Source organism: Nesoenas mayeri (assembly GCF_963082525.1).
Source record: "Nesoenas mayeri genome assembly, chromosome: 18".
NCBI lineage: Eukaryota > Metazoa > Chordata > Aves > Columbiformes > Columbidae > Nesoenas > Nesoenas mayeri.
The window spans coordinates 10689554-10833732 of record NC_137566.1 but is presented as its reverse complement, the minus strand read 5'-3'; the positions used below and the strand labels follow the sequence as shown (position 1 = coordinate 10833732).

The 144179-nt window shown below is 46.4% G+C and overlaps 4 protein-coding genes across 7 annotated transcripts; all 4 read right to left on the bottom strand.

Moving 5' to 3' along the window:
* Window positions 1-21524: 21524 nt before the first annotated feature.
* TMEM250 (transmembrane protein 250) lies at window positions 21525-25491 on the bottom strand. Of its 4 annotated transcripts, none has more exons than XM_080355920.1 (3): window positions 25360-25483; window positions 24036-24215; window positions 21525-22093 (listed from the first exon to the last, which is right to left on the bottom strand). In XM_080355920.1, exon 3 carries the CDS (start codon window positions 21958-21960, stop codon window positions 21541-21543), a length of 420 nt encoding a protein of 139 aa, XP_080212046.1. In that variant the 5' UTR covers window positions 21961-22093; window positions 24036-24215; window positions 25360-25483; the 3' UTR covers window positions 21525-21540. The 4 variants fall into 4 exon arrangements, with proteins under 4 accessions (XP_080212046.1, XP_080212049.1, XP_080212048.1 ...); XM_080355923.1 differs by lacking the exon at window positions 25360-25483 and adding an exon at window positions 25101-25239; XM_080355922.1 differs by lacking the exon at window positions 25360-25483 and adding an exon at window positions 24368-24532.
* Window positions 25492-73373: 47882 nt separating this feature from the next.
* LHX3 (LIM homeobox 3) lies at window positions 73374-79519 on the bottom strand (the record flags this gene model as incomplete). The annotated part of the gene is made up of 6 exons (XM_080355858.1): window positions 73374-73792; window positions 75384-75555; window positions 75655-75806; window positions 76018-76220; window positions 76413-76584; window positions 79450-79519. The coding sequence occupies 6 exons, from the start codon at window positions 79517-79519 to the stop codon at window positions 73374-73376; spliced, it is 1188 nt and encodes a 395-aa protein (XP_080211984.1).
* Window positions 79520-81680: 2161 nt separating this feature from the next.
* Window positions 81681-108321, bottom strand: QSOX2 (quiescin sulfhydryl oxidase 2; the record flags this gene model as incomplete). The annotated part of the gene is made up of 12 exons (XM_080355850.1): window positions 81681-85680; window positions 88228-88416; window positions 92801-92951; window positions 94430-94552; window positions 96801-96930; window positions 99106-99249; window positions 100410-100555; window positions 101870-101960; window positions 102157-102262; window positions 104204-104252; window positions 105021-105121; window positions 108081-108321. The coding sequence occupies 12 exons, from the start codon at window positions 108319-108321 to the stop codon at window positions 85130-85132; spliced, it is 2022 nt and encodes a 673-aa protein (XP_080211976.1). The 3' UTR covers window positions 81681-85129.
* Window positions 108322-110766: 2445 nt separating this feature from the next.
* On the bottom strand, window positions 110767-142072 carry CCDC187 (coiled-coil domain containing 187; the record flags this gene model as incomplete). The annotated part of the gene is given in 26 exon segments (XM_080355752.1): window positions 110767-110886; window positions 110890-113174; window positions 114098-114266; window positions 114785-114897; window positions 115455-115639; window positions 117366-117544; window positions 117639-117815; window positions 118517-118604; window positions 119498-119685; window positions 119814-119956; window positions 120478-120611; window positions 121198-121298; window positions 121667-121777; window positions 122157-122263; window positions 126859-127046; window positions 131550-131649; window positions 132404-133068; window positions 133559-133650; window positions 133789-134537; window positions 135179-135307; window positions 137169-137294; window positions 138635-139125; window positions 139643-139712; window positions 140368-140461; window positions 141268-141311; window positions 142030-142072. Coding segments are annotated over 26 exon segments (6891 nt in total).
* Between the last annotated feature and the right edge of the window lie 2107 nt (window positions 142073-144179).

The window sequence follows — 144179 nt, the reverse complement described above, 5'->3', positions numbered from 1 at the left end:
TTCATTAACATTTTAATTGTAATGTATCTTTTTAATCTTCTTTCACACTAACGGTTTTATATGCTTCAAAAAAAGGAAAAACTGCTGACAACAAAAATATCAACACACCCAAATTAACAGACAGAACGGAGCGCTGTAATGGGAACTGAATGAAATGCAGAAAAGCGCGTTAATGATGCATTAAGAGCAGGAATTGTGCTCAGACGAGTCAAAAATGCAGCGCTGCAGTTGCACGCCCTGTCTTTGACTTCCCCAGATACCCAGATTTTAGTGGCAGCTTTACCAAAGGCATACACAGATCTATCAAAAGAAGTGTGTTTGAAACCTGGCGCTTCACATAATGGGATCAGGGCGATCCCGAGGTGGCTGCACTGAACAGCACCGACATTGCTGTCGCCGCTCGGTGTCCCAGGTGCCGTGGCCACAGCAGCATCCACAGACACGAAAGACGCAGTTACAACTACCGCGCAAAATTGTATTTAATCAGAAAGCAATTAAACCTAAGCAGCAATGTTTCATTAAGCACAGGCGCCTATGGACGATGTTCCCGTGTATAAACGGAGGGAGGCATGAGAGGAGAAGATAATTGCGGAGCAGACAGATGAAGTTTCAAACAACTTTTCATTGTAGAAATGGCTGAGTTAACAACACAGGTGCTTTGTTAGCGGTACAGGAGGTTTAGATTGGATATTAGGAAAAAGTTCTTCACAGAAAGGGCATTGGAACAGGCTGCCCAGGGCAGCGGTGGAGTCACCATCCCTAGCAGGGTCTAAAAGGCATTTAGATGAGGTTCTTATGGACACGGTTTAGTGCTAGAATTAGGTTAGTTTACAGTTGGACTCGATGATCCTGAGGCTCTTTTCCAACTGAAATGATTCTATAGTTCTATACCTGCCTGCGAGGCTGGGCCGCAGCTATAGGAGTGATGCACAAACCGCAGTGTTTTACCTCACCGTCCACCAGCACTTGTTAGCAGGGAGAAGAACTAGTCAGAGTGATATAAACCCTCTGTATAATCATTAGCACATCATAAAATGCTCATGAGACCATGACTCCAACCATAACTACAACAGAACATAACCAAAAAGCACATTATCCTGCTCAGGTTCAGCCCTGTGAAGGTCACTGGCCTGGCCCTTCCACCTCTTCCCTTGGAAATAAAGTCATTTGAACCACTTTCAAACACATAAACCCTCACTCCCCGCATCTTTCGGGCACCTGGCCATCACCTGCTGCACGGCACGCCCTGCAGCGCCAACCCTTTATTTATCCACCTGCACGTCACCTCTACGCAGCATCATCCCTCGGGAGCTCAGCGCCCTGGAAAGCACCGAAACATTATCCCTCCTTCGCCGCGTCACCACTAAACCGCATCTTCCACGCCATCTCTGCGAGGAATTATGTTGTTTCCAAACCCAACTCCTGTTTTCCTAATGCTTCACATAATCGGAGCGTAAATGTTTGTCCTATGACAGAGAGAACTGGCATGTAAAACACGTACCCCCGCACAACATATATATATATATATATAACCGAGGCTGCCATATGCTTCCCCAGTGGATGCCGCGCTGGGAACGCACGCGTGGAGCCGAGCCAGCGCTGGCACCCGAGCACAGGACCCTTTCCACACAACCGAGCCCACGAGCCTGACTAAGCACAAGCTCGGCCGTATTTAACTTGCGATTCTTCGCACACGTTATTCTTCACCGCGCCGCCAAAATTTGGCCCCCGGACACCCAGGGATGAAAAACATCCGGCTCCTCTCCCCACACCGACAGGTCCAGATGAGCCCTGATCGCTACGAGTGAGATGCTGCAAAGAGGATTTTTTTCCTTCTCATAGTTTTTTGGGTTTGGGGTTTTTTTTTGGTAAATGATTAATAGATCCTGATATTGGTTTTATTGCTGCGGGGATGACAGTGGAGGTGAAGTATTTAATCTCATCCCGGTGACTATATATGGTCACTCTGATGGAGTCACGTCCCTCCCCTCACGCTCGGCTGCCCTTGGCTCCTGGCACCGGCCCCCGCAGCAAAACCGGCCGAGCCGCAACCCGCCACAATAACCACGTTCCTGGGCTCGCTCTCCCCCTTTCCCAGTGTTTTTTGCTTAAAAAAATGTATCTTAAATTGGGAGGAAAAAAAGAGAGAGAACACACAAACTCTCACGGAAAAAACCCATCATTTTTAGAGTGCTTTATAGAGAATTGTTGCATGGGGAAAAAGAAACCCTGTGAAGTTACTGATGTTTAAATGCGCAGTTCATAATCGCTTAAAGATAAAAAAAATAATAAACCCAATCCTTTTGTGAAACATATATCAATTTATTCAGCCCACACACCAGTTTGTTATCGGAGGGTAGTTTGTGGCTGCAAAAGCAGCAGCAATGATTTCTGCCCCCCCACATCCACCCACCTAAGGGAAAAAAAATGCACTGAAATATTTGTCTTCATAGGAAAAGAAACACAAAAAGGTACTTGACATGCCATTTTTTTTTGGTTTTTAAAAAGTCCGATGTGACGACCTCTGAAAAGACCGAAGCCAAACCGCGGCGTCTGTGCGCAGCCCCGGGGAGGCACAGAGCACGAGAACGTGTGCCGAGCGCTATTTATCTTCATCTTATGTCACTGAGCCGCGAGCTTTCGGGGGGTCCTGGTCTCCGCACCAAATACATCATTGCTTCCACCCCCAGCAGCCCCAACGCCTCGGGAGATCAGGGAAGAGCCGTTGTCATGCATGGGATGCAAACACCAGCGGCCCCCCCTGTCTGTCTGTCCACCCACAGGGCAGCCCCAGCCAAATCTGGGACCCTCGGCGGGATGAAACCCCCCAGCAGGGAACAGGAGGACGTTCCACACGCTCTCCTCATCACCCAGGGCTCGAAGTCGCAGGCTCCGTCCCAGCAGTCCGGCTTTTATTACCTCCGTCCCCATTTAGGAATAAGCACATGACAAAAACGAGCGCAATCCTGCCCACCCGGGGATTGCGGCTCCCTCCCCGGGATCGTGGCATTTTAGCAAGTTTTCCCTTAGCAGCAGCATTTGCGGATACGGCGGCTGTAAGATTTAATACTTTTAAAAATTTCTGTTCTTCCTCCAAACATTTGCTTAAAAACAAGTTGAACTTATTAAAAAATAAATAAATAAATAAAATAAACCGCTAATGAATCACAGTTCCTAGCAAATGAGCAATTGCAGTTGACACAATGAATTATGCCTGAAGCAAGCTGGGAAACATATTTTGCAAATGATCTCATCCACAGGCAAACCTGGCATGACACTTGATTTGCTAAAAAAGACACAAAGCCTGTCAAAATTCCTGTCACTCCGCAAATAAAGTCAGGTAGAGAAAACCAACAGCCTCACCCTGTTTTAAGCATGCTTCACCTATTTCTCAATTGCTCTACAGCCTTGATTTAAAGAAACACAACCGTATAACACCCTGTTTAAGGTGTGCCCATCCTGGCTGGGTGCTGAGGGCATCGGATCTGCTTCCACTGCCCCAGATGGAGGATGGATGGGCTGGGAAGCTGCTCTCGGATGGCAAACACGGGCTCGGTTTGAAGGCTAATTGCAGCCAGGTACAGTGCTCTCTCTGTCCATTAGGTATGGCAGGGAACTCAGAATTCAGTTTAATTTCCTCCAGTTGAATGCCTGTATTTTATTTCTTTCATTGCATTCAACTAAATTCAAAGAAATGTAGGAAAATAAGGGAAAAAGAAGCAATTAAAGTGCAGCCTCGCCCTGCTCCTCAGCATCCCTGGAGCTCCCTAGGAATGGTTCCTTTTGCCCCAACACAGCCCACCCAACTTCCCCATCTAAAAACCTGGCTCTGAAAACCTGGGAAAATCCAAACCCTGAGCCTCCTTCTAACCCCGTTTTGTCAGGCCTGGGTATTTTTAAACACAGGCACCGTACAGAGCAAAGCGAGAGCGGAGTCACGTCGCCCTTGCGCAGGTTGTTTCGCTATGTTTATCCCCGATCCTCGCCGCCCTCCGCCACGCACCCGTTTCAGCAGCAGCACGTCGGTAAAGGCAGCACATCCCCGCAGAGCCCTCCCGAAGGCCTGGCGGCGAAATGGGACTTCACACACAGCCTAAAATAAATATTTCCATTCCGAGGCGAGATGGTTTGCATCCCCGTTGGGTAAGCACACACCAAGCTGGAGGCTTCTGCGAAGCAAACCCAGATCTCACCGAGTCGAATGGGCTCTTGCGGGAGATTTCTTGGTGCTTTTTTTCCCCAAGCGGGAAAGATGCTTCCCATCTCCTGGCACCTCGGCTTGGGATTTGAACCCAAACCTAGTCTGGAAAGGACTCACCTAGACTTTGCAACCAGGCTCCTTCTTTTTTCTGGATTACTAGCAGTAAGGATGCTCTACACCTCCCGCGCCAGCAGCATAACCGCCCTGTGGGGATGCCAACCTGTTGAGAGGAACCAAAATGTGTCCCCCTGCCCCAAATCCAAGGAGAGTCCCTGAGGAAAGCCCGGAGTTATGGCTGGGAGAGGGAAAAGGCTTCCACATTACAAGGGGGCACTGCAAACACCAAAATAAGACAGAGCATCAACGCACGCTTCTTATTTAAAGGTGTCCATCTTCAAGGAAGATGGAGGGGACTCTGGGTAAAGTCTAAAGAGACATGAACGACCAAAACCAGCCGGTGCGGCTGCTCCAGCCGTAGCGAGGGGTCCCATCCGTGCTGGGGCAAGGAACGTGTCCCCAGGGGCCCCTTCAAATGATTCCGAGACCTCCCGCTTATGCATTTACTGACTTACACCCAACTACTTCTAACATTCTGCAAGCCTTGGGAGCTTTGACAGATTTCAAGTCCTAGAAAGCCATGCCCAGCCTTTAGCATTCAAATATAACAACTTCTCTCCTGTGAAGCCTTAATCACAAGGAGGAAAAACCCCAAACCCACAGTAGTTATAGCTACAGAAGGACATTTATTCTCAGGAGTAGGAGATCCTTAATTATTTTATATTTGCTGCTTACTACTTCAGATCGAACTTTTATTACCTCCATTATCCACACCTTGAGGTCACAGACTTATTGCCCTGGGCTGGGTGAACAACATCAATTTAGCTAATAAGCAGAGGCTCAGCTTTATTCTTTGGAGTTGAAGGGTTTTATTTATTAGCAAGCTATGAATAAGGCAGGTAATTTGGGGTTAGCTGGGTCTGAATGCCGTGCCTGCGAGCAGGGCCAGTTCTCTCGGCTCTCCCAGCACCCAGTGGGCACTGGGGACCTGGGGGGGTTTCACGGCAGCTGAGAGGGCAGCAACCATTCCCATTTGTTTACCCATTGCGACTTATCCTACTGTTTAATATTTCAGCTGGAGGAGGTAACCCGGCACGCCAGCCCCTCAATTACACGGGGCGCGAGGCAAACATTTGGCAGGCACCAAGCACATCGAGCTGCCCGCAACCTCGCAAATGCCTCCTGAAAGCGGGGCGGGGGGGGGGAAGAAAACAAGCGAATATTCAAATTAAGGACGCAGCGGGTAATGGAGACCTGGCTGGAAGCGATCCCGCGCTCTGCCGTGGGTCGAACGGACGAGCCCGGCGCAGCACGCGATGTGCTGCTGGCGCTTTATTTTCCTACAGCAGGGAAGATGTTTGGAGAAGTCCTTGAGCACAGCAAACGCACTTTAAGTACAGCAGGCTGCAGACTGCAGCAGGCAGGGGAACGCGCCGGCGCTCGGGAAGGCGCTCACCCAATAAAAACCCAACACCTACCCCAATTTTTCACCAAGGAGCAGGTGAACACCCGGCCCCTGGCCCACGGACGGGTCTCGTGTGTTGGGATGGGGGGACGGACACTCGTCCCACCGCACAAGGAGGGCACCCCGGCGACCTCAGGGATCCTTCCCGAACTCCGAATTCAGGCGTTCGGCCGGGTTTTATTTTTTAATATCTTCCCTTTCACAGCGTTTTCCTCCCTTGGGAGAGAAAGTCCGAGCTTGTGTCTGCATTTGGCCATTAACAAATAAAACATCCAGCCAGCACCGCAGCCTCTTCAGAAAGGTATTTCTAATAATAACCCCATTTCCCACATTTCGTGCAAGACTTGAAAACACAGCAAGAACTGACCCAGTTCACCCCCAGACCCCGCGTCCCAGGGCCGGGGGGGACCCGGCACCCCCGGGTCACCCCTGGGTCACCCCTTCCTCCTCCAAAAACACCCCCTCGCACCCGCCTTGGCTGAGCCCGCCCCTCCCCCCGGATAACCGCAGCGTGAGAATGCAAGATAAAGATTAAAGAAAAAAAAAACGGGGGGGGGGGGAGGCGTGTTCCCCGACTTTTAATATTATGTGTTTGGGGTTTTTTTTAATACTTATTAAAATGGAAGGCGGGGGGATGCCGGGTGCGCCGGCCCGCGGACAACTGCACCGGCACCCCCCGCGCCGTGCTCCCCGGCCCCCCCGCCCCGCCGGGTCCCCCCTCACCTGCGGGGCTCCGGCCCCATGGACGCTCGCTGGGCCTAGCGGCGGCGGCGCGGCGGGCCCGGCGGCGGCGGCAGGAAGTGGTTCCGGCCGCTCTCTCTCTGGCGGACTTGCCCTGACCTCGCCCAGCAGCGCCGGCACCGCGGCCGCCGCGCAGTGACGGCCCCGCCGGGAGCGGGAGCGGGACCGGGCCGGCCCGCTGCGGGGGACACGGGCGGCGGCGGCGGGAGGTGGGACTGGGACCGGCCCGGCCCCCCCTCCCCGCCGTGGGTCCCACCTCCCGCCGCCGCCCCTCGCCCCCCCGGGATGGCCCCGCGCGGGGAGGAGGGACCGAGGGGGCGGGACCCCGGTACGGACACCCCCCGGACACCCCCCAGACCCGGGGCATCGCGGGGCACGGCCGGGGCACAGGGGCGAAGCCTCTTGCTATTTTATTTTATTTTATTTTATTTTATTTTATTTTATTTTATTTTATTTTATTTTATTTTTTTATTTTATTCTATTTTATTCTATTTCATTCTATTTCATTCTATTTTATTCTATCTTGTTTTGTCTATTTGGTTTAATTCTATTTTATTTTATTATATTTTGTTTTATTCTATTTTATTCTATTTATTTTACTTTATTTTTCTTGTATTTTATTCTTCTTTTATTTCATTTTATTTTCATGTTTGATTTCATGCAATTTCCTTTTATTTCCTTTTTTTCTATTTGTTCATTTCATTTCACTATTTTTATTTTCCTTTATTGCTGTCTATTATTATTTTAATTTCTTCATTGCAGTTTCCTTTAGTTTCTTTTTCTCTGTCATATAGTTTTATTTATTTCATTTTTTAAGACAATGGAATAGAATAGCACCGATGGCAGCAGGGAAGTGCTGCTGTGACCTTAGTCTGTGTCCCCATGTGTCCCCAGTCTGTGCCCCTGTGTGTTTCCAGTCTGTGTCCCCACGCTGCCTCTGAGCCACCTCCAGCTCTCCCAGTTTATTAAAGCCAACAGCGGGGTTTTCCAGCCCCTTACCTGTTTTATTTCTCTAATTAATGACTTCTTGCAACCTATACCATCTCATCTCCATTTGCTGCTCCCTGCGCAATCCCAGCAGTTGCTCCTGCAAGCAGGAACTTGTTTAGGCCCCAGTTTTACAAACGTTGGTGTGTACGCGGAACTGGGCACATTGGCGAGGGGAGAGGCACAGGGCATCCCCATGTCCCACCGCCTGCACCCCAGGGATTCTGCACCCCAAGGGATTCTGCATCCCCAGGTTTTTTATGGTTTTGCAGCCCAGATTTTAATGTCGGAGCAAGACGGCCCCAGTAAACCCAGAGCTGCTCTGACCCAGAGCCGGGCTAGAGCCGAGCTCAACCCCCCAGCTCCGCTCTCTCCTTCCATCCCCTTGTCCTGCGGTGAAAAGCCTTTCAGGTGTTACAAAAGCAGAGTTATCCGAGGTGGGATGGCTCCAGCCTTGTGGCCAAATCTCCATCCCAAATTCCATCCTATAGCCGAACGACAACAAAAAAAGTCATTTTGCTTTCTTGCTTCTCTAAGCCCAAAATATTAAAATCAGCAAACCTATTTGCATGATTAAAGTGTGCAGTGTTAGCCCTACATCTTCTAAATAAATTTCAAACGAATTACAAAAACCTCTTTAAAGCACGAGCCTCTTTCTGTCTGTTTTGCATGCAAGATTGTGTCAGGACTTCTTTGAATCTGGAAGTTTCTTTTCTCTCACATCTCGAGCATTTATCATTTCGAGGTTGCCTTAAAATCTGCAGCAAAATATCCCCATATTTTAAAAATCAACATCAGATGCCTAGAACCGCTCAAGGCTGAGGAATTTCATTAGCACTTGACACTTTAAAAAACAGTGTCAGGTCAGGACAAACACATTTTCTTTACTGCGGAAGAGAAAATAGGTTTTTTTAAGAAATGGTGCATGAGAAATACGTCCCAAAACTGCATTCTGAGATGGAGCAATCATAACTACCCTCAAAGTGTGACGCTCCCCGCTCCCCTCCCTTGTTTGTCATTGCAGCATCTCAATATGATGCTCCAGCACCCGCATGGACACCTCTGGACCCTGTCACAGAGGAGGGAGCTGGGCAGGGTGGCCCATTTGGCCACTTTCCAGACAGAGCAGAGTCACCAAGTTTCATTCCAGTAGAAATATGTACAACACCCCAGCAACACAGCCCCTTGTCCCTCCTGGAGGGATCAGCTCAGGTGGGAGCATCCCCGTGTTGCAAAGGGCGTGATGATGCGACTCCAATAATTCATATCGCCCAGAGTTGCTCCATCGACCGTCTCCGTGTCCCAGCAGAGCCCAGGTGGGAGTCGGTGATGTGGATTTTGGGAACCTCCTGCACCTCTCCAAGCTTCACGGGACTTGCAGCCCCATCCACATGGAGCGGTGAGATGCGGCGTAGCTGGAAAACTCCTGTCCTTCCACAAGCACTTAAGCGGAAAAGAAAATCCAAGCTCTGCCACTCGCCCAGGGCCTCCAGCGGCTGCTAATGCTCCAGCCCAGAGAGCATCTTCCCTCCCCTCAGCCATGGACATTATCAAAATGTTCTGTCATGGAGAAAGAAACATTTCTTAAGTACCGTTTGATGTCTCGGAATGGCTCCAGGGCTAGAGAAAACATGTTTATTTACTACTATGCTGATTTTAATGCAAAAGATTGGTTCAGCGACTAGAGGAAACAAAATAGGCAACATTTTCCATAATGTCTGCAAAGTGTTCTTGGGCTGACGAAAATGTTTTCTTTCTCTCTCTTCCCTGCATCTTTTTTTTTTAATCTAGCATTTCAAATTGAAGAATGGCTGGGGGGCTGAAGAAATGACTTGATAAAATACCCAACATTTACATTCAAAGCTAACTTTTTTTTTTTCATCTGAACAGCACTTTAGTGAAGCAGAAGAAATAATCCCATGTCCATTTAACCCTTCCCGGCTGCAGCTCTTGAGTTAAACATTAGCCATGCACTGCAAAACTGTAGAGATTTTGTTCCTTCTCCACATCCTGGCTCTAAGGACTCTGAAGATGGTTCAGACAGGCTCTGTATCTTGCTTTCCTTTTCCAGGCCCCAGCACTCTGCAGCTTTGGGGTCACCCCGTGCACCCCGCTGGACTGGAAGAGCAATGCAAAGATGAAGTCTGTCCAAGAGACACCTTTTTCTGAAGCAATCCTTCAGAGGACTGGCAAACCACATCAGTGGCCATATTAGGATGATTTTTTTGTAAATAGGGCAGAAGTTTTTCTTTGCAGGTAGAAATAATATTGTCTACCCAGCCCAACAATGCAACTGATATTTGCCTTGTGCTGTGAACTACAGGACAAGCTGGTAGGGAGAGAAAATGACCTGCTACCAGAACCCTTCACTTCGATGTACATTTAGCTAACGCTGCAGCGGAATTGCTGTTCATAGGAGAGAGGAGAGGATGCAGTAGCTCTGTTACAGCCATTGGGATTAACGTACCATTGTGAATAACAGCAAATGACAAACCAAAATGTATCAGAAACCCTCACGTACATGCTTCATTTATTTATGGCAGAGGGATTTGCCTTTTCCTCTCCCCATCTCACCAGCCAAGTGGACTTTGCCAGATGATGAGTTTTGCTTGTTGTGCTCCAGCCTGCAAGAGCACAGAGAAACTTCGATATCCCTGTACAAAAGTGAAGCAAGAGCCGGTTCCCGGGTGATCTGCAGTCAGCATGGCAGAGCGGAGCGGCGCGGGACGACACACAGCTCCTGCAGGTACACACCTCCCCGCCACGGAGCTCTAACGGGTCTGAAGGTTGGTGTTACACCTGCCTCTCCCTTTGGAAAAGGGAGATAAAGAGGTTAAATGACAACCTGTGACCACCACGGGAATTCACCTGCTGGCTCTGCCTCCTTAGTCTCTCGCTGTGCTGCTCCTGGGCTGCTCTGTGGCGTCTCCATTTCACTCCCTGCTTTGGAATTACGCTCTGCTCCCACCATGGAGCCTTGCTGGGATGTATTTTACTGGGAAAGCTTTAACCCTGCTGCAATAAATCTCTCCTGGGTCACAGGGGGTCTCATTCCAGCCCGGCAATGTTTTCATGTCAGCCCCGCAGAGATCCCCCGGGAGGCCAAGGGCTCCCAATTGGCATTTTGGTGGTGCCTGAGCTCTCTGAACCAAACCATGACCCTGGGACACAACTGCCATTGCTGCCCAGTTGTAACGTCACTATTTGCCATTGCCAGGTGCCATCGGCAGCGATGGGACAACAACCGGCGCGGTCACCGCACTTTGCTGTCACCCATCCCGCTTGAGGAGGGACAGTGTGCTAACGCCGCATTTTGGGACAAACCTCTGCAATCTTTGCCCAGCTGCAGGACCCAGGGAGACAATTTCTTACCCAAGAAAGCCTTTTGTTTGTTGCATTTGGTGGCTGTTCAGCCTCTCCCTCCTGATTCCCTTCCATCTCTCAGCATTTTGTGATTCAGGTGCACGGGAACACAAGCAAGATGCCTTAAATCAAGCAGCTCAGGTCACCTCTGGAGGGACAGATAACTCTGACCAGTGGCAAGGGACAAGGTGGCCACGTATCTGCTCTGCAAGAGACAGTGATGCCCTCAACGAGAGTGTGAAACTGCCTGAGATGAAGTCAGGCATTTAATTTTTCTAAGTTAAGCATATATAGATACAGGTAGAGGATGGCTGGGGGTCAGCTGGGTAAAAGTAACAATAAAATGTGGTACAGCCCCCCAGATACTCAGAGAAACTAGAGGAGATGGGTATTTGCCCACTGGGCTCATCCAAAAGCTGATCCCCAAGCCCATTGCCATGGTCCAGAGATGCTGGCAGCACCACAATTAAAGTTATCTTAGAAAATATAGAGAGCTACAATCAAACCAACTTCTCCCCGGGATAAATGTTCCATGTAATTTGTTCTGCAGAGTCAATGGATAATTTTAATATGGCAACTACAGCAAAAAGTAGATCCCGAAGATGACCTCTCTCATAAGGCTGGTGCATTGCACACAAAAGATTTCCAAAGCAACTCCTGCTGCTGAATTCAAGCCAAAACTCTTAATATTTCCCACACAACCAGAGTGTGATCTTATCACAGGAGCCGCAGTCAAAGCCCGTGCATTGGCACAGCTCCTTTGCTATTGTTGAGAAAGTCTCAGTTCGAGAAAATGTAGAGTAATAATGGTCCCTCCCAAAGCACATTGTTACGCTGTATTTGCCCTGGTAGCTCCATCATTAAAAACGGATCGGACAACCCAAGAAAAGCCATGACTTCAACTCCCTCGGGACAACGCTCTAAGTGAAGAGAAAGAACTTCGCCGGCCAAAGATCTATTGGAAAGCAGACTATTAATTCTCCAGGTTTCCCACAACAGTTTTGAGGGCTTTTGTTTCCCATTGTTGTACAACGAATTTCTAATCCGCTGTTCATTAGGAGCTCTGGGTGCTGTGACATCCCGCCCGGCCCCGGGCTCATCCATCCTCACGGGATGTCTCGTACCTGCCCCACGGTGCAGGAGCAGGAACTGGAGCCCCAGTTAATGCACACGAAAGTGTGGAAAAAACCTGCTGTGATTTACCCACACGGAGTTCAATAAACATTAGATCTGATGGCATTCATAGTTTTTTCATAGCGTGCTCGATTACTGCTTCAGTTATTGCTCAAATGACATCATTCCTGGCACAGGAATTGATTGATTTTTTAATGAATATTCATATGGCATTTCAGCCAGGAGTAGGCATTAATATTCTAAGAAAGAAGAATGAAACGTACATCCTAATTTAATGAATGATTGTAAATATGTATCTGATGGATAATGTGACGATAAGCATTATAAAAGGCATCCATAGCCACTTCGGAACAAAGGGGCGAGCAGGAGCCGGCAGCGCAATCGGGGCGAGGGCAGAGGTGGGACTGGCCACCCCGTCAGATGCTCCTGCCCGGCTCGTCACAACACCGGTCTCCTGGTGCTCAGGTCGGGATTCTGCTCCCAGCCCAGCCCGCACCTTCAGTGCCCCGAGATAGGTAATTTAATTCTTAGTATTAAAGTGATCATGCTTACTGATCCCTTGTTCGAGCTGGCCCTGCTGAGCCAGGCAGGTGGAGCATCGGCTCGATCCTCTGCGGAGCTCTGTCATGTTCAATACCCTTCACCGCGTTACGAACTCGGAGCTCGTGGTCCCCGAATGAACATATATTTGTCAGACACTCTTAGGATGCCTCCCTGCTCTGAGCACTGATCCTTCATGAAGGCAACACTTGTAGAGCTTAAAAAGTGAGAATGGGCTCAGTTTTTCCCTCCTCGTGCTGGTCCAAGCTCTGGAAAGCGTTAAAACATGGGCTTAGTGCGTCGCTGCTTAGAGCCTCTTAAACAGGCGTTTAAATCTAAATGCGTGTTCAGTCCTGTGGGGAGCACACACACCTGAAGCGTCTTCTGGAAGCCGGGCTTAAATCAGGGCATCACCGTTAAAGTCACCGAGGTGACAGGCATGAAAGGCTATTTATACCCAGCGGCTTTCTATTGTGCAAGGGAGAGAACAGGCCCTTCTGCTGACAAAGCAGAAACGCGCCTCATCCCCACGTGAAATGCAAAAAGCAATACCCTAAATTCACCGCAACCTTTGCAGAATCGCAGCCAGGACCGCGCTGAAATCTCCCCTGTATTGAGACCGAGGAGCGGGGACCCCGACGGGAGGGAACTTGTTTTTCTGTCGCTCTCCAATCAAATCCACCACTTGCTATTCCTCTTAGCAGCTGGCAGGGAAAACAAGAAAAATACCTTTGCAGGCCAGCTCCTGCAACCCTGGCTTAAGCAAACAGGCAAGGAAAAGGGCTCTGTTGTCTCCAGCCCCTGGAAGAGCAGCCCTGCAGCCAGGGCTCTTGTTTGCGCATCGAGATGCGTGGGACCGAGTTTGCCGATAAAAATATATACAAAGTTATGCTTGGTATGGAACAAGCAGGCAGTAGCTGCCGAAGACTTCACAACATCCTGCTGTTGGCTCGCCTCCAAGGTACCAAAACAAAACAAAATTCACTTGGCATCTCTGCAGATTGAAGCGAGTTTTCCTTTTTCTGCGGCAATTGCTGAACAAACGTTTCGATGCTGTGCCGCCGCCCCCGCCTCTGCTTTCTCCCCCGAATCATGCGCTGGAAGGATGGAAAAGATCTCCAAGGTCATGGGCGGGCTGTGAGCAAACCCAGCTGTGGCCCATCTCTGTCCTTGGTGGTTTTATGGCACCGTGTTGACCAACACAGTGCACAAGCCCAAGGTGATGGATGCATTTGCCCAGTGGGAACCACCACAGCCGGCTGGTTTTTCCAAAGGGGCTGAGCCACAGGGGTTGGCCCACACTCTCTGGACTCTTTTGGACCCCCCCCCCAGGAGCTGCAGCTTGCACACCGGGGCTGAATTCAACCCCTCGTGCTCCTGATAGGGCAAGCAAACCTGTGTTCCTGCTGATGGTCCCATCCACACGCTGCTCTCAAAGGCAGCGGCGTGTTTCTGTGCAAGCCAGGGAACTTGGCAGTGACACGGCACCTACAACAACAGCAACACAGGAGCTACAACAACAGCAACACAGGAGCTACAACAGCAGAAACACGGGACCTACAACGGCAGCAACACGGGACCTACAACGGCAGCAACACGGGACCTACAACAGCAGCAAAGTCCTCCTGGGAAGAAGCCCCCAGCAGCAGCCTGCAATGAGGGACTTGAGGATTTGGCCTCATATTTCTTGTGCTACACACCGACACAAAGCAATGTACATCTTCTGTACATACGCACATTGAGACTTGACCTTACGAACATCGCCTTCAAATGTTTTATTTATTTCCCCAAGAACAGGCAGTTTTGTTGGAGAGGAACACAAGGTGAAATCCTGACCTCGCTGAAAGCGCTGGGCGTTTGCCATTGACTCCAGCAGAACGAGACGTTTATCCAGAGCTATAACCAGGTTACGGCGCTTGGTTCCTGCTTCAGTTCTTTGTCGGTGCTTTAAAGGAAGAGACCAAAAATGCCATCGCCCTTTCATGCATGCCCAACATTCCCAAAGAACTGAAAAAGCAGCACCAGCCCCCTCCTGCCCTCCCTGGCAAGCACTTACAGCCCTTGAAGCCCGAAATTTGCTTGCCCTTATTGTAGCACGTTGCTATCATGATCGTTACTGATCATAAAAATTATCCTGTGTTTTCCCAGAACCAGGCACCGCGTTCATCCCTGTCTGAAGGCGTTCACAATGTGTGAATATAAGCATCATTTAACCAAACAATCTCAGTGGAAACCACCCCCCTGCTATCATGAAGTGCCCTGTCCTGGCTTTGGACATGCAGATTTCAGAATTACACATATTGCTGTGATTTTTGAGCTGGCCGGGGCTGCAGAGCTCTCCCAGCAGTCCCCTGAAGCACAGCAATAGCTACTTTGCCACCAAACCTTCACATGTGCCCAAAGGAGCTCTCTTTGTATAGCGCCTTAATCAGTACATAAAATGCTTTCAGTGAAATGCTGCCTTCTTCTGTTTATTTGTCACAAGTGATGCTCTGGTGAGCAGTAAATAGGAAATTTCTTGGCAAATCAGCACGACCAGCTTGGTTCATCAGAAAGGCTGGAGCACAAGAGAACTGTGTGCAAGTCCCCGTGGTCACTCGTGGACCCTCAGCCCTCGGAGCTCAGCGAGTTGTACAAACCCTGCAGGCACATCCATCTCTCCTAAACTCCACCTGGCAAAACCGAGACGGCGCGTGTTTATGAAATTCATAGCAATGTCCGCGTTATTAAATGGATCTGGGCTGATGACGCCAACGCATGCACAAGAAGAGCTCACCATCAGTTTTGCTGTAATAAGAAAGCCTCACATTTCAAATTCAGTCCATTCGAGGCGGTGGGGCTGCCCCCTCTCCCCAGCCCCACCTTGCACAGTGTGTGCACAGCAGACAGGCTGCACCAGCCTCACATGGACCAGAAGGAACTTACAGAGTGCACAGAGCTGCAAGCAAACGCGTTTCCAAGAAACTATTAAGCCGTGTTCATTTGCAGTTGAAATGAAAGGAGAAAAAAAAAGGAAACACTTGGAAGAACTTTTTCTTGGCTCGGAGCTTTTCATGAAATTCAGATTTTAAGTGAAAAGTGTCCAGGCAACAGCAGCACTGCAGCAAAGCCGGGCTGCGCAGAGCCACGCGCTGACCCGGGCTCTGAGGGATGCAGAGGGATCCAAGTCCCCCACCAGACACCGTCCCCTTCCCGCGGGGCTGAGGACACCCCGGGGACATCAAGCAGCTCCCACTGGCATCGCCGCCAAGGCTGCTCCATCACCCCAAACCCCCTCCCCTGGCTGGGGTTGGATGTGGCCCCAAACCCCAGATGCCGATGGGTCAGTCCCACGTGTCCTCATGCCCAGGGGTGACGCAGGACACTGGCCAGGACACGGTGGGTGCGGGTGAAACGGCTCCTTTGTGCGGGTGGGTGCACAAAGCCGGGCACAGCACACAGCAGCCATTGTCCCTTCGGACGAGGCCACTGTCCCGCAGCAGCTTCAGACACCCTTGATGTCGGGATAAATGAACAGGCATCGTTAAAGTAACCGCATTAGGCTTTTAAAATAGACATCGCTCTAATTTATTTTTCAAACCATTGCTCATTTTTAGAGGCACGGAGATAAGGAAAAAAAAGAAAAGCTCTTTGCCCATCTAAATTCTCCCCATTACTGAGCAAATGGTTTGCAACAACAAATTTATTCCGCAGCGTCTCCTGTGCTCTTTTTTTTTGTTCGAAAAAGCCACAAACAGATTGTGATTTTCTCTAACGGATTCACCATCTGGGAAATTTTTCATGCAACTCCTTTCCTCACTGGGACCAAGTTACTCAGAGGGGAATTCCCAGCAGAGAGCAGACTCTGAAGGGATGGGTGGTTCATTTAATTAGCATGCATAATCTCCACATCCTTACTCAGGCAAAACTCTCACCAGGGCCAATGGGAGATGTATTTTTTTTTTAAAGACCCAGCTAAGGACTTTGGTATTTGTCTCTTGGTGTTACATACGCTATTTTCCATGCAGGGGAAAGCTGGCTTTTGGCTGCATTAAAGCCTGATTTACTACTCGTGCACCCAAGGTCAGGATGCGGCTCCTCCAGCCCCGTCACATGGCCGAGCGCTGGCAGAGCCGCGCTGGTGGCAGCGAACCCTTCCCGTCTCCCTTTCGCACACTCACCCTTGGGGGAAGATCACACATTTTTGGAGCGCTCTCTGCAGCCAGCGCGCTGTGGGCTGGAGGTCAGCGGGGGAAGAGGCTCCAAAACCCTGACACGCATCAGCTCCAAAAATTGTTTATACAGCCCTTGTGCAAGTTATGTGGGTTTTTTTGTTTTGTTTCGTTTCCCCAGTAGATGAATCTATCGCTAGAGAAGGATGCAGGAGATGCAGGGATGCTCCTTTCATCTCCACTAACTTACAGCGCACACACCCGCGGTCTGGATTTCGAAGCATCCCCCCCAGCCCAGCTCTGCCCTCACCTGAGCTCGAGTTTGAGAGCTGCACAAGATCTTACACCGAACAATTTCCGCGGGCTCATTACTGGACAAAACTTCGCTGGGAACTGACATTTTCTGGGCACGCCGACTGCTTTGAAGCAGGAAGATAAAATTAGTGCAGAGAGTTGGCAGGTGAAGAAATGAGAGAATTCCCCATCCCCCCGCAGCGGCAGAGCTGTCCAGGAGCTATGGAAACCTTGTTTGGCTAAATAAAAATGCAAAAAGATAACAAGGCTTCATATTTTCCAGCAATGCCTTCACTGGAACAGCATGTTATCAGCCTGTGCCGGAGGCTCCAGAACAGCCAAGGCTGTTCCTGAAAGTAAACGCGCTGTGCTGTTTTCCACAGCTGGTGGAAACCTCTCTATTTGCACCAGTGCAAACAGAGGAGGATCCAGGACACCCCCACATCACAACGATAGCAGCATCCTAAGATAAAATTGCTCCTTTTGCTTCCCAAGCAATCAATCCATCAAAAAAAAGAGATAGAGTTGAATGTAGGTGGCATGTTTCAAACAGAATTTAACAGGCACCCAAAACACCAGCTGGTGTCACGTTCTGAGGAGTTAACGGGGTGACACTCCAGCACTTTGGGTTCATTCATACGTTCACAGGCTGAGGCAGCTTCACCACCACACGTACCGTCATCCCCAGGCTTAACCACCTTATTTGTTGGATTCTCTGAAGTTTGTTTTCCCTCCTCCCTTCGTTAAAAATGCAAAGTTTTCCAGTTAAACTAAATGGGAAAAAAAAAAAAAAACCAAACAAACATCATCTTATTCTTCGCATAGACTTCATGTAACATTTATTCTGCCTCGCTCTCCCTCCTTCAGTTGTGGTTTGGCTCCCCTTGAGCTTGTAAGAAACTTTGAGAATCTCAACTACTTGAGAAAAAAATATTTTGGCAAAGTAATCCTAAAAGCCTTAAAGAAAATTTCTGAAATTTAAAAACATTGAATTTAAATTCTGAACCATTACCAAGTTCTTCCTTCTTCAGCAATCTCCTGGAGACGCTGGGAGGTTTAACGAGCTCCAGTTGGGAAATGCTTTGAGGAGGAAAAGTGCCGTACAGGTGCCAAATACCGCTCCTCTCATGAAGATCTAAAACATTCAAATTATTACATCATAAACCCAATCATTTGAAAATTAATTCCTCTTCCTTGCCAGCGCGACTTCAAAGGGCCCTCACTTTGCAGCCCGTGCTGGTGGGACCAGGTGCCCCAGCGCCGCCGGGGGCCCGAGTGCTGGCAATGACCAAGAATGAGAGATTTTGAACTTTGACGCCCCTGTCTCAATTATTTAATCTTGGGCTGCCTACCCTGCTGCACCACTGCAGATGTGAGACCCAGGGCGTTCTGACAGCAGGTATTTGCCCACCTTTCTAAAAGAAAAAAGAGGAATCACCCTCCACCGTCTGCTAAACAACGCAGCCCCAAGGTCTCTATGTCGAGGAACATTCGGGCATTTGGCAAACGTGACATTTTTGTGATTTGCGAAGGACACGCCGTTTCTCCTCGGAAGGCAGCGGTGAGTCTGGGTGTGGGCTGCCGGGAGGCCTGTGCAGCAACGCGACGAGCAGCAGCGCAGAAGCTTCATTCTGCTCGAGAGTCGCAGAGCGGATCTGAGCTGCTGAAACCCACCGCCAAAGGCAGCGCAAAAGCACTTTTATTGAAGTAAGATGTCGTAAAAGCGAGGCTCAACAAAGCCTGATGGCAAGGTTCAATCTATTACTTACTGCGCAGAGGGTATCATAATGATTCAAAGTTAGCAATACAAGATTTTTATGCCCTGTGTTATGTGCAGTATCAGTCACTTGCCAAAGATCTGCAGCTGGTGAGGGGTCTCTCAAGCTTGAGCAGGAACCCTGAGGTGTCCCAGCTCAAGCTTGAGAGATCACCATGCAGCCAGCTGCTTGGCATGGAGAGCTCAGAAAAACCCTCAGGCTCTCATATTTATGGAATAAAGCGGTTGGCTTGTAGTCAAATTCCATGCGATGGAAAAGGTAAGTCATCTCAATTCCTCGTACCCACAACCTCCTTTGTTCCTCGACCAAATTAGTCTTGGAAGAACCACCTGCTATTCATGTGTTAATCGCATGATCGGTGTTCCGGTTTCCAGGCTCACATACATCAAAGCTCCGATGTCACCCTGTTCCTGTGTGGGTTTTCAAAGAACACGTTGGAACTGGAGAAGTTTGTGACCCGGTCACAGCGCAGACCTTTTACTTCCTTCAGAGCCTGAACCAAACCATCACAGGTCTGGTCAAGCAGACGAGCGGATCCATCCCAAAGAGCACCCACACGTACCACTAATCACCCTCTTCCTCTTGTTATAACGAGTGCTGAAATACAGCCGCTCCGAGGTGAAACAAGGTCCCACCATCCAAGCAGTCTCCATACTGGAAGGGTGAGGGACATGTGCTGGTGGTGGCACCTCACTGGGGTCCCGCTGGTCCCTCAGCTCACACCAGGGCTGTTCGCTGCCCATCTGTCGCGGGCTCCCTGCAGAAATGCTCAGCGCAGACACCTCTGCACACAAGAGCTGCAACGCCCCGGGCTGACAGCTGGACTAGGGAGGGAAGCACAGGGCTGGGAATTACTGGGAATTCCCTCTGGCCACAGAACAAGCTGTAGCTCGGACCTGCAGGACACCAGGGACCTGCAGTCCAGAGAGTGACCCCGGAACAAAGCGCTGGGAGCTCTGCAGGGAGCAGGAAACTTCCAGACACTGGATTGTGACAGATGCTGACACATCTCTCCTGCAGAAACAGCCTCTGGCTCTCCTGGGGCTCATCTAAAGTTCACACCACCACGGCCCGTTATTTATTCAGCTCTGCATGCTCAGTCTGCATTATCTGTAACACTCGATAATGAGATAATTTCTGGGTTTGCTTTAGCTTTGGGCTTCAGACAGAAGCTTCTCTCTTTTGCATCCATAAGCCTACAAATCAACATATGTCAGCAAAAGGCTGCAATACTGACAAGCCAAAATATGAAGTATCCTGCTCTGTGTGCAAACTGGCTCTGTACTCAACCACATTCATATCTCAGACCAAAGAGATCACAGAAGTACAGTCACATATTTCCAGTCTTGCTTATTCCATTATGATTGACTCCAGTGATTTCAGGAGAGGAAAAAAGGGGTCTTCACCATTTTTACCAACTTGTTTTTAAATAGTTCTTTAAAGAACACAAGGAAAAGAGTAATATTCAATTATAAGGGAAACCAAACAAAACCAGAATAAAAATAAACGTTAAGCCAGCTTCTGGACTTGATAAATAGTTACTCGACTGACTGCAGCGGAACTGTCTGAGATTTTAGATCAAGATCAGTAAAACCGAGCTCAATGCTTAAACCCCTTCTTAGGCTGTTAGTAAAGCTCTCCAGTGACCCCACTCACTGCTACAGGGGTAGGAGAGTGTTTTCTGGAATCGCAGGCAACAATTCTTGCCATTTCAGATTGTGCTCCGCTTTCAAGCTCTCCTAGGTAAGCCAGTCTCATTTCACCATACTCCGTAGGACAGAAACACCTCTGCGAGAAAGCTGACACTAATCACTTCAGGGAAAAGTAGAACCAAATCACAGTATCACAGTATCACAGTATGTTCTGGATTGGAAGGGACCTCAAAAGATCATCTAGTCCAATCCCCCTGCTGGAGCAGGAACGCCTAAGTGAGGTTGCACAGGAACATGTCCAGGTGGGTCTTGAATGTCTCCAGAGAAGGAGACTCCACAACCCCCCTGGGCAGCCTGTTCCAAAATGCCAGGATCTAAACACCAAGGGCCACTGCAACAGGGTCCAAATGCCAGGATCTAAACACCAAGGGCCACTGCAACAGGGTCCCCTTCATCACCGCAAAATGACAACATACTTGCCAGGACTGGGAATTTCAAGAGCACATGATATCAAACTCCGCTCACATCACCCCAGTGATTTGTTTAGAGTGAATCACTCAGCACTGACCGCCTGAAAAGGACAAAGTAATTCAAAGCTACAGAATTACATTAAAGTGAACAGAACATTGGAGTGGATCTCACACAAATCCAAACACGAAACAGAAAAAAGCCCTAAACCCCTGCACTCTGATGAATTTGGCCCCATATTCTTAGCAGGGAATACGCAAAATGCAAACTACAGAGAGAAAGGATAACACTGGGCAAGCAGGATACACATTACAGACCTGAGACATTAAGGACTGTGTTTAGAAAAAAGGGGAAGATGGATTAGGAGCATGGGCTGCAAAGTCATCCGGCTTCTGTCCTCCAGATAAATCACTGGCATTTTCATGCCTACAGGAATACAGGAACAGCAGCAAGGGAGCTCCTAGGGACTAGAAATTAATATTAACTTGCATTGGGCAAAGAAAAAACAGCCTATCAAGTGTTGCACTTTGATCATCAAAATGGCACCTCAGCCCTCAAAAAGATACAAATTCCGGAGACAAATACATTAATTTATCAATAAAAAGTAGCACTGATAAATAAGTTAATTTATATAAAAAGAAAAGAAGGTATCGACACATTTGGGGGTAGAAGAAAAGTCACCTTCTTGGCCCACATGCGCTTGTTTTATTTACATATCCACAAATACCATGAAACACCATCCCAGCCCCCCCACTAGCAGCATGGTCACGTGAATCCCGTAGATGAGCAGTTCATTCATGAGGCTGAAGTCCACCCGCCTTCGCCCAAGCAAGAGGAGGATGATGGAGAGTTTGTACTGGAAACGCAGAAAGATCCGGATGCCGAGGTACTGAAGGCAAAACAAGACCGAGAGTGACACCCAGAGGATGGAGGTAAAGAGGCTGCAGCTGAAGTACAGCAGGAACCGGATGAATCCGTACATCCATCGGGATTTGAGATAGATGTCAAAGTTGTTGTACTTGGTACGCACCAAGTGCGTGGTCCTCACCGGGCCGCAGGCCGAGTGCAGGCAGGTCGTGTGGGGGCCGTGGAACGAGCGGACCCGGCGGGGAATGGGGATCACAGGCATCGGGCACCCCACCGCTCAGCGAGTCCCAGGGCAGGAGTTACAGGGCACATAGCAAATCTTATCCGTTAACACGGGAGGGATCCAGCAGCCTGGGAACGCTAACTCTCTGCTCAGCTTCCAGGAAGGAAGAGACCTGCGGGAAGGCAGAGAAGGAAAAACACATTTCAGTAGCCCCGGCAGGAGCAGAGGCAGCACGGCAGACACCCTGCGGTTCGGACGGTACTTTGCAAATCTCAATTTCTTTGCCTAAAACGATTTTGTTTCGCTTATTTCCTTATTGTTTACCGGGCAGACATACAGGAACACAATCCTGTTTCCATCATCACCAAGTCAGATTGCAAACAGCCCCCTCGCAGTGGGCAACGTCAGCACTTGGTCATAACCTGTTATAAGATTTAGTGTTAACCCAGGAAAGGTAAGAACTTAGTTCTAGAATTATTCTGGCTAATTCATAGATCCTTCTCAATCAAAGAGCCGTCCTGCAACAGTCCACCCGTGCGAACAGTAATGTTGAAGTATGTTTTTGCATTGGATCATATATCTTTAAAAAAAAGAAGGTTCTCCAAGTGCTTTTCCAAGTAAATTCCACAGCCCAGACACAGCGGTGATTCCAGATTTCTGCGCATTTCAAAACTTGGCAAAGCTTCACCAAATAAACAAACTGAAAATAATGGAAGGTCTTGCAAGAACAATGAGGCAACCATGGTTTTCACACTCCACAGGATGTCCCTCCCCTCGCGGTCACACTGTCATTGCAGCAAGGCAAGGGCCTTTCACAGACATCTACCGGTTTATTTCTCCCTTTGGGACCCGCAGAGATAAGTGAAATATCTCGATCTTCTGGAGTGTTTAGGATTTATAATCTTAACATCCTCCTACACACCCATTGTTGTTGTGAGAGTGACGAGCAGCAGCCCATTAGCTGCTCCCTGCTTCACCCCAGGCTTAGGATGTGCCAGATTCCGGGAATTATGAAATGACAATGCACTCATCAGATAATGCTACAAAGAACAGGGACTTCCCCGGTCCTCTCGCACACCCAGGCACCCAGATCCGGGCGGGTCTTCCCTTTGTCAAACTAGAAATCCTATTACTCTTCAAATTAAAACTAATTTACAAGTTACTTCAATAATTTTTCACCTTGTTACTAACAAAACTAATCGCAGAGCATCACTGCCTAAGTCTCTTAACTGCTTCCTGCCTCAAACTACATGGAAATTGCAGTTGTGATCTCTTCTGCTTGGCCCCAGGTTCTAATTTCTTGTTGTTATAGAAGTTTGCAGGTATCTGTTGGCTCTACATGAATCAGGGGCTAATACAATGGAGCACGGGTTAACTTATGATTGACGAATTTAGGAAATCGAGATCTGTTCTCAATTATCAAAGACACCCTCATGATTTTAAGCGCCTCTTTGCCATAATTTCCTGTCTGCAGAAGGAAGATACTGAGCAGCTTGGAAGTGTGTTACAGGAGTGTATTTTGCAAACCAGCATGGGTTTGTGCCTGGAGCACATGCTGCGTACATACTACTCAGTGTTCATTTTCAGAGATCTTTTTGGAGGACTAAATTAACAAGACAAAGTTAAAATTCCTAGATTTTGGATTCAGAGCATTCCACACCTGATGACACAGTCTCTCTTTAACGCCACTTCCACCAGGACACAAAAGGCAGTTTATCACTTTCTTACACAGTTTCTTGACCTGATTCCCCAAGCAGCTGCAGGGAAGTCAGCGTGTACATGATTAGAACACTCAACAAATCTGTGCCTGAGAGACAGAGCGCAAACCCCGCCTGCATCAGCTGGAGCTTGAGGGGGCAAACTCCCTCTTTTCGAAACAAGTTTTGATTCTGACAAAACCTTCGATAGGTGAATCCAAGAAAACCACTCAAACAGCTCAGCTGCAGAGACTTAATCTCTGTAAGCAAGAGCAGCAGCTCGTTCCTATTTACTGTGCCCACCACACAAACACCCCCGGTAGGTTCACGCTCTTTAGATAAACTCAACTATCAATACTGGAGCAGCCACAAGCAGAGGGACACTGTGAGAATAAAAGGAACTTTCTGAAATATTACATTTTTAACGGCGCCGATATCCACTCAGCAGAAGGTCAGTAATGCGCTGCTGTTTCTGGATGCCACTTAATTCTTGTAACCAAAGAGCGAAGTTTTCCTGTGACACCTGGCCTTCTAGGAAGAGGGAAAGAAACTGCCAAGGTGCTCCATAGACTCACAACATTCTACACATGAGTTGATCTAGAAGATAAAATGAGAGAGTAAGTTTCAATTTGCCCGCTTTGGGTGTTATAAAGTTCAGAATTACAAGGCCCCTGCCCAAGCACGAATCTTAAACCCATAAAGATTCCAAAAAGAATCATGCGCTCAATAATATCTGTATCACAGCTTACACGATGGATACAATCAGCCTGCTTGTGTTGAGTGCCGTACACAAAGAGAAAATCACAGATAGAGAATTCTTGTCAGTCGCCTTCTCCTATCACAGAGCCATCCCCCTTCATCCAGGGTGCATGAAACACGACGCAGGGAGCACGCACAGCCAACGTTTTCCAAACAGAATATGGTTTTCCAAACAGAATATGGAGGAGCAGGTCCCCAAACCTGTATGTTGGCACAGGACGTCTAGAACAGATTTGGATGCCCACACCTCAAGACCATTTTGAAGCCGTTCTGTTCTAAAGAGTTGGTTCCTTCTGGGTATCATCCTACAGCTCCCAGGATTTAAGCTCTGCAGCCCAGGTAACTCAACACTGGCCACGCTGCCGGTAGCCCCTGCATCACACTAATGACGGCCTCAGCGGGAAGATAAAAATCTGGATAACTATTCACTTTGGTGAGTTTTCACTCCCTCTCCTTTAAAAATAGAATGTGTGGTGAGAGAGCCACCCAAATACAGTGCTGCTTCGCTGCACCCATCTCCCATTGCAGGCGAGGTCTGTTGTGGCTCGGGGCAGCGGAGGGATGGCAGAAATACCACAGTGTTCATCAGGAACATCAGCCAGGAGCAAAGAGTTCCAGAAAGAGCCAAACAAGGTTGGGGACAATGACAAACAAAGGTTAGCGCTGATAAATGAGACGGGAGCACCGGGAGGAGGGGAAACACCGACTTCTCCTACATCCTACCAGACGCCGAACGAAACCGCAGCGCCCCGGGAAAGGAGCTGAAGGCAGGAGGCCCGGCCAGGGTTTCCCGGTGACGGCCCGGCCCGGCTGCGGCTCAGCGCGGGGAGCGCGGAGCGGCGAGGCCGGTGACCGATCGCCGCCGCACCCGCAGAAGGCGCCCGGGGCGGAAGCGGCCGCCGCAGCGGTGGGTGGGGTGAGGTGAGGCCCGGCCCGCCGCCGCCCCCCCCGGCCGCAGTCCCGGGTATGGCCCCGCACTCACCGTGCTGCCCATGGCTCCACGCCGAGCCCCGGCGCCCCGGGCCCGGGCGGATGGCAGGCCCGGGCCTACGGGCGAGCGCCGCAATGCGCATGTGCGGGGGAGCGGCGCTCCGGTTCCGGCCGGGGTCGACGGCGGCGGCGGGCAGGGAGCGGCCGGGGAGGCGCGCGGCGATGGCGTCATCGCGCCGCGCCGCCCCCGCCGGCCGGAAGCAGCGGGAGCAGCGTTGCCCTGGTAACGCGGGGCCGCCGCTGCCCGGGCCGGGGGCAGATGGGCCTTCGCTGGTGGAGCCTGGGGGGTCATTTCTAACACAAACCGGCAGCGAACCCCGCGGAGGGGATGGGGGTTTCAGCCCCCGTGGCCTGAGGGTGCGTTCTGAGGGGTGCCGGAATATTCCCGGTACAGGAATCACCCGCGGAGCGGGCGGCGTCGCCTGAGAGCGGTGAGGCGAAGGCTCCTCCAAGTCGCTCATGGATTTATGAGAGTGGTTTCATGGCGAGCGACATATACAAATAAACAAACTTCATCCCTGCTGGTTTTCCTTAGATTGAATTAGGAATTACTCTCCGTAATGGAAAGAACACGGAACTTTGCCATTGGCACCATTGCCTTGGAAAAACATGCAATAATAATAATGTTAATAGTAATAATAGAAAACAATTTAATAATAATAGTAATGATAATAACAACAACAACTCAAGGCGTGTGGCAATGGCAGGGCTGGGGCAGCCCCAGCAGCCTCCCTGATGCTCCCACCCGGGTTCGGTTCCTCGGGTCTCTCCTGCCCTGCACGGTGGTTTTGTTCTGCAAATTACAAATTACGACTTACAATGAGGGGCCTGAGGAGCAGGATGGACGTGGAGGGGAAATGACAGAAGCGGCGGCGTCCCCCCAGCAAACCGCTGTTGCTGCGCGTCCCTGTGCTGGGAGGGGAAGGCTCGTGTGAAGCTGATACATTTTCCCAGCAGCGTGTGTTGCGGTTGAGACGGACAAACGACATGGACCAAATTCTTTCAAGATGAAAGTAATAGGTGCCATTTATTGCTACAAGTGCATTTTTATACAATTCTACCAGTTCATTTGTCTTTTCACTGTTGGTTACAAGTTACAGCACTAACATCTCATTGGTTAATTTTGCTATCATCCATGTTATTCTTCTAGCCTCTTCTCTCTCACGGGTACATCTCCATACCTCCGGATACTCCTTTACTCCCATCCTTCTCAAGGGTAAATCTTAATATCTTCAAGGCTGATCTCTACTCCCATATTTTCTGTCAAGGATTCCACAGACCCGCTGCAGTTTCCCACAAGCCTGACACTGGGAATGTCTGTTGGGTGACTAAGCAGGAGAGCCACGTTCCGTTTATCTCCACCATTCCCTGGGACTGGAGCCACAGCCCAGAGGTGGGAATTCCCGTCCAGACAACCAAATGATGGAGTCGCTTTGGTTTTCCAGCTTTGCCTTGGAGCGTGGCAGGGATGCTGCTGAATGCGGGCACTGCAAATGGGCTCCTGGCATCCTGCAGGAGCCCTTGAGGTGGTTGGGGAGGCCTGGAGGGCTTTTCTCACCTCCAGAGAAACCCAAACAGCTCCAGATCCCGCACCAAAACCCATGTGTGCAAGGGTGTGATGCTGCAGCATCAGTGCCGAGACTGACCCTGCTCATTTCTTAGGTCAGGGTGACAAAAAGAGCGCAAGAGGGCCCTCTTGGTTTTGTGCCTGAAATATTTTGACCCCCTTTGCTGCTTAAATGAATATGTATCTTTATAAAAAATAAACTGCCCTCAGGTCAGGCATCAACTGGAGCTGTGACACCAAAGAGGCAGGATCCTGAAGGAGCACTTGTGGTTCAACCCCGAGTGAACCCGCCCACAGCGCTCGGGCACAGCCCCGGGTTGTATTTCTTCCCTGTGCTAATTTTACTAAAGACACAACTCATATTCCTGTTGATTGAACAGTTTTGTGTTGACAGCGTCGAAGATTTGTGATGAAACTTATCATCAGCTCGGGGAGCGGGCCATTAGTCCTCGTCACAGCGGCCGGCGAGGGCTGAGATATTTTATGGCACCCTCCAAAGACAAACATACGCATTTATATGTCACTTGTTGCAATATAAATGCAAACTTGTACTTCTTTCAAAACTTTTAATGAATTGTACACATTTCACAAGATTTATAGCACGAACCGAATGGCTCAAAATATTACTTTAAACATATTTGTCACTTTGGCAACAGAACAAAAAAAATCTGGAAGATACTGCGTTTAGAAATAAATCATAAATATATGCATCTTAAAGGAGTTTATTTTGGTCATTAATAGTTGATGGACCCCCCCGGTGCAGGATTTAAAGTTAAATTATGCAAAATCAAAAACAAACCTTATAATACTTAATCAAACATGCATAAAACTGTCAGGGCCAAATAAATTCTCTCAATTAACTTGCTTCAGATTGTGATTGCATTTACTAATTTAATCAACACTAGAATAATTTGGAGACTGGGTAATGATAAATTACGATGGTGCTGCACATGAAGGTAGCGCATTGAGACAAGAAGCGCTTTCTAGGCTGAGGGCAAAAAAGTAACGGCTGAGCAGTACAACTGTGTTATAATGGTAACTTATTTGTGTTTTGGGGGGAATTTTCTCCAGTAGAGACTTAAAGGCCCATCATGGATCGACCTTGTGTGGCTGAATGACTTGGATGTTGGTCTGGGCAGTCAGTCGCATCTCAGTTTGAGCGAAGAGGTTGAACCCAGGCAGGTGTTTCCTCCTCATTTTTCACTTATTTTAGGAGTGTGATGTTTTGTGCTGAACACCAGGCTGGGAAGTGCAGCTTCCAGCTCTGCTTTTTGGCACCGGTTCGTGCTTCAGCCTCGATCAAGGCATTTAGGCTGGCACTGGAGTGAGTACCCTGTAATAGTGAGATGTCCTTTAGCTCCATCCTTCTGCACTTTGAATGGATCTGCACTCACAATAAAATGGGTCTGACCCCTGTCGAGAAAAAGCTTTCAATACTATTACTTGTGGAGAGCTAAACATCGCATTTTTGCAAGCGTAAGCAAAGTTATACAGAGAGGTTCTCATTTACAGGCTCACGTGGAGGAGGCTGTAAGGTATTTGACCTCATAAAACACCTGGACCTCTAAAAAATCAGACCCTCATTTGGTCTTTAACCTTCCTACACCTGTTTTACAAAAAATAACCGTGCTTTATAAACGTATAGCACCTAGCACCATTTGGTCACCAGTAGGAATCAGTCAATAAAAATCTGTGTGCTGCGAAATATCCAGGAAGATAGTGAATGAGTTTCCTTCCGTGACCCAGAAACAACTACTTGCCCAGTAATTCTATAGCCATATAGGTAGCCATAGCTCTTAAGGTCTTAAAAATAATAAATGTGTTAACATGATATTTTTCAAACGGGCTTTCACTGCTGCCTGCTGGTCAGACCCAAATACACCATTGAAAGCCAACGGCATCTTGTGCAAACTCCCGTGGGTTTTGCTGAGCCAGCTTGTAAAGCTGAAATATAACAAATTAAGGAATTAATTCTTTCCTTTTCCTTAAAGGAGATTTAGGGTCAAGTCTGGGCCTTAAATTTTAAACGTAATCGATCCTCCCTGCAAATCTAAAGTGCAAAAGCTTGCGAAATAATTTTTCCTTATTACTTCTTTCCAGATCTCATCTCTTATCTGAAATGCCAGCTTTAATCAGTGGGAAGAGATTTGCATGTGGTAAATAATAATGCAGGATATGAGACTAATCAAATAAAAATATGTGTGGCAGAAAGTGGGAATAATTCGCACTTGTGTAGCACCGCGGTACCCGCCCGCAGCCCCCGAGCCCCAGCTTGTGCCGTTAGTCGGGGTTTTGAAGGACTGATGTACACACCTCAGTGCACCCCAACTCAAACTCAAAGCTGGAAAACAGCAGCGCCAGGTACAAATGGAAATCCTGGGGTGGGTGGTGAGGTGGCAGAGCACAACCAGGGCAGGCTGTCCTGTCCCTGCAGGAATCCCATCTCCTGGGGTATTTCTATACATAAATATTTCACACGTGACTTGAAAAATATAAATCTAGAGCAGTCTGCAGTTTTGGAAGAAATAAATGATTTGCACATTGATATACACAAAAAAAATGCATGTCATCCTATAGTGGGGGTGCTTAACTTCCCCAATAACACACAAAAGACAGAGCCTCGCCAGCACGGCTGTTCCCCCACCTCTGGAGAAGGGGAAGGGATTAATCTAATAGTTATTTTAGAGATGCTGGAGTCATGGAAAGATTCCTGCTGACCGCCGGGGGCTGGAGCAGAAACCAGCTGCACACATATGGTGGGTGAGAAACTGTCTCTAAAACAAATGAAAATAGAAAGGGCTGGTTTGCCAGGGCCAGGACTCCTGCCAAAGCTTGTTGCTGCATCATGCTGGCGAGCCCTGAGCCGGCTGATGTCAGAAACTGCCTGGTATGCAGAAAACTCTCATGGAGAAGTGTCAGTATTGCCTTCTGTTCATGCGTAGGCTGGGTCTAATGTAAGCACGAGGCGTTAACACAGGCTTGATCCCTCTCTGCCTTGTGAAGCTGAGCTTTGGTGGGCAGGCTCAGGAACCTCCCAGTTCCTCTGGCTATGCCAAGCACTTCTCAGAGGGTGACATTTTGGGGCAAAGTGACACCTCTTCTCTAGGAATCTCAGTTCCCTGTTTTTCCATTCATTAATGATGTCTCTCAAATCATGGTAATAGCAGACAGGTCCTCTTAAACTCATTGCACAGACCCATCAGGAGATTTATCTGCTCAACAGCAACCTGTCCCCTGGGTCAGCAGCAGAGCTGGGTTGTGTCTCATCTCCAGCACTTCCAGTGTTCCCATCTCTATTTTCAGAGGAATTTTAAGCCCTCAGGAGGGTGCTCAGCACCACAGCAGCACTCAGAGCAGAAAGGCTTTGGGCAGGGAGTTTGCAGAGCTCCTCGTGTGACAGGAGCACACTGTGGCTCTGCACGGAAATAGCAGCACCAGCAGCTCAACACTAAAAACCACCCTGGGAGCAAAATGTGAGGACTCAGACTGAGCTCTTGAGTGAGGAAATACAGACCAGATCTCACTCCATTACTCTATGACAACTCCCTGGAGACAAACAGATGATGAGGTAAAAACACGACACCAAGCTACCCAGGCGGACTCTGGTTCTTAGCCCAGCCAGTTCTCCTTCCATCCCTTTTCTGATGCTTCAGCCTCAGTTATCCAACACCTGCCAGGAATGGGCAGATGGAGAGTGACAGGAGAGAGTGGAGACAAACCTTCCCTTGGCAAAGGTGTATTTCCCCACGCTGCCCCCACCTCCCTCCCTCCAGTGCGAATCAATGAATCCATCCACTCTGGGCATTGGCTAAATGTCAAATTTAGAGGCAGCATTCATTTTTCCAAGATCAATGGGAAGCAGAGTTTGTCCATATTTCTTAAGCATCACTACAGAGCATCAGCCAGTGCCTAAGCCCCAACTCACCGGGGTGGGCTGTGGTGGTACTGGGGGGGGTGGTTCACTGGACCAGGAATCCCCCAGTGCTATTCGTTAGGGTGCACAAAATACAGCTATAATATTTTAAGCTAAATTACTCTAAGAGCTCATTTGTAGAAAAAAAGGAACAAAAACCAAAACATAAACCACCTTTATATTTTATATTTTTATCTATATTTTTAAAAAACCAGCTGGGAAGAGCACTTGAGTATCTCCCAAACCGAACCTGCCAGTGCAGCACCCCCCAGTTTTGGGATGTACATTGCAAGGATCAACGTCCAGGTCCCCACGCCGTGTCCCCGGTGTCCCCGCGGCGTGGGCAGCCCCGGCTGTGCCTGCGGCCGCGTCCCGCCTGGCGGTGCTCCTGGCCCAGGGATGGGATGATGGGGATGCAGGGGATGCAGCTGCTGCTGCTGCTCCGGCATCAGCCCAGCAGGAGCAGGGACAGGGCGGAAAAAGCGGCTCCCAAAACCACTCCCAGCTTTGAATTTAGTGCGTTACACAACGCGAAGCCTCATCTCCCTCTGTAAAGAGGGGTGACCCAGGCACGTTGCCCCTCTCCTCAGTCCCAAGTGGGGGGTGTCCTGTTCTGTCCCCTCCTGGTGTACCCAAGATGTGACAGGGTGCAGGTGGGAAGGACTCTCAGTGGGAACGCCCTGTGCTGTGCAGGCTCCTGAGCCCCCTCTGCCTCTGGTTCCTGCGGGATAAAACAAACTCTCTCATTTCTTTTGGACAAACTGCACCCTGTGTCCCCTTTGCTAAGCCAAATTTTGCCCCTCTGTTTGCAGGGGAATCAGCAAGGTGTCTGAGGAAGAGTTTAACCTCCATTTAGAAAAATGCTTTGCTGACAGTTCAAGAGAAACTCCTGGTGCTTAGTACATTTCAGGAGTCTTTCTGCTGATGCTTAGTCTGTGAAGCACAAAGGAGAAAATTACTTTCCAGCATCATAACAGCAGCAACACCCATATCAATAAAAGTGATGAAGAAAAAAGGAACAAGGTATTTATAAACCAAAACTATCTTCGAATATATCCACATTCAATAGCAACGTCTTCTCAAAGACCCCATGCCCGGCTGGCGGGTGCCCCTGCACCTCAGGGACCGTGACAGGGACAATCCTGCTCCTTCCTCCCCAACTCTCCTGAATTTGTTGCTGGCCGATCAGCCTGTAACTTAATGGTGCAACGTTTTGTGAGCAAGTACCTGGAGGAGACAAAAACCCAAAGCCCTCATCAATCACAGCCTGGCTCCTGGTACAATTAGCAAGTTCTATTATCTTAAGAATGACACTTGTAGCACAGAGCAAAGCAAGGCACACCTAATATTCTAACACTGCATGTAAAAAAGGGAAGGCTTGAATTGCATTAGCATTGCATTAGATTCCCATGACTTTTTATATCAGCACTTGTGAGTTATTTATGAATTCATTTATTTACAAGGACAGCCCTTTCTGCATTCAGTTGCCATGGTTGCTTTAACTCCTGTATCCTATTAATTCTGGATGTTATGAAATAAATACAGATCAGACAATCATTGTGTGGTGGTTTTTTTTTTTTTAATTATTATTCTTATTTTACAATTTGATTCCCCCTGTCCTGGCCAGAAAGGCTTTAACACCAGGTGTATCTCCAGAGCATCCACTGCCAGGCAGCTGGGGCAATTCATACAGATCTTCCCCCACCAATCCTTTCTGCCACACAAATACAGCCTGAGCTGGGGTGAGATGTGGCAGCTGATTCCCAGCACTTAGTTTAAGGCAGCAAACAGAGACCAGAGCTGGAAGCAAAAAGGGGATTTAGCAAGGCCAAGCGTGCCACCCTGTCTGGGCAGCACAAGGGGGCATCGGGCACCCTTGCCTGTGGGAACTGCTGCAAAATCTTTCATGGTGTGGATTGTGTCTTGCTACCTTCACCCTGCAAACGTTCTGTCTGCAAAAAACTCAGTTTTCAGAGTGTCAAAGTAGACAAAGCCCTAGAGAGAACACAGAGGGTTTCTCGTGTCACCTTGGAGAGATCAGAGTGTGTTCGAGTGCACAAGTCTCACATGCAGCTACTGCCCCGGCTCCTTTCTGAAGGACCAGGGTCGGTTTGGCTGCCCTGTTAGCTGAGGGACAGAGAACAACTTAATTTAACAAGGATGAGAGCCCGGCCATACCCACCGGACCCCCCAAGGTGGGAATGCCCCAAGGAGCTTGTGTGTTGTCCCTTGGAGAGAGCAAAGGTGCAGGGAGAAGAACGGTCCTGGGGCCAGGATCCAGAAGGCACCATGCTGGGAAGAGTATTGTAATAGAATTCCACAAGAAAATTAAATCAATTACTGAGTCTAATAAAGCTCCCAAGGTTTTTAATTAAACTAAGTTTTAATTAAAGCATCATGAGCCTCCGGCTCTTTTGATATTCTGCCTCAGACCTCAGAGGATTGCAGTGCCTTTTCCTCATTTACATGGGCTGGATCAATCAACGAAGACACAAAAATGTGAGAACTTGGTCAGTTTTAGGGGCTGAAATACTGTAACATCAGCCTGGAATCTCCAGGGCGGCTCAGGGCTGGGAGAGGGTGACCTGGGGTGACTTGTGTCCTCGGCAGGGAGGAGTGAGCATCAGCCTGAGCCTGGGAAGCATCCTCTCCAAAGCAAAACTCCTGCTGTCTAATCCAGGAGACTCTGTTAGTGGGAAGCTGTAAGAGCTCAATAATTCCCCCGTGCTGTGTCAGAGCTGGTACTTTTGCCTCCTATAAAAACACCCCCACTCCTGCCCGGCAGTGCCCATTCCACACTGCTACTCAGCCTTGGGACATCCCAGCAGCACCGGTCCAGGACATAGGCAGGAAAACTGCAAACCAGACCCACATCCTCCAACCTGCACATCTGGTAAGTGGCCCCAGAATGTTCTGCCTCTATTTTAGTCTTGTTTTGTACACAATATGCCCAAAACATGCTTTATTTCTTAAGGAGATAAGGATCTTTATGTAACCCATTTTTCCTTAACGCTAAGTCCTTTGTCAGGATTAAAGAATCCCAAAACATCTGTACGGGCTTGGGTGGCAGATGTATAGAGAAAGCAGCCTAAAATAACATGGAATATTAACCTACTAAATGAGGTATTAAAAAATATAAAACTAAAGAACCCCCTTGCATCCTTAGTTACAGCCAATTCCTGACCCCGGCCCCCACAAAGTCAATGTGTGGCCAGCGGGTGCACCCCAGATCTGCTCCAGCTCTCCCTGCTCTGAGCCCCCCGCTGCTAATCAGACAGCTCTGGGTGCTCGTTAGCGTTAACAGCTCAACACGGATGGATGGATGGATGGATGGACGGACGGATGATGGGCTATGTGGATGGATGGCTGAGGGCGCTCCATGACTGCTTTCCCAATACCTGCGATCAAACCTGATGTGGCTGAAAGTCTCTAGAGCAGATCAGAGATAACCTGCAGTGCCTTGGTCAGTTAGAGCCCACCGTGAGCAGCCTCCTGTCCTCACCTCCCGGCCCATTTCCAGCGATCCATACAGGTCCCATCAGTCCTGGCCACAGCCAGCTCACTCCCAGCCAGCCAAGGCCATTAGTGTGATTACTGGAGGTCGTGAAGTTCAAACCAAAATGTCAATTTTCATTTGGAAGAATGGTCCCATTTTAGGAGCAAAGGGATTTTTTTTTTTCCCCTCTCTCAAAGAGACCTGGACTGTGAAATCATTGCTCCCCAAAGACTTGCAAATTTCTGGCCAGCGAAAGGTGCCAATAGCTGCTGGAGCCAATAAAAAGATTAACAAGGGTCACCGGTGCTTTCCTCTTTCCCTGCACTCAAAGGCTCTGGGGCCTATTTTGAAGATATTAACCATTGCCTTTACCTTCTGCACGTTCATCACCGGGTTTGGGGTCTTTATGGATTTATTGACAAGACATTGCCATTAATCTTAGCTGCAGAATGCCAGCCTGGGAGTCACTTAGGTTACATCACCCCTTCAGACAGGAGCATTTAGCCAGAGAAGTTTTTAAAAGGAAGATTGAAATAAGACAAAGTAGCTGGTGGGTGAAGTTGAGTGGCTGCTGAGCAAAGAAGGCAAAGACCTGACCCTGGGGAGGCAGCGGGTTCTGCTCATCGATTCAGGGGGGTCACGATGCCACTTCTGTGCTCTGGGGTTAATTACCCACTTTTAGGGCAATTCAGGAGGATGGAGAGCCAGCAAGACGACGGGTGCTGACCCTACTCGCACCATCCCAGGCAGGGGTGGTATGGTGCGCTTATTGGAAATTTTAGATGTTTACTTTCTGGAGAAACTCAAAATAGTTCCAAAAGGCCTTGCTCACATCAGGCTGCTGCTGGGGACACTGGCTGGGATGATGCTGGGGACACTGACTGGGATGATGCTGGGGACACTGGCTGGGATGATGCTGGGGACACTGGCTGGGCTGCTGGCACCGCACAGTGGCACAGGACCAGGCTGGGTGGGCTCCTGCCCACCTAGGAGTTGTCCTGCTTTTAAAGTGGGGTTTTTCCTTCTATGTCATTGCATTACATAATTAAGTCTATTCCATCTTTACCTACTGACAATGTGGCACTTAATTAAGTGGTTTAATTAGAAGCTGGCAGCTTTAATTAAGTTTAGGACTGTAGAGGTGACTGGGAGCCTCCGGTGGAGTCTCAGAGCCTTTCCCTGGGGGAGCAACGGGGGCTGCTGGTGAGGGACAAAACTTCGCTCCCATGTCCATCATCCATACCCACACTGGGGATGGAGCCACCATCCTGCTGTGTTCCCTCCATCTCTGAGGGGGTGGGTGGTTTGGGGACCCTTTGCTCAGATGTTTAGGAGAGCTCAGGTCCTCACTGGGACCAAAGAGCAGGAGCAAGATGTGAAGTGGAGGGCTTGGCAAGGGGTGGGTAACAGGAACCCAGTGGGTGCCCATGTCTCCTCACTGGGGCTAAACCCATTGAACCCCCGGGATGGACGGTGGGGAGCAGGACAGGTAACGTGGGGCAAAGGCTGCGATGGGTTTAGCAACATCATCTGCAATTCTAGACCATGCATGGGGCTGTCTAAAAGATATATTGCTTTTTAATAATGTAAATATGTAAATATTACTGAGGTGCCATTAATCCTCGTTGCTTCAACATGATACCACTCTTAAGAACAAATGCAATAAGATATTATTAATATGCAAAGTAATAGCACATTAACCAGACTAACACCAATAAATTGCAGAGCTTAGCACAAAGTGAGAAGTTACTCACAGAGCCGCCTGCACCTCACTTGCCTTGGGGCAGCACAGAGGAACCCCAGTTTGCCACAAAGAACCCCTTGCCCTTGGGACATGGAGCAGCAGGGAAGGAGCAGCAGGCCCTGGCAGGGGACATGGGCAGGAGGCAGCTGGACCAGGCAGACCCTGCTCCCGATTTTTGAGCAAGATCCTGAACTGCTGAGGTTCCTTTTTCAAAGCCTTGTCTGCTTTCCTGTGGGATTTCTTGACCCCGTTCTCATAACAGATTTGTTTTGAATCCTAAACATGTATTAGGAGGGAGAGTCTTGTTGGTCCCAGAAATGTGGGAGTTAAGCCAGGCTTTGTGCCAGGTTTCCTGCCTGGACTTGCCAAGAAGTGGCCAAGCCTTCATCTCATCGGTTGCTGGATTTTTCTCCCCAAAAAGTGTGTCGCTATCCACAGACCTAAAGTCCAGCTCTGTTAAAATCTTCAGGCCCCCAGCTCTCACTGTTTGCCTTTGGGGGTGTATTTCCTCTCGAAATACAAACACACACAAGGATTAAAAACTGGGGCAAGCCCCCTGATTTACATTTGCCAGGTTGTGAGCGCAGGCTCTTGCCACTTCTCCTCGGATCCAAATTCAAGCTTTGCAAACAGTGAGCGGGGACGGGGGGAAGAATACAGAGGTGACCAAAAGGAGCAGGAGAAGCCATAAAGTCTGAATTTAGGGCTTGAAAGGGAAATTATTCCGTGCAAATGGCTGCTTCAGTTCAGAGCAGCCCTGCCTTGTAAATCCTGCTCATCCTTCTCGCAAGGGAAACCCGGTGAAATAACCAATATTTCAGCAGCACACAGACTCCTGGAAACCTTCACCTCTCGGTGTCCTCTGAGCCCCACACCCCGACACGGGACTGCAGAGCAATTCAGGCACAAACACAGCCACAGTTTATGCAAAAATTAACCTGTTGCCCTTATTTGGGTCAAAGTAATTCTGTTTAATTTAGTGATCTGGGCCCTTTATCATTAATGGAGTCCTTGAGGGGTGGGGGTCACACTGTCTCTTTTTTGGCTGAAGAGAGCAGCAGAGATTATTGTTAATGTTCAGGCTGCTCAACAGAGCAGAAGGACATTTGGCTATTGACAGCACCGCTGGTTTTCACCTCATTGGTGAATGGAAATTGCCAAATTAATCTCTCATTAGATCTGAAATTAAGCCTCAATTTCATGATCAATGAACCTCAGAACCGCAAATTTACCTGGGTAGAGTGTATTGAGAAATTGTATACAGTAGATGTCTGCAAATAACCAAGAGTGTATCCAAGAAAAGGAGTAAAAAAATACTTATTCTTGGTTCTTCTCTGTACAATAATAAAGTGGTAAAATTATCAGGCAGTAGGTTTGCCTTTTTTTTTTCACCCAGAGCATTAATGAACCGTGAAACTCATTGCTGGAGGATGATGTGTAAGTTACCACTATGAAGGAGCTAGAAAGAGACTGCACATGTGAACATTATATGTCCATCTAGTGCTTTCAGCCCAGGAGGTCTCTAGACAGTGGGTTGCTGGAGGGGCAGCACTGAAATGCCAAATTGCCCTTTATTTCAAACCCTTCCTCTATGGATTTGCTGCTGCCTCGTTGGAGATGGCTCCTGGACCAGAGCTGCTCTTCCTCAGCTAATTGGAGCAGCTGTTTGCAGCTCACCATGTACAAACTGCCTTTCCAGAACGTGAACCTTTCCTTCCAGGGTTTCTTTTATGCATCATCATTTTAGCTGGCCCCATTGTACTGGAAATCTGTTTGCCACATGTTAGCTGGAGCTCATCTGCTAAGATCCTTGGTTAAATATTCATGGGGAGGTAGCTATTAAACTAGGGGTGAGAACTCAGGTTACACAGCGGAGATGAGAAGGGGGCACTGGCAGCAGAGCCCGACTCGATATCAAGTTAAAAACCCTCATGGAAAGGACTTACCCCACACAAGGCCTGGGCACGGAGAGGTAGGAAAAAAATCCGGATCACATTGTGCTGCTGAAGTGCATTAACAACCTCACTGTGGTCAGTTAAGTGGAGTATCGGGCAGCCTGGAGCCCTAAAGCATCTCTGGCCGCAGGTGAGGTCCTTCATGAGCTTGTGGCCATTAAAGAATCATCACAGAATCATAGGATACCAGGTTGGAAGGGACGACGAGGATCATCTGGTCCAACCTTTCTTAACAAAAGCTCGGTCTCGACAAGACAGCCCAGCACCCTGTCCAGCTGAACCCTAAAAGCAGCCAAGAAGCAAGAGGGAATTTCCAAAGGGCTTGAGCTTTTAACAGGGGAAGAAAAATGAAGTGTCGTTGCACAGCACATGTCCATACCCACACGCACAGGGCAAGGAGACGGGTTGGACAGGGAAGAGCATCAAACCGCTGCCCCAGTTGGCATGAGCGACTCAAGGGATGCTGCAGTGAGGATGCCTGAGCAGGGCAGGGTGGGGAACAGTGGCAGATGGGGACAGGACAGTCCCCTGTGCCTTTGCAGCAGCGTCTGAGGACAGGACAGTCCCCTGTGCCTTTGCAGCAGCGTCTGGGGACAGGACAGTCCCCTGTGCCTTTGCAGCAGCGTCTGGGGACAGGACAGTCCCCTGTGCCTTTGCAGCAGCGTCTGGGGACAGACCATCTCCTCCCCATTGCCTCCTCCCTGGCTGTCAGCTCCACAGCCTGGGGGCAGGAACAAGAAGGGCAAAAGGACAAGGGAGCAGAAGTCAGTCTGGGGTGTCAGGTAACGGGTTACCTGAGCTCTGCCTAAAGGTAACTTCCTCATGAATAGCACACAAGCGCTCATCCCAACGACGCAAGGCTGGTGAATTATGCAGGGCAGCGGGCTGTGCCGAGCAGATGGCATCGCTGCGGTAACGTGAGCACCCACACTACACAAAATGCAAAGCCCAGCAATTAACCTTTTCGAAGGTTTCCTCTTGTCTCGGGGATTAAACCTCCTCCAACCCCCCTGCGCTCCACTCCTACCTGAGAGAAAAGAGTAATCCCACAAATAAATAGGGAAACAGGTTTTGATACCTCCAGTAGCCCCGTGAGGTTGTGACCCAGCTCCCAACGCTACACCTGATGGCAGCAGCTCTGAAGAGCGCGTACGGAGTTTGGGGTGCAGGGGGGTCCAAACTGCTGCAGTGTCACACCAAGAGTCACTTTGTCTCCCTCATAGCTGCTGGCTGGGGACAGCAGGGTCCCTCCAGCGTGACTGATGGCAGGATGAGCGCAGAGTCGCTGCACACCATGTGGCATCATGGCTCAAGGGCTTCTCCCTGCCCTGAACACCGGCCATCCTGCTATTTTTCTTTGAGATGAATCTTTGGCGCCAGAGGATGCCCGGAATCTGTTTGGGATTCAGTTTTTATTCACATCCCCATGCTTCAGCGTTTTATTCTTTGCAGAGCCTGTCCTCCTGGAGCCTGGGCCAGCGCTGATTTATGAGAGGGAAATAAAAGGAGAATAAATCATTTTTTAAATGAAGAGAGCAAATTGATCTTTTCCTCTCAGACCAAAAAAGATCCCGCTATTCCCAATAAAAAAGGTCTATGGCAATGATTCCTGGCTTAGAAGGGCAGACAAAAAGAGAAGGGGCCAAGGAAAGCGCAGCCCCCACAGGACAAGGCAGGTGAGGGGGTTGTTCCTGAGCCCAAACTTGCAGCCACCACACTGGGACAGGGAACACTCTCAGAAACCTCTGACCCTTCAGCCTGTGCTCGGAAAAGAGCCAGAGTGGACTTCAGCCTTTGAAAAGCAACTCCAGAGGGGGTTTGGGTTCACTAGAGATGGGAAAACTGGAGCACGTTCCCTTTCATTCTCTCCATGTTTCCCCTCAGCAGCGTCTTGGTGGAGAAGCAAAACATGAGCATGGGCAATGATTTACTATTTAAAGGGAAAAAAAAAAAAGTATCACTTGCCAGGCATTCACCTTGGTGTATGACAAAAGCTATTATTTTAACTATGATACTTAGTCCTCTTCATAATTAAACTGATTAATTCACAACAATGGAGTCTATATTGCCTAATACTTTTAATTAACAAAGTGTTGTACATATACTGGCAAAGCATTACTGGCATGTTTCCTATGCAATACACTTAATTCTGTAATAAATTATTAGTACGAATGACTAAGATACATTGCACCCTGGAAGAGACTGTCAAGAGAGAAGCACTTCAGACTCATGGTCGCTGGTTGGACCGTCATGAAGCAGAAGACATGCCAGACCCTGTCCTTGTTTTCTGTTCCCTGCTGGGGACATGGGTGCCTTTGCAAATGGCAGCTCTGCTCCAGACCTCAGGAAAAGCCAGGACAGCTCCTTCATTGCTTTCCAGGGATCCTGCCTAGAAAAATGCCAGCAGGACATTTCTTTATCTCGACGCAAAACAGAACCGTCCCTAAAAGATGGATTCTTTGTACAACTTGACCTGCAGATTTTACTTGTTTTCCAGCTGGCATCCTAATCTGACCGGTTCATGCACGGGGATTTTGCCTGCACTAGTTTTAAAGATGTGGGCGGTTGCTGTAAAACAGGGTGTTATTCCCAGAAAAAGTCAGTTTAGAGCCTCTGGAGGAGTTTTCTCTGGGTGGGCACATGCTGGAGCATCTGTCACGTCCATGTGGTCCTGGCCCAGCAGAGCAGTCCGTGCCTGCACACGTGTCTTGCTGCCGAGGTTAGAGGTGACTGAGGGTTTTATGAATGGTCATTAGGTCTGAGGAGGAAACTACGTCTTGTAAAGTAAGGATATGAAGGTTAATGGACGGATTCTACGTTTTCCCAGGTTTCTTAAACATTAGTTAAGAGACAAATACCCTGGGGCCACATGCAAACCAGAATTCATTCCTGCAACTTTTATTGGATCACAGTGGAAAAACCTCACGGTCAGAGGTCATGGGTGTTGCTTTAAGACACAATCACTGAGGTCAAGCTAATCAGCACCAGAGATCACATCACAGGCTTTTCCTTTCTTTGTTTCCAGGTCCTCTCTGACTCCGATCAGAGCTTCCCAGTCACCACGTGGCTGCAGTTTTGGGCTGACAGACCCGGCTCAGACACTCAGCTGGAGAAGCCTCCAGGTTTCTTCCTCTTTCGTTTCAGTTTGCAAGCAGAGAGGAGACAACATGTGGCAAACACACCTGCATCCCTCTTTCCATGCCCTCTCCCCAGCACAAACAGGCAGGGAAAGGGATATGGGAGCTGGGAAGGAAGCAAGATCCCCAGAAATCACAATGTCAGTGTGGCACAGTATTCCTCCATGGCAGTCCTCATTCACACATATATCCAAAAACTATCTGTATGGACTTGATTTTAAAGGACTATGCATAACACACAGAGACATCATTTGCCCACCAGCCCAGGGCCAACCACATCCCCATCCTGTCCTGCCATGGGGGCCAGCACCATTCCCCCTTTGACTGGCAGATCTGAGCCCGTTGTGCTTGGTCAGCACGTCACAATGATGAGTTTCATGCAAAAACTAAGCCTAGCCCCCGTCTCATAAATTTGTTATGCATTACATCCAATTAATGTAAATTATTACAGTGACTAAATAATGGCTCTGCCACAGGATAAGGGAATAATCGTAAGTGAGCCTGCAACTTCAAGGTCCAACTGAATTAACCCTTTCTGCTGACTCCACTGGACCTGGCATCAGAGCCGGGTGCCAACCCTGACCCTTCAATTGCAGGAACCGAGTCTGCCTGATCCAACACTCTTATCACCATCCGTGAAGGTCTGGGCAACACCAGAGCGATCACAGTAACTGCAGCTGCCTACCGACAAAATCAACACCCATCCTTCCAGTCGCCAAGTAAGAGACACTTGGAGAGAAAGGCAATATCCCAAACTGCTACAGCTTCACTCAGCAGCAAGATCAGAAGAGCACCCAGCTATTTGTTACATCAGAGAAGGACATTACGAATGGAAATACGCTGTGCTGGGTGCCTGCGTGGAGAGGCCAGCATTTCATCTTTATTTCCCACTCTCTGAGGCACAGAACCAGCCCAAACTGGCCACCCATGTACCTGGGAAGCACAACCAGAGATATTGACCCTGGCACCGCCAACTCCCACAGCTGCCTCCCCTCCAGCATTCCAAACACGCCGTGTCCCCATGGGCACGGAGCTCAGGGTGGGTACAGAGCATTGCCTGGCTGGGCAAACATGGAAAACAAGTCCTGGCTCGCAGGCAGATCTAATGTGTGCTTCTGGGGCTTGTGGTCAGAGTGTCCCAGGCAGGGAGCTTGTGCTCATCAAAAATGCCTCCGAGCGCTGCTGAGACCTGGAGGGACCCACATGTGTTTTTCAAGGCAGAAGTGATTATCAATGTTTGCAATAATTCCTGCGCTGGGATTAAATGGAATAAAGGCATGAGTTCAGAGCAATAAATAAATAGTCCTCTCCCTGCCTCAACGTGCTTCTCATGGATTCATTTGCAAGCTTCCCCGCATCCCATTCCTCCCTGGTTCGCCAGTGCCCGGCTCCTCGTGGTACCCATTTTCCCTTGGCAGAGCAGCCCACAAATCATCGTGACACACCAATCAAGGGATCCGGAAATTTTTACACCACTCTGCCTCTTGAAAGATGAGTCACCTTCTGCACCACGTTCCTGGGCATCCAGATAAATCTGTCACAAACTTCTCCTTCCCTCAAGGTGCAAAATCCTTTCCCTTTTGCAACCGAGCTGTATTGCCTCTTTTTAAGCTCCTCTTTCTTGCCCCAACACACATTCACACCCCTCAGCCATCTCAGTATATTTCACCCTTTGTTCCTGTTTCACTGACAACTTCATCCTAATAGTCTCCTCAAAGGAATGATGAATGCATAAGCTGCATATTGATCACCGCAGTGATTGATTACTAGATCTCTTTGACAGATGAGCCTACTAAGGTAGTTGCCAATATGGAGGTATGGATAGCAGGGCCCCCTTGTACAACAGTCTAATGGTATCTGACCTGATAGGGCAGAAAGGCAACTCCCTCATTTCAGCAGGAAGAAAGGCTTCTTTATACTCTTTATAAAATAATTCATAGGAAACTTAAAACACTCAGACACAGAGAGATTGCAAATGGGGAAATATGATGGATTATGGGTTGAAAGGAGCCGACTTCTGGAAGCTAAATTGATCCCCAGGAAAATGTTTTTGTCTGCCGTGAAAAATGGGCAATATCTCAGCAGCTCTGGAGGGCTATAATCTGGAAAATAATTTGCTTTTGATTTCCTTTAGTTTCATGCAGGTTTCTTTTTTTTCTTTTATTTCCCAAAGTTGGTTCCTTGCAGGGTTTTTGTTGCTCAGCTGGGAGAGTCAGTGATGAAACAGGCAAGGGATTAGCCATGCCAACACATAGAGGTGATCCTTACTTATGGTTGGGAAGGCCTCACCCCACCCATTGTCACTTATTCCACAGGAGATGTGACATCCCCTGCAAGAAGCACCCGCCAACCAAAAGAAACAGGAGTCAAGCACATAATTGAATACGAGCATGTATGTGAGTAGTTAGAGAACCTCCAGCCATGATCCTGCATGGAACTGGGGCTCCTTCCCAGAATTACACAAAAGCAGGGCAAAACATAGAGCAAATTCACTTTTTCTAACTCCTACTCAATGTGCTCAACGGCTGTTGAACAGTCATGGTGCAAAGCACCTCAGGAGACAGCTACAGCACCATCTCTGTTTGTGGACAGGGAAACTGAGGCACAGAGAAATAATGAGTAACCTCAGATCTCAAGAGCTTGAGTGGGACCGACTGTGGGGTCCCAGAGCTGGCTGGAGCCACAACTGGGGTCAAAACTGTGGGTTTTATCTACTCTTTCTGCACTGGAATCACAAGGGTGTCCTGGCTCAGAGACTGGGAAGAGAGAACATGGGATCGGTCTGGAAAACACACTTAGAAGCTTCTCATCAGAAAAGGAGTTTCTCTTGCTCTCATTTTTTAAGTCAGCTGCCCACTGCTACTGCTGATTATGAGAAATATTGTTCTGGCAACAACCAGGAGAGTTTCTCAGAGTTCAAGAGGCTAAGAAGAAAATTTATAGAGAAGTAGTTACAGCCTCCCAGTGCCTGGAAATTCCTCCGTATTCGGCTTTACTCCAGAGGAATATTGAATCAATGGCGTGCTAACAGCTCAGGAGCCTATTACAATAACATGCATGCCTTGAGCCTAGACGATCAATAACTCAGCAGGATGCAGCTACCAGAAAACAACAACAAATTAGTTAAATTTCCATAGACTATACATTTGGTGAGTAATAATCAGTAAGTAGAAATGAACCAAGCCTGGAGAGACCACGGCGCCAAACCGAGATGTTTTATTCATGGCTTCAACTACCGCACTCACCGATGGGATGTTTGGGGAGGGCTCCAACCCTGGGAATATACACGTGCACGTATTCCTTCACACATATTCCTACCGAGCTCTGTTGTTTTATTGTTAACAGGACTTCTGTTTGCGGAGGTTTTTCAGTATAAACCAGTATAGAGGTACAGCAGCCAAAGACTGTCAGGCTTAAATTTAACCTGTCTTATCATTTGCACATTCCTACTTTGACATAGAGCCGAAGATGCCCTCTGCCTACCAGTAAATACATTCCAGGGGTCAAATCTTTCTCAGTTTACATATTACTGCTGCTGGCTTATCTTCTTAGGAGTCAGCCAGAATTGACCTCTTGCCGTGTAAAGCACTTTGAGGAGCATAAGAGCTCTCAGAAGAGCAGAACCACAAATCACCAGGTCTGAGCGCTACAGTTTTAAGGCTACTTCCATGGTACCTATGCAGCCAAACTGCTGCTTTGTTGGAGAGATCCAAGGTTATTTTTCTCCCTGTAGAATAAAGAGCATTTTCATTTATTTCTAATCACAGATACCTATCAAAAGTTTATTAGCTCTTTATTGCTAGAGCTTCTATTAACTGAAGCTAAAAGGTAAAGAAGAGCTTGCAGAAGCACAAGTGACATCCACACAGCCCCAATGGATTAGTCTGGGCCACGGTTGTGGCTGTTCTGCCCCTCACACATTTTGTGTCTCACATTTTGCCCAACACTTTTGCAGAAGGGGAGGGGACACAAACCATGATCGAAATTACACTTGGCTAAATTCAAAGCAGCTCAACTTATTCACCTAAGTGTAAAATTTGATCAGCAAGTAGCCCTGGAACATTAGAATTTTAAATGTTTCTCCTGCTTGTTTGGTAGGCAATTTCTGAGGAGCCAGATTTCACAAGCTGGTAACTGATTTTTATCTGCTCAGGTATGAAAGTCTCCTATTCTTGACAGATTTTAAGGAGCCTTTTTCTGAATACAAGGTTTTATTTAGTAGTAATTCTTCCTTTATAGCAAACTTGAGCTCAATCTACTCACATCGCTGTAGCTCAGAGCTCATATAGGATATTTCTATTAACTTATACCTGCCAGTAATATCTAGGGTACCCATTTGTGCTCCTTTAAAATAAATTCCGCTCTTGAAATCCTTCTAAGATTGTACCTTTCGGTAGAACCAGCCCTTGCAGCTTCACTAAGAGAATATTCCATCTAATCAACCACTTTGGACAGAATTAATTAGGACTTTTGCTAGCTAGCTAGGAAATGACTTTCTGTCTGAAAGGAGAAAGGACACCTGCCTTAGCAGCGCCCTTCTGCAACAGGAGAGATCTATAGCCTATGATATTAGTCATAAAAGCCTTTAATTCCTTAGTCCTCATTCTGATGGGATCTAGTGAGCAGCTACCTCTGCAGATGCCACCAGAGTACTGAGCAAGCATGTACTTGCCTGTGGATTTATTGTGATTTCATGTTTGTTACTTAAGTATTTTTCATTTATAAGAAATGCAAATTTCCAACAGAAATAAGAATCCCTCTATTAACCCCAAACTTCTGGATATTTCACACCTATGGCTGCACCACACACATATCCAAGCTGAGGACAGGCGGGCAGGATTATCTTAAATGAAAATATTAAAGATACAGCTGTACCTATCAAAAGAACATACATTAAGTTGCTCCAAGAACATATGTACCTACAGGGGTGTTGGGGAGGGTCCAAAATGGTGAATTCCATTTCAAAGAGACATTTTCATATGTATGTGGGGAAGCATCCGGCAGTGTCACAAGTGATCTATGTCTATTGCCACCAGCACCACAGTGAACTTACACACTCGTGCACGTGGAACTATTTTTCATGGAATTGATGAATTCTGCAGCAATGTTCATAGCAGTAGGACACGTTATTGCTGCAATATATGACTATCAGTAACACCTACAAGCCTTTAATATCCTGCAGCTGAGCTGTGGAAACAGAAGAAAGTTGCTTGTAAATGCCTATATTCCCAGTTTAACTGGGTTGTCTGTCAAAATAACTCTGAGGTGTGAAGCTTCAAGTGGGAAGCCTAAAAATCGGGAAAATGCAAGGAACTTCTTGACGAATGTTAAAAGCATTGTAGAGAAGGAGAAAGCTAGCAGGATGCTTTTCTGCTTTCATCCTCATCACCGAGTCTCAATTAGCTGCCTGTTCAGCTATCTAATCACAGGCTTTCCTGCAGGCTTAGCAACTTTATTAAATGAACGGGAAATATAGTTTCAAGCAAGGGGGCTTTGTGGGCAGAACGTGGCAAGATGGATTCTGCCCTGCGTTCTCTCACTATGGGAAATGTTTCTCAGTTATTTCCATTTCTCAGTTCATTTGTTTTGATGGGAGTGCTGGTGAACTTGCACAGTGCTTCAGGGTTAGCAGCTGCACTCCCTGGTTTTATCCTTATCTCTATAGATTATGTTGTTCAGAGTGGCCTGTCACTCAAAGGTACAGGTCCCTACTTCCACCTCGCTGCCCAGTTGGTGACCAGAGAATCACAGACTTTGAGTAAGAACAGACAGAAAGGTTGCAATGCAAAGTGTTATGTGACTGCCCACTCCTGCCTTGCTCCAATGCAAACCTGTTGCAGGATCAAGGTGATTCGCAGCCTCTGAGTTCACTAGACTTGGCCTGGCTCTTCCTATATGTTAGTACTGCGCCTAACACCGCACCGTCCTTGTGCAGAAGCGGCAGCACCGAGCCGGTGGCTGCAGGAGCTCCCGCTCCCCAGAAACGCTGCGAACCAGCAGGACATGACTGAGTTTGCATTCCCGTCATTCGGGCCACCCGACAGCTCATTGCATGAAACATCGGCCCAGGCTTTGGCAGAAGTTGTGCTAAACGGCCACTTCTCATCGGAGACACTTGATTATATTAGACAGATAATTATTGATCCAGCTATAGTTTATCCTTGCTGCCTAATTTCAATAAACAGCAGCTTGGGGGAATTAGCAAGGGATTCTGTTCCCCCTCCCTCCGCTTCTTCAGGATTTGTCAGAAACAAGATGATTTATGTGTATTCCAGTAAGATTCTCGTTTGTTGGCAGTCTGCAGGGGTTGTTTGGGGCTGGAAGTACTAAGCTTTTATATTTAAATGCTTCCATGCGAGTATTCATGGGTCTCACTGCCTTGCATTGTAATATCTGAATAATAACTGTGCCTTATGCAAAACCAGTTTGCACTGTTTGCTGTGATCAATTTTTCATTTTAAGCAACACCCTGCCTTCCCAGGGAAAATAAAACAATCTGATGGGCAAGAAGAGATCTGAGGAAGGCAGTAAAACTCTTCCCTTTTTAAATAATGCACGACTCATTTCGGGAGCACTTTCAAATGTGTTGCTTTCTGTTAAGTGCAGATAATATTCTGAAGGTGTTTCCCATCCTTTCAGGTGAGGCTTTTGAATACCAAAGCATAAGAAAAGGCAGGCCTGGCTGGACAAACCATTGACGAAGCTCTCTGTGGTTAGAAGGAGCCGGGATTTCTTGCAGGCATCAGCAAGGAGCCCTTTTGTCCACAAAATACAAGATAGACAGATTCTATACACAGCGTACAATATTTCATACTGTCACTTGAGCAGTTACTTTACTTTCAGGAAAGGTTTCAGGACAAACCTTTTATTGCATTAACCTTTAAAACTGAAAACAGAACACAAAAATACCCCCCCCCCAACCCTCTTCCAATCCTGATTTCAAGAACTTCTTGAGGGTCTGAGTCACAGCCTCATTATAAATTGTAAATTTTGTCTAAAAACAGTTCGAGAAGGATCCTCTGTATCTGGAAAAGCCAAAACGAGCTCTACAACTGGGCTGGCACAGGCTGCCTGTTCCCTTTGACTTCCCACAAAAGGACTAAAGCCCTTTTCCAGATGCTTTTGCAGTGGTTGAGCAAGAGAACCTTCTATAGGCACCTGGCCCGGTTTGAACACTTCAGAGGTGAACCCCATGGCCCATGGGAAGTGACCCCAGCAACGAATCACCAGCACTACCTGAGAAATTGTGAAAGGTTCGGTCCAGAATTATTGGAGTGAGACAGTTTTCACAAAATGCTGATACTTTTCTAGGAATGATCCCGTGTTATTTTTTGCTCTCACAGCAGTGCAAGAGTCTTGAATCTCCTTTGCTGAATATTTAGTGAACAGCATCTGCAGCATCTTAATTACAGTAGCTGTTCTCATCTTAATCTCTTGCTTCAGAATAAGGTTAAGTGTAATCTGTCCTAGATTCTTATACAGATGGTTCATTTCTTAAATACTTGAGAAGAGTTTAGTTGATCTTTAATTCTTTAATCTGGGAACCAAGACCAGCCAACCTGATTCTGAGTGATATTTTACCAGATTTTACAGAAACACAGTTGCACACCAACATGGCTTCATTTCTTTTCAATACATTTTTCATTCCCATAGAAGTTGCTGGAGGTGAGAGGATCCACACGACCCTCCCTTCCTCCCATTAACTCAAATAACTACACAGCATTATGGATAAAGAGCATCTGAATGGCAGGAGAAGCCAGCAAGTGCTTCTTTCTTTAGCTGTGAAATACAGCAGTTTCTGAACAGTTCAATAATACATCCAGCAACTGTGGTTTTTTAATCTATAGCCAGATTGCCATAAAATATAAATTGTGATCAGACTTCCTCTCTGCAAGAAAACCGCGCCTAACCAATTTTGATTTTGTTACATAATTAGACTGATTCTGATTTTAATTAGATCAATACTGAAACAGTGTGATTTCAGCAGTGAAAATTGACACAATTTTAAAGCAAAATGTTGGTTTGTAATCGTTTACCTGAGTCATGAACCAAACTTCTTGACCACCATGCAGCTATAAACAAAAACCAGCAGATTTTTCACTTGGAGTACAGGAATAAAAGACAAGGGTTTTGACTTGGCTTTCTTGCCTCGTTCAGTTTGCCTTGATGAGCTGAGCTCCTCTCTCACTGTCATATTGTACCAAGGGAACCCCAGCTGACACGAGCACATTGGCACCACCTGCTCTGCACCCCCAGCCAGAGGTGATGCCAAAAGCAGCCAGAGGAATTTGTTTCCACCTCAGCTGGCAAATGAAAAAATCACAGCCCCCCAGTCCTGGGGTAGAGTCAGCCCAGGGCTCCACATCTCCAGAGCCCCCCCGTCATCCAGCACACAGCCCTGCTTTTCAGAGGAAATAATTGTGTGTTCACTTCTTTAAGCTAATAATCACTTCACCATTTTAATTCCCCAGCTCTTGGCTTGTGCTTATGATTTCAAGCTTTGCATTCAGTAAGACCCCAAAGGAAGCTCAAGAAATGAGCTCCCGGATGCAGTCACTTCTCTTGGTGAACTCTTCCAGGAGAGGCTCTGCCTATGCTGAGCCTTGGCAAGGCTCCAGGGAGGGCATTTTGACGCTTCCTACCAACACCGGGTGCTTCACACAAGAGTAATTGAGAAGTTCTATTTCCCCAGGCAAAGGCATTTTAAAACATAACCATAATGATGCTCCTAATGCTTCTCTGTGTTAAAAAGCAGCTGGCTCTGGAGAGACCTTGAGATGTTGCTATTAAATGCAATGGTCACAGGTTTCGGTGTGGCAAAGGCATGTTGGTGAAATACTGCTTCTGAAGGTGAGTTCACCCCATCCTTTTGAGCACCGTCCAGAAAACCTGTGTGTTGCTGAACAACCCTGACCTTGGTTACGCTGGTGTGAGCCAGATTACCCGCATACCCTGTGCAAATACCACCTCAGCCATTACAAACACATTTGAGAAGGAGGGATGCCATCAGGAAAGGTTCATTCAGTGGGACATGTTCAATCTGGGGACACAGATGCAGCAGCAGAACCCGGGGTCCCTTTGTTGCCCCTTCCCCATGGCTGGAGCAGAATAGGGACCCCCAGGAGCCCCTCACTGTGCAGGATTCCCACACCAGCCCCGACCGTGCCCCTCAAAGCCGCATGTATTAATGCATTGATCTTCAAGTTAACAGTAATCCTTATTTATCTCTCCTCGATAAATCAGCAGCTCCTTGGGCTGACATCTCCTCCTGTGCCATGAGCCCCCTCTTTGTCACAGCCCCTTCCCCCTGCACACTCTCGACGTCCCCAACTTCCTAATGGGCCACTTGGCCAGCAGCAATTTTTCTCCGAGATTATAAATTTCAGCTGTTGCCCTGATCCAGCAGATGTTGGTCTTCCAGCTCCCCTCGATTGCTCCCCGGTGACAGGAACCGATCGATTTTTTTCGCCTCGAACCGCGCGGGCGGATTAACACGGTGATAAATGGCCAAGGATTGATTTGCACTTAATTGACAATTTGGTGAACCTGTTCTAAAACCCCGCGGTTTGGCCCCGGCCTCGGGGTAATAAACGGCGCGATCGATGCTGCCTGAGGCGCCGCGGCCCCGACAGGGGGCAGCAGAGCCTGCGGGACGGCGGCCGGGGGAGCCGGTGCGGGGGTGTCCCCCCGTTCATTCCTGTCCTCCCGGCCCCCACCGCGTCCCCTCGGCTCCCAGACATGCACCAAGGGGGGAGAGAAACCCCCTTTTCCACCCCACATCCACAGCTCTCCGGGTCTCCTACAATTCTGTGCTGCCATCCTTGCCGGGGGGGATCTCACTCCCCAGCTCCACGGTGGATCTGCCTTTGCCCAGCTGAGCAGGGAGGGGTTCCAAACTCATTACCTCTGGCTTACCTGTGGCTTTATGTTTATCTGAAATGTAACACAAACTGCCCCCAGGATCAGTCACCTGTCCCTGCAGGGCTTTATGGACAAAGCAGGGAATTGGATTGCTGGCAGCAGCGAAAGTAAAGGCCAAGAAGGAAGTTAATTAACAAAACCTATAACCTCCGTTTGCCTTTTCTGTCATCCTTTGTTCTTCTGTCGTGCCAAATCCCAGAGCTTTTACCCAAGTAACAGCCCCACTACGCAGTCTGCTTTAAGACATAAAAGCCCTGTGCAATTCACAGCAGCGCAGCAACATTATCCTCCAGTATTTATCTATTATTTATCAGCAGGCTGCCAAGAGAAGCAGTATGAAGTCAACCTGTTAACAACTTGATTCAGTCCCATCTCCTGCGTATGAATTTTCTGAAGGGCTGTGTAACCCCAAGGCTGCACCCACAGCGAGCATGACCCAGTCATCCCCTAAACAGAAGAGATGTCTGAATGTTTTCCAATAACATTTCAACTCCAACTAACCTGAGCTTCAGCTCCAGCAACATCATGCAGAAACACCTCTGGATTTCAGTCTAAGTTACAACCACAGCTGTTACATCTGGTGAAATAAACCACAAACAAAGCTCAATTCTTCATCCTAAAGAATTGCATGAGGCTTCACACCTCCTCTCCCCACTGGCCCCAGCCCCATCTCACCCTGGAAGTTGGGGTAAACTCAGCAATGGCTTCAGGCTCCAGAAATAAGAGCAGGATCCCAGACCTGATGGGCATTGCAACCATCTGATCCAGCAATGCAGACCCTGTGTTCCCATAGCCATGCTGCACATACACGGATCCCCTGCTCCTGTCTGCAGAGCTTCTCAGACTAATGGAAGCTCTGAAACTAATTACAGGACTGCAGCAGCCGTCCCCTCGCAATGGGCTCCCATTCCCCAGCCTTTCCTCCAGGGCATTCGGGCTTTGCGGAGCAGGCACAGTTGAGGTGGCACTAAGGCTCTGATTGAGAACAGAGAGTTTAATTCACATCCACCTGCATCATTCCTAACTCACAAACCCGGGCTGCTCACCAACTTTGGGGTCTTTCTTTGGGAATAGGACTGTTGTTACTGCTGCCTTCTTTACCACATCTTGGCTTTGAAACTGCCTTGAGTACGAGCCAGTGGCCACATGCTCTGCATTTATGTTGAAGTGGTGAAAGGACATTTTGGCAGCACAAAAACTGCAGGATGAGGTAAAATGAGGGCTTCCCACATTTCTGTATGTTCCTCTTAAAAGCCCACCTCAAATACAAAGAAATAAGCTTTGTTTTTCCAAACTGCAGGACTTGAGCTCTACTTCATCCAAGGAAGCCCTGTACTACCAAAAAAATCAGGCCCACGTTCCCTCTCGGGCAGCCTTCTGGGCTATTTTGTTACACAGGTTATATAAAGGAATGGAGACAGAGGCAATTAATTATGTGGGATAAAGAAAAGTTCTTTTTAATGTCACCTGTAGCTCTGTGGCATCTCTGTATTGATTACACCAAAGGGAAAATAGTAGATTACAAGCCAAGTCAGAATGCACCATCAATACATTTAATTGGAAATGAAAAGACCTGCTCACTAGTTAATTAAGAACCATATCAAAAGGAGGGTAAAATTACATGGAAAGAAAAACTTGGAATTTCTCTGGCCGCAGAATGACCTCTTCTCCTGCCTGCTTTTGTATTCACTGCAGCCAAATCCTTGTGTTCTTTGCCTGGAGAAATAGGAATGTAGCTGATGGTGCCAGTAAGAAAAATAACTCCCTGTTCGTTTACTATGCCAATGACTTATAACTCCTTAGCATGGGGAGGGTTTAAATAATCATATGTTCAATAATTTTATTTCCTTATGCAAGAATCAGTGGGTTATGTAAAAGGACTGTGCTGCTGACACTGCTAGAATGAAATAGCATCTTCTGACAGCTTCAGTGGTAAAAGTTGGTGAGTGCTGAGCATTACGGTTTCAGTTATTGGGCACGCACAAATCATTTATTAGACATTGATTTGGTTTTTAAGAATGTTCTGGTAGTTTAAAACAGCTGGTAATTAACCTATGATTAGATAGATTTACCTCCCTTAGCAAAGCAGGGGAATGTCTGAAGGCTTCCGTTCATCAACCATTTCACTGCTAATCCTAAAACCAAGTCAAAAGCTCAAATGGCCTTGTGGAGACACAGAAAAGTTCATTTGGAAAGTCATTAAAAATTTGTTAAAATCCTCACTGTCCAGAAGAACCAAGAGCAAGGATTCCAGATTCCTAAGATTTAGGATTGTGCCTGTGATTTTATTAGATTCCTAAGCCATATCTGCAGGAACAGGCAGATCATTGGATGTTAGGTGTTCATTAGTTGTTCAGAAAAGCAATGTTGGTAGAAAACAGCTGAATCCTGGGAACAGCAGGAGCTGTTGGTTTGATAGTTTTGCATGAAATCCTTAGAACTTGATGTTGTGGTTTGTTTTTTTCCTTAGATGGTTATAGTGGTACTTATTTCAGCCGCAGTTTTCCCTGTGGTAAAGTTCATTTTTCTTAGAGAACGTTTCATTGTTCCAGGTGGGCACATCTGGGGCAAATCTGAGCAGAATGACAACAGCACCTTTTGTGAGTTCACTTTCCCAAGTAGGTGTGAGGTGGCAGCTTCTAAATTTGTGCATTCAAATCAACCTGGAAGAATTATTTCCATAACAGCGTTCAGCTGAGCATTTCAAATCACCTACTAGTCATAGATGAATTAAACTCCTACCTGGCAGGTATAGGAAGATCATTATCCATCATTTTAGACAAGGGAGCGTTTGAGGCCATGCACAGCTAAGAAACAGAACTCACACTTTCCCACTCCCCATCTTCTGCTTCATTCCCAATATCACCCTTTCAGGGAGCAGGTTCAAAATGAGGCATTTTCGGGTGAAATCCCAGGCTCACTCAAAACAAGGGCCAGACACCTCCTGTGTGGTCAGGGTTTCACCCAAAGGCTTGAAAACTCATCGGCTGCTAAGTTATTATATTTACTGCACTTTTACAATGGAGCTCTTAATAAACAGACTTCCCTCTAAAAACAAACAAGGAGCGGAAATGAACCATTTTGTAATCAGACAAGTCAGCGCAGCAAATGAGACCGGCTGGCTTGAGTTTCTCTTTCGGGTGCTATTCTATGCCACTGTTATTTCTGCCCATGAAGGTGCAGCCAAGTCTGGAAATGGAGGGATTTGGAAAACAACAGGAAGAAATTCCATATCCCCTACCTGTCCTGTGAAACGTTACAAGATACCTGGGGATAATTAGGAAAGGGCTGTACCAATTGCAATCTGGGTCTGCACCAGGTGACAGAGGGTTAAGCCAGAGTTATTTTGAACAATAGATTTAACTTTATTTTCCTGTGTTGCCTGCTTTGCAGACTTACATTCTGAGGCTTTACTACTTAATCCCCACTGTAGTAATAAAATTTTTTAATCCTGTGTTTAAAATATGAGATTTACTTGTCAAAATCTGGATATACAGCAGGAATTATAATCGCTGTTCAGCAAAAGTAATTCCCCTTGAGTTCAGGCTGGTGTTTGGAAGGGTTTGCCAGGTGCTTTGTGGTGGTGCTGGAGGTCTGTGGATTGCAGAGGTCAGAGCAGCTTTCCCTGCACTGGGAACACAATCAGTTCACACACATCTCATAGGTGCGAGCTCAGGTTTCCCGTTTTTCTGTCTCCTTTTAATCCATCCATTCTTCCCATGCTGTTAACAGTAACACCAGCTCCCTCCGCCAGCACCTGCCAGGCAATTCACAGCTCAATTCTTTGGCCAGAACTGAAATGCAGAGCAAGTTTGCAGTGTCAGCATCTCACAGCCGGGCAGCCCTTAGCTAAGGCCTTTTGCACAAGATTTCGGTGCAAAACTCAATTTTGGGGAGTTCTGTGTAGTGAAGCGTGACCTGCAGAAGGTACCAGGAGAACCCCACGACGCTCAGATTGTTCACCTGCACTGGACACACCAAATCACCCCCACATCCAGCCCTGCTTTTCTCCCTGTTGGTTCATCCAGGCAAACATCAAGGAACACATAAAAAGTCTTTAGAATTCAGTCCTCAGCTGAAAATTATCTCCACTCACTTACACTAACTTGAAAACTTGTATACAGAACCAGCTGTGTGTTCCAGCTGCAGTAGCTTGATAAAAACCTAGATATTCTTCATTGGACCCAGCACATCCAGCTCCATCTTTGTCCAAATACTCTGACCTAAACTGCAACACACGTAGCCAACCCTTCCATCAAGAAAGGCTTAATTTATTGTGGGCAAAGGACAACAAATCATAGGCTTTCAGATTTATGGCCCCCAGGATCTGAATTGACCGTACAGCAAAGCCGCCTTTCCAGCACTCTGCTCATTTCTTTAATAAAGTTGAAAATGTAAAATATGCATGCATGAAGAGCTACCCAATCTGAATTTTATGTAAAGTGCACAATAAGTTTATGGATGGTAGTAACATATGACTCCTTGTAATTTCATTATGTAAAAAGACACAGTTGGGATCTCTTAGGCCCCTATTTAAACATTTATGAATTAAATAACAGAATGTATGCAAGACTGGGATTGGAGAACAACATTTTCTAACAGGCAGAATTGATGGAGAAGGGGGTTCAGTATTTTATGAAGCTGTAACAATCTCTTTGTTGCCCAATTAGGAGAGAGAATCTGACAGGGAGCGAGAAAAAAAACCCAAAGGAAAGGAAGAGGCAGCACAAACCACCCCCAGAGCTGCAAAACCTCCCGCCCCTCAGCTTTAATGGTTCCTACAGCACATGTGCACATACTATGGATCAACTTTTGCTATGTCTTGTCAGACTAAAAAAGCCCAAAAAAGTATAAATGCCATGGATCTGTCCCTTTTGCCTCCTCACACAAAGATATCAAGTTTAATTTCATTAAACACCTATCACAAGTCTCCGTGAAAGAGTTTGGTCACAGTGGCAGCATAACCAAGGAAAAGCATCAAGTAGATGTTGGTTTTATGACTGTATGGACGGGACACTTCACGCCTTGAGTTAAGTAAACTCTAACCTGTTTGGGCAATACCTTTTGGTCAATGGAAATGCCATTATTTAGACTATCACAATCAATAAATTGGATTTTGCTTTTGCGAGTGAAAAGGCTGTTATTTTTCATACAGTTTGTCAATAGGCTCTGGGTTATGAGATACATGAAAGATATTCTACACAGGCCAAAGAGTTATGAGCCCTCAGGCAGATGAATTATTTAAGTTCTTTTCACTTCTATGAAAAATAAATACAGAGATGGTCAAAAAGGATGCCATAAATTGTGGGTTTGATATAGAATTTCCATCTTTTCTTGTCTGTTCTAAAGAGCCTGAGTTCTTTGTACTAAAAATCCTTTTATCATTTGCATCCATGCAGGGAAAGACATTTTCATACACTGAAATAGTGTCCCATGAACTAGACTTACAGGTGAAGACTTACTACACATGAGAACTGAGAAGCAGAAGTGTGCAGTTCTGGAGGGAATGATATAGTCCTCCCCACATATGAGTTATTTAAAATGCAAGAAAACATATGTAAAGTGGACAGAGAGCTCTTGTATTCCCATGGTTTGAAATGTGCCTTCAAGCCTGTCCCTCCTCTCTGGCTGCAGTAATTCTCTCCAACCCACACACAGGTTCAGAGAAGTTTTCTGCCCTACCACTCCACTCTGACATGATCCATTATTTAATCTTAATGTGCTCCACATCCATAGACGTTCAATATATTTTGCTCATTTACAAGTGCACTCAGAAGAGCCAGGTCAGAGAACAGGGCCTCCCGTTGCCAGAAGCTGCACGGGTGTTTAAGCACAAGGGGAGTTTCACATGAATTAGGATATTGCTTCCTTTTCCCCACTTGAGCACTCCAAGACAGCCTGCTCTGCCCTTGCCATTTCCTTACCCAATCCACTCTAGTTAAATACCTTTTTCATAAGGAGTTTTAAATTATAAGTCTAAATGAGGCCAATAAATTATGCTTCATATAATCCTGGGCACATCATTTTCTTGCAGAAAAGGCTCCAAAGAAATATTTTCCATGCCACCACCTATGTTCCTCATCCCTTTGCAATATAACATTTATTCTAATATTAAAATGGCAGCTGCTCTATAAATTGTGAATCATTAGCACTCTCCATTGATTTTTCCCTCACAGCCTGCAACCCTGGGCAGCGACTGCGTGTGAATATCAGTCTATTGGATTGAGATTCATATCCTATTTGAGGGTCAAAGACCGAGACCTCCTGAGCTTGAACTTCTATCAGCCTAAAGTTGATCAATACTTGGAGATATATTTGATCCTGGCTGCTAGCACAGATTAAGTGGCCATAAATACAATGAAAACGGTGAGGCAGCTGGGATAAGTGGCCGGGGAACGGGAGTGCAGCCGCACACGTGCCAGCTCCATTGGGTTTGCTGGGAGCAGGGACGAGCCCACAGGACCTTCTGTAGCCCAGCACTGGGTCCTGCACTTTTGGGGAGGGGGCTGGAGGCTCAGCCTGGCACACAGCACTGCTGGTGGAGGGGAAACGGAGGGTTTGTAGCTTCAGGGACCTTAGAGACAAGACTGGACATGAGAGATCTCCAGTCAGCAGCCAGAGTGACCCAGCGACAAGGAGGCTGCTCCTGGTGCCACCGCTGCACCATGAGGATTAATTGGGAAACAAAGACATAAAATAAGTTCCCCCCCTCTATTTTTTCTACCTTCCCTCTCACCCTCCTCCTCCATCTCCAAGCAAAACTTTAAATATATGATTAAAATGACCTATTAAATAGGAGAGACTCATTCCATTTGAGTATATTAATAGTGATTCTGTTCTGGCTGGGGAAGGAAAAAAATCCATAATCATAAGCCTTATTAAAGAACGATATCCTTCGAGGGCTTTTTGTTTTCCCCTTTAGATAATGTGAAGCCTTGAAAAATAGACACAGAAACAGAAAGGAATCGAGACATCACGTTGCACTGCTACAGAGACCACGGCACTCAGAGAAATTACCTTCCTATTTTTAGTCATGTTTACAACATGCCAATTTGAAGTATTACCTTTGATCCTAAATCCTAATTTAAATGATTATTTTAAACGCTTGGGACATCCAGAATGGAAATAATTAGAAGTGGTGTGAAGTCAATGGGGGTCTTTGGAAAAGCGAGATACTGACTCTGTATGAAGCAGCGGAAATGCAGGATGTGACACATGCCTGGGCAGGCAAAGGGCACGAGCCACAGCACTGGGGCACTGCAGGATCCAGCGCCGACACCACCATCCCTTCAGCCCATTTGAGAAGTCACTGTCTAGCGACAGTCCCAAGCAAACCGGTGTTTATGTTTACATGGCTCCATGTCCTTGTGGTGTCCTTGTGGGAAGAGACTTCATTATCATAAAGAATGTTTTTATTCCGCTACATAAGTACTACTTATTATAGTCTCATATATTTTCTGACACAACCAAGGGGTCTTTATTGTTGTACATCAAGGTCACTGACAAGTAATATATTCAATCTATTAAGTTATTAGGGAGATAAATAATTTGGATGCAAGCTGAACTCTGAACTTTTACCTTTTCCCCTGACAGACGGGTAGTTTCTTGACGTTCATACTAATCTTGCCTGTGCTTGAATAGTAATTCCATTAGGGTTATGACTGCAGCTGTACATATGCAATGACCTCAAATACAATTTCTTTATGGAGATGGGCAATAGGAATATTAAAATTTTAAGCCAAAGAGGATGTAATGTAACTTTACATTATTTATTGTAGACACAAATCCTTTATAATATTAAAGGATAAAGAATTAATAAAAGAAAGATCACATAAACAATCCATAAAGTCTAATGTAGTTCTTGATTTGATGCAATTGCTTTTTAGTATCTTCTGGTTACAGACTTGCACCTCATTTAAAAAAAAGTCAAGAATCAAGATTGTCTTGTTGGACTTGATGGTCCCTGGGAGTTTTTGAAAGTAGCTTTTCAACCCTTCGGTTCTGCTCCTGTTCAGAGATAGCCACTCCTCAGCATATTTATGTCTAACTTTAATCCAGATGCTATTATAGTCAATTAGTCCCTGAAGCTGGGACCTCTGCACCTGCTGACAAGTGACCTCAGAGCAGGTCCATGCCAGCCAGGAGACTTTGGGGTTTTCTTTGACCTGCTGGGGCCCCAGGAGGGATCTCCCATATTTGGCAGTTGTACTTTTTCTTCAACTTAATATTCTACCAAATAGTTTTCATTCCTAATGAACTGAGCTGCAGAACGCACTGAATTCCAGAGTGTCATCCCCAAAGGCTGTGGCAAGGAGGCTGCTTCCACACCAGCACTCACCACACTCTGGGATGTGGAAGGAGAAGCTGGTCGCCCTCCCAGTGCACCCCAACTCATCCGTGTGCATTGCAAAGGGCAGAGGAGAACACAAAGTGCCACATCATAGAATCCTTTTGATTGGAAAAGACCTTTAAAATCAGCCTTCAACCATTATCTGGCAATGTCAAGTCCCATGTCCCTGAGAACCTGATCTCCGTCTGTCCAGCCCTCCAGGGCTGGTGACTCCAGCACTGCCCTGGGCAGCCTGTTCCAATGCTCCACAGCCCTTTGGGGAAGAAATTGTTCCCCAGATCCAACCTCAACCTCCCCTGGTGCAACTTGAGGACATTTCCTCTTGTCTTATCACTTGCTACTTGCAAAATAGAGACCATCCATGTGACAACCTGCCCTCATGTAGGGAAAAGTCATCTCTCTGGGGTCCAAGGCACCCTGATCACTCCAACATCTTTCTGGGCTGATGTCATGTTGCATGAGATTGCGATCCTGGTACCAAGAATGTTAACTATACCAAAACCACATCGTATATTTAATAAATGTTGACAACCAATGTGTTAAAGCTGTTTTCATGTCAATTCTCTTTCTAATTTAGACTTACGATGTCAAGAGAATGTTTTCTGCAAGGTTTACATGGGTAGTCTAAATAATTAACTAAACTTTGGAATGAGCTTTTCTCTAATGAGAACAAAATGAAAGTGGGGAAAAAGCAATAAGATTTTCCTACCATGACTATTAATTTTCCTCTTGCAAATACCAGTGTATTCAAGTATCTCCTTATTTTCACTAATAGAATACTTCATTTAATGAAAAAATGAATTTGAATAATGAAAGTTACCTCATTAAATTCTGAACTCCAAGATGCTGTCAGGCAACTGTCACCTTCTGCCAAAAAACTCCAAAAACCCCCTTGCAAAAGTGATTAAATACAATTTTTACATCTGTGTTTCTAAGATAACAAGCTTGCTGCTCCTTACATCCCTACAGCAGTTTTTAGCAGCCTCACTTGCTTTTTGGAGGAAAAAGCAGAAACCTCTACCATGGTGGCAAAAGGAAATTCCCAGGTATGAGAACAGCAGGTGGTTTTACTGGGATCCCAGCACCAATGTGGGACTCACAGCAAGAGGAAAGCTGGGGAAAGAGCGGGTTGTCATATGTGTTTTGTTGGTTTTTAACCTGAGGATGCACACTGGGCACAGCCACAGCCACCAGATGGTGGCAATGGGGGTGGGTCCCTCACCCCCCCCCCCCCCACCAGATCCAATCCTTCCCCAGCCTGGGCACACGAGGACAAACCAGCAAAAGCCACAAATCTGAGAAACTCCTGAGCTGGTGAGGATGCAGCTGCAGTCTCAGTCACCTCATCCTTAACATCACCACTCAACAGTCACATGCTGATGGGATTCATGTACTTGGTGCTGTAATATGTGACAAGAATATAGCTATGATTATTACTACTTATTCTGTATTTCTTTCACATTGTAGTTTATTTTTTACACAAGGCTGTTCTAATTCCCTCCTGGGCTTTTTAGACCTATCACTGTTAACTAACCTGTTTATTTTTCCTCTCCATAGAACTAGCTATGCTGCTCCTGCCTCTAATTGTCAAGGGTGATGTTTTATTCCTACCGCTGAGCACAGAAGTCCAACCCATCTGTGGTGTGACGCTGCTGCAGTCAGAGTTCAAACACTTCTTTTCACATTTGCCCTTCTTGACTCTTTTTCCCCCTCCTCCCTCATTTATCATCCCCTGCCCACACCCTTTCATCCTCCTCATGGTCTTCTGATGAGGAAATTACTCAGGGCTCAGAACAAGTTGCCCCCAGTGCCCGCAGCCCCCACCCCACAGTCCCTGGGCACAAAACAGCCCCCCCAGCACCCAACTCATACAGACTTGCACAAACACCCCCCTCAGCCCAGGGAAGTGGGAGCTTTGCCCATAGACAATATGTGACTGTTTTCAGGCTACTATGAGCCAGTAAGTTAGCTTGGTTTAATATTTATTTGTTTTATATATTTATATATATTTTGAGGGCTGGTCCAGCCCCACTGCAGTGGTACAAACACTGGCTTTTGTATTGCAATAAATGATCAAAACTCACTTAACATTACATTACCACTTTAAAATCTAATGTCCCATGTGCACTATTAATTTGTATTTAATCAGAACTATTGCTAACGAAATAATCGCCCATTGATTATAAGGGACACATTTACTGAAGATGAATCATAGCTGGTGTATTACACGGCTGTTAATCCTCCTCTGGCATGCCTTCAACAGTTAATTGGTGGCTACTGGACTTGCAAAAAGAGCCATTAGGTAGGTAGAGTGCAGTGGAGCTGTTCTGCTCTGTATCGCTCAGAGGAGCCACTGAGGCCATTCTTGAGAGTGAACCTGAAGTTGAGCAAAGAGCTTTGGGACAATCCCACGGTGGCTGGTCTCTTACCCAAGTCTGCTGTTAGTGAAGCCACATCATAATGGTGACACCTGGGTCTGTCCAGGGGACATGAGCCCCACATAGCACCCTGAATGCTGTGGGATGGCTGTCTGGATACTCCCTGTGTCGTTGGGATAGTCTCAGATCCTTTCAAATGAGCAGTTCTGCCTGAGGAACAGGTCTCCTCTGGCTGGGGGGGCTGGGTTATTACCGCAGCCCTCGTTCTGGTCAGGAGGGAGGGACACAAGCGCTTAGCTTCGCTGTTGCAAATCAAAAGAATGACACGGATTTGTGGCCTATCATCTTTGACAGCCTCCTTTAAACTGCTTATTTTAAAACAGGATAAACAGAGGATTAATGACCTTGTAGAACACAGAGAGCCTGGTTCCTCCCAGGGCAGCGGGAGCAGGGAAGCCTCCACAGCATCCCTCCCGCCTCCTGCCCCGCACCTGGAAACCCCTCAGTCCACATAAAAACATTCTGCAGGCTCAGGGTATCCCCCTGGTTCAGCTATAGGAATAAGGCAATACTGAAGTCAAGCCATGATTCAGCACAAAGGAATAGAGCCTTTGGTCCTCACTCCCATTCAAGTTGGATAGAAATACTCTTTCAGAGCATACTTGCAAGTTAAAGCTGTTAAAAAATACAGTTTCCCCTCACTAAACACACACGTACTTACTAGTGAGTAGCTACACTGAACAGCATGGGGGGATATTTCACTCAAATCCCTATGTCACTCACCATTTTGGGGCAGATTTTCCACCAGCCCCGCAAAGCCTGTGGGGTGGAAGGGCAGGTAGGGAAGAGCGATAAGGTCCCTTTCACACTTCTGCAAGACCTGGCTGACTTGAAAATGCCACATTTTCAGCAAAGCAGCAACACATCTAATAAATCACATCTGTACGCTGCTTTATTCAAAGGCACTGACAGTTTAGAATTGACAACACCCAGGGCAACCTAGTGTCAAGCACTCCTAATGAAAACTATCCCATTTTGCTCCAGTAGTAGCAGCTGCCAACAGACATAATCTACTGGCATATGGAGAAGGCCATGCTAATCCCTGCAAGGTCATTAACAAGAGGGTGAAAATTACATGCAAAGCACCAGCTGTGGCATCCCCTGCTCCCTCACACTTGATGTAGCAGGGGCAACAGAGGTGAAAAATGCAAGTACATCTCAGCAGGCCGAGCATTTCTATTAAGACCACAGCTATTTTTTTTCCCTTCCCCAAACCAAGGTTCAGTACTGTCAAAATTCTTCCTGTGCAGAAGAGCAGAAAACCTTTCACAAGTGTCACCTGTTCCCCCAGTCAGAAGTGACTCAACAGAAGATCAGCTTCATGTCAGCGCTGCTGCAGGACAGCTGGAGCAGACGGGCTGACAAGAAGGTCCTGGTCCACCATGGTTTGTGGGCTGTGCGGGGGACAGGTAGCCCTGGCCCGTCCTCCCTGATGGGCTGTCACTGTCACCTTTTGAGGGACGTATGTGGGGCTTCCCGTTGTCAGATGCAGAGAGCATCTTTACCCCCTTTTTTCCAAGCGTTACTCTTTAAACCACACTGACAAGCCCAAACTTTAATTCTTAACACCCAGCCCTTATTTCCAAGGTCCCACCCTCAGGGACCTCACCTTCTGTGTCCATGCAGAGGTTTACCCTTGTATTGGTACTTGGTAGGTTACAGGTACCAAAACCCACACCAGACCATTGGTGTCCAAGATAACAGACACCAGACAGACATGGGAACTCCAGCTTAGGGCCGGGTCTCTGTCAGGTGCATCAGCAGGTACAGACTTCCCGCTGTGCTGCAGGTTCACAGAGCAGCGATGAGCAGCTCTATACAGGGCTACAGGGAAACTGAGTCTCCAGTTTATCTTCTCTCCAACCCTTAATCTGCAAATGAGCCCCTTGTCCCTTCAGGCTCACCTCAGACTTATATACTTCAACATTTACCCACACACACAAGATCTCCTTTCACAATCCCATATTCACTCCCGAAGAATATTCTACTCATGTTTGTGTGGGAACTCAGGATCTAGTTTTGTCTTTTCATTAAATCGCACAAACATTTGTATAAGCAATAAATCAAAAAGTCTGTTAACCCCCCCCCGAGCAACAGCTACCTAAAACAAATCTTTCTCAATTTAAATCCCAACCTGCAAAACAATCAATCCCATAAACCCCATGATTGTTAACATTACTTTGGGTAATGTTTAAAAATATTAATTTCAAAAAATGTAACAGGAAAAAAGCTCTTTAAATTGGCAAAAGAGATAAATGGTCTCCAGCAGCATGACCTTTTTCCACACCACAGTGACACTGAATCATTTTAAAGTTATTTGCATTTTCATTCTTCCTTGGAAAAATGTTGACAAGGCTTTCACGGGCCATAATGGATACCCAGCAGCATCTATGGAAAGTGTAACTGCATCTACAGCCCTTCCTCAATCCCTCTTCACTGCTTCACACCAAACAACTTTAATTAATGGAGGAGAGGTGACTTCAGAGCCAGCCTTCTCATTAGCCAGCCTTCTCATTAACACAACTGGCTGATGGTGGGAAGTGACATAGCTCCCAAAACGCAGATAATGCAACCTGCAGCGGTATTTTGTTTGGTTGGTTTTCTCCTTTAAACCACTGGTGTCTTTCTACCTTGAGCACATGTGCCTTCAACTCCACTTTTCAAGGGTGAGTTTGACCTCCATGCTCACAATTGCCATCAGGCTGCAGGTTGGTCTGTGACACATGCAAAGGACCAAGTCTTGGCTTTACTTTCCTATCTGTAACTAGAGCATCACTGCCAGGACACTGGTGAGAGGCAGCACTATAGCACACACACAAACCCCATTGCACCCAACATACATAGTGTACATGTTACATATAATGTAGGCATGTATGGAGCTGTAGCCACGTAGCTAACACAGTTATCAGTAGAGAAACCTTCCAAAGCCAGTTGCACACAGTGTGATGGGCACACGAGCACCCAGCACACATACAGAGGCTGGAGCAGCACATGGTAACTGCAGCTCTGCCCCAAGAAGCGCTGCAGGGACACCCGTTACTTCACACGGCCATTCCCCGGGGTGGGCTGAAGTTTGACACCTTCCCTTTGCCCTGATTCACAGCAGGAGCAGGGATGCTCTCTGAAAATAAAGAGGACTCTGTTTTTCTCTTCCTACATCCTCTGCCAAGACCAGAAAAAGGTAAAACTTCTACCATAATAGAGGCAGGAGGTGACCCTGAATAACTCCTGTCCCCATAGATGCAGCAAGCTGGGGTGATGGAGCAAGAATCACAAACCTTCAACAAATTTCAGTTATATTTCTGCTGCCAGTTCCACCCCAGGCATCCCAGCTCTCTCCCCACAACCTGTTGGGAAAGAGCAACTGTACCAGGGCTCCACACGCTGCAACTCGATCTCTGCTTGGCTTGATATAATATTAATGACAAGTAACATGTCAACCCACAGAGCCACAACAGCGATCGCATTCCAGCTGTGCTGTGCCTGAAGGAGAAACATAGGCTCACCTCAGCTCCAGGGCCCCAAAAACCGAAGGTGCCAACAACGTGGGTGGCACAAGGGGACCTCACCCAGCCACCCCAAGCACAGAGAGGCTTCCAACCCCCAGGGCAGGCACTGAGGCACAAGGACATGTTTTCTGGCTGCCCACCACAGCCAGACCTGATACTGAGCACCAGCCTTCAAAAATCTGAGCTGAGCGCTCAGTTATTTTAGTGACAGCTCCTGTGAGTGCTTCTCATCATGGGGTTGATCAGGATCCCACCACATCCTGCCGCATTTGGTCTGAACAGTTAAACTCGCACAAAGGACACAACCCACTGCCCTGTCTGCTGAAGGGGGAAAGAAATACCCCATCTGATCAAAGCATGTTCAATTAGTGTTCTTCTGAGTTATTGAATTGCTTCAATTAACACAAGGGAATTTATTTCCGAAAATGATTATATTCCTGTTGGCAAATCTAGTGATAAAACTAGCACGAATCTGTGTTTCAATGGATCTGGCTACAGCTACGTCTCCAGACTGACTTGATGAGGTTACGCTGCCTCTGTTGCTGCAAACTGGCTAATATCAGCATCCCACAATTAGCATGCAGCATATTAATCTGTACAAATAAATGAGCCTGGTCCTCTAGTCCAGAAAAAGACTTGGGGGACCAATTCTTTATTTCTGAGTGTATGATTAGTACAAATTAAAACCAGAATAAGTTTTAATTTTGCCACATCAGGCAGGTTCATCAAAACACCCTTATCCCCCAGAGCCAAGTACCAATAAGAGCACAACAAGGGGATGTTTCAGCTAGAATGATTAGGATAGTCCAGGAAAATTAATTTTGAAGCTCATGGCAGCCTCCTGTCAGAAACAGGCCACGGCAAGGAGGGTACGTTCAGAAAATGAAAATGAAAAGGCTGTGCTAAGTACTGCTGGTGGCAAGGAACAGAAGCAGGACCTGGCGCTGCTCCTTCTCAATCACTCTCATAAAAGCCCCATCTCATATGAAGCCAATTCAACGTGATAAACTCAATAACTGAAGCCCAGTTCCCAACCACTGAGGTCTGCTGTCCAAATCCTCCCTCATTTAGCCATAGGCTCCCTGTGGCTCTGGGTTAGGGCTGCTCAGAGCCAACAAAGCCGCTCCTGCTTGAGGGCACATGCAGATCTGCACCCCAACTCACACAAGCCTGGTACCAAAGACCACACTGCGTATTTGACTTAATTTTCCAAAGGACATAGTCACAACAAATAACTTTAACACTATTACTACCACTTGTTTGCCAGGACCCCCCCACCCACAGCACAGAGAGATGAGGCAGCAGTAAACGAGCAGGAATTTCAGCATCGTCTCCAGAAAGGTTTCTGCCTTTCAAATTATAATTCATATTTGAGAAAACAAATCCCGACAGAACCTATTCCAGCTTGCAGAAGGAAAAGCAGCCACAGCTCAGCACTGTGCAGCCTCACAAAAAGGAACCAGCAAACACCTCCAGCCCCTCAAACAGAGGCTGTGTTAAAGCAAAGGCTTATTGTACCTCAAGCTGAGATCATCTGAGGTTTGTTTGGGGGTTTTTTAGATGAGAAAGGAACCACATGTTAGGAACCAAGCTCCTTATGGATATAAACACATACTGGTTAGCCTGTGGCCCACACAAATGCCAGGACAGACCCTGGGGAAACACCAAGCACCACATTCTGGAGATGAGATCAACCCCACACCCCTTGAACCTGCAACAGGCTCCCCTAAAACCCCCACGACTGACCTGGGGCACAGAGGAAAGGCTCAATCCCAGGTCCCAAGTGTTCAATACATGGTGACCCTGTGATGCTTGAGGACAGCCAGGAACCAACAAGGACACAGCCCTGAGCAAAAGGCAACCAGGAGCCATTAAATAACCCCCTCTGGTCTCACCTGCAGAGCCCAGGTGGGACTTGTTGAGGCCAATCCTTCTCTACAGGCAGGTTTGAGGAAATCAGCTGTTTCAAGTAGAAATAAACCATCCCCAAATCCTGCCCTGTATGGGGACACAGCCCTGGGGTTCCCATTTCACTCTGCTGCTTTGCACTTCTGCTAAATTCCCCCTGATTTACACCATTGTACAAGAGAGGAGCCTGGTGTCGTGCCCCCCGTGCCTGCTGTTAATAAGTATTCTGCTGTGCTATTTCCATAGATTGAGAACAACATCCTCCCTCGGCAAAACAGAAGTGATTCCTGAATTAATTTAGATTTCCCGCTGCCTTGTTAGACCAGCTGGATATGGCACGCTTCATCTTCCCTGCAAACAGTGCCGCGGTCCCTCGGGGACACTCAGCACTTTATAAACCTGTCAAGCCCTTAAAGCCGGTGACCATGAGGCTTCACAACAAAACGCGCGGAGGTTTATGGCCACACACACGCCGGCCGGCCCCGAGAGGAGAACCAGCCGGGGTGGTTTTGGAAGCGAGGGGATGGCGTTTTGTGCCGTGGTTTCATTTAAAAGCGAGAGGGGGAAAAAAAAAATGCACTGCTTGATTTATTTTAAAGCATCCAAGCTGTTGCAAACTGCGATGCTTTGAGAGCATATGTATATACATAGAAACAGGAGATTGTCTCCAATATCATTTGCATTTGTCCCTTCCCTCCCTCGTGCAGTGGGTGTTTTTAAGATCCCGGAGGTGGCTGGAATACCTGCAGCTTCTGCAGAAATAAGACTTCTGGATGAGAAGCACCCGATCAAGCTGGTTTACATTTACAAAACATATTGTTCTGCCAGCTCCCCCCGCCCAGCGCCTCCAACGCTGCCTTGTTTTCTCCGCTCTTCTGACAAGCTTCAGAAGGTATTTTTTGTACACAAACAACATTGATCCAGCATCTCCGTGACCTGCCTCGGGACGAGGCCGCATTTCCCGGCAGAGACGCGTGAGCAACGCCACCGACGTGCCCTCGCATCCCCGCTGCTCCTTCCCTTCGCCCCATCCCGGGAGCTTCGGGATGCAGGATTTTGGGTTCGGAGCCACGGTCGGTCCCCCCCGCTGTGCTCAGGTGGCCCACGCTGGTCGTGCCCCAGCTGGAGGGGGCAGCGCCTTCCCAAACCCCCCCCGGCGGTTTGCTCAGCCTGACGAGTCGGCATCTGATGGAGTCGCTGCCGTTTGGGTCCCTCCGGGATTATAATGTGACTGCAGCAGGTCCCGGCTATTCTCTGCAGCCCAGCATGTTGTTGCTTCATTAAACGCCAAATTGTTACATTAATTCTAACTGCCCTGTAGAGATGTAGCTGTCAGGAATGATTTACTCGCCTCCAGCTGACTCGGAGACTTTTTACAGGCTCCGACATAGGAGCTGGAAGCGGCCCGTGCCCGGGTGGAGCGGGACACAGCGCGGGTCAGGCAGATACTGGCAGTAAGTGGCTCTGTCCTCCTTGGGGAAACAGAGATGCTCTTCAAACCACAGTGAAAAAATAACTGGGGAGCTAAAAAAAGGTGTGGAGTTCGTTTTTGTCTGAACCGGGGGCTGCTCTTAACGAAAATTGCTGGTTAAAATGCAGCATCTTTGCTGGAGTATTTACTGGGTCCAAACCTCTGCAGTCTCTCCTTCGCCCCAGCCAGCAGCTCTGCCTCCACTGCGGGAGGAGGGTCTGGGTCATATATAAGTGTCAAACAACATCCCTGGTGAGTCAGGACTGAGCTGTTTGTTACCTTTCCTCTGTGTTCCCCCTGGATTCGGAGCAGGTTCACAAGCAGCACATCAGTCGGGTGGTCAGCTGTGCGGGAAGGGACCCGGGTCCCCTCCATCCGGATATTCCTCCCAGGAGCATCACTACTACCTGGGATCATCTTCTGTCTATGTTTTCTGTAGGCAGCACACATACCTTCCTGACACTCCCACACACACACATATATAAATACATGTATACTGCAAGAGCAATAATATGCAGAAAGTATGTTCTAACATGGGAAAGTTCATTGAAATCCAGAAGCCTTGCATATTTGGCTGTTAAATTATTTTTCATCCCCAGATTGCAAAATGCTGAGCACAGAAGCTGTGCCTTCTGCATCCTAAATCAACGTCTTCCCCAGGCTCTGCTCCATATCGCTCCACCCGTGTGCCAACAAACACGTGCGGTTTAGTGCAAAATGCACTCCCACCTAGGCACATCATAAAGATGTCAGAGAGGGAAAAAAACACCTAATTTAAACACCTATGCTCTTTTCCTTGGCATATTTTTGCTAGTTTGGTTTTCTTGTCAGGTTTTAACAAAGTCATTTGCTGCTTTGAAATGTTATTTCAGTGTATAAATCATACGGGACTTTGCTCTCCTGCAGCCCCTGGTGCTCACAGGGAGCGGTGACGGGGATGCGCAGGGTGTGAGGGCGCCTGTCATGGGATGCTCTGACACATCAGGGAGGAAACATCAGCGGAGACCCCAAGGATGACCCGGCCCCTTCCCTGCTCCCCATGGGTGAGGGTTCACCTGGCCCATATCCCCAAAGGGACGCTGCTGTCCCCAAAGACACAGTGACGTCCCCAAGCCCCGCGCTAGATTTCCTTGCTGATAGCACAAAAATTGCCTGCGCTCAGGCAAACCAGCCGAGGTGATAAAGCTCACCTGCAAACTGAGCAACGCAAGCCCCTCTTCCTAATTCTGTTTGGCTTTTACGAGCTGTCAGTCAGTTGGATGGCGTTAGTTTTATTTGCTTCTTTCAAATTGGTTTCCTTTTTAACGGGAAGAAAGCATTTATATTAATGGCATCGCCGAGCCTCGGCCCTGAAAGGAGAGGCTGAAATGTAACCCCTGCATTTGATATCAGGCCGTTCGGGGAGCTCTTCTCCGTGTTCAGACGAGCACAAGCACCGACCGGCACCTTTCGGCCCCTTCTGCCTTTCAGAGCACAGCACAAAGGCAGCGAGAAATCTGCATTTCTTCCTTTCCTAATTCCAGCCATCCGCTGGGAATTCCCGGGGTGAGAGGAAGAACAGCGCCCGTTATTTCCTGGGAGGGAAACTGGAAAAAAATCTATACAATAAATGTTCAATTAGTACAGTTTCTAGATTTGGGGTTTATGATAACATTGTCATCCTAAAATCAACTACATTTCTGTCTTTCTGTTCTTATTTCCTTCTTTTTCTAAGGAAATAAGACACTTCTATAGCCTTTCTTAGTCTTTTCTAGGAAAATATTGTTTATACTTGAAGTGCCAAAATGTTTCGATGCAGAACACCCAGAATTGGTTGGGGGGGGTTTCCAGATCACAGCTCAAGAGAACAGAAACCACAAAATTCTTGAAAATACAAGCCCTTGTTTTCTGCTCGGGTGAAGCTTTGTGATCTGCTTTCTAAAATCCCATCATTTTCTAATTACTCCACGAGTCTCATTGTCCTTGCGATGTGCCTACGGGTTGGCAGCAACAGTTGGCTCTTTATTGTTCAGTTCTGGAGAAGGAAGAAATAGCAGCTCCAGACTCTTGGTGCTGAACCGAGCGCTGGGCTGAGACCCAAATGGGGCAAAATTCTGCCCTGGCTACAACAGCCAAAGCTTCATCCATCCAAAAAATCCCCCAGGAGCAGAGACACGAGCACATTTGCACATATCACCTCTGCGTTAAGCTGGCGCAGTGTTTTTAGACCAAAAGCCCCATGGTGTCACGCAGCGGGGTTTCTCCCTTCCCTGCTTTAGCTCTTGGATCAGGTCTCCTGAAAAGAAGGAAAAAAGAGAGTGGGTTTCCCTGTTGGGTGAATATTGCGGTGCTAAGGCAGCACACATGCACCTGCTCTGCTTTGGGCAGGCTCCTGATGCCTCACGGAGCAGAAACCAGACGTGTTTCTTCTCTCGGAAGCAAATCAAGTGTAACAAGAGGGGGAGAAGCTGTAGAGATGGTTAACAAGGAGTTTGCAAATCTACATCTTTCTACAAATCCTGTCAATACCCGCTGGCTTCTGGAGACAACAGTGTCCCACCCTCACCGAGCGAGGCTGTGACAAGCAGGTTTGAAGGGCAGCACGTGTCCCCCGCAGCTGCAAAACAGCCAGGGTGAGGATAGCAAGAGAGCGGGGACAAGGACACGTCACCCTGTGCCGGCCGTGGTGATGTGACCTTTAGAAAAGGGGAGGAATGAAAACCTGGAGCTCCCCGGTGTCCCCACCGGCCCCGGCGAGTCCGCGGTGCCGCCGGCGCTGCGCTCAGATCCGCTCTCAGGGGCGGTTGGTGCAACACAGATGAATATTCACAAAGCCCTCCGGGGAGCGAGGGGCTGGAGCCCTTGTGCTTTCACAGGTGTCTCACGTCTGATTCTTACATCAGACACTTCAGCAAAGTGCTTCACTCTGCTCCAGGGAGCGTGATCACAGACATATTTATATGAAGATACACACACCTCTCGTGTGCATACAGACACGGGATGTGTATGTTTGGTCAGGCTTCATTCCTTAGGGTTTTAAAATATTCTTTCTGATTTTGCTTTGAAATATTCCAATATATTTTAGTGTTTGGTGTGCACAACACTCTATTCACAGACAGGCAATATCAGACTCTTCTATTGCTTTATCAGCACAGATTTCTGCTTTATGGATTTCTGCCTTTGTGATGAATGCTGAAAAATAACCATAAACCGTCAAAAATAGCCTGACCGCACTCAAAGCCTGTGCATGCACAGAGCAATACTGTTTGGGTTTCCTAATGATTACCAGCCTCCAAAACTCTCATTTCTTTATGTTTCAGCTTATCAAAGCATTTTTACATCGGTGGGTTTGCTCCTGTGTTTAAAGGGGAGAGAGGATTTCAACACTTTGTCGAGTCATGACATCGAGTTTTGAGGGCTTTTCCTTTTAGTTTCAGGTGTTGTATTTACCTCTAGTGACTCTTTTGATGTAAATTTAGCGAAAGACTATTTAAAGCTTAGCTGACAAATTTATTCGTAATCTTGAAGTATTTGATCATCAGAGAGAAAGCGAGAATATAAATAAAAGACACTGGACATCCACAGAATCTACACTTAACTGGATAATTTTTACAGAGAACAATACACATATTGTCTTGTCTTTGCTCACAATCAGCCCACGCGGTACCTGTGGAAATACAGAAGAGCCTGGAACAGGTCAGCGTGTGCTCGCTGCAGAGCGACTGGAACCGAACCAGCCGAACCCCCCGCCCAGACACCCCCGAGAAGGTATTTGGCAACAAGACATCAGGGTGACTTTTGAGACACTTTGCAGTAAAACCGTTGCGAAGGGATTTGAAAGAAAAGCATCAAATTCACAACCTGGAGCTGCAAGTGTTCCTGGGTCTAGAAAAACCACCTCCTGACCTCGCGATAAAAGTGTAGTTATTTGGTAATAAATACATCTATTCACGGTTTAATGCTTACATGGAAGAATAAAGCTAGCAAGCTACAAATTAAAAAGGTGAGAAGCAGAATTAACGTATGGTTTTCATTTTACAAAGGAAAAGAGTCATTGATAAATGATTGGCATATTAAAGAGCATTTCATTTTAGAAAAGTTAATGTCAATTCAAAATAAACCAAAACATACCGCATCGGTGCGCTTTTTAAAAATCTGCTGGAAGAACAGAGAAGTTTTCTACCATGGATTTCTGAAGTGATTCACTATTAACATTTCCCCTATAGAAATATAGACATTGTCACACCTTGTACTGTGGGTGAGGACTTTCTTTTCTCTTTAAAAGGTCTTGGTGTGGGCGGGTGGTGAAGCAAGTCCTTGCTCTGGAGAATGCACTGTCGACAGAGAGCAGATGCCTCATCTCAACTCTGTAAAGCACAAGTCTCGGTGTTCAGTAAAGACACAATAATCAGTTGCGTTTGGGCGCTCCGGGTGCTCATCACTGCGGTGCCCCCGTCCTGTTTCGACCCCTCCAAAAGCAAAGCCGCTCTCTGCGCCTCGTCGCACTGTCCTGCCCCCCTCAGCACCCTCAGTCTGTCCGTCCATCATTCCCAAGAGCAGACAATGTTCAACGGCACCGAGTTCTTTCCCTCCCCGCTGCACGGTGCTGGAACCTGCATCAAAACTGAGCGTGGTCGACTTCATCCAGCCAAGAGGCTGGGCTGGCGGGGAAATCCGGGTACCCGCCGCTGCTGCCGGTGGAGAGGTCGGAGCTGGGTCCGTTCCCGGCCAGGACCCTCATGGGCTGGGGCACCCCTTGTCCGCTTTGTCCCATGATGCCCAAGCTGTTGTCTGGGTAAACCAAGCTGGTGATTAAAGGCTGGTGGCCTGGCAGCGCTTGCAAGGACGCCGGTGACTGGGGGATCCCGTAGGGGCTGGTGGATCGCAGGTCGTGGTACTGGTCCTGAGCTGGGATGCCGCTGTGATCCAGAGCGAAGCTCCCGTTGGTGCCAGCCTGTCTCCCCAGAGCAGGGGATGCTTCATTGAGATTGTTGTAAATCCCATTGGAATGGCTCATTTCAGACATGGAGGGCTCATCTGAAAGGGGAACAGACTGGTTTTACTGGGAGAGTAATGGCCGCGGCTGGCAGTTCCGCACGGGAACTCCCGCAAGCTCTGGGTATAAACAGATTGGACGGATGGAGCTGAGCAGCCCCGCTCTTGCCACTTGTAATTCCTTATTACTCCCATTCTTGTTGATGGATCTTCACAGAGGCCACAGGATTATTATTTTTTCAGAGTCCAAATATATAATACATTTTGGATTTTAAAAATACGCACGAGAAGTACATACTAAAATATAAAACTGTGATTTAAAAATAATCTTTTAACAGGGACTGTGAGTTCAATGTCTTTCCACCTTCTGTTCTGCACTTCTATCTGGCTTTAATATTTATCTTGAATTTTGATATGAATTTTAGGAGCTACCTGAACATTCACCAATGCAAGAAAAATTCTTCATTGCTCAGAAAAAAATATATCTATTCAATCTCAGCAGTATTTGTCTGCTCAGGAACAGGTTAATGAAATGTATTCGTAAGACTTAAAAACACTTCTGAAAGATGAGCAATATTTTTTGAGTTAACAGCAAAAATTGTTTGCACTTGTTAGGTGCTTTATGGACAGCAAGAGATGCTCTGTTGCCTGGGATACAAACCTATCTGTGGCATCAAGCTATCAGTAATTGTTCACCATTTTTTCGTTATTATTTATAGTATATTCATATTTAATGATGTTGATGCACAGTGTGTATAAAGAGACTTGAAAATCAAATAGTTTTTAGGAACATGGGAGAGGAGCTGAGATGCAAAGCTGTGTGTGTATAAACATACATGCATTATAGACGTATGTCTGTGTAAATATGTACACAGAGTTTTGCATTTCAGCTTCTCTCCTGGCTTCCTAAAAACAGTACATGGAAACACATGCACATATGGGTGCTGTGGTAGCACAGATCAGATACTGTCAGCAGAGACCACTGGGCCCTGGGGCAGCTCTGGGGCGCAGAACGTGCCCCCACTGCAGACACCGACCTCCCCCGGCAGAAATGTCTGCCCCAAAAATGGGACCCTCCGATGCAGAAACCTCCTAACACACAGTGATCTCCCGTGGAGAGCAAACAGCTCCCACAGAACGGGGAATGGAGATCTAACTAGTGCCTGCGCAGATAAAGCACCCCGAAATATGATGAAAATAAATTGTATACACTTTTCCCACAGAAACATGCCGTGATTTCAGACTCTCTGGTTTTCGTATTTCCAAGAGTCCCTTGGAAAGGCTGTTTATGAGCAGCGGCTCTAGGAGCTGCCGCGCCTGCCCGGGGAGCTCTCCCTGCTCTCCCTGCTCTCCCTGCAGCTTTTAGGAGCTGAAACGGCCCCCCCGCAGGCAGAGCGGGGTCTCCCTGCAGTTCCTCAGCCACGACCCCCCCGCAGCTCTGCCATGAGCGGGCAGCCGGGGCCGCACCGCGGCAAACCCCGCAGCCCTGCACTTCTCCCGCCCTGGACGCTTGTTTTCACTCCTTGTATTAAGGCCCAAAATTATTAACGGAGCACTGAGGGAGTGAAAGAAGCCTCGACAAGGAAAGCAGCTTTACAGGGAGGGCACAGACCGCGCTCGGCAAAGCCCCGACCTGTGAAGGAGACCTCGGCGTCGCTGTCGGGCCCCTCCTCCTGGATGCTGTCCTTGTCGGACTTGGAGGTCCCCCGGGATCGCTTCATGTTCCTGAAGTACTGACCCCACCGCTGCCTCCCCGCATCCTTCTTCAGCCTTTTCTCCTTAGCCCGGCGGTTCTGGAACCAGACCTGCAAGCAGGACACACCGGGGAGCTCCCTCTCTGCGGGACCGGCCCCTTCCCGCCGCCCGGACAGAGCCGGGGGGGAGCGAGGGCCGCCCCGTCTCACCTGCACCACCCGCATGTCCAGCCCCGTCTCCGATGAAAGCTGCTCCCGGACGTGCCGCGCCGGCTTGGGCGAGTTGTTGTAGGCGTTTTTCAGGGTTTCCAGCTGCTTGGCCGTGATGGTGGTGCGAGGCCTCTTGGCCGTGGACTCAGCCTCTGCCGACACGGTGCGGGTTAGAGGTGAAGTCACCACGGAGCGTTCCCAGGGACGTGAGACCCCCGTCCTCCCTCCAGCCACCCCCTGACGGCAGATGCTGCCGGGCACCCTTCCCACCCTCTCCATGAGCGTGTCCCAGAGGGCAAGAGTGCCCCAGGCCGTCTCCCTCTTGCCACCGGGCGGGGATGAGAGGGACGGGACAAGGGGTACCTCTCTGCTTGGCCGTCTCGTAGTCTGCCTTGCAGACCAGCCTGCTGTCCTCCATCAGGTAGAACTCGTCGCCGGTGGCCAGCTGCCGTTTGCAGACGATGCAGGCGAAGCAGTGCAGGTGGTAAACGAAGTCCTGGGCCCGGCGCACCACCTGGGTCGGGGGGATGCCTTGCTGGCAGGCGGCACACTTGGTCCCGAAGCGCCTGAGCGGGGGGGACAAGCGGCGGCCGCTGAGCGCGGCAGGGCCGGGGAGGTGGGGCGCGGCTGCCGCTGCCCGCGGTGCTGAACCCGCCCGGCGCTGCCCGCGGTGCTGAACCCCACGCGTGTCCCTCACCCACCCAGACTCTTCCCCCCGTGTCCCCCCGTCGGTTTCTCCCCGTCCCGTCCCCACGCACTTGAAGAAGTCCTCCTTGCAGTAGACGCCGTCCCCGCGGCTGAAGCACTTCTCGGCCAGCTGCGTCTGGCAGTCGGAGCATTTCAGGCACTTGCTGTGCCAGTGTCGGTCCAGGACCTTGAGGATGAACCTGTCCACGATGTGCTGGTTGCAGCCGGCGCACAATGGGATCTCTGCGGGGAGGCAGCCCCTGTCAGCGCCGCCCCGACGGCCCCGCTGCCTCCCGCCTCCTGCCCGACACCGGCCCGGCCCGCAGCCCCCGGGGTTGCCACCGCCCGACGGCGGACCCGGGGTTGACCCGGGGAACGCGCCGAAAATAAGTGTTATTCGTTCAAATTCGTTGGCGCTGCGGCGTGTGAGCCTCTCATCGCGCCGCAGAGAGCAGTACCCACGCCGGGGGAAGCGCCTGGGGACACTGAGGAAAACGAGAAGGGAAGTGACGGGAACGGAATGAACCCGCGGGCCGAGCCGCCGGCAAAGTTGAAACGCAGTTATTCCAGGCTTTTTTCCCCCCTTTTCCTACATTTCCAAATTTCACCTGCAAATAACGGCGGGGTGGCCCGCGCGGGGTGGGGAAAGAAACCGCCGAAAATTATGAGGATTGCACAGAAAATTAAAACGCAGTAGGCTTGTCCCGTCGCACTGCAGATACCGACAGAGATGATATAGAAACAGATGATATAAGGATACAGATATAGAGAAATAGAGATATAAAAATAAACAGGTAGAGTACATTGAGAAAGAAAATGTACAGATATATCGACATAAATATATTGATATTGGTATACAGGCATAGGCATGGATAGGTAGGTAAAAATGTGGATATAGACATACATAAATATAAATATATTGGTGTAGATACAGATGGACATATATATAGAAACGGCTGTATAGATACAGATAGATGCAGACATAAGAGTATCTATATGTAAGGATAACTATAGAGACAGATGTATAGCTGTGGGTAAGGGTAGAGGTGGAAATGATATCGTTATAGGTATTAACCGCCTCCTCAACGATTCCAAACGCGTCCAAACGAATAACCCCAATAATGGCAGCACTACAGGCAGCGGCCCCGGGCTGCCCGGGGAGGACGGAACCCCGGCCCCGGTAAGGTCCCGGTACAGCCCGGTCCGCTCCCGGCCGCGGTTCTTACGCTGCATGGCGGCTCCGCGGGCCGCGGCAGCTCCGCTCCTTCAGCCGGGTTGCGGGCACTGGCCCAACTTCCGCGGGGCGCGGGCGCAGCCCCCGCTGCCCAACCCCGCGCCCACCGCCCCCGGCCCCGCCGCTACCGAGGCCGGGCCGGGGGCGCGGAACCACCGCTCTCCCCCCTCGTCGGCTCTTCCTGGCCCCCCAAACCACAGGGGCAGTTGTCCCCCCCGCCGGCCGCTGCCACCCCCGCGGCGCCGGGGATTTAATTCGCCGAAGCGGGTTATTTTTAGACGCCGGCCCTCCCCGCCGGTGCCGGTCTGAAGCTCCGGGCAGGGCATCGCGGCGCGCTATATTTAATCCCCCCGAGGCCAGCGGCACATCCCCTCCCGCCGCCCCTTCCCGGCTGTGCACGGCGGGAGGGTGACAGCTCCGGGGCGCCCGGAAACGAACCCCGGGCGGGGCCGCCCCCCGACGGGGCTGGCGGCGGGCGGGGGTCGAGGCGGCGGCGGGGGCAGCGCCGCGGGGGTGGCAGCGCCGGCCGCTGCTCCGAGCTCGTTGTGAACCGCAAACCTCGGGATTTTCGCCCGGCCCGGGCAAAGCACCGCGCGGGTCGACCCCACCGGCGGCACGAAGCCCCAGCCGGGCCCGGTCCTGCCGCCGCACAGCCCCGGCCCTCCGCCACCGTAAGCCCCGGTGAGTCCCCCTGCTTCCATTCCGCTGCCCCCCGGAGCCCCGACGGAGCCCGGCCAGCGAGCACGGAGCCATAAACGAGAGTCGCATTCTGCGGGAAAACGCTGTCTTCGCGTCGTTCCTTCTACCGGGGGTTCGTTTTCGGCGGCTTCCCCTCCTCCTCCCCATAGCAAAAACATCTCCCGGTTGCCGGGTCAAACATGCGACTGCGGTGACGGCACCGCGGAGAGCAGCAGTGAAGAGACACAGAGAGACAAACCGGGCGCCAAGCGAGGGGCAGGAGCGGGGGCACTAGCCCCGTGGCGGGCGCTACCGGGCTGCCCGGCCCTCGGGGTTGGACCCTCTCCCGGTGGCACCTCGGCTCCCGCACACCTGCGGGGCCCCCGACACGGCTTCTCGTTGTTTTTGTTTTTAAGCCCCGTCGGCCGCTGTCGATGCTGGCGAGAACCGGGACCACCCCACACCGGGACCGGACCCGGTGCCGCGGACCCGGCTCTGCCACCCCCGGTGAGACCCCCGGTGTCCCGGACACGCCAGGGCAGCGCGGCCCGATTCTCCCTGCCCCGACAATGCTGTCTCCGTTCGGTAAACGGGAGGGGAAGAAAAAGCATTTTGGAAAGGAATTAATGGGAGTTTTTCCAGAAGTGGGAAAAGCCGGATCGGAGCCGGACGGGGTGGCGCGGGGGATGCCCGTCGTCGGGGGCAAACCCGCGGGAAGAAACTGCCCGTTTCGTCCCTGCTCTCGTTGCGCGGAGAGCAGTGGGACCTCGGGGCAGGAGCCGACGCTCCGCGGCGCGGGTCAGAGCTCCTGCCTGGGCTGGATCCGGTGGGGAGCCCGGGACAGCCTCCGCGTTTCCCATGGGAGCAGGCGGGGAGCCCCGGTCCAGACCCGAGGGGACCCGAACGGGCGCCTGGAGTGGGCGCGGGGCCGGAGCCGTCGACGTGCGAGGGCAGCGGATCGGTCTCCGATGTTGGGGACGAGTCAGGAGAGAACGAGAGGGAGAGTGGGAGGGCGGGATGGACCAGGATGGACCCCCCGGTGCCGTCGGACCGCTCGCCCTCCCCGGTAGCCAGCCCCGACCGCGGCCCCGACGTTGCCCCGGGAGCGCGAAACGGCTGGGGGCTGCCGGGGCTCCCAGAGCGGCTACCGGCGCCTCCGCGGGGACACGCGGAGATTTGCGCGTCCCACCCCTCACCTGGGCTCCGCGGGAAGGGGCAGAGCTCCGCTGCTTTCTCCGAGCCGGCGCGGACCCGCTCCAGCAACATCGCGGCCTCCGTGGGCGCGCCGGGCGCCGTCCGAGGTGCGCGGGTGGCTGCGGAGGAGTGGCGGAGAGGCGCGGAGGGGAGCGCAGGGAGCGGCGCGGGGGTTGGCCGCCGCCCGGGGCGGAGCGGGGCCGGCGCGGGGGGGCGGGCCGGGGGCGGCACCGCGCCGTCGGGCCGGGCCGCAGCTGGGCCGCGGTTCACCGCGGGGCTCTTTAGCATCACAAAAGCGGGAGGGGAGACGACACTGTTCCCCCACGTCCCACGCGTGGCCGGGGCCGATTCGCACGACGTGCAGGCTCCGGGTGCAGCCGCCGCCCCCGGGGGCAAAGCGGCCCCGGCGCCCCCGCAAAGCGCCGGCGGCGGCATCGCACCGTGGGCGGGGGGGAGTCGCCGTCGGGGGGAGCCTCCCCCCGGGCCCATTCGCCCCCCGGCCGCCCCCGCCGCCGGATTTCGTTTGTCCCCGCGGTGCGTGTCTGTCCCGACGCCGCCTGTGGGGAGCGGCGGATTCATCCCTCTCCACTAATTAGTTAATGAGCATGGAGACGTAACGGGTGAAGTCTCGTGTCTGACCCACGACAATCAGCGCCCTGAGGCTGGCGGAGGTTAATTGCACTAATTGAGGACAGAGCAGACATGGATGTGTGTGTGCACGCGTGTATTTGCATGGGCATGCGGGTGTGTTTGCAGGAGCACGCATGTGCACAGGGGTTGCAGGGCTGTGTGTGCAGTTGTGTGCGTGTGCACTTCTTCGTATAGGTTTTTTGTGTGTGGTTGTGTGTGCAAGAGGTGCGTGTGCCAGCCTGTGCATCCATGCGGGTGTGCGAGTGGAGGTGTGCAGGTTTGCGTGTGCACACAGATGTGTGTGCCTGTATCTGTACCTGTGTGCTTGTGCTCTATCCTATGGGTGCTGCTGTGTTTGCACGTGTGAAGATGTTGGTGTGCGCACTCGTCCGTGTGCTGTGCGTGCCCGTGCCGGGGTGCACAGCCCCGTGCGTGTGTGCACGGCTTGCCCCAGGCAGCCGGAGCTGATAATTGTGGTTGTTACTGTGAGCCCGTTAATCCCCCCGAATCCCTTTACCTCCTGCTCGCAGGGGATTACAAATTAATAAAAGCAGCTTAGGGGCGGGAGCCTCCAAACACACATATGTTCCTGCCGGACGGCAGCACAGGGACTTTCGCCCGCCCGTGGGGGCAACCGGGGAGCGGGCCCAGCACTGAGCCCCCCAAAACCCTGACCTGGCGGCACCCACATCAGCCCCCCACCACTCCTGAGCACCCCTGGCTGCCTTGCTGCCTTCACGCCTGCTCCCCACTTTGGTCCTGCATGGTTCAGTGCTGTGGGGCCAACAGCTGGGGCAGGACTGTCCCCTCTGGTGGTTCATCTGGCCAGGGGACAGGTCCCACCTGGGGGACAGCTCAGACCTGTGCGGTCGGAACAAAAATGCAGGGAGACATTTTGAGAACCAGGATCTGGGGTCCCCAAATAGAGTACTTGGAAACATCGGGCTGGAGCACGGCTGGGTACCGGTAGAGCACTGGTGAAGCAGCAGCACTGAGCTGTAGTGACACCGGGTACCGTGTGTCCTGCTGGGTACCGCGAGTCCTGCTGCGTGCCACCAGCAGCGGCTGCGCTGGGACATCCCAACCCTCCCCAGGGCCATCAACAGCTTCTAGGGGGAGGCAGGTGATGACCCACATGGACTCTTCTAAGCTCAGTTTTATAAGTGGATTTTTAGTCTGATCCTCTACAGAAGCAGTTTAAGGAAGTGTGTGCGTGCTGGTGGCTGTTCCGCGGGCAGGGGGTGGCAGTGGTGGCTGTGCAGGATGGGGACAGTGGCGGATGGACCATCCGTGGCAGCGCTGCACAGCATCACATTCTCAGCCCCACGGGTCCCTCGCATTGTCACACCACCTCAGCAGGTTTCCACAAAAGCCCCTTCCATTAATCCCGTGAACATTCACTGACATTTTGTAAAGTTATGGGATAACAGGGAAAGAACTGGAGTCAAAGTTTACCTGTTCAGGTACTTTTCAAAATGAAGTACCCACATAAAATGACCAATATGGTTTGAAAGGGACGTGCAGGAGCCATCCTTGCAATACAGCTTAGCTAAAAAGAACTTGAAAACACAGGTAAAAAGCCAAACCACAGCACTTTGCCCAAATGTTTGCAATTTATTTTAAACAAGCACATTAGTTTACAGTTTAGTACAAAACGGTCACTTTTCCTTCCTAGAGAGGTATGAGACTGAGTAAAAAAACCCAAACAAAACAGAACATACTTGAAAATGTCAAGTTACTGAATGAAAATAAATAAAACATTTAAATTACTGAACTGTTACACTGACTATTTTCAACACCTCATATGCAACGTACAGACCCAGAGGAGACACCTCAGACCTCCTGCTACAACGGGAGGTCTCATCCGGTTCTAAGCAGGAATAGCAGGACAGATACATTGCTGCAAATCAAAAATTAAGTGTTCTCAAGAATAACTTCATTAAGTTGCTTTAGCACTTTGTAGGTTTCTTTCTGTCCCGGCACATTCCACAGTACTCCTGTCATCTTCTATGCAGGTTTAATATTTCTTCTTTGAAAGCATCTGAAGAGCAAAGAAGGCTCCGTGAATTACAAAGGGCCAAGAAATCCTCCTCGGCAATGATGGCCGCCAGAGTGGTACGAGCCACAAATGCAAGTGGCATCGCAGAGACTCCTGTGGTACAACACAAGACACAAATAAAACCTCCAGGGCTGAGGAGATGGTGGTTTGAGGCAATTTTAAAAGGAAACACCTTCTTGTAGCTCACCCGCCAACAACGCGCCGCAGCAAAGCAGCGCCACACATTCCCCTGCAGACACATCTTCACGTCAGGGTATGTGAAAGGATGTAGTTTGTCATTATAAAGACAGAAAATAAGAACAAGTAAATGAAGATTTATACAACTGAATTCAAAGTCAAGAGAAGTTTTCCAGATGAGGTCACTGCTCGCAATTGGAGTGAAAGCCTCGGCCAGGTAACTGGCAACGGAGTCAGAGCACCAACATGGATCAGCAACATCCCGATTTTACGCTTTTACACTCTTAAGAAACAAACCCAGAGCACTGGAGGCTTGAGAATTGGCTCATTTTGTCACATTTCCAGCAGGGTCACAGTACCGTGAAAGTTAATGGCATGTAGCAAAACAAATGCCGTATTCCAGAGCCACATTTGCTGCTGTTGTAACAGCAAAATCATCCGTACAAACCTTCAAAGCCTTTTGTTTTCATACACATAGGAAAATAACCAGAATGAGTCAGGTCACCTAAAAATGTCTGATTTTCAAAGCTAAATTTGGAAACTCTGGCCTTTCCTAACTAACCTCCTCCTGGGACCTCTCACTGGAATCAGTGCAAAGTGGCACCAATGACCCAGCCTGGACCTTTCACCACCCATTCTCTATCTCTGTAGTTACTTACAAATTGTTCTCATACTCAAGCCCAGGTGCTGTAAAGGTAATTGTGGGGACTCTGACAAATTCCTAAAGAAAATGAAGACCCATGGTGGCTCCTTGTGGCAGAACTCTTGAACAGTGAGAGCCCTTAAAAAGCACAGACTGACTTAATGTCGCAGACATGACTCAATAGAATGAAAGCCACAAGCAGACAGAGGTGGCCGCAGGTGCTCCCGGTCCCACCTCCAGCTTCTCAGACAAAGCAGGAGCCATGTTGCTCACACTGGAGCAATCACACACAATTACCAGCGAAGACGCCTTAAAACCCCCCCAGATAATGCGCCTCTACCTACATCAGACTCACAGTGTCATGTGAATGACACACATTTACAATAACCACCAAAGGTTCTTACTTTATACGTATATTATTTTGATGAACTCAAGGAAAAAAGGACAGTAAATCTTTGAAGCTCCATGTTGTTATTCCAATTGGAAGCTGCTGAAACTTATGTTGGAAACGTTCGGTTTTGTGAACAAACCAGATTTGAGTATGAAAAAATATCCCCGTTGAGTTTTTGTGCTTTCAGAACATTCTTGTTGCTGGGCTTTAAACTTTGAATGCTAGAACTTAGGATGGAAATAAGAGGAGGACACACTAACAGTATAAATACAATGAATTGGCCAGAGACTATTTATTCCTTCTCGCGTAACAGAAGAGCTAGGGAACACTCAATTAAATTAAAGGTTGCAAATGTAGAATTGAAAGGAAAAGCCTTTTTATATAACATAATTAATCTGTAGAACTCACCGCCACAAGAAAACATTGAGGCCAAAACCTATTAGGATTAACTAAAGATTAGGTAATGGATAACTAGAACATGCTCAATTACATTGGATAGGATTATAAACTTCACTATCCAGGACGTGAATGATCTCCCCCAGCCAGGGTCAGAAAGGAACTCCTATTCCCAATGGTAATTTTATAAGCGGGTTCATGGTTTCTTCTAATTGCTGCCAGCCAGGAGTCCACACAGACCCGCAACGGCAAGCGCCGCATTCCCAGGTGCTGCCGCATCCCAGGACGGAGCCGTGAGTCAAACCCTTCTCGACCCAAACAGAGAAGCGCCAGCAAGAGAAATGGGCTGTTCTCCTAAATACTGCACAGCCAGGGGATGCTCTGTGAGCTCCCAGCCGGGAATGCCCGGTGAAGTGTTCATGCCACCTCACAGGAAGAACAATTATGATATAGTGACAAAGTTATCCAACATCACCAGAAACTTAGTACTTCCAGGTGTGTAAATTTGTTCTGGTACGCTGATGCAAATCTCAGGCTTCTTCACTAAAAACAGTGTTTCCCTTTACTGGAGCTCAACAGAATTGGCTTCCATCTGGATAACACAGTCATTACTCAGCTACTTTTCTGGTTCCTAAATGAGTGAGGTGAGTTATCTAATGCTCCAACAACACATCCAGTAGAGTCCGAGTCTGTCCTTGCTTACATCAAACTCCGTTAAAATAGACGCCAGCATTAGCAATCGCAGCCACGCTGCTTATTGAATACAAACTGTCTAAATCTCTCATCCTAGCAGAGACACACACTCCTCAGCTGGAACACAGGGGAGAATGGAAGACTTATCTGAAGGTGTAATGCTTCCTACTTTAAATATGCAGTGTAAATACTATTTGAGAAAGTCATGTAGGTTTAGAATTGATCAGAATAGGACTCTTGTTTCCTGAAAAAAAGAAAAAGGAATTCTTGCTTCTCCAAATGAAGCAGCCAAGGTAACAGCATTTCTGTTCAGTACTCCGGCAGGTAAATCAGCTCTGGATAGATTAAAAAACCACTTGAAGTACACAAACCAATATCCAATTTCCTTCTAAAACCAGGCACAGTCGATTGCATAATGTAACGTTTACTCTGAAAATGAGTAACGGATGTAGGTGGTAAGTCATGGAAAAATCTTAACTGACAAACGTCATGCTTACTTCAGTGACATTTATGGTGCTAGAGATGAGGGTTCTTACAGGCAGCTCCGCGTATCAAGCTAGAACACTTGTGAAACGGCTTGGGCAGAAAGGGGTTTTAAACAAGGAATACTGTATAAAATCCCTGATCATAAATATTAAAGCTGTATCTGGTACTGAACAGCCACAACGAAAACTCTGTTTCCGATTTAAACTTCTATACAGACGAGCGGTAATACTTCACTTTCCACCGTTTAGATCTCATTCGGAAAAAGAAGTACATGATCATTAAAAACAAGGATGATGCCACGTACAGTATGACACACAGACTCATGTCGATGTTGGAGAAGCCGATCCCCAGGATCGACACCGCCTGCTTCGTCTCCTTGAGGCCAGCGGACCCCCCCGCACTTTTACCGCTCTCTTTGGCGGGTCCGTGATTTGCTATGAGCTTATCGAACACCTTCGATTCTGAATCGGCTACATTTTCTTTATCCTGGATCTTATTTTCTCTGTTTCCACTCGGATTCTTCAGTAGGCTTTTGTCTTTCACCTCCCTTGGATCTCCCTGCTCGGTTTCACTGGGGTCAGTCTGGCTTTCAGTGTATTTATATAGAATATTTTCAGTGTTGTAGTGATACTTCAGGAACTGTAGAACTTGGGCTTCATTCCAGCTATGTAATCCTTTAATTTCTTCATGACACGCAGGACAAATATCTGGAGTTGGCCACTGAACTTTGGGAAATTTTGGATCTTCGGTCAAATCACCTAAATGGGAGGAAAAAACAATCACAAGTGAACAAAGTAGGAAAGCTGAACCATCGACTCTTCACAGGGAACCACAGATGGTATTTTCCATTCATAAACTGGCAAAACAAGTCCACAGCACAAGAATGTTTGTATTAAACCGAAGACAATCGCAACCAAATTTGGAAATCGACGTTTCCTTATGGATGCATCAATTCTACTCTGAAATATTGTTTCCTCTTTCAAAATACAAACACTAAATCTTAAATTACTTCCCTCAGTAAACCCTGTAGCATTCAAATTCTAATACGACAAGATACTACCATTGCTGTGTTTTCAGAAGGCATGAAAACACGACCATCTGGGCCTTTCAGGGGTTAATTTGAATTGCAGTTCCAAACAAACTGCTCTTTTGCGCTCAGTGCTCTCTAATCCCAAAGCCTGGTTTGCACTGAGCTCTTTCAAGGCCAAAGACTTGTAGATACTTTCATTTTTCCATATTTTAAACCACCCCATCCTGAGCTTGCTTTTTCATAGCTTGCATTATTACTATGGCAAACTATTTTCAGTACTTTAAAAACTGTTCTCATGTTTAAGATGTATTTTTCAGCTTGCTTTTCAGCATTTCAATATATAACGCTGTCTTGAATTAGACCAAATGTTAACATTTTGGTTGCTCGTGGCTCTGGCCACTTTTTTGCCTGGATGGCAAAGAGCTGAACACTATTAGTGCTGCACTTCGCTCTATAAAATAACATCTTAAAATGTGGATGGAGACAACTTATACCACCAAAATCTCTACCTGGTAAAAAAGCTCATTTGTTTAGCTGTTTGTTATTAGTACAGTGAAGCTTAAAATATTCCAGAAATAAATATAGATTCTTCTTCATTTTTAAAATCCTTTTTAAAGGCAGGAAACTTCCTTGTGATTCTGAGCAAAATATTGTTTAGGGATTCAAAGGATGCTTTAAAATATCCGTCTCCTTGATATTTATAAGTAAGAGAGCAAGTTTGCATTTCAGATATCTTAAAGAACGATCCTTCGCTAACCGATTTGTAGAAACAAAACATCTTATGGTAAGATTACAAACAGCAAACTTGCTGTACTTGATGCTTTCCGGCCAAAGAGAAGAATGCTATAAATTCTGTACAATCTAACGCAACAGGAAAGGATTGAACGGGGCAGAGCCATATACAACGATCTCTGACACGCACCCGAAGGCTGCGCCGTGTTTTCATTGCCCAGTCCAACACCATTTCTCATTGGAAGCAAAATATATTACCAGAAATACAGACGCAGCTTTTAAGGCTTAAAATAAGTCACTGTCCCAAAGAGAAATTTTAGCAAACTTAAAAAGCCTAATTTAACATTATTATTTATTCCTGTATGTTTCTACTTCTTCCTAAAAGGGTATTTTAGCTGGCCACTGCATCATCTAAATCAATATCCATGTGAGGTTTCCAATAAGTTAATGTTGTAAATAAGCACATTGCTCCACTGCTCAGCGGCTGCGAGTCACCAGGACGGGCTCTGGCTGCGCTCACCATGGCACTACCAACAAACAGCAGAGGATGTTTGTGTTGAACACCTCATCATTTACTTATTTTCTCCTTGGAGAAAGGAGATAAAACTGTTTATACTCACAACAGTATTTAATACTTCATAAATCTTGGGAATTCAGCATAACCGTAATATAAATACAATATAGCATATTTAAATTGTAAGCAATGCTACATTACACAGATCCATAACAGCAGACAGGGATTAAGTGCAAAGAGAAACCAATTTTCTTTAGTGCTTTAGTTACTTGATATCCCCATAACAGAACGGATTAAATACAACCAGTATTTTAGCAGCACTTTTAGTCTAACTGAAAACATAGCAATCTAGCAGAGGAACAGATTTTCTTCATACTGTAATTTTATGTTATTCAGTTGCTGATCTGCTAATAGTTTAGGCTCTTTTATCCTGAGAAAGCCTCCTGTTCAATTATCATCATTTTCTGTACAGCATCTTGCCAGAAAAAACAACAAAGACATGTTTTAGCATCTATTTAGACTGTTACAGAAATAAATTTAATTATTTTTTTTAATCTGCTGATAAGTAGGTGAACTGTATTGCTCCTTTCTGAAGTGGCTTTGATTGGTACTCCAGAAAGAACCTCTCATCAAGCAACAGGTGAAATCTCAGAAGAAATGGTATCTTTGAGAATGATGGGTTTTCATTATATATCACAAGAGATAACGATGCTACCGGAGGATGATCAAGTGTGTATTTCTCACTCATACACAGGTCAGAGTGTTGCTCTTTAGGATTATATTTGATTGGGATGTTTTGCTCCATACTCAAGTACCCTTTCTTGTCCACCAGTCTGTTGAAGCCAGTAGTTAATATTTAGTATTTAATAAAGGAATATCAAGCTGGACCAACAGTTACTGCTGTTTTAAACTCCTGTTAGAGAGCCTGATTTGCACCTCTCTCCGTTCAAACATAAACCACGTTGTATAAACTGTGCCATTGTCTTTCAGGCACCTTCAGTGGCTTTTCCTAAGCCAGGTTTTCCGTACCTGCCAGCCGGTTGTTCACCACGTTGTGTTTCTCCCAGAGCCACAGAACAGCCTTGTCCAGGCTTTTCACAGAATCCATGGACTCTTTCGCCATCTCTTCAAAATGCTGAGCGCACGCCTTGCACCCAAAAAAGTGCTGAATGTATCTGCGCATGATCTGAAGGACTATTTGGGGGTTGTCCTCGAGACCTGGGCAGACAAACGATAGATGCATTTAGCACCATCCGGACAAATGCAGCTTCAACAGATGCACTTTAACATATATAAAAGTCAACCATGGGAAAAGGAAAGGGAATATTGCTGCCTTCTTGTTCCAAGCAAATTTACATCTCCATTTAGATATAAGAAATCAGCTGTTTTTATAATTTCAATATATCCACAGCACACATGCCATCACACAGAACCTCCACCTCAGCAAGGTACAAAGATATTAGAGGGATCAAAAGCTTCGCACAGTTCTTAGAAGAAATAACCCTCCCCCAAAAAATACATATTTAATAGTGTCACCAAGTAGTTCAGGTGAGACGTATTTATTCACTGCCAAATAACTTGGTTTCTAATGTAGAGTTTAATGTCATCTCAAACAGCACATTCCAAAACATACTGGTTTTAAAGGTTGTCTGGGATATCACGCACGACTAGGATGGAATTATTTCAACACATAAGGTTTCAAAGACTGTTAGGTGAGCGATAGTTTGTTACTCCGTAACTTGGAGGTATTACCCAACACCAGAATCTCATTACAGTTATTAACGCTGTGGCTTTTTTGGCAGGCGCTGAATGCACCACATAATAGCTACTTAGCGACACTGGAACTTGCAAGAGTAACTCAGGAATTCCTCCTAGAATGCATACAAATATATTATTATTTCCGTAACATCTACACTTTTACACTAAAGATAGTGCAAAAAAATAACTATTTTATTCAGAAGTAAGCTAAGATCTCTATAGATTGAGAACTCTGTCCTGGGCCTTTATTGTGACAGGAGGTAGTCCCTATGTCTGTAAGTGGCTTGAAAACCTGATATAATTCGTTAAAATCCTAATGGTTTCATCTCTGTCTCGGGGATTTTCTGATTCATGCTTAATTGACCTAGTAAATTATGCCAAAATGTACTTACAAGTGTACTATACGTTACCACAAACACACATTTGTCAAACGAAACGCATTTTATGAAGCAGATTGATCAAATTACCGACCCCTGCAGTTGAACCACCTCTACCCTGAGTAATTTACAGTGCAGGTTTTGGAGGTTCTGTAGTGAAGAGTTATGGTGCTTTGCTCACTGTCCTGTTCTGGTAGCAAATAACGAACAGTCTGGTAGCACATACACCCTCCATACGTGCATTGTTTTTTAGGGAAAAAAATTCCTCAACAAAACCTATTCAAAAGGATCAGAGTACTTATCTGTTACACAGATAAGAAATGCATGAAGACTGTCATCAACACCTTTATTTACAACAATGACATTATATTGTTAAGCGTGGAAGCAAAAAAAAAGTGTCTTTAAAGCCAAAAAGAAATAATAAAAAGCAAACAATCTCTACTCAGACATTCAATATCTGTGATTGAATAGGCATGTATAAATAAAAGCTATGAGATTAAAGCAGATTAAATTACAGTATTAAAAGAAAGGCTGAAAAATAATTTTGGAAAGTTGAAGCGAATTTCAGGCAACGCAGTTTTGCCATGTGTGGCAAGATTCGTATTCAGAGAAAAACAACAACATCACAGCAAGTAACTACCAGCAAATAACCTCTTCATAGAGGAACAGAGATCCATACGCAAATTTAATTATATTTGTTCTCTTGTGTAATGTTACGGCCTTGAAAATTCATTTTGCAGGGAGGTCTTTCACATTCAGGAACAGATTAAAAAGAAGCCAGATAATATTTTTATCACAGAATGTCATGGATTGGAAGGGACCCCAAAGCTCATCCAGTGCAATCCCCCCATGGAGCAGGAACACCCAGATGAGGTTACACAGGAAGGTGTCCAGGCGGGTTGGAATGTCTGCACAGAAGGAGACTCCACAACCCCCTGGGCAGCCTGGGCCAGTGTTCTGTCACCCTTGTCCCACCATTGGTTGTCACCGAGAAGAGCCTGGCTCCATCCTCCTGACACCGACCCTTTAGATAACTGTAAACATTAATGAGGTCACCCCTCAGTCTCCTCTTGTCCAGCTCCAGAGCCCCAGCTCCCTCAGCCTTTCCTCTCACGGGAGATGCTCCACTCCCTCCATCATCTTTGTTGCCCTGCGCTGGACTCTCTCCAGCAGTTCCCTGTCCTGCTGGAACTGAGGGGCCACAACTGGACACAAGATTCCAGGTGTGGTCTCCCCAGGGCAGAGCAGAGGGGCAGGAGAACCTCTCTGACCTACTGACCACCCCCTTCTAACCCACCCCAGGTACCATTGGCTTCCTGGCCACAACGGCCCAGTGCTGGCTCATGGTCACCTTGCTGTCCCCAGGACCCCCAGGTCCCTTTCTCCTACGCTACTCTCTAATAGGTCATTCCCCAACTTATACAGGAACCTGGGGTTGTTCCTGCGCAGATACAAGACTCTACACTTTCTCTTGTTATATTCCATTAATTTTTTCCCTGCCCAGCTCTCCAGCCTGTCCAGGTCTCCGGATGGCAGCACAGCCTGTCTCACGTCAACAGATCCGATTACCTAAAAACACATTTCATGTAATTAAGCGTGCTCAGGACTAGATCACTACAATGATTTTATACGCCCTATGATGGGAGCAGTTCCGTTCAGTTGCTTCAGACTCCCTCGAGCTGATCCCGCTGCAGGTTCACATTATGCCGTTCAACAAGAAAACATGTCAAATATAAACCAATAAACACATTCTCTCCAGACAGCCACAGCGAGTTGGCGCTGCCTGCCGGGCCTGCGATCAGAGGAAACCATCAAGAAAAATACAGCTGCTTTCGAAAGAAAACAAACAATTGCAAAATGGCTCATTTTGTTTGTTTTTCTTTTATCAGCCCAGAGATGAATCTTCTATTAACATCTGCCATGTATCATCGTGTAATCCTCCTTTTCTCTTGCCTCCCAAACTACTGCAATTCAGGGTAACCCTAATCTTTAAAGTGGACAAGAACCATAAAACCCTACCTGTGGTGGGCAGGATTAGGGAGTACATCATGCTTTTTAGTAGATGGGATTTAAACAAGCAATAAGGAGAGGAAAACCTCCCAAGACATAATCCGACAGTCTCAGACTGACCCAATTCTTTCGCCATAAGAAGTGATCATCACATTTCTGCCCCGATTTAAATCGATGGTTAAGTGTGCCAAAGAGTTCTCAGGTTCTACAATGTATTTTTAACTTCAGGCTGACTAGAGCTCACGCTTGAAACACGGGAGCAATTAAAGGTGCGATTTTGTATAGTTAAATATCAAGAACATTTTAACATTTAATTAGAACACTTTTGGCAGTTGGGACAAAAGGGGAAATGTAACTTTTGCATGATCCTGTTGAATGGTTAATATATCATCCAGTACAAAAAAAACCCCAAACTCACACAGTGCTAAATTAAAGGGATTCAACCTACCATCGCATGAATAACAACCAAAATACAACAAAACAAAGAGAGAAACAAAAATCAACAACCTGATGATTGGCTATCAAAACAAAAAATCCCTATTCTGCAGGAGATTCAATGTGAAGAACTGAGAGATTGTCAGTGTGATTACAAGTAATGCTGGACAAATGTATGGATCCATAACTTGAAATAACTTTTTTAATAATCAGTAACCAACAAATTGCACATTTCTGAGTTTTATGACCTATTAACAGTCCATCTAGCACTCTTCTGTTCCTTGGAAAAGGCATTTAAAAGGCTTTAAATGAAAACTAAATAGCACTATAACCAAACAAAGCACTGTCCTGGCATGAATAAAAACATATGAAGGTCAATATTTTAGTATTAGTAATTCTATTTCCATTGTGCAAGGGAAATAGATTATATATCCAGGATGTTTCTTAAATAGCAATCATCACCAGAATATTAACACTCTGCTTCACAAGATGCTGCAAGTCTGAAAATAAGCACAGATTAATGGACACTAGGTACATTCAGCTGAAAAAATCCACAGTCATAACAGTTGGTATTTAAGAAATGAAATTAGAGGATTGGCTAATGGTTGCACGGCTTTTATAGCTATTAAACTGTACAGCTAAATCTCAGTCTTCTCAAATTAAACTAACAGTGCAAGCTCAGGGAACCTGAGCTATCTTCATCCCTTTTCAGGTACTTCAAAATGTCTTAGAAATTCTCTCCTTCTTCTGCTTTATTGCTCACATCTTTAGGGCCGCACACCTTATTTAGCACATTTGGAAGCAAGGACAAGCTGCCAGCCTTGCTTTCCCAGCCTTCTGCCGCAGCAAAGCTCTGACCTCTGCTGGCACAACCCTCAAAGCCTCGAAAACCTCCACCAATGTATTAACTGAGCATGTACACACAAAAAAATTTGCTCTTGTCTGTTACTTTTCTACTGCATAGCAGAACCGCTGCACGTATTCGTCTCGTCCTTTAAGTGAATCGCCTAAGTGCTGCTCACCTGTATTTATCAAAGCTTTTGGTCGCAGCGCAGCTTGGACGGTCAGGGTGTGAAACAGCTTCCAAAGGGAACAGGTGTAACCCCTCAGCTCTGGTCTGCTGCCCTGGCATCCCACCCACTGGACTTTCTTAGTGAGGAATATCCCAGAAATCTAGGAAAAAAAACCATTTAGGATATATGCAGCTCCAAGACCTAAATACACTACTGAACATCAGAGTAGTCACAGCAGATCCTGCCTCAGAACTGATGTGATCCACAGTATAAAACATACAGTCAGTGATGTCAAACCTACTAAAAATGCACATTACAAATGTCTAATTAGTCTGACAATACACTGAGTAGCTTAACTTGTAAAGATTGTTTTAAGTACAGTATGAACACAAATCCTACTGTAAACTGAGAGCTGCAGATTCCCTGGGCACATTAAAAATTCCGTATTACTCAGCAGGATCTACATGACTAACAGTGGTGAATTCCAAACAGGCTAAGATGTAGAACCCATTATTATTCCTTCTTAAGACAAAACCACTACTTATCCATTACACCTAAAATCCAGTGCAAGATTTAGATGCTGAGGACCATCAGGGAGTGTGAAAAGGAATCGACTGGTGGATTAACTCCCTGGCGTGCCACTCAGAGAGGCTCCAGGGGTTACCCACCAAAAGGTGACGAACCCCTTGCCCTGTTGGGCAGAGGGAGAAGACCTGAGACAGCCCCTGCCCTGCTGCTGTCGGGCAGAGGTAGGGGACAGCAAAGATGACGAGGTTGGAAGCAGGTTCCAGTTCGGGGCCGTGGGTAACCACCCTCCCTACCTGCTTTGCATCCCCAGGTGCCCCTCTGTAATAGGTTTGAGGCCCTGGATCTTGAAGAGGTGGTAGGTGAGGATGTGGTGCAAGGCCCACCTACGAGGTCACATAGAAAGAAGCAGTTGACCCCACGCCTCAAGACCGCCTCAGATAAGAAAGAAAGAAGGGTAATTATAGCAGGCAATTCCCTTCTGAGAGGGACGGAGGGCCCAATCTGCAGAGTTGACCCTCATCGTAGGGAAGTGTGCAGTCTACCTGGAGCCCAGATCAGGGACATCACCAGGATGGTCCCCAACCTGGTGCACCCAATGGACTACTACCCACTGCTGGTCTTCCAGACAGGTGGGGAAGAAGCTGCATCCCGCAGTCTGACGGGAATGAAAAAAGATTTCAAAGCCTTGGGACGGATGGTAGAAGAGTCTGGGGCTCAAGTGATTTTCTCTTCCCTCCTTCCAGTTTTGGGTGATGATATGGGAGGGCTTGAGGAGAATCCCACTGGTAGTGGGCACAGCACGCAATGGCGACACCAAAATATCTGCTGGCAATCTTGCATCATTGGAAGCTGACGTTCAGGAACACGTACGTGTTAGCGCTTGCTCGCTCATTATAAAACTGAGACAGGATTGTGTATTTCAATTCTCTCATTTCAATTCCTTCGTGTGGATTTTTTTTTTTCTAGTAATGACTTCATTTTGTTTTCATTTTAACCTTCTTATAACTCCATTATGACCGAGGGACCATCAGTAAGTGATGTCTTAGATTTATATAGAATCTTATCCTTTCCTAATGCTGTATTTTATGGTGGCAACTAGTAACAGCTTACCCGCATTTTGTTGTTGACCAGATCCAGGATAGCATCATAAGGGATTTTGTCTAATGGAAGGCTCACCAGCCACTCTTGCAAGGTCTCTAACAACTTTACCACAGGCTGACGGCCAGGAAAAAGCTGTGAAAAAAGAAGAAAATACTCTTATTTTAAAGCACAAATCTCATTAGCAGCAAGACACTTTTATCTTTATCTAAATGTGTTTTTCCTGTCTTTAAAACGCTTCAGATTTGCTTTTGTTATGAGCAAATTAATTACTTGTTCTGCTTTCAGTAAAAAGCAATCTCACGCTAACTTTTGCTTACAAAACTTAATGAGTTGCATGCACAAAATGTTAACCAGTAAAATGAAGCTACTCAACAGCAGAAATGCTACAGAACAACTTTTGACAGATTACATAGAATTTTGCACTAAGTTAATTCAGCTCAGTGTTTAGCTCAGGATGGAGCATAAGACCGAACTGCATCAGAGAGGCTGAAATCCTTCTCGCTCTCAGAAGATTAATCACAAAAATTAGTTCTTACAATATATTTGTACAGATTTCTGTACATGTAGGTTATGCTGCTTATCTAGAGGAGTATTTTCCTTTTCATATGTGTAACAGTGATTTCCAGAGCGGTTTGGAAATAATGACTTCCTTAACTTGCAACTTGAAGTCAGTCTGGCAGGTGAAGGTGAGGAACTGTAAATCAGAGGTAATGCTGTTATTTTACACTAGAAATGCTGTCTTGCTTTAGTGATGGTTGTAACTACTATACAATTAAGTAGAGTACATGTACCATCATCTAAGTGCCCTTCCAGAGGGAACAGTATTTCAACACATGGGGAAATGAAGTCCCCGTATTGGCTACATTTATGACAGAACATGCTATACATACACCAGTCACTCTGCAGCCGTCATTCAGCTGTCGATAAGATCTCTAATTCATAGACCACTCACTTGATACCATGCAAATCTAATGGGCAGGAGCTCCCCTTTGCTAATTGTATCTAACATAAGGGACCCTGTGCATTGTTTGTGTTCAAAGAGGACTCTTAAATAGTCTAAAAAAAGCAGCACTCCTCTGAACTACTGCGGGCACACTGGGAATGCATTTACTCCAGTGGGAGCCCCAGAATATCACGCATTTCTACCTAAAATACAGTAGTATCTGGGGTAGATATCAGTCTCATCAGGTATTCATAAAACAATAGACTGTGGCACCAATTGCCAAAAAAACTAAATCCACAACAATAAAAACTCCCCACGTTGGGAACCAGAGACCTCTGTGATTTTACTATCACCATAAATGCTGTCGCACAGGAGTATGAAAAGTTTCCCACTGGAAACCCCTGAGAATCAGGACTGAGAACTACAATAACAGCCACAGAGCCAGGACAGGAATCCCCAGGTGTCCCACGGTGTCTGGAGCCGAGCACGTGATGGGAAGCGAGTGTTCCCCACGCCGCACGACAGCCAGGGAAAAACGGCATCAGCTGGCCAGGAGCCATGGGGAGAGCAGGGATGGCTCAGGGATAATATGATGGAAAGATTACCAGTGCACTTTCTTAAAGAAATGAGGCCAGCTGGAGATTTCTGACCTCCGATGGCCACGGGGGGGCAAGACACGGTCTGTCTGATTTTCAGATAAATCCAGATATTTGGGAATAGTTCATATAGGTCCTATTATTCCCTTAAACACATATTGATTCATTTTCTTTAAAATAAAACAAAGTGATAGCTGCTCAGTAAGTAAATATAAAGAGACATTGGTCATTTCAGTAGGCTGACATTTTAAATTATTTCAACTGTTTTCAAGTCATATTACACATACTGTCCCTTCACCTAAATGTTATATGTAAGCATCTTGATTTTTTGAATACTCAATTATATTAAACACCTCACTTATTTTAAAATACTTGGTTAAATTCAATACCTCAATTATGTTAAAAATTTAGACAGAAGTGACTAATCTCTCTAAGTAAAACACCATTTGTCAAGTATGCACTAACAAAATCCAAAAGTCAAGAATGAAAAACAAAGGTTTTTTAATCCCACTCAGTTACAATAGCTACTTATCCTGAAAATCTGATAAATGGACTATATTTACGGTGTTTGCCCAATATGCTGCAGACTATTTAAGCTTTATTTAATTTTGAGCCCCCTAAGATTAAATTAAAATGCATTTCAACCCTACAAGCACATCAGAAGGTCTCACAATCACTCAAAAGCGACATTTAAAGAAACCCGCAACACTATTTTTTAAGCTAGTGGGGAAGCATATATTTAAACATTCTGAAAGACATTTTGAGAGACTTATGTCACATAATAAATTTTATGTTTGAGTCACTTTATTCTTACAAATAATCAAAGGCTACGAGTGTATACCTTGGCAGAGATGGTAACAAAATCCTTGAAGGTCTTTAGCTCAGCTCCCTCAAGTGCCTTGTGCGCAGCGAGCTCTACCCGGAGCAGGTAATGCAATCCCGACTCAAGGTCGGCCATGTACAGCTTGGACCTGGAACACACATATATAACCTTAGAAAGTGGCAGGTTTCTTCCGCTCATTTTCTCACCAGTCATGAAGGTAAAATTGATCTATAGTGGGTGTCATTAGAGCCTTCACATTCGCCGCTCCGCAGTGATTGCAGGACATCCTACACCAGCATGGGCGGACACAGCGGTTCCTCTAGGTGCTTAGGATGGTGAATGTCAAGTTCAATGAGTTTCACTCTACTCTCTTAAAAGAGTAATTCTATGTCATTCTGTTCGGAGCTTAGACAAATGAAGCATAACCACACATAATAATTTCTTCTAGATTTGACTAAAGTTGTTGCCTCCTAGTCAGCTTCACCTTGTAACGAAATTATAACCCTGACACTGGCAGCACGGAAAGAGCTCGTGTAAAGAAATTATAGCTTCTCTTCAGGATTGACCACAAATAGCAAAATGACACGCTATGAAAAAAGGGAAACTTTGGTTGAACAAAAGTAGATGATACACAGAGCAGGAGTGCAAACAGGGCTGGAAAAGGCCAGTGTTGGAAAGGACCATATCTAGAAATCCTCTCCCAAATGCAGCAGTTGTACTGTAGGTTCTTTGCATAGAAGTTTAACAGCCAATTTTAATCACACCAACTCTTACGACAGAATTAAGCACCTTATGATAGGTACAAGTAAAACATCTAAAGCAAATCAAATATTTTAAGAGTTCCTCCACACAACCGGGTATCTTCATAACAACAAAAACCACTTTACAAAGTACTAATGCACCAAGTGAAACATCCTTTCAATGCTTTCCCAGTACAAATCTTAGACAGCATGTACCAAGCAACGTAACGGAACAAACAGAAGTTCATATAGTTAAAAGAGTCAAAGACTTCCTGTAAGAGTTCAGCAGCACTACTATTTCTAACAACAGATAGAATTAAAAGAACAATCATTTAAGAAACTGGTTGGCCCCACCTTCTAAATAACATGCAGGAAAAACACATTAAAATGCAGAATAATCTGTATTCTTAATGACGTAAACCCACAGACTTATTCTGAACTTATCTCCTTAATTAATAATGTACTCACTTAAATTTAAAACCAACCAGCAAAATTCTGCTTCAGGTTTCTTAAATAGAGACATCCGTGTGAATGCATGAGGTTCTCCCACTGGATTGTCTTTAGAAGATACTTGGACTGAAGATTCACATCAACAAGACTTTGTCTTGCTGGAAAACAGCTCAATTTAACTAAGTTGTTTTGACAACATGAGGTTTAATATAAAAGATTCTATAATAGTCATGGAAAGATGACACTAATAGTGTCCATGGAAGGAAAATAAGTACAAAATGAAAGCACTCAGTCCTACATCTTTTCCATCTAAAGATGCTGAGGGATTATCTCCCTGCAAAGCCTTCACATCCTTGTCTTAAGCAGACAAAGAGAGAAAGAGGGTGAAGATAAACCTTATGGATTTGGTATGATAAACATCTTTTACAGTGATTTTAGTGTTTTCTATTATACTTGCATTTGACAAGCACTTTTTGGTGGGTGCTGCTTCACTATTATACACACAGAGAATTCTTGTTTTCTACAGAAATGTTATAGCTTATTTTACTATTTATTTTTTCAGGGACACCGATTACTTGCTGAAGGTTTCCAACAATTCAAATCAGTGATCTATATACTTCAGGTAAGGGGCGATAAGTCCTTGGCATTTTCAAGACGAGTATCTAACAGTACTTTAGGTGGAAAGGTTTCCTTCCATAGCAGTGCAGATGTTTGCTGCCAAAACCCCAGCACTGGCAGCCCTCAAGAATTTCACCTCTGAATTGTTTGAAACACTGCTCACAATTCTAAAGGAAGTTGTAACTTGATGCTGGAATCAAACTAATTCAAAGTGTGACCCAAATACACTGAGAAATGGATGAAGTTGAAGCAACATCTGAACACCCTGTTTTCTGTTTCAATGCCGTAATTTAGCATGAACACCTTCAATTTTACTCAGCAGGAGAAAGCAGATCAGTCGGTAGCGACCAACCTGTTCAACTCAAGATGCATCACCTGGGATGGAACGAAGTAAAACCTCAAACTGCACTAGGATTTTATAATAAATTACAGCACAGCTTCCGATGTGGTAAGAAAAAAATGCATACAAATTTTAATAAGCAAGCATTGATCTGAAAATCGAGGGTATCACTTACTTATCGAACTCTTTCCACACCTTGGTTTCTGTACTCTCCTCTTTGTTTTCTTGCACAGGGAGCTGAAGTGGCAAAAGGAGTTTTTTTCTGACACCTGGCAGTGACTTTAAATACGAAGAAAAGAAAGATCGTAGAGGCTTCAAACTGCATATAAATGGACAAAGTAAAGATTACTTTTTATCTCACGCTAAGTGAATATCCAAAGCAAATATTTATAAAATAAGATATTCACTTTGGCTATGTTTTACAGTTCTGGTATGTTACGTTTTGATGCAAAGTGACATAAAATACTGTTCAATTTAGGTTAAAGTTATAAATAGGCAACTGTGGTAAGCAACAGTAATCACAGAATTCCAGAATGTCAGGGATTGGAAGGGACCTGGAAAGCTCATCCAGTGCAATCCCCCCATGGAGCAGGAACACCCAGATGAGGTTACACAGAAAGGTGTCCAGGCGGGTTGGAATGTCTGCACAGAAGGAGACTCCACAACCCCCCTGGGCAGCCTGGGCCAGGCTCTGCCACCCTCACCATGAAGAAGTTTCTTCTCAAATTTAAGTGGAACCTCCTGTGGTCCAGTTTGAACCCATTACCCCTTGTCCTATCATTGGTTGTCACCAAGAAGAGCCTGGCTCCATCCTCCTGACACTCACCCTTTAGATATCTGGAAACATTAATGAGTCACCTCTCAGTCTCCTCTTGTCCAGCTCCAGAGCCCCAGCTCCCTCAGCCTTTCCTCACACGGGAGATGCTCCACTCCCTCCAGCATCTTTGTTGCCCTGTGCTGGACTCTCTCCAGCAGTTCCCTGTCCTTCTGGAACTGAGGGGCCACAACTGGACACAAGATTCCAAGTGTGGTCTCCCCAGGGCAGAGCAGAGGGGCAGGAGAACCTCTCTGACCTACTGACCACCCACTTCTAACCCACCCCAGGTACCATTGGCCTTCCTGGCCACAAGGGCCCAGTGCTGGCTCATGGTCACCTTGCTGTCCCCAGGACCCCCAGGTCCCTTTCCCCTACTCTGCTCTCTAATAGGTCATTCCCCAACTTATATTGGAACCTAGGTATTAGGTCTCTTATTAAAAAATACAGGAAACAATATTAAATGGTTCATTAAGAACAACCAGCTCATTGCTCTCCACGCATCAAACTCCAAACAACAAACATCGGCCTAGAGCTTTTATTTCCAGTCAGAAACACTACTTCAAATCATCTATTTCCCACGCTTCGTATGGAAGGAATCTATGTTAACTGTTTCTATAGTTTAAGTGAACCTCCTCATATTCCTCAGATAGATAACTACTTACATGTTAATTAATCCATGGGACCCATTTGGATGTATCAGATAGCACGAAGGGACCGAGGTAACACCCAGTTTCTCCAGAAAAGGCTTATCGAAATTCAACGCTCTCTTTACAACAATGTTTTCATATTGGATCAAGTCTAAGATAACCTGGATAATGAAAACATGAGATGCATTACACATTGTGCGAGGAATATCTGATCTTGTAGGATAAGACACATAAAGAGGTAAAGTGCATCATCCTTTATGGGGATCATTAAGCAGCTGAGAGGGGGCACCTTTGCAAAGTGTGACCTTCAGCGAAGGCTGGAGGAGGCAGCAGAGGGCGGTAACATCAGGGTGCCTCAACTATTAAAGTTCTTTACCACTTAGAGCCAAAGTTGCACCTACAAATATGGTGATTCAAATATAAGGAATGCAAATTTGCCCTTTCAAAAATGCTTAAATACTCCTTCCTTCCCTTCCTAAATCCTTCAGGATCCCACTCTTTTTGCTACTCACCTCACCTCCGTTTGTTAGCCGATGTTCCTGTGCCACAACTTCAAATGTTCCATTCTTACCTACCAAACCTGCCATGTTTCTCACCATTCTTACATTTCTGCTTGGCATTCTTCTACTTCTACTCCTCTCTGCCTCTTCTATGCCTTTTTCCTGTTGTCAGTTTCACAGTTTTCCACTGAACTTTTCCCTTGCAGGGGAATACTACATTTGCTACATTTTCCTCACTTCCAAACTTCTTGTAATTTAAGAGACCCTTCCCTTCACCAGTGATAAATGCGTGGCCCTCCTTTTTTCAGCTGGTATGACTTCTATTGTCTTCCATATTGTCTTATACTGTAAACTTGAAAACAATGTTACTTTCCATTTCACGAAACTATTCTACAAAGCTAAAATACTACCTAACATTAGCAAATATTTTTTCTTCTGAAAGCAGGCTGATTTCTGCTAATCAGATGATACTCGTTCTTTCCCTGTAACAGCGGGTAATAAAACCAAAGTGAGTGCGATAAAATGCTGAAGAACTGTATAATCATCACCTTTCCTCTTTTCAGTAATGCCCACTTGTATCAATGCAGCAGCTTCCAGAAAACTGCTGGCTGGAAGCAGCTGCTTCTCAAAGTCATTCTCGCTTTTGGCAGCAAACCCTCCTCCACGTCTGCAACTGGGACATCTCAGCATCAAATCTAATTAGAAACATTTCACAGACATTGGATGTTTCTACACAGATTACGTCTAGATAATTATGTAATTTATTTTCTTTCCTTATCCTAGATCTTGGCAGGAAGAGAAAAGTAACAGTTGCCTAAGCTAACAGCAGGCTCGTTAGGTGGTGAAATTATGCCAAATTAAATATTTTATTGGGGGGGTGGGAGAAGTAAAAAACCAAAGGCTTCCACATTTAGAATGTAATTTCCTAAAGCGTATACATGGAAAACTAGAGAATTAGAATTTCACATACGTTACCTCTCGACCAACATAGGAGTTATTACTTTCAAACACGACTGCAGTGTAACGCTGGCTGCTCTTGTCAAAGAGAGAAGTGATATCACTGGGCCTGGGCAGAAAAGAAAAGCTCTTTAGCACAGGTAGAATGCAATACACCCACTGCTATTCATGGCATTTCCTCTTACAATCTCACAGCAGAAGTGAAGATAAGAATAAATCTTACTTCATCTTTAACAGGACCTTCTACATTTTAGTTAATGAATATAGTAAGCATAGACCAGCCGTACTTTAAACGAGGAACTTACGAAACTGGATCCAGAGGCGGACAAGCAGGCGGCCTCAGCTCTCGGGAGTGGTTCTGTAAGAAGTCAATCATCATCTGACGAACAGTTTGCAGCTCTCGATCTGCTCCTGCTGAGTACAGGTTACAATAAAGCCCCAACACTACAGAAAACTGCGGGGAAATTACTCACATGCAGGTTTACATATATTTTCACAGTTTTCTGTGTCGGGTTTTTGTTTTAAATTTGGACTTGAAAAACAGAACACTATTTGGCTGAAGAACAGGGACTAAGGATTTAGCTGCTGGATTTCATTTCAATGTTGGCTGACACGCCAGAGGCTGTGCTGCCATCCAGAGACCTGGACAGGCTGGAGAGTTGGGCAGGGAAACATTTAATGAAATATACCAAGGGAAAGTGTAGAGTCTTGACTCTGCGCAGGAACAACCCCAGGTTCCAGTGTAAGTTGGGGAATGACCTATTAGAGAGCAGCGTAGGGGGAAGGGACCTGGGGTCCTGGGGACAGCAGGGTGACAATGAGCCAGCACTGGGCCCTTGTGGCCAGGAAGCCAATGGTACCTGGGGTGGGTTAGAAGAGGGTGGTCAGTAGGTCAGAGAAGTTCTCCTGCCCCTCTACTCTGCCCTGGGGAGACCACACCTGGAATATTGTGTCCAGTTGTGGCCCCTCAGTTCCAGCAGGACAGGGAACTGCTGGAGAGAGTCCAGCACAGGGCAACAAAGATGTTGGAGGGAGTGGAGCATCTCCCGTGTGAGGAAAGGCTGAGGGAGCTGGGGCTCTGGAGCTGGACAAGAGGACACTGAGTGGTGACCTTAATGTTTCCAGATATCTAAAGGGTGAGTGTCAGGAGGATGGAGCCAGGCTCTTCTCGGTGACAACCAATGATAGGACAAGGGGTAATGGCTTCAAACTGGAACACAAGAGATTCCACTTGAATTTGAGAAGAAACTTCCTCACAGTGAGGGCAACAGAACACTGGCCCAGGCTGCCCAGGGGGGTTGTGGAGTCTCCTACTCTGGAGACATTCAAACCCTCCTGGACACCTTCCTGTGTAACCTCATCTGGGTGTTCCTGCTCCGGCAGGGGGCTGGACTGGATGAGCTTTTGTGGTCCCTTCCAATCCCTGACATTCTGGGATTCTGTGGTTCTGTTGTGATGAGATAATTTCAAAAGCTGTCATCCCACCCCAAAATTAACAAAATCTCAAGACTTCTCCAAATCTAACCATCTGCCTGCCTTGCTGATTTTCTCCTCAAACAACGCTTCATTCTAAACCTGTGCTCATTTTCACAATATTCAGCGTGGGCATCTTCAGTACCTTTTTCGAAATACGGATAATCATTGTGCATTAAAAACTGCAAAGGTGTATCATTCTTATCGAACAAAGCCATGTTCCAACATGTGGAAATAACTCAAGTGTGAGAATATTTTATATGCTCTAAAAAAATGAATTAAAAAGAAAAAACTCTCACAAATACCAAAAAGTAACAGGTACAACTACGGTCTGCTTCTCCATGAAGGGTTAATGGTGCAGGTGGTCTCTCTTCTGACCTCTGGCCTTTTCAGTGGTAATCCATTGGAAAAGACAACATTACTTTTGTCCCCAGATAAACCACCTCAAGCTGTGATCCTGTCAGACACACAGGATAAGCCTGTTTTCAGTTAGTCAACATGTGAATAGTGCTCAGGACGCCTGGAAAGTGGCTGACAGATCAAAAAGCCCCAAAGTCAAAGACTGAGTAAATTTGATCTCATGCTCATGAGGTGTCTGGTGGAAAAAAAAAATCTAACCATTTCTGAAAATTAAGAACTACATTTCAAAAAAATGAGGAATGTGAGCCCTAAGTTCTTGAACAAATGCTTTGCCTGTTCACAATTCTGCCTGACATTCCATTTTCACACAGCACTTGTAGTATCATGTCTTAAAGAGCTATTTCATGCCCATCTCTGTCTAAACTAATTGACAGGCAAAGGGATTTTGCTTATTGTGTGACATATTCCTGGCTGACCAGATAACTGCTATGGGGACTTCTTACAATACGATGTTCTTACCTTTGTAATTTTCTCCAGTAGTAAACTGCTTTGTAAATGCTTTGAAGTACTATGTGGGAGAAAAAAAGTATTATTGCTTTGAAAATAACTCACTGTATCAGAGAAGAGCTCAGTTTGGAAACCAAAGTGGCTTTCAAGAGTTTTTACTTTTTACAGCTCCAATTACAAAACATGTTTATCTATCTGGTCAGAAGTTTTCCCTCTTAGCCCATGAATTCCAAAGACCTGCTCTCAACTATATGACGGTAGCTCACAGGCACCCGTCAAAACTCCGATATACAATAAAGCCAGCTTTTAGAGGAAAAATACCACAATGCGTAATTCAATACTGTATATTGATGCATTACTGCAAACACTAACACAAACAGGAATTAACTGATTACCAAACCAGTACTACCAACTCTGTATATACTTAAAACATTATTCACATTTTCTTAACTCCCTCCAGTGGTTAAACAGGATATATAATGGAGCCTTCTGCTATAAAAAATTAAATAGAAAAAAATCAGTGTCTAATAAAGAGTGCATTCCAATTCACACCCAAAACTTGAAAGATTAAAAAAAAAGAAAATATATTGTTCTATCAGGGTAGAACACCACAAATTCTACAGTGAAACATCTCCTGTTCCCTCTCCTGTCACAACACATACAGAGTTTATTCAATCCTCTCCATCCATCACATTCTGCTTACACTCACAGTTAATAATGTGATTATATAGACTGACAAAGACAGAGACGTTAAAAACTGCACTTAGACCTGAACATGAACCATGGTAGATACTGAGATTTACCTGAGGTGATATACTGTGCCACTTACCCGAAAAGTTGGGTAATAGTGAATGCCATATTCTTTGCACGTCTCATAGTTCTCTTCTTCCCCACAATCCAGCACACCAACTCGAATTGCAGATTCCCAGTCTGAAAACAAAGATATCATTTAACTGTCAGCAGACGCAATCATGGATCCCAGCTGATGGATTAACCTGCTTCCCATGGAAATCAACCCCAGAGCTCCAATAGATTCCAATGGCATAAAAATCAAGTCCTCGGTCAATTCTCATTTGCTATCCATTCCTATCCTCAAGTGTAATACAATCTAGTGATTTTTAAAGTAACTAAAACCTCCTTGTTTTTCTTGGCTGCATCAGTATTTTCAATACACCTAAACAAGAATAATCCCAACACACAATGTAGCACTTCCAGGGCCGAAGACATTTTATTGAACCCAGGAAGATGAAGCAGGGGCCAACCCAACACTTACAAGACACCGGATTGCATTCCCTGGCCTTTCCCAATAGCTAAACTCATAAAATAAAGCACACAGAATGTATATAACTGAATAAAATTAATCCAACCATTACTCATCCACGTGGTTGTCAATTACAAAACCATAAATTTGATGCATTTTGTGCTATAGGTGTTCTAACAAGGACTCACTATTTACCCAACTTACGATTCTCTCATGCAACACAAGGCTCCTACATTGTCTACTGAAATCCGTCTTTATCTTTTAGTGCTGTTCAGGAATACATTTGACAGACCTCAAAAAACACCTGATTTTTAACCAGAGTGCTAAACAGTTGAGTTTGAACATCACTGTAAGTTTCCTTTACAAGCGTTTCATAGCAATAACCACAAGAGTTCAAGTATTTCTATAAATATGCTTATATAACTTCAGTAAAAGCTTTCAACTCATTTATAGCTTTTTCCTCCTCATTTGCTAGGAAGTTATCTTTTTGAGCCATGTTCTACTGCAACAATCACTTTAAGCAAGAACCACTCCAAAAGACTCCTTAGACAGTTACTTTTTAAAGCTAAGCTAAATTGAAACAGCTGTGGGCAGAGTTTGAACGTACACCGCAATTCCCAAGTATCAATAAAATCTAAAAAGCACTAAAATCAAACTTGCTTTTATAGCAAAGAGCATGAAAGCTTCATCAAGTTCAAGATCTGTTTGACAGTTGCACGCCTAGCTGCCTCTGAAATTTAGCTTGATCTTTGGTTGTGTTTGGAGGAGGATGGGGCAGCAGAGGGAGAATTTCAGTTGTGCTGAACGTGCCAACAGCTGAACAGGCACCAGGAGTAACTCCAAGCATGAGGAGCAGATGGGCACGTATTCACAGGAGCACAAAAGATACAACAGCCTATTCCATCAAATCAAATGCAAAATTAAAAAAAAAAAAAAAGTTTGGCTTCTGGGTATCTATCTCATTCAACTTTCTCCACTCCTCCTCCTTTTTCCACCTGTCTCCATCCTCCTCACGCAATGAATAGAAGCCCCATGAACCTCATGCAAATAGCCTGTGCACAACAATGTAAACCCAGCTCTGGCAAAATACTTGGGTTAAAGAGCACCAGCTGGGATGTGAGCTGCCAAGCATTTGTTTGTGCTTCAAAAGGAGCTTTTTCCTTTCTAAAGGATGCAAAAATTGCTGGAGTGCACAGTCTAGGTTGTGTAAGCTTACAGCAGCACTGTAGCCTGGGCTGTTTCTGTTTAAATGCTGATTAATTTTAAACAGTATTAGTAGCATTTTAAATAGCATTAGTATTTCTGAAACACTAACACAAACGATATGAAATGGGTAGATGAGCGATACGTTAACCAACACTGTTTCTGTTTATGCCAAGCAAGTTCCAACAAATTACACGAATATATTGGACAAATGGTTGGTCAAACCTCCCACTTCAGAAATGCTACAGAACAGCAACACACCAATCACAGCGTATGACGAAGATACTTTCTTTGCACAACCCCTGTGTGCAAAGAAACCTAATACTGCACCTACATTTTCATATTAAATGTTAACACATACAAGGCTGCCAGAGAAAAGTCAGAGCTCTTCACTCCCTCTCAAACTAAAACCATGCAAATGCAGCAGAGCTGCTGTCTCCATCCTGGAAATGTCTCTTCGGTGCAACGCTAAACTAAGAGTAGTTTAAAAGCTTTGAAAATCACTATATTAAGCATCACATTTGCTATCAATTTGATCTCAGGTCTTCCCCCCACCAGAGCTACTGAATTTAACCGATACCTGAGGGGCCTGTTTGTTTCCTTACCTTAAATCTACAAATAGAGTAAAACACTCCAGCACCTGCCAAAGAACCCGAGCACACTAAGACACAGTGATGCAAGTCTCCCTCAGTATAGACTGTGGAAAGCACACTTTTAAAGTCACTAATCGACAAATGTGAAAATCTGACTCTCAGCCTGATTTTTGTATTATTTCCCTGAGTTCCTTCTCCCTTCTAGTCCATTCATCCTATACTGAACTTGCAAGATACGAACCAAACACACGCACGGCCTCTCCAACACCACAATATTTATTTTTCCTTTGGCCTCTAACCTATGTGAGTCTCTTTATACACCTTTCAGGAGATAAAGATCTTGCCTCGAAGACTTTACAGTCTGAACGTCCCTCCGTGCCCCAGCGCTGTGCTGCACACAGAGATGCCGGCGTGTAAATCGGCAGCGGGATCCCCGGGTGCATGGAGAGGTGGTTGTTTAACCCCTAAATTCCTAAGAAACCTTTAATTTGGAGACTTGCTGCCACCCCCCCGCCCGGCCCGGTCCCGTGCGCCGCCCTGGCAGCGCGGCCAGGGCTGTGCCCCCCAGCACGGCGACTAGAGGGGCGACACTCGCGCAAACCACGGCCGGAGCCCACGGGTGACACAGCGAGACGAGGCCCCGCCGCAGCCCAGCGCCCCACGGGCAGCGCTGCGGCCCAGCGCCGGGACCGCCGGCCGGGGAGAGGCCGCGGGGGCTGCGGGTCAGGCCCAGGGCAGCCCGGCCTCACGCCGGGCGGGGCTGTGGGGAGCCGGGCGGCGGCGCTGCTCGCCCTCCGCGGTGCGGGGCTCCGGGGCTCCCCCGGCGCCTCACCTTTGACGTCCCCCGCCAGCGCCCGCCAGGTGGGGGCGAAGGCGATGCAGTGGCCGCAGGACGAGCTGTAGAACTGCACCACCCAGGCGGCCGAGGAGTTGAGCAGCGCCTGGCGCACCGAGCCGGCCGCCAGCACGGTCAGCGGGTCCTCCCCCGGCCGGTACAGCCGCGCCGCCGCCGCCGCCGCCAGCAGCAGCAGCAGGGTCAGCACCGGCAGCGCCGCACCGCCCGCCGCCGCCATGTTGGGACGCCAGCGGCGCGCGGCGAGGGGCGGGGCGGGGCCGCGCCATAGCAACGCGCCGGCCTTGGCAACGCGGCCTAGCGGCGGGCGGCCCCGCCGGGCCCGGGCAGCCAACGGGACCCGGCCCCCTTCGGTTCCTCCCCCCGTGGCGGCCCCGAGCTTTGGCAGCCTGGCCGCTGTTTCCCGCTGTTCTCCAGTTCAACCCCTGCGCCGTGGCCTTGCCCCTAGTGGGGACACACCAGTTGTCAGCTGCCCCCCACGAACCACCTGCCCCCTACAAACCACCTGCCACTATGTCTGCCATCCTCCCCTCCCCGCTCCATCCTTCCCTCTTCATCGCCTATATATTTCCAAATCTTGGCAACAGGGACGCATCACAAATAAACCCTTTGCTGCTGTGTTTCCTGCCCGGGAGTAAGGAAAAAAGTAAAACAAGGTTGAAACAGTAGCAATAGCTTGATGGCTGGTTTGAAGAGGCAATTTGCTATAAAACAGAAGTTTCAACTCCACAAATCTTTTCACTGAGATGAGATTAAGATGACATGACCTTTCGATCGGGGACTGTTTCCTCCCAAAGTGCACCACTCGACAGGAAAGAGCCATTGCTCCTCAAAGCCGAAGATGTGCTGAAAGGCTGCACGTCGGGCACGGGGCGCTGAAGAGCATGTTAGAAACTCTCCCCTTTTAATTCAGATTGGTCATGCGCTAGTAATGGATTTTAGAACCTTTTTAAGCTGTAGCCACAGCATGAAAGTCACATTTAATTTATAAATAACAGCTCAAGATTTTCCATTACATTAACAGAGGCAGAAAACCAGCAGAGAAAATGTCCCTAGAGGACAACTTCAAAGGAGCTTAAAACACAGAGACCAAGGTCCCCCAAAAGATAATTCTTGCTTTGGTTACTCACAAACACTTCTTTTAATCCTTTGAGAACAAGTAGGAAACAAATGGGTCCAAACTCCAGGCCCACTGGTGTAAATTCAGAAGTTAGAATCAAGTTTAATGTTGTTTCTTGCCCGTAATTCGGACAGTACAAGGGTGGGAATCTTATATACAATAAAAATCCTCTCCTCGAGAATGGAGTAACAGATTCTGCACCTTTGCCCTTTCTTTTCCTCATTCTCTCTTTTCTTCACCGTTAATATCTGAAATGGTTCAGGCACATTTCTTTTGCATCCATATCAACAGCCATAAGTTACGTGGTCGCATCACATCCCATCTGAGGGGTTTTCTGTCTCTGTTCTTCCCGGGTGCTGTAAACAACAAAATTAGATGGTTACAATAATGGAGTCCAACCACTTCAAAGAAATGAAAAATCTCCTGGCATCTGCTAATTAGGATTTTAAAAATCTGCAGTGCACAAGATATTTTAGAGTCCATTTTATTCAGGAGAATTGTTAAATGTATAAAGATGAAAGAGATGGATTACAGGAAAATTAAATGTGGGGTTTAACTGAGAAATAATCATTTTCTATGAAAGATAATGACTCCTCTTGAGGTTAGTATCAGGATTTATTGACCCAGGAGGTTAATATTGATCAAAACCAAGGCAAACAAAATATTAGACCTTGAAGGGGAGTAGTCTTGATATTGAAGTCTTGCCACTGACTGAGCAGGTCAATATATCTGGGTGCCAGAATCTGAGATTTTGAACACAGAATGGTGGGGGATGTTAAATATGTCTGACATTCTATGTAAACATTTTTTATTCTCATCAGCAATGGCTATTTTATAGCTATGTCCTTCTGTATATAGTATCTTGCAAGGGTTCAGGCTTCACTCACAAACCTCATTGCAGATATAATAGTTATCTTCCTCAAGCGTAACATACAGGGTAACATAAGGCAAACATTGTAACATAAACCAAATCCTTCATTAATTCTTTCACTTATATAAAGTGATATTTTTAATACCTCTCATTCCAAACACAAGGATCCTGCTGCAAAACCATAGCAACAATAAACTGAAAAACTGTAGTGCTTCAATATATGGATTCGTCATTGTATCCAAGAATTTGTCTATGAGTCCAGGAGGAAAAAAAAAAAAGTTAAATTCTACTGTAAACTGACAACAAGAAAACATTGATTAATTAATCCAGATAAGTTATTTGTTCGAAGATCAATGAGGATAAAAGTCAGAGGCTTAAAAGAAAATAAATGTATCACTAGGGACATGAAAATAGTGTACAGGATAAGATCAACAGTTAATGCGCTTGGGGCAGAAGCTGCCTTTTTATTTCTGTTCATATGGCAACCAGCAAGGCAGGGCTTTGTAACATCCCCAGGAGCTGTCTGCAAAACAACAAAACTACTCCCATTCGCTAATGAGAATAGCAGTGTGTACAATATAATCTGCAATTCTAGTTGGTTTCAGTAAAAGAAATAAGTAAGAAACACATAGGGTTTATTTTGTTTATTATGGTCTATATATATATAGGTTTGTTTATTCAGAAAACAATTCCATATGCATCAGTTCTGTTTTTTCTTTATCTGATCCCACACACGTTGACTTGTTTTGACAGAGGAATTCATCGCACTTACACTGGTCAGAATATGAAACCTTTCACCCTTTCCCAGCCAGCGAGGCAGTGTGTAACCTAGACTTGTTTTCTTTCACTTCTGATCCTCCTGCACCATTTGTGTCCTCTGCTTTCGGCTCTGCAAACCCTCCTCCTTGCTCATCATCTTCAGGGTATGTGCGGTCTCCTTTGAAAGATTCATCATCATAGGAATCGGAGTCTTCATTACCAAGGTAATTGGGACCATTTTCATCAGCCACCAACAGGTGCGAAATCTCCTCAGGTCTGACAAAAACACCACAGTGCGGAGGACACGCAAAATACTTCACCCCGTTGTAAGTTCCAGAATTATCACCTTGAGCTTTGTCCAGTGCGACACCAGCCCAATGGCCACTATCAAAGTTAGTCCGTCCTTTGAACATGAGAGTTCCAGGCTGGGTCTGCTTTACTAACACTCTGTCCCCAATTTCAAATGCTAATAATGGGTCATCACTGTCCTCCTCAGCTTTGGGTGACATTAAGTATGTTTTGCATTGTTTAATTGTTAAGTCGGGACTTTTACTGGCCTGTCCAGAAGAAATAGGATTTGACACAGTCAGAAACTCCAAATTCTGCAAAGGTGTCTCATGTTCTCCTCGTTGGTACTCTAATAAACCTTCCTTCACACTGAAAACATCTTTAGTTAAAGACTGTTCTGAGACACTACCATCCTGAGTTGAAAAGGCATCAGTTGTCCCTCCATCGAGCAGGGGAAATTCTTCAGGCACAGCGTTATCAGGTAATGGGGGTAATGCATCCATTTGCAGTGATATATCTTCATCCATACACTGTCTACTCTCTGAGACTGTCATTTGTTCTGGTGGAGGTGGGAAATCGTCCATACTGAAGGTAGAATCATCATTTTTCATTGCATCTGCACCTAAAGGGGCAGGAGGAAGATCTTCACTTGGAAATGACAAATCCTTTTTATTAGAGGATGGCAAGTCAGCACTTCCATAGGACAATACTTCATCAACAGGAGACACTATTTCTGACAAGGTATCCTCAGCAGTTGGAGGAAGACCCTCATCACTAATAAAAATTGTATCATCACCTTTGGAAGAGCACTTCTCAGCTTGAAACAATTGCTTTTTTGAGGAGACGGAAGAAAACATTCCCTCCTCTGCTTCCTTTATGGCTTGCTTTTCAGTTGTTGAGTCATTTTCATTTTCTGTAGCCACCCTTTGCAAAGTTTCAAATGAATTATTCTCTGTATGGACTTCCTCAGAAATTCCTGGCATGGATGTGGGCAGAGATTCAATCTCATCGAGTTTGCTGGATGTGAGTCTCTCATTCAAAAGCTGTGCATGGTTATTTTCACCTCCTGATACTGACAGGTTTCTTGAAGATAGACATGCGAATAATTTGCTATTTGTAATGTCTTTGTCAGGTGGAAGAGACACAGGGTTCCTAAGTTGGTGAGTAACAGAATCTAGATGTTTCAGAGAACCCATCAGTGGAAACCCCAGTAGGTCTCTATTTTGATCCACAAATACACTGTTAATTCCATCATCCTTTTTCACCCTGCTAGTCATAGAACTAGGTTGCTGCTGCTCATAGATCTTAGGTGAATAAATATCATCACTGCACGAAGACCTGGCAACTGTGTCTTTACCCTGTTTTATGATCTCCTGAGAACTGGTTTTGTTTCCGCTGTAGCTTTCTGAGGCATCCAGATGTGGCTCATCTGTTACCTTAGCAGGGCTATCAGACTGGGAAGAATCTCCTGACTTTGTTTCAGTGGCTTTTGCTTTGTCTGAGGGAACGGAAGGAAGCAAATGATCAGCGCGACCATGATCTGAAACGTCACCAGGGTATTTCTGGGAGTGCGATGAAGTCCTGGTGCTGTCATCTTCAGGCACCTCAGGTTCATCATGTTTGTCACTAGGTAACATTTCCTTTCCATTACTTACTGCTATTAGCATCTCTTTTGAAACATTGTCAAACACATCACCATTGTCATCAAACTCTTCTGGGATACTGACATCTGTGTCCTCTGTGTTTTTCAGCTCTAATTCAGAGTCTGAAATGGAGCTTTCTGAAATGTCAATGCAAACTGCAGACACTTTCTGAAATTCTGGGAGTGAAGAACCTGATTTGGCACTCTCACATCTCAGAGAGAAGTGGTTTGACTTGGATGATGATTCAGTGGAAGCTAATCCTTCAGAAAATGCTTTTAAATTTAGTTCTTCATCAGAAGCTTCATGGGAAACACCATCCAAATGCTCCTTGGGTGCTTTCCTTCCTATCAGAGATTCTTTCTGTACATCTTCTAAGGATGGTGTAGCATCACCTGAAATACACAGATTATTCAGCACAGAAGGCAAATACAGGGTGGTTCTCAGTCATACAAAATAGCTGTGACTACAAGGATCTAAGGCTGTGCATGGACACTCTGCTTGTGAAACAGCACAAGATCCTTTCCCAAATGCATAAATTAAGTCAGAACACTAATGGTGAAACTGCGAACCACTGAAATCCATGGGAAAATTTCTCTTTGCCTGAGGGACAGGATTTATTTCAGACAATTTGATGTCTACATGCTCAAAGCCAGGCTTGAGAATCTAGTTCAAGTACAGTCTATGTCAAAATTCTGTCATCAAGACCATGGTTCCTAAGTCTTCATTACACAAGTCTATAGTCTCCCTCACTATGGTATCTAGGAGTAAATGCAGAAAGATAGTTCGTGACAAAAATAACAGAAATACAAAATATTGCTACCATACGTAAATATTTATAATACAGAGATTATGCATACCCAGAACTATACAAGTTATATAACTGGCTTATATATAAGCAGCCAGCTTTATTTTTTTATACATCCTACTGAGAGGAAGAAATATGAACTGAGGATAGAACCCAGAAACAAAAATAACTCCAGCATGTACTGTTGAAGTCTATCTTCAACTGATCTATGTTATTTTTAAAAGAACACCCTTAAATTACTTTTAAAAAATGCCTCAAAAGAGTAAATTGTTAATGACAGAATCAGAATAAGTTATGATTTTGTTCTGAGGAAGCAGTATAATCATATCTCATAATAAACCTTTGAGAAATCTCCACCATCTTGCCTAGCAGTGATTTATATATTGAGCATAGTGAGCAAGACACCTGCATAATAAATGAGAAGATTGTCTCTCTCTCTCTCTGCCTGGATTAAAGTTTGATTGAAGTGGTTGAAACAGATTGGACATAATAGCATTAAACATGATTTACCAGTTCCTTGAAGAGTATTTTCTGCCTGAACCAGGCGTAAGTTACACAAAGTAGGAAGCACCTCCAAGCCTTCCACTGTGAACTTGCTGTCACATGGATTAATATCTTCATTGTCTTTAGGATCTGTCTTTGGGCTTGAAATCAATGCCTTTTCATTTAGCACAGATTCCTAGAATGTAAGTAGTTGAGACAGAGTTAATGTCTTAAGAGAAAAGAACTTTGCTGTTGGCAAACTGGCACCAAAAAAATTGTTAAGAGACCAGAGATTAAACCTACATGGTAACACCAAGGTATATAAGTGCATATGGACTCCACAGCATATATACCCACTCTGGGGCCGTGTCACTGCTGTAGGAAATGGAAAAGGACCAGTTTCTGCAGCTGCTATGGGCAAATAGCAGGGACAGGTGTAGTTTCTCCTGGAGGAGCACAGCACCCACAGGAGATGGCTTGAACACATTGTCACCAGTTATCAACACAGAGAAAATGGAAGGGACTGGAGAATTGTGGTGAATGAGCCCATGTCAAAATTCAGTCTTCAGCTGAAACGCACAGAATCACACAGGCTGATTTCTACTTGATGTTCAGAACCGCCAAATGAGTCTTGTGCTGATCCTATCTTAAAGCAAATATAACCTAGGGCACTATTTCATAAGGCAGAAATGGAATTCCAGAGGTGATCCTTACCAGAAACACACACTTCGTGCCTTCTCTTGACGTGGGTGTGGATATAGGGTCATCCAATCTAGCTGAGTTTGCATGTTCCAGAGGGAATAAGACACCACCCTGAGCATTAAGCTCTGAAAGGTATAATGTTCAATTACAATGTTTCCAATGCTGCATTTTTTTAACATGAGTAACTCGACTATGGTTTTTTGTTTAGCTCAAAAAGGCTTGTTTAAATATATTTATAGTTTGAGTAACTTAGTTTTGCCCAACACATTCCTTGTCACGCCAACAGAATCTGAAAGGACCAGTGATCTTATTTATCTGATCACCACCTTACGTACCATCCAGTACTGTAAAGCGCACTTCCAGAAGTTTCTGTACTCTTTCTCCCTTGCTTCATCTATATGTCTCTGCTACCTCAAAAAACCCTCCAACTTACACCTTTGTTACATCATCTTCTTGCTAATTCTGAACAGATATTGGTACAAAAACCCATGCTGAAGGTAACCAAGGACCAGGTCAACATCACAAGTTCTCTCTCATGGGCTAATCAGCTCAACAATCCTCTTCCAAGAGATCATTTGACCTGCTCCAAAGAACAGCTGAGACTTCAACTTCTGCCCTAAGTCCTTCAGTTTAACCAAATACTCACAAACGTGGTTTCCACGAAGTAATCTTTATTGGGTACCTGTGTTTTTGTAATCTTTACCCATAGAGACTGAGCCTGTGGTTTCACTGGTAGCACCACACACTGTCTTGGTCACCATCTCAGACACATAAGGACATCGCACACCAAGAGGCTGCTCCAAACCTGGGGACTCCTCTGCCTGCTCCTGGTGTTGTGCCAGAATTTTCTTGTTCTCAGTAGAAAAGCTGTAAACAGATAAGGAATTAATGATTAGGAGTAGGTTTTGTGTTCCCAAGTTGATCATGATTAATCTGTATGATTCTATGAATACCCATTAATAAATGCCCAAATCAGCAGGGATTTTTCTGCATGTTGAAAAGTTATTCTTTATTTCAGTTTGCTTTCACTTTAAAAGGTGTTTCCCAACTCTTTTCATCCCCTTACAGCCCTGCTTATTAACTGTCTTCCTGGTCAGTATGAAAACATGAACATACCTCCACTGGTGGATAGATAGCACAATTACCACTCTACACACCCAGACAGGAAAGAGATCTATACGCAATCAAACAGCCGCCGGAGTTTGGGCGTGTTGCGAGTTCCAGCAGGGCCTGTCTGCTCCAGACTGACGCCAATATTCACTGTTCTCCTATGAGCAGGCTTGTCAGTAATAAGAAGTGAAAGCACAGCCAAGAAACCTTTTAAAGATTTCTGTGACTTGTAATCAATAACACCATGAATTATAGATCGGTTCCGTGCAGGGATTTATTTGAAAGCTTTTCCCTGCGGGGACTTAAGTAAATGCACAAATCTGACTCACTAGTCTGCTAAGGTCTGGGTAACACTGAATGAACGAGGTTTTTAAATTCATATAGATATATATTTGTCTTTAACTGCCTTTTTTTTTTTCCCTTGAAGCAAGCTAGGTTTTTATTCATCTGAGCCTGCTTTGGAAGTAGTGCTGTTCCGAGCTGTATGGATACTGCTGGATCCTCACCCAATAAGGATGCTGGGGACACAGTCCCTGGGGCACAGGACCAGCGCTTTCACAGGACAGTCTGACTGAGCTCCTGAATCACCTCCAACTGTGGGCACTTCACCTGACACCTCTGCGCTTCAGTTTAAGCATAAAATTAAGCCCCATGTAGTACAAAAGCCTCCTGTGGTTAAATCCTAAGTGAAACACAAACCTGCTCTGAGGAGTTAAGTGACATGTAGGCTTACAGCCAGAGGATGACAAAGGAGTGAATTTCACCAATTAAATCAATACATGTACACAGACTCTAAATTTCAGGATTAAGGCTCTGATGTAGCTTGTTCTATTCAAGGAGTTAATATTTGTGCCATACAGAAGTATCAAGATCATAATGTAACTCCCTGTAACCACCAAGAGGGTTTTTTTGTTTTGTGTGTGGGTTTATATATATATGTATGTATATCAGCAGCAGTTCCTGATAAATAGTAAAGTTGTTGTAAATACTGCCTCAACTTTCTTTTAAAATTCAAGGTTTTACTTAAAACACATCTTCCCCCTGCACAGAAGGGTACTTCATCTTTTTAAAGAATGGAAGAATCTGAAATAAATACACTATTTCTTATTGATATATTGAAGTGATGAATGTATTCTACCTGAAAAATTTAATAAGGATCTCCAGCTACAGATACAGACAGTTTACTTAATGCTGTTCACATACCTTGCAATAAACTGGTGCCTGCCTTGAGGAGCTTACTGGTTTGGACAGCAGATAGTAGTTTGGACACATGGTGGACACACAAGTAAACAGTGAGGCAATATTGGTCAGAATGATAAGCAGTGATCTTGATACATTAACTGCTTGAACACAGAGATTTTCAAAACTTATTCTAGAACTCTGTCTTGGGAGCATTTAAACTTGCACAATTATCTAGGATGTAACTGCTTCCATCTTCTCCACTGGACTGGTACGTCTATCGCTGGAAAAGGGTTTTACTTACCCCTCATATTTCTTGCTTTGCTTATTCTTCAGCTGGACACAACTCTCCCTATTTCCTGACAGATCAGGTGTTTCTGTGTGGGCTGTAGGCTCTGCTGCGGATGAGAAGAACTTTGGGCTAGAAATAAGTTTCATTGTGTTCAGCTTGATTGTTTCTTCAGTTGCTGGGCTCCTTGTAAGCTGAAAGGAAAAGGTAATACATGAGGTTTCACCTGGGTTCCTCAGCTGTAGTGTCAGCTCTGAGTTCAGTCATTATCCACTCAAAAAAACCCACCGAGACATCTAGTGATTGTGACTGAATAACCTCTTGCTTCCCAGCCAAATTATGCAGCTTTCCCTGTAGCTGTGCTGTTGAATGCCTCATCATTAAGATTTCTCTTTGCTGCTTTAATAGGAGCTTTCTTTCTTGATGGGCTGCCCTGTAGATGTTTTGCAGGTGCTGGATTTCTGCCTAGCCAAAGCAGAAAAAGAAAGGAACATAAGAGAGCTAAGATAACAGAAATGAGACCTACCTAAAAATGTGTATAATATTTCTTAACATAAGGCACTAAAACCCACAAAACGCCCTGAAAATTCAATATGCAGGTTTGGTGTCTCAGAGGTGAGACCTTTAGAAGTGAATTGTGTTCAGGTCACTCAAAGCTACAGAATGCTTCTGATTTGCACTCTGTTTGCATAGGAATTCCTTCAAGTAAAGGAGAGGCTTGTACTACACAAGGAATAGGACAGAAATTTACTGATTACCAAGAGTAATTATGAGCCCAGCATTCCTCTCAGTAGCAGAAGTGGGACTACAAAATTAGCTGTCAGATTAATCTAATATATTTCAGCATCAGAAGCATAAATTTGCATACATTGGGGGAAACCTACATTATATGACCTGCTTGTTATGGCACAACTGGAAAAAACACACAGTGGAGTAGCAGGAATTTAAAAATAAGCGTTTCTTTTCTTGAAGATTTACAGACTGCTGACTTTGGCACAAAAAATACCTCACTGAATGTGGGAAGAAAAGCAGAATAATGCATGTGAAATGACAACAGTGACTTTAAAAACCAAACCAAACCCCACTTGCTCCAGCAACTCCAAGCATCTCCCCACATTGCATCCTTCTGCTGTTTGTGAGATGAAATCCAGCTCCTCCAGCATTACCTGCTCCTGTTTCAGCTCCCTCAGGATTTTGTGCTGCTTTGCAGCCATGGCAGACGCTCCCTTACTGTCTTGCAGGTTTTCCAGACAGCTGGAGACCAGACAAGGGTGGGAATCACAATCAATAAATAATTAAATACCCTGAATTGAATGCTCTTCAGAAAACAATGCTAGATATGGGAGCAAAGCTCCTCTCAATGCATCTGCAAAAGCAGCAGTAGCTATGGAAGACTCCACAGAAAGTTCTGGTGGACTTGGAGGACATGTCACCACCCTGGGGCTCTCCTGAGGCAACCAGGCTTCCCTGGGCACACAGCACAGGCGGTGAGGGACCCTGCGCATTGGGAGGGCTCAAAATGTACCTCATGGTGCCCCAGCCCAGTCCGTGCTGAGGGACACCTTGCTCCAAGGGGGCTTGTGCTGTCCCCAAAGGCACCTCAGCACTGAGGGACACCTCACATGAGGAGGACTCACTGTCCCCAATGGCGCCTCAGCCCAGGCAGCGCTGCGGACACCTCACACACCCCTGGAGGAGGATGCAGTCGGGAGCTCAACTGTGCTCTGGAGAGAATTAAACTGTGCAGACTCCTCTCCTTCTGCTTTACCTACCTCTGTAAGAGCAGAATTTAATATTTTCTTTATTTCACAGAATGACAGAATGTCAGAGACTGGAAGGACCTCTAGTCCAATCCCCCCATGGAGCAGGAACACCCAGATGAGGTTACACAGGAAGGTGTCCAGGCAGGTTGGAATGTCTGCAGAGGAAGAGACTCCACAACCCCTCTGGGCAGCCTGGGCCAGGCTCTGCCACCCTCACTGAGAAGTTCCTTCTCAAATTTAAGGGGAATCTTGTGTTCCAGTTTGAACCCAATTCAGATTCCCCTGAAAGGAAGGAAAACTGCCCAGGCTGAGCGGGCAGCTGCACCTCCACGCTGTGCTGAGGGACCCGTCCCTGTCATGGCAGCCCCGTGCTGTCCCCCTCACCGTTTCTGGTGGCCCAGCCAGGCCAGCTCGGCCCCGGCTTTCTCCCGGAGGGCTTTTCTGCGGAGCTCGAGGAGGGCAGCCTGGTGTCGAGCTCGCAGCTCTTCTCCCCTCAGACACTGCTCCACCATGGCCAAGCTGAAATGGCAGAAGGTTCTGGAGCCTCCATAGTGCCGGCCAACCTTGCTCCACTGGGGACAGAGCAGAGCGTCGTGTTTACTGGAGAAGTGCTGTGTGAGCGATGAGTAACAAGGGGACTAAAAGCCAAAATAAACCCCCAAAAAACAACCCCACACGCTAATACAAGAGCTGGTGTCACCTGGCTGTCAGAACTGGCCTGTTCGCTGCTCTCTCCAGAGTCGTCCCCTGCACAGGTCTCCCCGTGGAGATTCGGTGGAGGTGACAACGGAGTCCAAGTTTGATGGCCATGCAGCGGCTCCCCGCGCTCTGCTGGCAAGGACCCTAGGGAGAAGATTTAAAGTGATTGTAAGTAAAATATTTCTCTGTGACAGAAGGAAAAGGATATCCTAAAATGTTTCCCACTGTCCATGAGTTAGTGTCTGCTCATCAATTCAAGGCACCTTTGCAAAACTCATCAGCCAGGCCCGTGCGTTGCCCTCAGAGGGAGCCTGAGGAGTCACCCCACCGCTGTCACTTACACAGTTAATTATGAACACGAACCACACTTTCAAGTGAAATCACAGTAAACAGGTAAAGAGAAAAAGTGGCCTATAAACAAGGTAAATAACTCCCAGCTCCCAAGATTATTTTCTGTAGAAGGGTCAGGAGGACAGACAGAGATTGTTGTGGTTCAATTATGCATACTGCTTATAAGTATTCATGCCAAAGTTTTCAAGATTAGTTAGAAGATTAGGGAAATTTGTGAGTACGTGTTTCAGTCCCTGAATGCTTCATTGCTTCTCATGCCACACTAGAAAGTGTTGTTTGCCCAATACCACCAAATCCTTTAACTTAGGGTTCACCTTCTTGAAGCACTGAGCAATATGAACTCCTTCCTCCCAGTGGTTTTCTTTCTGCAGCTATTTTGGGATCAGCTGGATTGTGATCTCTTCCTGTCTTCAATGCAGATTGCTTCAGTGAATAGGTCTCTTGATTACTGAAGGAAAGAGAGGAAATATTTTCTCATTGCAGTCAGAAATACTATTTCAATTCCCGGCTTCCATAGCTAAGTCCTCTGTGGAAACTGAATCTTTCTCAAAGTAGCATGGAGCTCATGTCTATGTGATACTGAAATTTTTACCTGTGCAAAGGTACCTTTCTGATAACTGTATCCATAAGACTCTAGAAGCAATTCTCAAGACTTAATCTATGCCACTTCAAATGAACATTGAAGTGTGCACATACAATATTCTCATTCATACCTAGGTATATGATGGTAAAGCAAAATAGGAAAAATTATATCTTGCCACAAGTTTCAAAGGGACTTCTACCTTTTAGGATTGCAAAATCTCCCACAACAGTGGGAAGGTGTTTATACTATAGTTTGTGCCTAAATCAGAGTAGAAATACTGTATTACAAAAATGGATACTTCAACAAGATCTGAATGAATAAAATGGCTTGCTCATAGTCCTAAATATAACATGACGGCCACATAAGCTGTCCTTAAATGACTGACATTCATTTCAAAAACAGTGCATACACATTAGTGCCCCAAGTCACTGTTGTATACTGCCTTCTGTACCTGCCAGCTCTGTTGCCACCTTCCAGCTGGTATTGTGTCCGCATTTGCTCTGCATGATCCAGTCTTGCCATGGAATAACCACCTCTGGAGCTACTGCAGCCCTGCAAACACAGAAATTGCCCATAGACCTGAATGATCTATTTGAAAGGCAGAACTTTTAAGCCTTCTTCTCTTAAAAACCCTTTGCTCGATTTTGCAGCAAAACCAGCTATAGACACGAAATGCTGCAGCACCCAAGTGATTTCAGATCAAGTCCAAATGACAGCATAAGGGACTCTGTTACCTGAGAAACCTGGGAACTTCCAAAAACTTACCCTGATCTACAGTTTTTATCAGTTAAAAACCCCATTTTTATTAAAGGACTCTGAGCAAGGGGGAATAAAAAACAAAACTAAGAACATAGTGGGGACTGGAGGAACATTTTGGTGAATCCAGCAGCAGTAGCGCAGGGTCTGAAACAATAACTTACCTCTGAGTTGTGCTGAAGCAAGTCACTCAAAAACGTCTGGTTTTCTTGAAGCTCTAGCTTTGCTTTCTCCCTCAGCACTGTGAGCTGCTGCTCCTGCTGGAGCTGATGGGCCTGCTTTAGGAAATTACATGCTATAAACGATATTTTTAACCAAGCCTTGTGATTCTTCAAAGCTGGGGGTAAAAGGCAGCAAACTCCAAAAAAAGGCAGCACAGGTATCATGCAGCAGGTATCTGGCAGGCAGCACAAATCCCTGCTTGGGCTGCAACAGAGCAACATGTTCTTGCCTATTAGTGCTACAACAGGATCTTCAAATAGCAAATTAAAGTTAGCACCTCTCTCTTGTGGCTCCAGGGTTTATAAACCTGATGCAGAGTCAGCTGATGCCAACTGATTGTAGCCTGAATGCACCTGCATCTGGGGATAACACCTTTTCACCTGCCATGACAGAGCTGGGATTGCTCTTTGCTGCTTGTACAGGTTACTGTACCTTCAGTTTGTGAGTCAGTAGGAGGGAGGTTTGCCTTAAGTTGTCCAGGTGACTCCTGTGTTTCTCTTCCAGTGCTGTGCAGTTAGGATCTCCCTCACCTGCAGAAACTTAGGAAATAGATGGTAACAGTCACTATTACTTAATTAAAAGAAAATTTAAAAAATCTGTGTTCCATTTAAAAGGTGCCAGCTGAAGAAAGTATCAGATTTTACCAGAGGGAGAGATTTCCTTCAGATTCCAGCTAGATGCTGCCTTGACAAATGTGTTTCTACACTGTTAAAGTCCATGGGGATCAAGCATTTGGTAAGTGTTTTGCCAGAGGGGCTGGCTGGTTGGGTACGCCTTGTAAAGAAGGACTGAGGAGCAATTCTCGTCCTAAACCCAAAGTCCAGAGCATGGGTTATTCCTGCTGTATCCTCTCTGTACTGACAGAATCAGGTTCACTAGCTACAAAAGAAGAAAATCTTCCCAATCTGGTCACTCTTTGGGAACTCCATCAGCATCATGTGTGCCCCTCCGCCTTCCAGCTTCTCCCTGTGCCGGGGTGCAGACTTGACTTCTCTCTTTTGTCATGGAGGGGCACAAAACCGTGAAAAAAGCTTTCGCTTTTTAAGTGGGGAAAACAACTCTTGTTCCAGGTGCATGTATTCTACTGCTGCTTCCTTGTTGTAACTCTCCTGTCTGTCTTTTACAGTATAGGTGATGTAATGTTTACCAGTGATACGTTCTTGGCTGCTTTGAGCTCCTCGGATGAATTGCTAAGCTTATGCAAACAGGTTGTGTTTACTCTGTGCTGCGCCACTGTCACAGCAACCAGAGTCATAAATGAAGTGTGGGTCATAAATAGAAATAGGTTTGACCTGGAAACTTGAGATAAAAATCTGTATCCCTATCAAGACTGTCTGAGTCCAAATTACCCTGTGCCTCAGGATAAGCCCATGACATGCAAGGTTTGCTTTTGATTTAAATGCTGAAGGATCTTTAACATGGAAGGATCAGAGACATGGGCTTTTTGGCATGCCAGGATGCTTTTTGTGTGTACATGGATGTGAGTGAAATAAAATGTTAATGTTTCAAGCCTGGATTTTCTATTAGAAGGTTGCTGTGCTTTTACAAATTGATTGCAAATTTCACCTCCTTCTTTGAGTGTTTAAAACTAAGAAGAATTTTCAATGTGTGCCTCAAACTGAACAATGTTATTACTGTTCTGCTCAAAGCCTGACCAATGGTATTGTTCTCAAAATTAGTACAAAGTTTGTTCTGATCTGTTTTCACTCCTTTTGAACATAATTTTCCTAATTGTGGCTATTTCCAGATGCGTTTCTTGTGTTGCAACATCCTGCATTAAAGAAAATACCATCTGGCTAAACTTCACATCCTCTTATGTTATGATGAATGGCATTTTACTGCGTGCCCAGATAGCTTCAATGTACATACACTCAGCCTTTTTTTTAAAAAAAATGCTATTTATTAAATCACTTTCCGCTGCACCTGCAGAATCTCGGTAAAGCCCTGTAGAATCTCTGTGACACGTAATTAAGAAAGCCAGGCTAAAAGTCTCATTTTTCTAATCACTTGAAGCTAGGCAGAAGCACTTACTGCTGCTTTACTCAAGGACAGCTTTTTCTCTTTCTGCCCATGTCAGCAATCAGTCCAAACCAGTTATTATAAAAATACATACTTGCAACTTTAGATTTAAGCACAACTTAGACTACATTATTGCCAGGAGGTGCATGAAGATGGGGTGTAAAAGGTCCTGAAAGGCTCTTATGTGATGGAGCAACAGCTCCAGAAGGAACTGACCCATTGATACCCAGGTCAGGTTAATCCTTTCCCTCTCCAAAATTACTGTGCTAGCCCAATTGCTTTATTATTAATATTTTAGGATGCTCTTCAGCTAAGGGAAGGCACGGGTGAGATAGCACCCAGGCATTTCTAGACTTTGTTAGCATGCAGGAGCTGGGCTGTAGAGATGGCAGGCAAGTCAAGGTGCACAAAAGAGGTTTTCTATCTCCTGATCACAACTGCGATAAGCAGCACAGGTGAACAGGATGGTGGTTTGGCCCTTCTTCAGCAAGATCTGTGAACCAGGAGCAATCCCTAAGCAGGAGACTCTAAACTTGAAGGCTATACTTGTTTATGCAGGAAAATCAATGGGCTGATCTGCGAGTACCTTGGAGAATCTGTAGTTCTGCTCCTGCTGAATCAGTTTATTTTCTCCTCTATAAATACATCTGGTATGCCGCTTGTCACTCAAGAGTAGCTGCTTGCTAGACAAGGGGATTAATGTGGCCTGTGCTGCTCCTGTCCTCCACGTATTTTGTGTTTATAGCTAAATCCTCTGGTGCAGAGGGTTGGCCAGAGTTCAGCTCCCAGCCAGATGTTGCAGCACATGGCGATACCCCACCCTGCTGCTGCCCCTTCCACGTGCGGCTCGTCACACACAGAGCAGCGGGAGCAAGCTGGGCCTAACCAGAACCCTGTGTTTCCATGGAATGGAAATCCTTGCTCATGGATTATATTCCCTCAAGCCACTACGCTTGCAGTATGGATGCTGTGCTTCAACGTTGCCCTCATTACAGACTATTTGAGAGCTGTTTGAAGGCTCAGGATGGAGCCCACTGAAGCTCCAGCAGGCAGAAGCTTTGTAAAATGCAAAAGTGTAGGATTGTGAAGCAAAACAGGAGGAGCTGTGTTATCTCAGAACTCTCAGCCAGAGGACAATTACCTGAAACCACACTGTTACACATCTTCGCTGGTTCCACTAATTTAATCATTTCTCCCTCTGCTACAAGCAAGAAGGCAGCTCCCTCTAGTGATATGAGAAAAACACATCAATCAGCAGTTCAGGGGAAAGATGTTACATATTAACATCTTTTCTTTGAAATCCAGGTTAAAATTCTACATTTTAAGAATAATGGAGAGCATTCCATCTCCTTTCCTAATGCCAGCTACTTTAAACTAGTTGCTCTGCTTAGCTTAAACATTCAGAAAATACTTTTTTAAACAATGAGTTTAGTGCCTAAATCGGTTAGACGTATATACAAGCTATGTGAAGTACTTTCCAATGATCCCTGTGGAGGAGATTTGTGTTCATTGCAGCAGGTGCTTATAGCAGTTGCAAGGCTGGATTTTATACTGGCTATGTTTAAAAAGAGAATTCAACAGTTCAGGACACAAGTAGCTTGTGAATCTCTGCTGCTCCTCCTGTGTTTTATTATGTTTGAGAATGGAATTTCGTATTTTGCCAAGCATGTTCACTACAGAAAATTCCTCTTTGGCAAAGCAATTAGCGGTTAGGTGGTGCACGTATCTTTTAAAGGTAAATATTTCTATTTTGCAGCGGGGTGTATGATTATGCACCATTATGCTGCGTGTGCACAGTGACTTCTGTTAAAGACAACGGAATCAGCTGCTGGTGCGATGCAGTACAGCGGACAATAGAGCCTTGCGTCTGAACGCCTTTTTCCCAATACAAGCACTGAACAGATCCACTTGTGACCCATATTTCAAACCCGCATTGTGTTCAGCACGGCAGTTCTGCATCTCATCTGCAGCAGCACGGCTGGTGGAACTGCTGGGTTAGACCCAGACCTTGGGCTTGAGCTCTCTCCAAAGCCTCAGCTCCTGCAAACCTTCTGAGAACATGAAGGTTTCTCTGGGCACAGACACCAGGCAGCAGTTCCTATTGTTCATGTGACGAGTAGCGGGTGGTGGGGTCTTTTTGCCAGATAGCTTCCAGAACTGGGGCCCTTGGTTATTCATATTAAATAAATACAATGTCTTTTGCTTATGGTAAACACTTCAGACAACAGACTTACTGTCCCATCCTATGAGATGCCCTCCTAGTCCCCAGGGGGTGTGGGGAAGCATAGTAAACAACGCTGGCTTCTCCACCAGCTCCAAATCCAGTATTACATAGAAAATTTTGTGGGGAAAACAATGAAGAATCCTTAATAAGAGCACAGGCTTTTTGTAAGTACCCTCTTTGAGGAAAGGTTATCTGATCTTGTTCTTTTGTCTCAGAAAAGCCCTTAAAACAATGCACCATCTGCTCCTGTTTGGTGGAACAAGCCGAGATCTCCGGCCTGCATGCTCCGTTTGCCATTTAACCCCTTCAGACACAAATTTTCCCCTTGTTTCTATGCAAACATTTGTTGTGAGCAGAAGTGGAACAGAATCATTTCAGTTGGAATACACCAAGTCCAACCACAACTGAACCCTAAAGGTTTGAGGCTTTAAGCAGTTTTTCTTCAAGACCTGTATGCCCAGCCGTACAGGTCCTTAGGCAGGTCCCTCCACCCTTTAACCCCTGCAAGTGTCCCGTGCTGCCTCTTGCTGTACAAGTAGGGTAATATCTCACGCTTATCTGATGTGGTAATTATGAGGAATTAATCACAAAGCTCCTTGAGAGCATTTCTATTGTATTGTTTTAGTGGGATGGATGTGTTAAATTGGACTGTGATGATGGTTGAGGGGACATTTTTACATACATTCATTCTTCACCTTTGAAATCTGAATGTGAAGCAGCTGTTTGAAAACCCCCCTCACCCTAGAAGTTTTTTTCAGCCCTGGCCAGAACTCTTAGCAAGAAATCTCTTGCAATGAAGGACTATTCTTTCTCTTTCGATAGCAGGAGAAGCACCTTGGCAGGGTACTGAGTAACCACCGCGCTGTGACACTTTGGGAAATGCCACCTTACCAAAGTCCTGCTCGCAGCCGTGGGTCTCAGCTCCAGGGCTCAGGGTGGCAGAGGGATGGGACCTCAGGCGGTCCCGTGTCCTCGGGCTCTCTCTGGGAGACCGATTGGCATCTTCCTCTTGATTCTGAACTTTGAAAACAGTTTCACACCGGTGGTGATTCCTCTGAGCTGTGAGTTCTGTCTGCGGACTGTGTAAAGGTAAAAACAATAATTACTTGGAGAGTTTTTGAGGCTGTGCATGCGTATAAGCAATCCTTTCAACTAAATAATTGTTATTTCATTCAGCAAAGCTATCATTTATTAAATTGTGTTAAATGGAAACAAAAGACTCACTGAAAATTCATACCTACCAATATCCAAAATCCCCTTTTTTGCACCTTGATGTTGTCAGGAAAGCTAACAACACTCGTCTTTACCTACTCTAGATACTGCTTTGAAAGAGCTGGATATTTTTCAACCTGGTGACAAATAGAAACAACAACCTTGCAGTTTTGAAGCTTAATTTATGAGGCCTGCATTGTACAATGTGTGCCATTGTTGGGACTTGGTTGCACAATCTAGCTCTGAACCTTGGCAAAGTTTTCTGAAATCTCTTCAGAAACACGAAGTACTGATCCCTGTTCCAGTGTTTCTGGGATGTGCTGAGCATGGCTGTGGATCAGCTAAGATTTGCTATTGATATACTTTAATATTTCAGAACAATGTCAGCATCAAGTCCCACAGTCCTGACGAAGGTTTCAGCTGACTGGTTTTACTTTGTTTTGATCTGCAACTATCTGAGCTAAACTAAAAAGATTAGGAAGAAAGGTGTGAAAATGGGTGTTTATTGATCAAATCTCTGATACACAGGCAGAGACACCGAGACATATTGAAGTGGTGACAGATGTTTTCTTTTTTATATGGAAAAAATGAATGTAGATTTTTTCAATCGGCAATCAGCTTAGGGAAATCTCATTTCATTTTTCTCATTAATAAGCTTTTCTTTGTTTTTCATGACCCAGAAACTGCTAAAACGATTAGAACAGCTTCCACTAACGCGTCTTCGATGTAGCCTTCAGAAAGTGGGAGCAAAGGTGGATGAGAGAGAAAGAGAAGAGGTAACGGGGATTTCTTAAAAAACAGTCCTAATATTTGTTGGGCAAATGTGCTGAGTGTTGTCTCTGCATCTGTGTTGTATCAATTTTTTCGTCAATGCTCTTGTTTCTGTTGGCATCTCTCAAGAGCAGCTTATAGCAAAAGCCTTAAGATCTTTTCAACTCTCAAGAATGTAACAAAGCCGCTTCTATAGGTAACCGAATCAAAAAAAGGATGAAGTCGCATACACGTTTTCTGGCAGTTGGGAGAATTCCCATCACTGAGCCATTTGCATTGGCAACAAACGTCCGTGAGCCGTCCCTGCGGACTGCGGAGCAGCCGTGCGTGAAACGGGGACGTTGCTTGTGGAAAGAGACACCCGCGGGATTTCTTGTATGAACACGAGTCACTGTTTTCACAGCTATAATTAAACACGTAAACAGAAAACTGTGCTATAGAAACTGGCTGTGGAAATGACCGTGTTTAAGAGTGCTGAATTGGTAACACTGGATGGTTTGTGTGCATGAAGGAGGCTGGCAAACGGTCAGATTTTAACAGGTGGCTTTGTTGAGAGGAACTCTTGAAGAGAATATCTATTGTAACCAACTGTGGACTCATAACTCATTATCACTGGTAGCAACAGTTGAAGCTGGAGCATAGACCCAATTCAGCTGCTTTTCTTATCACGTTTTCTAACCTGGCTCTGGCTGCACTGGTGATGAGCTACACAGGCATGGATTGACCAAGGGCTGAGAACACAGCACTGTCCCCAACTGGTCGCAGCGTCCTGGGCAGTTTGGAGTGCTGGTCAAGAGACTGGCACCCTTGGCTCCCTACTGATGCTCCCACAGATGGAGTTCATGCACCCGCAGTGCAAATGTGTCAGAGGCAGGAGAAATTATAACCCTGGAAAACACTTTCCAGGGTTCCTCAGTCACCTCCTTAACACAGTGATGCTCCTCTAGCATGTGGCTTTCTGTCTGATCAGACCGTAGACACATGCCCTCAGCAGGGGTATGAAACAGTTGATACCGGAACAACATCAGGAACAGGTCAGTCATGGGCGCCTCACGTTGTCCTCACTGGTGTGTTCTGCCCACTGGTGTGTACTGAAGGACTCCATCCACTTTTGCTTCCAGTGAGTGAGAGTGCAGGCTTCAGGATGAGGTGCAAAACTAGAGTCTCCATCATATGCAAATAAAAGCTGAGGACAATTCAAAGACAGGCTTTTACTCTGAATCTTTGTATTCTATTATCCACTCTACCAGTAGCTAAGAAAGGGTTAGACATGGGATGGACTCCCCTTTATATCATCCTCTCGCTGTCACTGCTGCTGCATCAGAGGGAGCCCTCAACCCACAAGGAGATGAGTCTGGAGTCATTCACAATAAAGCAACGCTTTGTACTTCTAATCTCTAAATACAGCGATATTTTATCTGCAAGTAGCTCTCCTCATCTTTTGAAACAGCACTTGCAACAGGGTTGTGATTTATTGTTTGAGAGGCTTTATTGGTGGTTTTTTTCTGTGATGCTCTGAGGACTTCGACTTCAGTGCTCAAACACACGGGAGCTTTGCTTTCTCAGTAATTGCATCGTTCGGGAGATCGCCGCAATCTGTCTTATTTCTACTTTGTCTGATGCTTGTCCATTACAGCTGAGGGGCTGTTCCCTTTGGGGCCCATAGGCGTTCTGCACCCACCTTCCATTACTGTGAATTAGAGTTGCAAATAAACACACACATCAAGACAAGAGTAATGGGCCCCACCATTTTCTTCAGCCGGGTGGGCTGCGCTCGGTGAGGTTTGGTGTGAACACAGCTCTGACTCTTCACTGCACGCTCCAAGTGCTCATGTTTTATACATTTGCCATCTTCTGACAGAACAGCTCCGTAACCCTTGCAACTGATCTCTCAGAGCAGACTCTATGATCTTAAAGGTCTTTTCCAAACAAAACGATTTTATGATTCAACGATTCTGTGAATGCGGTAGTTGTGCACAAAACCCAGGATTTTAACTCTCAGTAATTCCAGTAATTATTGTTCGTAACTTTAGTAAGCTGAGCTGTCTGGACATACCTCTCAAATTTTCATTTTCCTCTTGTTTACTTTGCACTGTGATGCTGTAACCAATCTTCTTAAAAAGAATGCTGTGCCTTATATCCTGCCTTTGGTTTTTAAAAACATGCTCTTTTTCCTGCTACAGTTTTCTGCAGTTCAACTGCAAGTAGGTTGGCAGGGCCAGCTGGGTCCCAGGCACCAGGGACCCACCCGTGACGCAGATCCACGCCACCCTCCCTGGGCAGGGATTCTGCAGCACCCACATCTCATCCTTCTCTCTGAACAGGAAGTCAGGGCTGTGGTGGCCAGTTTGCTGCACACTTGTCCTTCCTTTGGTCATGTCTGTCCGGGGCATATTTAATCTTCTAGAGCTCAGGGGATTTAAAAGACCTTCCTGCAGAGAGATGTGCAGCCCCTGTGGGGACTCTGCCTTTGTCCTTCTCTGGGGCAGGGTCTGGTTTGCAGTCAGTGATTGTGTCTGCACACACCTGTCCCTTCACGGTCCTCCCTGTCACCAGAAGTGACCCACCTGGGGCAGTTACATGAATATGTCTTTGCTGTCCAAGATACAGGCTAAACACAGAGGGTTTTCTGTCAACTGCCATCTACATTAAACATTTAATTACCGTAGGCTGACTGAAAACAGCCTGCTTGAATGGCAATCATTTTTTCTAAACTTCCTGCTTCAAAACCTATTTTTGGTACTAATTACTGAGCTCTGATGTGTCCCGTTCAAGGAAACTTAATGTTTGTGAGTAGGTGTTGCTCCACATACACACAACCTGTAGAGCGGCAGTAATCAGAGTTTTTCACCCACTTTTGGAGCAAAGTGAGTGAAAACAATTACTAAAAATGAATTTGTAGTATTCAGTTGATTAAATCACTCTTTAATCTTCTGCCAAAAGGAGATCAGTGGAGATTTAATTAGGTGCTCATGATCGATTGATTCTTCTGCCAATGCCATATATTAAAATACCGAGGAGTTTGTGTCACGGGACTGGGGAGGGGGACACGACCTGCGCCTTCCTTCCCAAACGCGGGGCTCTGACCGGGGGGTCGCGGAGGCTCCCGGCGGGCGGCGGTAGGACCCAGCGGCTCCGCAGGCGCGGCGGGCTCACGGCGCCTCCTAGCGGGCAGCCCCGGCACCGACCCCCGCCCCAGCCCCGTGGGGGACCCGAGGCCGCCCGTGCTCCGGGGAGGCTGGACAGACGACGGACCCCCGGACAGGTGGGACAAGGCTCGGCTGCACGGAGAGAACTCCCACCATCCCCATCCCCCTGTCTGCTCAGGCTACTGGGAGGCTGCACCTCTGGCAAAACTCCTGCAGGGAACATCCATCTCTCCAAAAACTCCGGCTGAACCCTTCCTATTCATCTTCCAGGTCTCTGCAAATAGGTGGTTCCCTCTTCCAGTATATCTTGTGTCAAAATCTGCCTACTTAGCAATTCGCTGTGTAAGGAGTAAAGAGTAGTCTAGCTCCATACTGAATTGGTGCTATTTATTTTAACTACGTGTGTGTGTGGCACATTCAGCAGAGAATAATATATCCAAATTCGTTTACCTTCCTGCGAAGAATCTGTGAGATGGAGAGGCCGGGTCGGTTATTGGCTTTTCATGCAATAGACTTATGTCCATCTTGGAGTCCTTATTCACAGGAAAACCTTTCAAAAAGACAAATGAAGGCATTTAATAAATATGCTCTTTGTAGAAATGAAATGGCTCGTGCTTTGGCATCTATTCTCTGCCTACATATGTGTGAGCACTTAACTTCCATATAGCTCTTCTTATCCACAGATTTTTAAGTACATGGAGTTAGGCTTATAATTCCTTTCTTACTTTTGGGAAAGCCCAGGCACCAGAAGGTGACGCAGTGTGGCCAAAATCAGTGGCAAAGCTACAGATAAAATGAAGATATATAGTTTCACAGGTGCAATGAGAAGACAGAAATTGGATCATTACTCAGGTTACATTACTACTTCTTGATGTGATAGCCTCTGCTTCAGTTGCACCTCTCCTCTCACAGAGGGACTGATAGACTTTTCAGTGCTAACCAAACAGGCATGTAAGAGAAGTCTGTCACTACTAACATTGTGGCAACGCTCTGGTCTGAAGAGATTTGCTGGAATTTCATGGTTCTGCTCTACTGAACAGCGTATGGAGTGGTACCCACCCCCCCCAGCGCCTGTGCTGACTCTCAGTGTTAGATTTGTGAGCTGTTCGGAGAACAAACCCACAAATGCTCAAGGCTGCAGCGACTGCTGAGCAGTACTGACACAGCCTAGAAGCCCCACTGCTCAGGGATTTTCCAAGACACCACACTTGCAATAGCCAAGTGGAGATCGGGCTTTGCAGCTTTGAAATTACTTGGGCTGTGGCATCTGAGTCGTACTGTTGCATTTTGTCCATGGGAATTACCTTGCAATGTGTTGCTCAGGTCTTTCCTGGTGTTGAGATGCCTCAGCCCTGCGCTATGAGTGATCCACGATAATTCTTCACTCCCACCAGCCAAAGGAGTGGGCTTTTCCATTTGTCTGTCCAGGGCTGTTGCTCCCTCAGTGCCGCCTGCAAGACTAATCCTGCCCAGTCCATGAAATCCTCTGCCTGATGACACATGGAGCACATCAGGATCTGGGGTGTCCAGAAGCATTTGTATAGTCGTTGTCCTGTCTTGCTCATCCTTGGATGTCTCAGGCTCTGGAATAGAAGACGACTCATTGAAAAGGTCCAAAGATGTCTCTCTCGACGTTTTGTCAGCAGAGTCTTTAACCGTACTTGCTCCACTCAGTCTCTTAGTTGCCATCTCAATCTTTTCTGCAAGTTCCTTGCATAAACTGTGTATGGCTTTCACTCGATCCTGTTTACTTCTGTATGGAGAAAGCCCAGAAATCGAGTCCTTGGAGTAAGGCTCTTTCTGAGGAAGGGAAAAGCTCAGGGGGGGTGCATGCAGAGCTAGGGGAGAGCAGTCCCTCAAGCCTTTGCATTTCAGAGGACTGAGACACCAGCATTCAGATTCCAGCGGTGCTGGAGAAGCTGATGCTGCTCTTTTCTTAGGTGCCTGAACCGCATCTAGAAGTTGATTCCTGTTTAAATGAAAAGGAGAAACGTCAGGTTGTAAAGACAAAGTGACAGTAGCTTTCTGCACAGACCAGTATCCTCAGCTAAAGTGCTTCAAAAAAGAAAAGGAAACAGATTTCCCTGTCTATAGATACATTTGTCAAATGATAGATTCAGGGTGGATTATGAGCTGCTGACACATGGAAAAGAATCAGCCTGTGGCTTGCAAGAAATAATTCTTATTTGAAAATACAAAGCATAAAAGTAGGCTCAAAAGTTTGCCTCAACCTGGAAAGCCAGAGCATCAGTGTCCTTCTGTGCTCAAAAGCACCCCCAGACGCTCCCAGGTTCTGTAACCACTCGGTATCAGGTTGCAGTGAAGCTGATTTTAAGGTGAGATATGAGAGTACGTCAGTCCATTGCTCTATTTTTTATAGTTTACAACAGAATCCTATGAAAAGTCTGTAGCGTGTGCTGAGAAAGAGACTTTCTAGGAGGCTTTTCATGTCTAAGTACCTGCCTCTGTGGTCTCTACTTAGCAGAGTACAGGATGTTTTATCCACCCAGGCTGTGAAACTCCTCTCCAGGATTCCGCCACTGGTTTGCTCCTGGAACAGAAGTGACCGTTAGTGTAAGCACGAATAGCTGGGCAACACGAGGGCAACATCTGGCTTTTGTTCCCCTCAGTAATCGTTTTGTGCAACTGGAAAACTGCACGCACCAGCCAACAAACCATTGTGACTTACCTGCTCCAGTTTACACGGAGGACTTTCTTTTGCAGAAGAAGTTTCCCTGATGAGCTTGTGTATCTGGTCAGAACACGTTTTCTTTCCAATAGCTGCTTTCTGTTTCCTGTACACTTCTTGCAGTCTCTTATTTCTCAGCTCCATGGCCTGCACCAGAGACTTTTTCTCTTCTAGGTTTTTTTTCTTTCTTTCTTCATTCTTTCGATACATAAATTCCTGAACAGCTTCAGAACTGTAGGGGTGAGCTTTTTTAATGTTTACCCTCCTCTTTGAAGGGTGCTTAAGGTTTTCTTTCCCAGACCCTTTCTGTGCAGGGCTGCCTGAGCCTTTTTGTCTCTGAGGAGATGTGCTTTTACCTCTGCTGCGGTTTCCTGAGGTGCTGGGCTTGGCTCCATCTTTCATTAATGAAGATTGGATCTCTTCCCCATTGAAGGCAGAGGGAGTTCTGCCCTGAGGTCCAGGTGAAGGAGAATGGATCCTTAGGTATTGCTGTAGAGCTTCTACCTTTCCTTCCACAGTATCCTTTGGGAACCTGGTACGTTTGTGTTCATCATGATACTGGCTTTGCAAGTGTAGGTTCCTGAGTATTTGTTTTGAGTCCTTGGTTGGTGTGTTGCTGCCCATTTCAATATGTTTGCTGTGGGGAATCAAGCAGCTTTGGAATTCAGGGCTTCTCCTCACAGGTTGGTTTCCCCTTTCTCTGGAGCTGTTTTCCATCACTGGCACTGCTACAAATCCTCTACCAGGTTCTGTGGAAAGCATTTGGAAAGAATAGTGGTGTTATTATTTCAGAGATGGATCAATTCCTGTATCTATCATGTGCATCTCAATACCTGCTTCCTACTATAGTTCTGAGACTATTTGCTTGCATAGCCCAGGCTTGTCCGTCTGTTGTAAAATCTGCAACCCCCTAGGGAGAAGATAAATCTGTAAGGGTGGAACTTGAGGTTGCAGTGGCCAATTGTACAAATGATGTGTAGTTTGTGGCCCTCCAGCACAAATAGAATTTAATATACATGGGCAGTGAAACCCTTTATCTCATAAACCTCTTACGCTTGTCGGTGTAGCGCAGTGAGGACTCAGTGACCTCAGCTGTTGGTAGAGCCGGGGCAGCTCTGCAGCTGTGTCTGGCAAACCACTCCAGTGAAAAAGCAGAATATGCTGGTACATGTAGGACATGGAGCTGATTCTGAGGAGACACAACGTGTGTCATGGGCCAGACAAGTCTTAGTTTAAGGACACAGTGCATTTGCATTGTCTCTTCAAAACCATAGGGGATTCAATGTCCTGGCTGTGGACAACAGCTTTAGTAATTGTTCCAGGTTGTTGTTAACCTGACAAGTGAGTTATTGCAAGAGTCATTAAAGAGAGGTGCACAGAGCAACTGTACCCAAGGTATTTGCTGTGATCTGCTCTTCAGTTGTGCTCCTCAGACTTGGAAATGTAGGGGGTGGCCCAAGCAACTTTCTAGCTAACTTCTGACCTTCTCTCCATGCAGAAGCACCAGGTGGCTTCTCACCTGAAACAGAGGATTTGTATTTCAGTATTAAACCCTCACACGTTCTTTGAAGGAAAATTGTAACTCTATTATAAATCTTTTTTTAATGGTGATTTCCAGGAATCGCACTCAAGGTGTGGGGAGATCTAAGAAGTTTCAGTCAGAGCAGGTTTAAAAAAAATGTTGATGTTACTTTGATAACAAAAAGTTTCTAAATCACTCAGACTTTGGAGGCTGTCACTGCTGTGGTCTATTCACTGACTGACTGAGATGGTTCATGAATCAGATGAGGGCAATATATGAAGGTTCAGTGATTTCCTAGGGCTTTGCTTTAGCAGTTACATAATTTAACAGTTGTAGCATGTTTACACAGTTCTTGCAAGTTTTCCTCAGAAACCACTGACTTCCAGAGTCCTCAGGAACATTAAGAAGAGGTCGGGACATTGACCTGAGGTTGTCTGAGAGCATCCTTCTATATTAGCAGCTGCACACAGCTGGTACTCACTGGTACCAGCAGATTTGAGAACTGGAGGGAGGGGTATAATGAAAATATTATTTTCCTTGTAATTACTTCAAACTCACTAGAGAAAACTAATTCATTTTTAAACTGGTGAGAATCAGCAGGATGCAATGTGGAAGAATCAATGAACGATACAGGACGAGGGACAATGTATAATGCAAAAATAAATGATGCAGTATGCAGCACAAACAAATTATTCTTGCTTAATAGGTGGTGTCACATAATAGACAACATTCATCACTGTTTTACTTCATAATTTCGGACTGCATTCACAGCATGCCAATACTTGCACTGGCATAATTATGTATTTATTGCAAACACTTCTCCAGCAGAAGGTGACTAAACATGGAAATCCTCCTTACCAAATAGTCCCCAATGAAAATATTCAACCTCTTTTTTTAGAGGAAATATTTTACTCTCAGGTCAGTATCAGCCTCAGTTCGAGGATGTGGTTCAGTACTCAGGCCTGAGTCAGGGCTTCCAGCTTCTGTTCAGTAAACTCCTGCTGTAGTGTCCGACAGCAGGAACCACGGGTGGAACTGCCAGGAACACCGAGATCCATCAATGTCTTTAATGAAACACTTGGCTGTACTACATTGTTCTCTAGTTTAGCAGTATTAAAAGTGCAGGATGCATTTATTTTGTATGCTGTCTTAGTTTCTCTGAACTGACAAACTAATACGTAGATCTAACAACCTTCGCTTCACCATATCGTCAGATTTCAATTAAATCTTTTTTTATCTACACGGTGTTTATTAACTAGAGAAACAATTATGTTAAAGTTCAAGAGCAGCCAGCATTTCTGATGAAAACGGTTGCTAGAAGAAAATCTTTTGATTTAAATATGCCCTGGGGTTTTTTCTGCCTATGAACAGATGAATATTTTATAGCTGTTGTGACTTAATTTTTTGTTAACTACAGCAAATTCCTAATTCATCAAATTCCTGAGTACTCTGGCTCTGACCTCTGCCCCCCATTCATCTCTTGGTAGCCCTGCCTTGGCTCTTTCCCTGACAGAAACTAATAGCCAATAAAGACACCATGACACTGGCAGTTACAATGATGAATGCCTCATGTGCCATGGTCTTATTATGACCCACTCTCAGAGGAAGATCAAGCCATTTTTCAAACAATCCATTAAAACAAAAAAAAAAAGAGGAGGGAGAAGGAAATTATTATATATTTCATGCATTTTAAATAGAACTTAAGCAGTAGAGCGTATGGTGCTGCTATGTTCATCATTTAATCTGCACGGTATTCAATATCTTGGATTTTTTGTTTCTGTTTCACCCCAGTAGCTTGGGTAGTGTAAAATACAGGCCAGTTGCTTGGAAAAAGCTGTTGTGATACAGCACTGCTAACCTGGGGTCTTGGGGGCTTTTTTATGATCCCTCCCTTGTCCAGGGATGGTGAACGCTTCTCTGCGTGGGGTTCTGTGCTCTTCACCAGGCAAGCGGGGAGCAGATCTCAGGTTCACGGCACTAAACACTGGACAAACAGATATTTGAAAGCCATTAGGTTACGAGGAGCGTATCTGATCGCACTGATCTCCTGCATGTGTGAAAAACAGAAGCAGGTTTCCTAGGCCAGCCTGCAGATATCTGACGGAGGTGATGCCCGGCAAAGCAGCCGTGACACACTTTTTTCAGTGGTACAGTCAAACTGAACAAGCTGCATCTGAACCGGGAGACTGGAGTTGTTAATCTTCAGCCTCCGACGCTGCCTCTGTTCTGCGAGTTGGATCGTTTGTCTGGTAGTTCCCTAACTCAGTTGTATAAAAAGATCTGGGTTGAAAACAAACTAAACAAGCCTGAGAATGTTCAAAAGAGGCTCAGCAGGGATTGTGGCTTTGGCTTCTGGGTATTAGGAGGGGGAACTGCACATTGATGGTGGAAAGTGCTGCTGGATTCAGCTGAGAGGGGGACACAGTGGGACCAACGTGTGTTCCCACAGCCTCGAGGTGTCCGCCATCAAATCCTTCCACACATCGCTGGGAAAGGTGACTTGGAGCAAATCTAAGGGAAATGCCCGTGGAAGCTGGTGGGGTGTGTGTGACAGGGATCATAGTGCCCAATGAATTAACACTAATGCTATTACAGCAATAAGATTTATTATGTACAGCTTTTCAGCTCGTCTTCTCTAGTCTGATATAGGCTCAGTAATCCCCCGTTGGCTGAAAAGATTGCCAAGCGGGCAGACTGGCCGGGGAACCGCGGGCAGTCCTTGCTCTCGAGTCTGTGCATTATTCACAGCAATCTGAGATCTTAAATCACGCTAAACTAAAGTGACATCTGCAGACGGATGGTTCTCCAGGCCCAAATTTAGCAGCAAAGTAGGATAAGGAAGTCTAATAATGTTTGCTTTCAGATCCACGCTAGTTCCACTGAATGAACTGTTAAATCCCCTGTAATGCCTCTGAATTACACAATTCCTGCTTTAAATACCTGTGACGCCTCTCTGCACTACTGTGCTGCTGCTCCCTGTCTCACGCTTTGTATGTGGAAGAAGGAAAAATGAGGGAGGGAAGGGGAGAAAATAATATATTGGCAGCATATTCTTTACTACTTTGTGGAAAGAAATTTATAAATTTGTGTATGCTGGGGAGTAAATCCAGTGGAGAAGTGAATTCAGTAAGCAGGTTGATATGTATAGCACAGGAAGGTTTATAGCTCCCCCAAGGGCTGCAGAAGTAAGTGAATTTATTGCATGAACATGGTTGCTGCCCAGCGTGGGGTGGAAGGTGTGTGGTTAGTTATTCAGCTGTGCCAAAGCACTGCTGGGTCATACACAGTTTGTCTTTCCTCATTAGATGCCAGGCTGCTACTGACCTCTGTAAGCTGGAGCAGGAGGCGCAGACCCCGCTCTGCACACCTTTCTCTTCACGGCTCTTTTCTGCAGTGGCTCTTGAGCACAGGCAGAAATCAGGCACTTCTGCGATGCTGCTTGCTGCTTTTGCTTCTGCTCCTGGATTCTTTTCTTGAGTTGCTCTAACTTCCTTTGGGGTGATTTTTTCCACAGCTCTTCCAGCTTCTGATCGCTGGGCTTGCTGGCTGACGGAAGGTGGGATGGAGGGAACGTGCTGTGGGCATGGGAGTGTTGCTCTGGTGGGACAGCTGAGCACGGGCTGCTCTCTGCAGGGGAACGAGGTGGGTGATGCAGAGAGCAGGGAGATTTTTCCTTTTGTGCTGTGCGACCTCTCGAATCTGCCCATTCCCTGAAATTGTCCCTTCTTGGTTTGTACAGACTCTTTGCAGGAGACCGTGTCCCAGCTGTGCCTTCTCCATCCACAGGGCTGCAAGGCGCTGAGCGTGAGCCTCTGCTGGGGGACAGAGGGGACATTCTGGACGGGCCAGAGCTCATGGTGGGGCGCTCAAGGGAACAGGTCTGTGGCCAAGCAGGGGAGACAGCAGCACAGCTTCCCCTTCTTAAGAAAAAGAAAACCAAGATTGAATACCCAAGGCGTATTCTTAAATTGTTCAATAGACTGCTAATATGAATGACAGTTGAGCTTCTACAACCTGCTCCCATAGTGATCTCGGTGTCTTCGCAGGATCAGCATTTTCCTAGTTACCAGCAGTTTGGCAAATGAAGATAACATTGGGAAAGTGTAAAACCAACTGTGGTCTGATAAGAATTATTAGAAGCATGGGAAGACAGACTAATGCAGAGAATTCACATCAGCCTTTCTGAGGGTGAAATTGTTTGATGTCTTTTTCTTTATTTCTCATAAAGTGTTAAACTTTTTCTGAAGTCCTGCATCCCAGAATTTCAAATCTCTTTATGTGTGCCTTTGCCTCTTCATCCACCAAGAGCTGTACATTAAGGTTATTATTTACCTGCGGGCTGGAGGAATCTCGTTGCTCTTTCTCTCATTCAAAGGTGTTTCATCTCCGTTCTTCTTGACATCTACAGCGTAGTGAAATCAGAAAAAGCATTCACCTGCAAAACCACAAGCTCCAGCAAAGCCTCTAACAAACCAGCTCAAGACACCTCTCCTGCTACCCAGAACGGGTCCAGGCACTGAGCAAAGCCCTTCTGCTTAGGGAGCAAATAGCATCCAGAAAGATTAAAGGCTTGTAGCTAAAACTGTTCCCAGTCAATAAGCCATCTCAAAAAAACAAATATCCAGCAGATGGGAAAATAATAACAAGTTAAGTCTGTTCTTGTCATTAAAGAGTCTTATGGAATTTGGTCAAACTTCCTGCTTTTTTGTTATCCCACTTCGTATTTAGAGATTAAACACATTACGCATTTCCTGCAAAAAAATAAACTAACAAAATTCTGTATTTACAAAATTTCAGTTATGTGTAGGAAAAAAAATCTCAGAGGACAGCAAAAGTAGCTTTTACTTTGCTGCAGCTGGTGGGTATTAATGCTCTATTGCCTGAGCTCTCTCCAGCAAGGTGTGACCGCACATTGTGATGCTGTCCTGGGAACATCTGATGAAAATACACACTTTCCTCAATAAAGAGGGACTTCCACTATCTCTTGTCACCTTCCCTTCCCCCAGCACCACGACAGTGCCCCTGTCTCAGCAGTTTCCCAGGAACACAGAACTCACCAAAGCTTTTTCCTTGCCAAAGCTTTCTTCTGGCTGCCTGTGATTTGGCACAACTCCACGTTTGATGATAACATTTGTTTTCAATCCTTTGTAGCTGTGAAAAGGCAGATTTTTCTTTTGAAGGGAGACATATGTTTGTTGTGTTTTTTCTCCTTCAGTAGCCTTTGCTGGCGTGCACTGTTTCTCTGGTTAATTTTGCAGCTCCTAGTTACTCTCTAAACACCAGCGTGTCTGAACATGTTCCATGTGCTACTTCCTACAGTTGGAAAGAATGCAACTGCCTGGGAAGATAAGAGGTGGAATAACCTCTCTCCATTCTTTACACTTTGCACGTATGTGTGCCTCAGACTTTTACCAGGGCTGTTGTGATGTTTTAAAAACAGCGTAAGCTGGAAGTAACCCCAGCCAACAGCAACCGAAACAGTGTGATCCCAGGGTCAGGCAACACTGCATGTATTTGGTTGATGTTATGCATCCATCCAAGCGATTTCACCGTTAGGATTGCAGCTGCTGTGCCTAATATAAACATCATTATGTTTCCTACTAAGAGGACAACAAGACAGGGAGAATTCAGAGGGTGTCCTGGCTCAGTGTCAGCTACCACTCTGCTCAGGGCTACAACCGCAAGCAAGGAGAAACTTTATCTGTTCTTGCTAATAATTCTGGAGTGGTGTGAAATTTGGTAAGATTCCTCACTTTTCTCCTTATCCCCTTTTTGTCATTTAACAAATTATTAAAGAGGTTATACATTCATTGCAAAAGTACAAGCAATGTGGCATGTTTACATTGCCTTCAGTTATAGTATATCCATGAAAGAAAACGCTGTGGAGGTGATGTACAGGTAGGTGACAGAGAGTGATAAAGGCATGTGACAGCAAGCATCCCCTGAACTGCACGTACCACTGCTTTGGCTTTCTGAAGGCTCTGCCAAGCCAGGGCCACATCTGCAGAAACCAGAGACAGAAGACATGTTTCAGCAGCTCTTCACACGTGTCTTCACTACAGACAATTTCCCCTCATGCCCAAGCCAGAAATGTTTATAGAGCTGGTGGCTGAAGCACAGAACTGCTCCTGGAAAACTGGTCTGTACTGCTTTTATATACAACTTGTTTTCGATGTGTGCTTAGTTCTGTCAGAGCTAATGCTCTTTGAGCTATGCTAGTGCTTATTCAGCAAAATCCTCACCAATACTAGCTGGCAGTTTTGCATGTATTTGAGAAAGACTGAGCTGAACTCTCCCATTTCAGTCCTATTTGGTACTAGTTACTTACATAAAACCATACAAGATTATTTGTGAAAGTATAAATAGATCGTGTCTTTTTATAGAAAAAACAACAAAGCAGAAGCTCCTTGTGTGAACTTACTGCATGCGTTCAACAGTAACTGAGTCTCGATGACTTGAGGCTAAGATCCAAAGAGCAGGTCTCTCTTAGGAAACAGCATGAAATGGGGAGTTTCGATGTTGCTATAAGAGCTACAAGCACAGTTACAAAACTGTTCAAGACCCTTCAAAATATTTACCCTATTGTGTTTGAAGTCACGCAATCCAGATTAACCTAAGCACCAAAGTCTTACAATAAGCAAGAAATCCTTGATTTAAAACAAAGTTGTCCAAGTCTCTGAGTAGGACTCTACCAAGATGGAAGTTCATTATCCACATACCAGCCAGAGGACCCGATTCTCCAGATGCAAACCTGTTATCCATCTTCCAGCTGTGCTAGAGCTCTGCTTACTTGATATCTGAGTCTGAAATAACCATGCAAAACGACTAGTTATTGCTGCCCTTTGAGAACAGACTAGGTCATTTTTATCCCTATATATATTTTATCTCAGCTATAGTTACTGATGCCCATAAAGACCCTCCTCATATACATTTCTGGGGTGTTTGCAAATGTTACTTATTATTATTCATTTTCTCAGCCTTGTGAGGGAGTCTCGGGGAGGGACGAGGATGTGACAGGGTTGGTATATGTCGTGCTCTGGGCCAGCACACCCTGAAGAGCTGCCCTGGGAGCTCAGGACTCTGATGATCTTAACAGGGGCAATGACTCTACGATCAGAGAGTCAAGAATGCCAGTTCCCTCCCATGTCACCCTGCTACTGCCTGCTTAACACTTACCTTCTGAAGCCTCGTCCACGCATGGAACAAAATCTCCACTTCAAAGCTGTGCAAAAGCACCTAGAGAAGCCCTTCAGAGCTCATCTGTGGCAGGGCTCCAGCCTTTCTACAGTGGCTAATCCCAAAAGCCCCTTCCAAAGGAAGTTGGGAGAAAGATCTCAGAACCGAACGTCGCGTTCGCTGCTCCTTCCCAGGGCTGAGCCATCTGCAGGCACCAGCTCCCTGGCACCAGCTGGGAGTGCAGAAGTTCCTCTGAGACAAGCGCCAGGCCAGTCCCTGCCCTGCCCATGAGCACAGGAGGACGTTTGGAGTCCCACCACCCACCAGCCCTCACCACACCTTTGTTTGAGCCCTTCTGTGCAGGGCGACAGTAGCGACAGCACAGGGAGAGGCTGTTAGGAGCAGAGAGGAAAACAAACAGCAACAAGAGGAGCCTGAGGGCTGATCTCAGCTTGCAAACATGTGGCAAGGTGCCAGCGGCTTTCTTGACAAGCCTTTGCGTCCTTTCCAGGGTGCCTGGCATCCTGGCGATCACCGCTCCTGCGGCTGGACGGCTGCAGAGGAGAGGGCACGGCAGCAGAGGGACAGGGGCACCAACCTGGGGCCCAGCTGAAAGCAGCTCTGCAGTTCTGGGATGGAGGGAAAATATAGTGCCAGAGCATGGGGAGAAACCAGGCTTGTCTGTGTCCTCGTCCCAGGGCACCTTTCCTCTCTGCAGGGCACCTCTTGTCATCCCAGGGCCCTTCTCACATCATCCTCTGTGGGCTCATCCAGCCTTTGGTCTTGCTCTCAGCAGCACACTCTTTGCACCCGAATCCCCGGTCTCAAGAGAGCAGGGGGCTTAATTCTGAGTATTGGCTTTTATTTAGGGGAGGAGGGAAAGAAGGCAGAGGGGTGTTCTGGTCTTTGTGATTACAAAAAAAAAATAAAGATTCTTGATAATATACACTAAATGTATGCTTAAGTCTCAGATAAGGCTTTTCCAACTTTGTGGGTGTCACTTTTTTAAGTGTCACAGTTTTTAAGTATTTGAAATCTGACCATTTGAAATTGAACCATTCTGGTTCTTCAGGTCTTGCTGTTCTTACTCTCCCAACTGGGACGAAGCAGAAAGAACAGTTTGTTCAGCAAACAGCAGAGGGCAAGCGCAGCTCGCAGACAGGACTCTACAGCAGTGGCCATCACTTACCTCTCTGTGTCATGGGTTGAAATTCAGTTAAGTACCCTGAGCAAAGGCTTTTTATCCTCTTCTAGGTCCCACCTCACTGCCGAGCAGAGGAGACTGATATACTGTTTCATCAGCATTTTGGTTTATATTGAATCTGGCTCTTTTTACTGGTTGATGTCCTCAGTTATTTGTCCATAATTCTACAAATTTCCTTTAAGCAGCAATGTCAGTATCGTAAGCGTTCGTTATTACTGGAAAAGCACTCAGATGGTGAGGCAAGATACCGACACCACATCCTTTCATGTACATGGATCCCTGTGGTCTCTAGGGAAGTTCTCATGAAGAACCAGGCTCTGTCTGCTAATTTAATAAATATCACATCCCCAGCATTTCAGCTTTTCCAGTCTGACCAAACAAGGAATTCCTGAGCTGCAGACTGGAGTCATGAAGTTCCCGTGTCAAGCTGTTCCAAGCCAAAATTTTGGCCTGATCAGAGGCTTCAGTGCTAGGAATGCAGAGCTTGTC

Bases quoted from the DNA above. Each gene is read 5' to 3' on its own strand.
- TMEM250 (XM_080355921.1), bottom strand. From the start codon at position 21,960: ATGCCTGTGATCCCCATTCCCCGCCGGGTCCGCTCGTTCCACGGCCCC.